Source organism: Euprymna scolopes, chromosome 15 (genome assembly GCF_053919585.1).
Source record: "Euprymna scolopes isolate OS-2025 chromosome 15, ASM5391958v1, whole genome shotgun sequence".
NCBI classification, from domain to species: Eukaryota; Metazoa; Mollusca; class Cephalopoda; order Sepiida; family Sepiolidae; genus Euprymna; species Euprymna scolopes.
This window is the reverse complement of record NC_136496.1, coordinates 66,082,304-66,226,482: the sequence shown is the minus strand read 5'-3', so window position 1 is coordinate 66,226,482 and position 144,179 is coordinate 66,082,304. Positions and strand designations below refer to the sequence as shown.

General features: G+C 33.1%; 2 protein-coding genes and 1 pseudogene across 9 annotated transcripts in view; 1 reads left to right on the top strand and 2 right to left on the bottom strand.

Annotated features, from left to right (window-relative positions):
* Positions 1–24,728, bottom strand: part of LOC145293856 (glycerol kinase 5-like) — a 420,415-nt gene extending 395,687 nt beyond the window's left edge. The window contains exon 1 of one of the 4 annotated variants that reach the window (XM_080140555.1): positions 24,220–24,728. The gene's annotated coding sequence lies outside the window, so the exon portion shown is untranslated. Of the gene's footprint in view, positions 1–18,989; positions 19,051–24,219 lie in introns of those variants that run through there. The other 3 variants (XM_080140557.1, XM_080140563.1, XM_080140564.1) reach the window with 3 other exon arrangements.
* A 14,190-nt stretch (positions 24,729–38,918) lies between these two features.
* On the bottom strand, positions 38,919–121,392 carry LOC145293853 (ADP-sugar pyrophosphatase-like). 5 transcript variants are annotated; one of them, XM_080140549.1, is made up of 10 exons: positions 121,181–121,392; positions 83,661–83,771; positions 75,160–75,227; positions 68,755–68,804; positions 61,260–61,367; positions 56,770–56,865; positions 54,955–55,010; positions 53,448–53,497; positions 46,259–46,312; positions 38,919–39,141 (listed from the first exon to the last, which is right to left on the bottom strand). In XM_080140549.1, the coding sequence occupies exons 2-9, from the start codon at positions 83,712–83,714 to the stop codon at positions 46,303–46,305; spliced, it is 492 nt and encodes a 163-aa protein (XP_079996675.1). In that variant the 5' UTR covers positions 83,715–83,771; positions 121,181–121,392; the 3' UTR covers positions 38,919–39,141; positions 46,259–46,302. The 5 variants fall into 5 exon arrangements, with proteins under 5 accessions (XP_079996675.1, XP_079996673.1, XP_079996674.1 ...); XM_080140547.1 differs by lacking the exon at positions 121,181–121,392 and adding an exon at positions 121,029–121,163; XM_080140548.1 differs by lacking the exon at positions 121,181–121,392 and adding an exon at positions 120,448–121,125.
* On the top strand, positions 75,501–75,616 carry LOC145294362 (U2 spliceosomal RNA; annotated as a pseudogene).
* Positions 121,393–144,179: the final 22,787 nt, after the last annotated feature.

The window sequence follows — 144,179 nt, the reverse complement described above, 5'->3', positions numbered from 1 at the left end:
ATTAAGAACAATGGCCTCAACATTTTGGCCAAGTTTCAGAAAAATCTAATGAATGGATCAAATGCTATGCGGCAAAAAGTGTTATTTTTGGCCATTTTGCGGGCATTTTTTACCTCTTGAGCCCCCTGGGGACGCCGAATCTCAGTGTAATGGATAACGGTGCAGTTTCAGGCCTTAGCACATGTATATTTGAGTTGACCACAATGAAAAAACACTATATAGTCAAACATATTAAGTTTTTGTTGAGAAATATGAAAAAAAAGCCACAAAAAGGGGCGTTTTTAGCACTGAAAGTCCCCGGATACACAAACCAGAATTTTGACAGGGTCACCCATACTGGATTTATATTAAGAACAATGGGCTCCATATTTTGGCCAAGTTTCAGAAAAATCTAATGGATGAATCAAAAGTTATGGGGCAAAAATATGCCATTTTTGGCCGTTGGGGGGAATGTTTTATCTCTTTTTGAACGGTAATTTTTGCAAAAAATCTTTTTTTTTTACTGTGCATATATCTATTTAATGAAATACAATTTGTGACAAAATTTCAGGAAAAACTAATGGACGTTTATCTGGCATTCGTCCAGACTAATGGACTCTGCTGAAAACAAGTCCCTCTCCGATAAATTGGAGAACCAATATTGGAATCATCCCACCTCGTCATTTCTTTTTTTGCATGGTGCAGAACTCAAATTTACATATGTTAAGGCCTAAAACTGCACTGTTTGTTCATTTTCACCAGGATTTGACGTCCCCTGGGGACTTTTGGGGCTAAATGGGAGGGAGGGGCAATGCTGAACTTCGTCATTTTTTTTTTATGCCTCATCCACTGTGCACTCACAAGGGACTATGCATGCTTCACTTGTTCATATTCAGATGCTGTGGACACTTGTTAAATATCTTTTCTCGTTATTTGTCAAAACATAGCAGGAAATGGAACTCAAACTATTCCCTTTATAAAGTCTGCCTGTTGAACCAACTTGCCTTACATTTTTGCATTCTTGTATTAAAACTCACAAAGTTGCAGAGAAAATGTTGATATTTTTATACGGAACTCTGTTGATCTTATTTTCTTTTTCTTTCTAAGCCAGCACAATAAGATGAATACTGATGCTACTACAAAATGGCACTCTTTGGCAAACATCTCATCACACCAACCACTCTACCCGTATATGTTTACATATTTCTATGCATAGGATTCACTCTTAAATTCACTCCTAACCAATCATTAAGAATTTTAGTCGAGTTTCTCACTGTTTACGTGCAGCCTAGCATCCCCATCACTTGACCAACTGTCACCAAACTTGGCCAGCTCTAGAATGATACATTTTGAAAAATACTCAAACAAAATAAAATATTTGTGTCACTTAATGATGCAAAGATGCTGAGATTTGTATTATGTATCTTTACGTTTCAAGAGGAGAGAACCTATATTTGTTTGAATGTTTCTAACAGATTTATGGAACAAACCAAAAAGCACCAAACTAGTTTATGATTTAAAAGATGCAAAAAAGATAAGCAACACTAGGTCAGAGTTAAAAGAAAATTTAAACCCCCAAAAAATAAAGTTTAGTAATTTTCTCAAAACTGATTTGAAAAAAATTATTAAACCCATTCTTAACATAGAGGGAAAGGGTGGGTGAGAGTAATCCATCTTAACTTTAAGTAATAGAAAAAAAATGAGAAAGTGGTTTCACTTAATGTTGGTACTAATTCACTGTTCGGCGATGGTTTGGGCCATTTCCAGTTTGTTCTGTAAATCTCAGTCAGAAACATTGAGGTTCCCTCTTATCGAAGTGCTATTATGTGTTTAAATCATGTAACATTTTTTCTTTGCTTAGATTTAATTCATGAAGTTGAATTCACAGATCATTTAAAAAAAAACAAAAAAACTCTCCTATTGGATTTAATAGCAAAACGCTATATGTAATATTATATAGAAACTAGCAAAGATACCCGCACTTTGTGCAAGACTTTGCTATACACTTGGATACTCTGCTTCATGGGCACCCTTGCAGTAAATGGATGTTGTAAGAGCAACTATCGCTTAAGGTATTTAAAATTTTTTAACTACTTCTTGAAATGATTGAAATCCAACTATGAAGATTGATTGAAGGGATGGAGGTGGAGGAGGGTGACCTGATTCAAATTCACAAAGAAGTTGGCTGGCACCATGGTGGCGGCCCCCAGAATAGTGGCGAACCCCAACTTGGTGTGCACCATCCCTAGGTGAGGAGCTTATGAAGAGCTGCACCAAATATGATCTTAATCTTTGACCTTGACCTTGAAAAATAGTGTACACCATCCCTAGGTTGGAGACCATCAACATGTTAGGTTTTGGTCATGATTGGTTCAGTGATGTGGGCCATAGGACAGTTGTACACACAGATACACACATGCAACTATTTTATATATATATATAGATGGTTACTAGTGGAATATTTCTTAGATTAGAATGGGAGAGGAAGTCTAGAGTTTGCACAACTCATTTCACAACTGTCTGTTACCCAGATGGCAATAATCTTTATATCGTGGACAAAATTATAATTACTCTGCACGTGCAACCAACAGGCAACATATTCGCAAAGGATAATTGTCAATTGATATGGGAATATATCAAGCCACGCCAGAACAAAAATAGAACTTTGACCATTTACAAAAATCTCAGTACATGATTGGTCTAATACAGTGGTTCCCAACTACTGTGCCATGGCATATTAGTGTGCCACAAAGATATAATAACAAGAAGCCATTTTATTTCATTCTTTTTTTTATAATAACATTTAATTTCTTAATCATGATGACAGCTGATTGGATACCTTTTGGAAGTTATGGAAGAGTATTCAACTCTAAATAAAAAAAGTCATCAAAATCTTACTGCAATTCTCAACTTCGTATCTATGTGAACTGGGGTTTTCTTACATAAATAAAAATAAAAAACATCAAAAATATTGTAGAAGAGTTAAGAGTGAGTTTCTGTAACATTCACCCACATATTGCAATAGTAATTATGCCCCGTCCCACTGATATTAAATACAGGATCGTATATTGATTTAGGTGATCCAAAATTATATCATTTTTTTTGTTTTTGTTTTTTTATTACTCTAGTGCAAAAAAGCTTTACAAGTAGAAAATATTTATGTCTTTGTAATAGGTGCCACGAAAATGAAAAAAAAAAAACAAAAAAAAAACTCAACTCAATACATGTTAAAAGTTCAAAATAAAAAAAAGTGGAGAAGCACTGGTCTAATGTATACCATTACAAACTATGGAATTGTAGTAGAAAAGGCATTGATCAAAACGTAATGATAAATAGAGCTAGGACAACAGCATATTCTTTTCATTGTTTTGACTCTCGAGTGTGTATCTGTTGATATCTTATATGCTTTTATATAGAGTGATATGGTTCTCGGTTGAGTAACTGTGTTGGATATATGCTTGAGAATCAAAACAATGATAAGAATATTCTGTTGTCATAGCCCTAATGATAAATGACTAAGCCATACATGATATATTAATATACAGGAGTCATAGAAGACTATCACAATGAAAAAAATGGAAAGATGTCGGTGTTGAAAAGGAGGATAACACACTTAGTATATACATTAACAATTACCCCCCCCCCCAAAAAAAAAAAACATGGCTAAACATTTAAAGGAAAAAAGTCACTAAAATATTTCAAGTGATTAACTTCCCTTATTAAAATTAAATATTTAATTAAAAAAAAAAAAATGCTTCTATATGATACAAATGAAAAAATTATTGAATTTCAAGTGAAACCAAATGGTACCTACATAATTTCCAGGTCTCAAATAGTAACTTATCCAAAAATTACAAAAAAAAAGATAAAGTAGAAAAATAATTATTAATGAAAAAAAGAAATTTGTGAAAGGAAGCAAAATCACTGTATTACACTTACTAAAAAAAGAGAAAAGTTGATAGGGGAGATAATTAAGTTCTATTGCTTATGTCATGTAATGAACATAATTCAAAATGTCGGAAAAATATTTATTTTCCATATAAACTCTATCGAAAACAGTTTTTCATTAATAATTATTTTTCTACCTTATCATTTTCTGTAACTTTTGAATATGTTACCAATTGCGACATGACAATTATGTACGTAACATTTGTTTTACTTGAAATTCAATATTTTTTGTTTGTAGAATATAGAAGCGCCAAATTTGTTAACATTGAATTTTACCATTATATAAATTAATATAATAACAATTAAAATCAATACAACAAACTAAACAATTTAGAAATAAGTAAATAAATATGAGAATCATTTCACCATTTAATTTTTTTTTATTATTTTACTTGTTACATGTCTCTATAACATTTACTGCAGTACAGTCATTAAAACAGTATTACTAGTCCACACGAGTTTCAAACGATTTGAAACATTCACTATTTGATAAAGAGTTCTTACCTCGAAATATATTATTAAATGCAGTTGCACACATTAGATCACCATGTAGAAGTTTTGATTAAACAAGATTTACTCTAAAAAAATAAATAAAAATATCACTTAGTTTTGTCCTCCTTTTCAACACCAACATATTTCCATTTCTATAACTCTTCTATATACACATTACATGCAATACTTCAAGCAAAACACACCTTATAACAAATTTACTTCTCATTTTATCCAACGAAAAAATAAAAATGTGTTAGTAAGGAAAAGGTCAAATGTTGATGCATCTTCATGGAGAAAATATAAGGTAAAATTGCGGTTTTGAATTTTTTAGATGAGGATTGATTATTTGTATCATTTGGCTTCTTCAGATTACTGTTCTTATCTTGAATGTTATTTTCACAACGTTTTGATCAATGTAATCGCCGACCTTCTTCAGATGTATCTTGTTGAACTCTGTAATCTTTTTGTTGAACTCAGGGACTCTGCACGAAATTTTGAAAAGAACCCTTTATTTAATTCACGGGGTAGCATGTTCTTGTTCCATCAGCCATAACTGGGTAGAAGGCGTAGGTAATTCACAATTGTATTTTGGGTGCCGTTCGCACTGAGGATTAACCTTTAAACCTCCAAAAGATTGTAACTTTTACAACTGAATTTTACTAAGTACTCTATCCACTGTGCCACAAGTCCTTATGGATTAAATAAGAGAGTTTGTCTGAAATTCCATGCAGATTCCCAAATTCAGCAGAAAGATTTCTCAAATTTGACAAGATAGACCTGAAGAAGGTCAAAGGTTACATTGACTAAAATGTTGTGAAGATAACAGTTAAGATAAAAACAGTAGTTTGAAGAATCCAAATAATACATACATGTTAAAAGTTCAAAAGTCAAGAGTAGGAAAATGTTATTAAATCCATAAGAGAATTTTATTTTAACTATACGTATGCAGGGAGAAGTATAGAATCGGTTCATGAGACTGGTAGAGTTTGCATGGTTACTATTAAGAAATCCATGTGTTACCATATTTGTAAGTTCATGTACTGATGCCAATATCATCATCATCATAAGATTTGTTTTACATGTCTGCATGTGTTGGCTGGCTTTAAGAAATTAGCTACCGAAGTAACCTATCTCTGGCCAGGTCTTTATCACTCAAATCCCTTTTTATCACTTCCTCCAATGTTTTCCTTAGCTTTCCTTTGTGAACTGAACCTACTACCTCAACTGTTCTACATTTACTAACCCAGGAACTCATCCATATTTTCACTGTGTCCATATCATCAAAGTCTTCCATTCTGCACAAATCTTATACCATTGCAATTTAATCTTTCTCTGAGCTCATCAGAACTAAATTTATCTTTAAGACTCGCATTACGCAACTATTGAATCAATCTCATTATTTCTTGGCATGCAATGCATGTCCTCAAACCTCACTGTTCACATTCCACTTCCGAATAACATCATACTGCATATAAATGCCTGATAGACTCTTCCCTTGGTTAACAATGGGAATGCTCTGTTGGTTAGTAATGGTAGAAGTTCACTGAACTTACTCCTAACTTTTGCAAACACACTAGTACCTGCTCCATCACCTCTATAAGAGCTGCATATGTAAAAAATAACATTAGTATCGTAAATTTCTATGCAAGATTAAAAACAAGGTAGATTCGAATTTTCCAATTAGAATTAGAGTATGACTACATGTCTCTTAATGATGCCACAGAGAGAGGAAGCTGCCTGTCTTATTTGGTAAATGAGGAGAGGAGATCTTTCTCTTTGTCTGGAGAGAGAGAGAGAGAGAGAGAGAGAGAGAGAGAGAGAGAGAGAGAGAGAGAGAGAGCAGTGTTTGGATAACTTATGTCCTAACTCCCCATAGAGAATGGCAGTTGGAGGCTTTATGTGTATGCAGTATAGATTAATAAAACTCCAATCCCCATTTGTGATGTTTCTTTCTTAATAACATTCGAGGGTATCTATTTCTCTCTCACAGTGAGAAATGCAACACAAGGGTCAGAAAGTGGGATTGAAAAGTTAGAACCCCTGAGGAGTACTCTGACTTGTCAAAAGATGCCTGGTTAGCACCTCAGGCGATCAGCAGTAAACTAACCCCTTCTCAAAGAGAAAAGGCAAAACCTGGGAGGGTGGACTCACCGTGGGGATCAAGAAGTACTAAGGTGATAAAAAGAAACCTTAGCTATGCTACACAACAAGCTTCAGAATAAAAATTATGGTGAGTAACAGAAACTAGACAAAAATGCACTGATAACATCAGCGATTTTTTGTTAGCATGGATTCTGATAATTTTTTTTTTTTTTTTAATTAATGAGTTACTACTTATCAAGGCGAAAAACACTCGAGGATAAGGGTTAATGAAACGGATCGATTATCAGTTGAATGACGATTGAAAATAATGAATGGAATGAATAAAGTTTGACAATCTACGAGGACATTTTATTACAAGCTTTTATTGACATTAGATTTGAAGATGACCCTGCTGTATTCCTCAGGGAAGCAATTTTGTGGCAACATGTTCAATGGCTGCTAGGTTCTTAGAAAGAAACTATGCGCATAGAAATTCTGTTTGGCGTTAGGCATGTAGGCGAATAAAGGAAAATGCTTTATTTTATGAAAGAGCGATTATAAAAATTTCTCCTAACAAGTGTTAATTCTTCTGATGTATATTTAGCATATTTTATGCTATCACTTATTCATTAAAACAAAACAAAAAAATTAACTACCTGAAACATTAAAGGAGTCTTCTTAACAGTTAAGGTAAAGAGATCATTACTTCCGTACCAGTAAAGATTAGTAGAGATTGGTAACATGCATCAAGTGGGGGAGAGTGATTGCAATAATTATAAACAAGCATACCTCCATGGTAGTATAAGGTGGAACAATAAATTTGTTGCCCTAAAGAAAATAACATCACAGCTTTATTTTAAAAACTTTTATTGAAAAAAATCAATTCAGTTAATTTGATTATGAAGTACAGCTGACATCTATTCAATGTAGCCACCTTCAGCCTCAATCACCACCTTGATACAGGTCCGGAACTGGGAACATGCCTTTTCCACAAGTGCCAGCGGGAGCTTGGCAAATACTCGGCAGATGGTGAAGATCAGGCTGGTTTTGTTGTTGTGAGAGGTCATGTTGGTGATGTTCTCGACGTATGACCAAATGATGTAGTCCAGCAGGTTCAGGTCGGGGGAAGGATAGTCAGTGAGAGAAGGTTACAAAGTCATAGCACTCCTGCTGAAGCCAAGCCTGGGTTCCTTTGGACTTGCAGGCCGGCGCTGAGTTCTGCTGCCACACCCAAGGTCTGCCAGCGGCCACCTAATTGTACCAGAGGATCACCACACTCTTCAGCACATCCAGATACACTTTGGTGTTGACTTTGAAGCCGACTTTGAAAATGTGAAGTGGCATGATATGGCCCTCACTTGAAACCACACCAAAGACCTAACCGTGGCTGGAAACTTTGTTGAGCTGTGCTCTCAAGTGTTAAACCGTCTGGATTTGCATTTTGAGGGTGCTGGCAATGGTTCTGTTGTCATAACTTGGATCGGTAGAGAGCATGAGTTGTACAGCGGCGCATCTCCAATCTCGCTTGTTGAACATTGTGATAGAAGGCTCCTATCGCTCTTGGGATTTGTACATAACTAGCCAATTAGTAGATGGTCTGTAACAAAATAAGAAAACCAGTTTTCATCAAACAGAAATGGAATCATGTCAACTTTTCTAGGGTGACAATTTTATGTAATAACCCATTGCTGTAGAGAGGAAAACATAACGAGCAAAAAGAAACTATTTTTTTTTACTTTATTTTCTTTCTTTTTCCTGATTTTGAACAACCTAATCCAAGCTCGATGGGTGACTCAACAGACCATGTTATGAACAGTACTGAAGTCAAGTAATATCTTATCTACTGAAAATTTCTTGAAATATATGCCCAGTTAATTTTTTTATACACAACAAAGAAATACACCTCAACTTGACTTCTGTTATACTGTGCACTGAACCTGAAACAGGCTGTTAGTGTTAAGTATTATTAGATATATGATCTTTATATTAATAGGATAGCGTGCATGCTATTTATTTTGTGTGTCACCATGGTTACATCCGAGTGACTGTCGTTTAATTGTTATGGACTTCCATTTCTTGTAATAAATAATTTTACCAAGAATTCATCATAAGGTTTGGTTTCCGTTTCGATTATAGCTGAAGGAACTCAAGTTATATATATGTATATTTTTTTTTCATAAGTTTTGGTTTCGGTTCAAACTGGCACACTCAAGTCATATGGACATATTTTTTTATTTTTGAAATCGCAACTTTAAAAATCAATAGAACATATAGTATATATGAAATCTGCAAAGAATTAAAATATTATACTTAAGCGTACTTTATGACAGGGCTACGACAGGCGTCCCTGCTAGCTTAGATAAATACTTTTGCAGTTTTAACAAAAGAGCTATAATAATATCAGCACGTGTCCATTTATGCTGAACGTCTACAGAAATGCCAGCATCAATATATTACATATAAAACTAATGTATTCATCAATAAACAGAAAATTTGAATACAAATACTTATGCAGATTTTGAACGTCCGGTTCAAAATCCAAGTATCAAATAAATAAATCAGTGCCTTTTCGTGTTCGTTTCCTCAAGAACCCATTGCTTCATTTTGTGGTTTTGTGACTCATTACCGGATGTTAGCGAAGCAATATCTAATCTAAGAACAAACACGATCTAACATGTACATTTAACTTGAACTTATGATGATAGCAAACCCAATTTATAATTTAAAAAAAAAACGAAAAAAGAAAAGAAAATGTAATCAGGGTGTCTAAAAAATGATATCCTAAAAGTTATGATAAAATAAAACCAGTAGCGATATAATTCTGTTTATTGTTTATTTATGGGGACTTATTTTATCTGAAGTATAATTGTCTGTTTATTGTTTGTTTATGTAGAATTATTTTAACCGGGATTTATAAATGTCCTGTTGTTGTGTATTTGCGCAGAAGCTTTTTTATAGCATATAGAAAATAGCAGCATGTTTTAAAGTGACGAACTGTTCATTTAATGGTGAAAGGAACGAATAGCGGAATTCGAGAATGTCTATTTTTCAGCCAATCAGCTAGGTCGGATTTCGGAGGGAGAAAATATTATTTGTGCAGTTGAAAAGTGGTAAGAGTATGCGAAGTGTATGTAATCAGTAGCCAGTTAATGATGGCGTAGACACAGAAAAGCAGGAAAAATATAAAATCATGTGGTGATAAGAGGGCTTGTAGAATAGAGGGTGAAATTGAAAGTACTTCTTCTGTAGGTTATCACATTTGATAATGATGTTGCTCCTAGGAGTAAATGTAATGTTTTAATATTACGAATTAATGTGTATAAAATGTTGTTCTATAGTTAAATAAGGTAATGGCTAATAGTGTAAACATAATAAATTTGTATGTGTCATCTGTTGTTGTAAACCTATGGTATTTTGGTCCAGAGAGGAAAAACTGCACCTCTTTTATTATATATAGGGATGAATGAGTCCCCTGTGGAATTTCCAGAGATCACACTAGTCAATTATTAATTTGATTAAAGGGTGATTCTTTTATGTTGGAAGAAGCTTAATTACATTAATGATCATAGTATTGCGGGGGGGGGGGTCCATTACAAAATCACTGACATTTGACAATAATGCTACATTTTTTAAAACTATAAGTGGATTATAGGGCCTCTTAATTAAAGTGCCAACATTTCCCGTTCTCAATTAAACCACTTATATCTGACAACGTACTCTTCATTTTAGGCATCGTTGTGGTCAGTTATGTCTGGACTCAGTATCCTATCATGTAGAAGAAGCGCCGATAGATTCTCTAGATTAGTTGGCCCCAACCTGCCCGCTAAGGCACCTTGGTGTGCTATGAAATGATTACCTGCTGTCGTGAATAGGTTATAGGTGAAAGTTATAAATTATCATAGTTGGAAAACAGCTTTTGCATCGTTATAACCGGAGTTGTTGGTATTAATAAAAACCAATTCACACATTATTACTTATGTGATATTGGAGCTTGAATATCAAGAAAGAAAAACAATATATAATAAATCGTTTGTTTAAATTGTTTGATATTTTGAATTTTCCATGAGAATAAAGATTTTTAAGCATTGTTAAATATTTATTTAGACATTCATTTTTTTTTTGTATAAGTGTACCATGAAAATTCAAAGAGCTCAATACCACCATATAAAAAAGCTTGGAAACCACTGCTCTGGACAAAGTGCTCTCAACGATGTTATCCAACAGGCCCTAAACATTGCTGAGTTCCTGTCAATTCTTGAATCAGTTCCCCTCAACAGAGGGGACAGAAAATGACTTGATGATGTTTCCTTTCTGAAACGCAATTCATAAATATCGATGCAACATGTATCGACACTTTTGCTCCCTCATCAATAACGGAATCAGCTACAAACTTTGGATATGTAACTGAGGACCACAAATGATCAAAATATGTCTTCAACCAATTTGTATTTCAATCGAATTTGCATTTTGTTAAAAATAATTTGTCAATGTTAACATTTACCATACATACAGTTACATAATTTCATACTGACGAGAGTAAAATAAAATTAAACATATCTATGGATATAAAAATATTTATTAATAATAATTAGTAAGTTGAGTTCTTTCGAGAGACAATGAATTGATTCATAAATTAGCCACATCGTATTTTAAGTGTCGCCAGCACTTTGGTAAAATTTCGTTGTAAAAAAAATAATTGAAGTCACAAGTGGGAAAACGTCTTACGTCGTCATATTGGATTTCCATATTAGACATTATGAGATATGTACAGTGTACACATATGTGAGAGAGAGAGAGAGATCGAGAGATCGAGAGAGAGAGAGAGAGAGAGAGAGAGAGAGAGAGAGAGAGAGAGAGAGAGAGAGTTTTAAAAACTTAACATACATCTTGTAGAAATATCCAAAACATGAATTTATACGCTACTAAACCCACCATACGAAACTAAATAATGTGAATTCTTGTTGAAACTAACCCGGCTTCCTTCTTAAAGGGTTATTCTCAGTGTTTGGTCAATAAATTTATTCCCTGAATCAGAAGCCCCTAAAAAGTCTTATCTGTTCATATTATTTCCACTCAAGCTGAACAAATCCTCTAAAAGTCCCCCACGGGGCAATTAGTCATTCACTATTTGTTGACATTAACCACACAAGTATCAGAGGAAGTGGAGGGGGAGGGGGTCATTTTACGCCTAGTTCACTAAGTCAACTGACTTTTCTGACCAGCTGCTATTATTTTAGGTTTCAGAAAGGAGACTAATCCATTTATGCTGAAGATAAAAATATACCCGGATGATCAAATTACATTACCCGGAGACTACGTCTGTCTGTCTCTCTCTAAATGAGAGGAAATATTACAGCTAATCAGACATTTAAACAGAGTAAACCTTTCTTCTTGTGGTGAAAATGTTTTCTTGAAGGGAGGTCGAAGTTCTTAATTTTGTTTAACAACATTGACTGTGTACCCAGCATAAATGTTAAGTTGACAGTCACTCATCGTGTTTGTTTATAATATTCTTAAATCTGGATCCTTAGATGCTTCCAAAGATTTGCTCATCCCCTATATATAATAAGATGTATGAGTTTATGTTATCATCATAAAACAAACTCATAACTTATAAAAAAAAAATTTTCTTCTAGTGTACGAAAATAATAAAAATGCAAGACTAAATCGTGGTTACATTATCAAGGCTTTAAAACAACGTTCCTTATATAGTCGGCATTTTGAAGGTGTAGACATACACATGTTTAATAAATTTAACAAAAAATCAACTCATGATCAAATTTTCGTTAAATTGTCTATGCTTATTCATTTTTAAACTGACTTACATTTTAAAATGCAACTTTCATAAAATAAATGAGAAAATATTGTTATGTGTTCACCTCGCCACTTCCCTGTATTTAATTTTACGAAATCTAAACAAAATATATTAGAACTAGCAAGCCGTCCGGTATTGCCTGGTCGTAAAATATGCTTAAATATGATATTTTGATTAATGCAGACTTCGTATTTATTATTATATTATCTTGGACCCAATATTTAAAAAAAAAAAAAAAAAAAAAAAAAAAAAAAAAAAAAAAGCTAAAAATTAAAACGTAAACCAATAGCTATTATGTTATGCATGCATATTTGTAATGCCGTCGTTCGACCTTTACCTAGCAAATTCCATTTTTTTTAATTTTCACACTTTTGCACCGATTTTCCCAGGCTAAAACCCAAATATAAAATTTCGCATGGGTTCGAATATCCTGTATATTAAGTTTCTACGTCTGTAGATCAAAAACTGACAGAGGAGTTTGGTAGGCAAAAATTTTTAAACAAATATATATACGTATACATAAATATATAAAGAAAGTTGTTTGTGTTTACTCTAAACTTTTTACGCATATATTACGCAAGTATAAATCATGTAGAATATCTGCATGAATATAATTACACGTAATAGTTAACTAAAGGTGATCACCCTCATTAAAAAACAGAAAAAAAAACTAATAAGGAAATAATTAAAATGAATGTCTAAAAGAATATGCAAATTACCTAGATATTTTGCAGATGAATACAATTCCACGACCCATATATAAGAAAGTTGTATTTTCTTTTTAAATAAATAGAAAAAAGGGGTTTTAATGCGAATATCAATACACAAAAAACTCAAATTTACAGGAGCATAGACTGAACAAAATTTCAACATGTAATAGAAGAGTTAAATTTTTTCAATATTCATAATAAGCAAAATGTTTCTTTTTTTAGTTAACTTGAATTCGTAAATAGAAAATTCAATATTATGTTTTGTAAAAATTAAAAAAAAAAAAAAGAAATAACGTTATTTCACAATAATATCATCAATTGGCAAAGAAGAAAAAAAAATTCTCAAAAATTTATCATCTGCAAAATATCGAAATCAATTAAAATATATATTATTGTATGATTTATTTGACACTAGAGCCTTCAGTTTTTAACGGCCTTTTGACTCCTAAAATATGAGAACTCATAACGGATAACTTAATACGTAAGCCCTTTCAAAACGATACCAATTTCATGAAAATCCGTGGCCTTTGTCGAAAGTTTTAGGCAGACATACATACATACATACATACATACATACATACATTTAAAGAGACAGGTGAGATTTATATTATAGACTAGCCTGGGTTCCAGGCCTTGCCCGGGTGTTTGTAGATGTGTATTGAGAAAAAAAAAAAAAAAAAAAAATTGTAGTAGGCAGGCAGGCTCAAACCCGTAATGCAAAGGCGGAAAAGAAAGTGGAGGTGTGTGTAAAGGTGTTGGTTGAGCAAAAAAAAAAAAAAAAAAAAAAAAGAGGAAAAGAAAATGAGAAAAAAAAAAAAAAGTGACGCGTTAGCTGTTGCACCCATCGCCAAACTGGAATTGACATAGGTTTAAATTAAGGCTAGACAAGTTAAAAGAGGTGATGAGTTTCGAAAATATCGGCGAAAAAAGCGACAAGAAATGCTTCAAAAGCCAAGATGATGCCGAATCGATCTTCAATGACTTCCAGAACTCCGGATTTCTATGCTAATGGGATAAATAAACTTGTTCTCGTTGGCAAAAATGTGTCGAGTCTAATGGTTCTTATCCGATTAATAAAGTTTATTATAAAAGGAGTTATATGATCTTTGGAAGTTGAACGTCAAAAAATGACATTATTTTTGCACTCCCCTAATACCATCATGTACATTTATTTTGTTGCTGTCATTAAATGTTGTTTGGTGGAAACATTTCTTTAAAAAGTTAAGTGCAAAAGATTAACTGGGTGCATCAGGTTATTAAGTATGATTGGCGGGTAATGAGCTTTAAAAACTATTTCCATAGGGAACCTATCTCTGGCCAGGTCTTTATATTTCTTTCTTTTAATTTTTGTCACTTCCTCCCATGTTTTATTTGGCTTTTCCTTGTGAACTGAACTTGCTAGGTTAGCTGCTTTTTTTTTTTTTTTACATGGGAATCACTACTTATAAAGGCTCAAAAGCCACTCGATGATAAGAGTTAATGAGTGTACGTTAGTCACCGAGACAATAGCATATTAATAATTAGCGATGGAAATGGGGTAGAAATGGATTATTTGGGGGGGGGGGGGGGCTCAACAAGAACTTGTTTGCATTGGACTTGAAGACAATCATATTGTAGTCAGTTTGAAAGCAGGCCAGCAGAACAGAGTTCCACAGGTGAGCACTTCTACGAAAGAAGATATCTCCAGGGTATTTGCGTTTAGATTTAAGCACAGATAGAGTGTGGGAAAAACTGTTGATGGTTGTTATAACTAGGCAAGTGTTTTTTGTAAAAGTTTGGTAAGGGGAGAGGCAATAAATTCGAGCTCAGACGAGCACGTGCCATGAAAATAAAATAAACGTTCTACATCTACTAATTCAAAAACTCCCATCTATTCTTTTGACACAAACATTTTATGAAAGTCTCTTGCCCTGCACGCATCTCTCTAGATGATCCAGATTTAATCTTCTTCTGACGTCTCAAAATATAAGCCTGTCTTTAAAAACATTCATTGTATTATTTTTCTAAATTTTTGAGATGAGGATTGATTATTCATATTTGGATTCTCCAGATTACTGTTCTCATCTCGCAAAGACTTGTGTAGTAGAGATTATTTGATAAAATTCAGTTATTAAGTTACACTATACTGGAGGTTGAAATTTCAATTTTGAATGCAGGCAACACTTAAAATACAATTGCGAATTGCTTAGGACTTTTACCCAGTCATAGCTGACAGAACGAGAGCATGTTATCTCTGTGGAGTAAATAAAAGGTTCCATTCAAAATTTTTTGCAGATTTCGTGTTTGACAAAAAGGTTCCTCCCACAGTTTGACAGAAAGGTCCCCCCTCCCACTCCCAGTTCGACAGAAAGCCCCCCCCACACACACACACACTGAGTTCAACAGAAAATTCCCCCATCCCGAGTTCAGCAAGATACACCTGAAGAATGTCGGAGATTACATCAACCAAAAAGTGAAAATAACACTCAAAATGAGAACAGTAGTCTAAATAATCCAATAAAATGAATCTGTTGTAAACATATTCTCAACCTTTGTTCGACCTTTATTTCACTTTTGTATATAATCACACTTTGTGCTCTACCCTGTACTCCAATCACCAAGATAAAAAAAACTTCTTGACAATCTTAATAGCTTCACTATCCAGATATACTTTGTCCATAAAGTATTTAAGCAAGCTTAAATAGAAAAGAAATCACCCCGTATTTTTCCTTAAATTTTCTTCCTACTTGCAGCCTATGGAAGAGGACTGACTCTTTGTATTCTTTAGAAGTACAAAGTAAAACTTACACCGAGTATATACTTAGTTTTTTTATGTGTAAACACGAGATGGCTACTCCATCTCTTCTAGTCACTGTATTGAGTCATAGAAAATGAATTTAGTATCAGGATGACTAACTTTGAGACATAAATTGTGATGTGGTACTTTTCAATACTCCTTATTTTACACTACATATTGCTTTGAATTTCTAATCCAGCATCGTATTAAATTCTTTAACATTCCTTAGTATTTTATAAAGGTTGTACTCAAAATTTCCCTTCTTTTTTTTACATTTTTTTTAATTATTTAATTCCAATTCTTTGGGATAATTCACAAAAATTCAAAGACAATACTCAATGCTGAAGCATAGAAATACGTGGCATAGAATCCAAGCACAGGATTAGCCCTTTTGATAAGATGGACCCATAAACTTTGTCAGATCATATATCTAGGAGAAAGAAAACTCTTACATAAAACCTGTCCCAAGACTACAGAGACATTGGCATCAAGTCACTGGGAGAGGGACGCCTCCATAAACCTAAACACTTAACCTTCTTAGAGCTGGAGACTTGAATAAATTATCTGCTTAGCAAACCTAAAATTGCTTAAGGAGTAGGTAAGTTCTGTCTATCACTAGCTTTTATACTTCATTGTCAATTTGTACAGAGGTAACATCAAAGGGATTCCCTTGCCCTTGTTTCCCAGCTAGGACAATGAATGCTGTCCCACGGTCTCTCTTTCTCTCAAGCTGAACAAATTGGGATACTTGCTTGCCACTTATTTTTACATAATTAGACGAGGCCGCTCTTGCCTGTTTGACAGTTTGTTTGGCTGCTATTTCCAACTGACAGTACAGGATCCTTAACTCTTAAATAGTGCTAAGAGCAGCTACTCTAACATAAGTCGTATAGATGTAGAGGAAAGGGATCTTGCACTTATCTCCGGTGGGCTTTCCCAAGGCAAGAACCCCATAGATAAAGACTCGACTAATGGTCTACTTGTGAGAGCATACTGGCATCACACAAGCATCAAATTTGCCCATCCCACTCTATGCTAACACTGAAAAATTATATGAAATGACATATCAAACAAAAAAAAAAACAAGATCAAACCAAACACCCAACTTTTTTTTTTTGCAACTCCAAAATTAAAGACAATTTTACATAATAAATGAAGTTTCAACAATAAACATAACTTATTTACAATTAATGTTAATAGTTTTTAAAAATTATTATTGACAAATTTCATGTTCATGGTAAAATGTATTTAACTATTGTGTGCCAGTGTTAGGAGCTTTCCAATCAGACTTTTAGAAGAATCTGAACTTGCTGGAAGTTCTATCATTGTATAAAAAATGAAAAATAAGATAATTAAAAGAAGTCTTTATCTTTAGTGTTATCTTTAATTTTTGATTTGCAAAAACAAAAAAAATTATTTCTTTACTAGTGGTTGGTGCACAAGCCCAGATGTGGAAATAATACTTCATGTATGGGCAAATGGTGAATATATATATATATATATATATATATATATATATATATATATATATATATATATACTAGCATGCCACCTGCCATTGCCTGGCTATAAAATATACTTAAATATATTTCAATTTATGCAGATTTCACATTTATTATTATAGAGTCAATTCTCTACTGATTATTATATTGTACCTAAAATATAATGATTTCAAAAGTTAAAAATAAAATAAAAATGCAACTTGGATGCCATCAAAACCGAAACATTTAGCTCTCTAGCAGTGTTCTCTACCATACAAACTAAGGAGAGATGGATACCAAAACTTCATAAATTAACAGTTTAATGTATAGTTGCATGTGTGTAAAGGAGCAATTTAAGTTGACTTATGTCTGCTAAGTTCCAATTTTTCAATGTTGACCCCTTTACAGCTATTTTTAGCAGTTAAAATCCAAATTTAATTTGTTTCACAGGTCCGAATCCCCTACATGTTTCAAGTCTGTAGACCAAAATTTGATGGAGTGGTTTAGTAGAGACCGTTCTGCACACACAGACAATGTTACTTTATATAAATATAGATATGTAGATAGATAGGCATGATAGGTGGCAGGTATGAGATGTATAAGGGGCCTATATTCTTTGCAGCAGACCTGGCAGCATCTTCTCTGTATATATTCCAATTCATGTTTCAAAGGAGAAAAATTGGGGAAAACATTTTTCTTACTGAACAAAAAATTTTTCAGACAACAAAAACAACTACTTTTGAGATGAAGATTGATTATTCGTATTATTTCTCATCTTAAATATTACTTTCACAATGTTTCGGTCGAGGTAACCTCCAATCTTTTTAGTGTATATTGTGTCAAACTAAGGAATCTTTCTGCTGAACTTAGCAATCTGCACAGAAGAGTGTAATTGAATTTTAGTACCTCCAAGGTTCTATTTGTTGAAAAACATCATTTATAAAGAGGTAGAAGGTAGGTAACAATGAAAATTAACATACTCAGGTACGATACCAATATTGCTTAAAGAATCAGCATAAACAAGTATTTATTGAAATTGTAAAGTTATACTCTTCTGGAGGTTGAAGGTTCGATTCTCATTGCGGGTGACACTCAAAAATACAATTGGGAATTACTTAAGACTTCTACCCAGTCGTGGCTGATGGAACGAGCGCATGCTTCCTCTATGGGTTAAATAAAGGGTTCTGTTCGAAATTCTGTGCAGAGTCTTGAGTTCGAAAAGATACACATTAAAAAGGGTCAGAGGTTATATTGACCAAAACGATAGTCTGAAGAATCCAAATAATATTAAAAAAAAATTAAAAATCCGCATACAAGAGTTTACATTAAAGCAATACGTGGTATGGTTCAAGATATACTAAATCTATTATATATTTATGTATGTGTTCGGGTAAAGGTCAGAAACAACACAAGATACAGTGAAACCGCCAACCTAGTTATGTTAAAAAAAATACTGTAATATTCATTCACTCGGGGTGACCGACAAGGAACTAATTTATTGTGGTGAGGGGGAAGCATTCTTAATGTTTAAAAACTTTGAAACTAGGTTAAACGATCACGATCACTTTCTTTTTATTATATTGAATCAGTTGCGAGAGAGAGAGAGAGAGAGAGAGAGAGAGAGAGAGAGAGAGAAAGAAACAGGAGAAAAAGAAGGCAAAGGAAAGAAAAAGGAAAAACAATTTTGAAAGAAAGAGTTTACAAACTTTTTTGGACTCTTCTATTTTGCTATATCCATAACCTCCGGGGCAATGCTAGACATCACTGCTAGTTAAAAATAAGATAAATAAAAAAATAACTCGACATTTGTCGCATGAGAGTAAAAGTAATTATCTTAATTCCCTAACCCTAACACATTCCACACATACTACATTGTACACAACACATGAAACAATTATGTCGGCCTTTAGAGAAAGACAAGTCTCCGATTTCTTCCTTTTTATCGTTAGATTAACACAACGAATGCACTGAGTGATGCTATATTCTCTATATTGATTAGTTCTCTTTTTTAGAATAGAGGCGCTCTCAAGGAAAACTAGGTTAAAATCAAGTTCCGTCCGTCTTTGTTTACATTCTTCGTCAGCTGATCTGATATGATGAATGCCCTGGAAAAGTCGTTTGCGGTTAATGTTTACAAGTTTTAAAATATGCAAACGAACTCGGCTGTTTTTTTTTTTCTTCTTCTTCAGAATAACAGAACACAACGTTAACCATAAGTGACTTTTCCGGGGTATTCATATAAATCAGATTGTCAACAAAAAAGTCCCGAACTTAATTTTAATCATCAAACTGTGTTTCTTTAGTTTAGAGACACAAAATTAGAAAATAGTACTTTTAGTGGACGGGAATAACTTTTGAATTAAGTGACACTTTAAAGGCTTCAAAATCATTTTAGAATTTCACAATAAATAAGGAAAAGAAAAAAAAATCCTGATACAATGTTTACGTCGTAGATTTAGACGCCCGGAAGTGATTGCCTGTGAGTGGGTAGCGATTTGCTTTTATTCGTCTGACGCTTGTTCTTAATTACATGTCTCCCCACGAGGACAGAGTTAGGCCACACCACGGCTACCGAGGTATAGTAGGCGTGGTTAGACACAATGTCGGTTTTAATGTGTGTTGGGGGGGGGGCATTCAGGATTGAAACAAAAATAAAAATTGTCGCAGTCTAGAAAGATTTCTCCTTCATTGTCCGAGTAAAGAAAAGAAACAGATACTACACTTCAACGTTAATTCTATTTTGAAAAATAAAATAAAAGGCCAAAATAATTGGTACTAATGCACTTTTGTTGCCGTGCTGGCTGAAATAATAACGTTATGTAGAAAGCCATTCTTAACATTGGGGGAGAGTGTTTTCTAACTACTCTCTACTTTCACTTAAAAATTTAATATAAAAGATATCGTAAAACTTGAATTTAATTTGAAAAGGCTATGTAAAAAAAAAAGAAAAAAGAAAAGAAAATAGCGCGGTAACAAAAGTGTATACGCATCAAATATTTTTTTATCGATAAATATTATTCGGAGCAGAGGTATAAACACCGGTTTTTATTTTGATTTTTTAAATTCAAAGCAACCAAATAGTTGCTATAAATCTGATTTTATAATTAGTGACGAGACGAGCATAAAAAGTGATGTTGTTTTGTTAAATTTAATCGGTTATTTGTTGAAATAAAAACTCCAAAAGCATACCAAAACTATTTTTTAAAATTATGAAATTACCTCTACCAGAATGCATTTTGTTTTCTTCGTAAACAAGTCAGTCATTATTATAGTAAAATAGTTGGGGGGGGGGGGTTAGATTTAAATTCTGTAGATATGTACTAAAGAATGGATTGGATTACTGGTTCTTATCCAGAATATAACCTTAAAAAATTGTTTTTTTTTTTAATACAAAAAAAAAAAAAAAAATCTTTACGGTATACATGCCTGTCACGATACGAAAATATTATTTTCAAAATAATGTCATATTCCAAAAATGACGTAAATTGATCAACTAGTTTGTTTTTTTTTAACTAAGAAAATAATTTACGAATTTTAGCGTTTACTAAATCGTATCCATTAAAATATCAATTCTAAAATCTCAGTAGTTCAAACTGAGTTGTATCACTTTATTAAACATGGCGAATCAAAACAACGTCTCGTTTCGTCATAAAATTTGATTTTCTTAATTAAAAAAAAAAGCTACTTGATCAATTTACGTGGTTTTCGGAATATGATATTTTCACGTACATAAGATTATTTCATTTTATTTATTTTTTTATTTTAATTAGGTTCAATTACGGACTTACGCCGGATTACTTTTTGATTATTTAAACTTTGAAAGAATTTGAACGCATTTAATCTGTCGATTAGAAAGTCATTTACACCCGTTTTTAAACTTGTTAGGAAATTCGCATGAAAGAAAGTTTTAGAACCTAAATCCAATAATTTTATTAGTAGGGATTAAAAAAAAATACCTTAAAATTAGTTTTATAATAATTTGATTCAATTAATAATTTTATGACCGTAATAATTTAAACTTTCAAAATTCTATAAAAAAAATAAATCGCCATTGTTTATACGAAAAACAGAAAATGGATAAAAAGCAACCAAAACAATAAAATGAAAGTAGCCGGGTAGTTAAGAATAATATGGTAAATTATAGTAAATTACTTTAGAAACAAAATTAATTATTTCATAATACTAATTTATTTATTTATTTTAAATTAAACTTAGATTTGTGACATTTAGTTGGTAGTAATTAAAAAAAAAAAATGAAAATAAATTAGCATTGTGTAATAATTCATTGCTAATACGTTAGCAACCATTTAGCTAACGTATTAAATTACGGGGATTTTTTTTTTTTTTTTTACTATAGACAACAAACCGAAAAATTGGCCCAGAAACATTTAATGATTCTGAAACAAGTATATAACAAATAAATGTTACCAAAGGCCAGGGAAGTTACTCTTCTACCTACTTGGATAAGTTTTTTTTGCGTATAACTTATTTTAAAGCATTTATCTCTAATTAGAAACACAAGTAGTGATGAATTGCTAAGTTAGAACTACAAACAAAATGGCAGACATGAGGTTGTCACCTTTTGAGGTCTTAATAATGGCTCGAAAAAAAAAAAAACTTATAGAAATCCACCCAAGAAATATCACCGTGTTTTGAATTAAATAAACACTTTAAAATAAGTTAAAACGTAAAAAAAAAAAAAAAAAATTATCCGAGTAGGTAGAAGAGTAACTTCGCCTTTAGTAACAATTATTTGTTATATATTTGTTTTTGACCACTTTTTCGGTTTGTTCTTTATAGTAGAAAAAAAAACCCATGCCAGTTCTTATTCAGAATTCAACCAAATTAAAAAAAAAAAATACAAATTGAAATTGCTATAAATAGAAAAAACATCGCGTAAATTGATCAAGTAGTTTTATTTTTAACTAAGAACATCAACTTTTAGGAGTAAACAAACAAAAAAAAAGAGGATCATCTTGCGTTTACTATCTTAAAACAAAAAAAAAAAAAAAAGACAGAAGTTCACAATAATTCAAATTCGCGAGATCAGCCTTGTAATGATACTGATTTCACATTAATCACTTTAAATCGTTTAAAATGTACTTGTAGGTTTACCGAGCTGAAATAACCTTATTTAGAAACATAGTTTCAACATGGGGAGAGGGGGAGGAGTGTGTTTTGTAACTTATTCTGTACTTTCACCTAACTACAAAAAGCGTAAAACTTGAATTTTATTTGCAAATACTATTTTAAAAAAATAATGTGGTAAGATAGATGTATAAACACCAAAATGATTTCCATTATATACATATATAAACTTGATCAATTTATGTGAACATAGTTCTGTTCCGTGACGTTCATGAAGATTTTTTTGTAGTTTTGTTTTGGTTTTAATCAGGTTGAATTCTAAATAAGAACCAAAATTTTTTATGAATAAATTATTATATTATATTAATTTATTTGCAAGTTAGTCCTCTTAATCATTGTCGCCATAGTACACTGTCGTCATTCATTAAATATATGAGTTCTTTTATAAAACAGAGATGCATTTTAAAAAGATGCAATTTTTTTGTTTTGTTTTGGGGGAGCACAATTGAATCGTAATACTTGACTTCAACCTTTGAACTTTAAGCTAGAATCTTCTTTCTAATCAGCATATAAAACTGAAAATGCTGCATGATCACCAAGTAAACATTGTTGTTCCGGTCATTTTTAATTAATTAACATGGCAATGGTGCCAATGGATATACTTTGTAACTTTGCGATATTCGAAAGTGAGTTGCAAGCCTTTAAAATGCGGATCAGAGAGTAATTTTCAACTTGAATTAAAGTTTGAAAGGGACGTTTTTATTCAGAATTCAATCTAATTAAATATATATATATATAGAAAAAATATTTATGGTGTACATTGAAGGAAATGTTACGGTCCCCAAATCAAGTAAATTGATTAAGTAGTTTATATATATATATATATATATATATATATATATATATATAATTTTTGGCGATTTTAATAGTAAATTATAGCAATTACAAAGCTGGTTTTGTTCTCGGTAGTTCGAATGAAGTTGTTTCCACCTATTAAACATGGCGGATCAAAACAAAATGTGTCGCTTCGTCATAAAATTCGATTTTCTTTTTTTTTTGTAATGTACCATTTTCGTTGCGTGACCAGTACGTACAGTCCGTACACGCGAATATTTTTCTTTATTCTTTTTTTTAATTAAATTCTGTGCTTGCATCAAAAGGATCCACGAGTTTCCCATAAAAGAAAACATGAAATTTTGGTTTCTTTTCTGTAAGTAACCACATTTTAATTCATACGGTCGTCCGTCCGACTATGACATAATAATAATAATAATAATAATAATATATTTCTTGGTGTTTGAGCCAAAAATCATCGTGTACTATCTATTCTGATGCTGTATTTCGCCTTTTCTGCCTTTGGGCAGTGGAGGAGAAATCCTTAATGACTGAGACAATTTTTTTTATTTTTGTTCCAATCCAAAGTGAGCCTTTTTGGGAGCTGGATTTTCCCCATATTAAAAACCGACCTTGTGTCTAACTCTGCCCTCGTGGGGAGACAATAAATAACAACAACAATAATAATAATAATAATAATAATCTCTTAGAGGAAGAGAGATAACAATAAAGATTATTTGGGTGCTGGGTGAGGGGATATTAACTGATATCAAAATTGAATCTGTTTAACATAAGTTTTGCTTATTATTTTCTTAAATAGTGGCGCTCTCGGATAGAGACATAATGTTTCTTTGGCTCAGGAGGCGGGATCACAAAAAGGGAATATTATTAACATGATGTTATCACGTTGTGTGCCTGTGTTTCCTGCTTCTACGTAACTTACACACTGTTATTATAATTAAGCTACTTAACTTTTAAGTTACGAAAATTCGTTATTTTTATGTTTTTACTTACCTCTCTTATTTTCAGATCATCTTTTTTCTTTCTTTTTTTTTTAATATTTTAATCAGGCGTCGTTGGTAAATGATAACCGAATACAGCTTGCAAAACGGAACTTAACAAAATACAACAGTTGATGACAGTTTTTAAAAAGAAGTGAGAAAAAATGTTTTAAATCCGTCGCTTATTTTTGGACCGTAATGGTCATCACAGGGCAATGGCATAATATTAATGCGTGTCCTGTCCGGTATAGAGTTTTTTTTTTTTTTTGTTTTTTTGTAGCAGTAGTTATAATAATAGTATTTGTTGTTGTTGTGGTTGCTGTTGGGCAGAACCAGCTGTTGTTGTTGTTGCTGTTGTGGTTCTAGGGAAGAGGATGGGATTCATTTTTTTCAGTTACATCATCACCAGCATCATCCTCAGAACCACAAATGAGAAGGAGAAGCACTAAAGCCACGTGTTAGCAAAACAAAAAGGCGGATGAAATCTATACGCGACAACATTACATTAAAACTTGGAATGGAACTGACGAAACGGAATTCACAAATCAAAAAAAAAAAAAAAAAAAGAAAGAAAGAAAGAAGAAAGTGATTAAACCCCAGAAAACCTAGTATAAGTTATGAAAGTTTTGCTTCGTTTCGTTTACACAATCAAGTGTGTGTTTCTCGTCTGTACATCACTTATTTTATTTATTTATCAAATGTTTATTGATATAAAAAAAATGCAATATCGAAAACAAAATGATAACATTCCTATTTTTAAAGTAATTCAATTAAAGAATTGAATCCATCAGTATGCATTTCGGTTTCTTCCAGCCGTTTTAATGATAGTTTTAAAAAACAAGAAAAAGAATGAATTACTTAATGACCATCATTTTTAAACAAATTTAGGGTTTGTATTACTGTACACATAGATTCGAAAAAGTTGTCAAAAAACAAATATATAACAAATAAATATTATTAAAGGTAAGATAAGTTACTTTTCTACCAAACTGGATATATTTTTTTGTTTTTATTCAATGTAACATGTTTATTCAGCTCGAAAAACATGCAGTGTTTACCGATGTATTGGAAAATTCAAAATGGCGCCCGACACTCTCTTTAACATAGTAAGTTTGGGAAAAGATGTTATAAATAATAAACTAGATAAAATACTATTTAAAAAACACCGAATATATGTCAACTTATGTCACGGTAACATATAATGAGCAAATTTCTAACAGTATTTTGTCTAGTTTATTATTTATAACATCTTTTCCTGAACTTACCGTGTTAAAGAGAGTGTCGGGCACCATTTTGAATTTTCCAATACATCGGTAAACATTGTATGCTTTTCGAGCTGAATAAACATGTTACATTGAATAAAAACACGAAAAATATATCCATTTAGGTAGAAAAGTAACTTATCTTGCCTTTGATAACATTTATTTGTTATATATTTGTTTGTTTTTTACAACTTTTTCGAATCTATGTGTACAGTAATACAAACCCCAAATTGAACATCATTTAATAGAATAAAATCAATTATTGCTTTAAGAGGTTTAGCAAACCTCCATGATTGGAACATTTTGGAAGATATTTACATCCTATTATTTTATAGACATTAAAACGTTATCTTAACTAAAATAATAATATTATCATAAAAACCGCTTTAAAAATTGCAGAAAAAAAAAACAAAAAAACTTATAAACAGTTTCAGTTTCAGCATGGTAAAAGTATACAGATCGGTAGATAATTAAATTCTACTGCGGTTGTCATTTTTTAGCGACTTATTGAGTATTGACTGCTAACTATTCTGCATTTTACCGTAATATTTAAATATAACTTTTCAATTAATTAATCAATTAAACAACAATAACAATTATAATGACACTAATAGCAATAATAATAATACTAATAACAATGGCAATAATAATACTAACTATCAGGATCTGTGGAAATTCCACTCTGGATAGCACATTTTTTTTTTTTTTTTAGAGAAAAACCAATAACGCACAGCAAGTATGAAAATAGTGTTCATTGTATTTTAAGTATAGAACGGACCATGAATGAGATAAATCAATAAATACTAATAAATACTCCAAAAGTAATATTGTGCTACATAGTTCAATACAAATAACATTGTATGAGATAATCTTTAATTTGCTCCAGCACATTTTGACAGACAATGTTCTTCGGGGGGGTTTTGGGGGGGGGCTGTTTCTCTTTAATGTTGCCTTTTTTTTAGATGCTCTGATTGTTGGTTTTAAATCGCATTTCTTAGGGTGAAATAAAATTCTAATTTATTTTCAAAGTTTTAAAATTCTAACTTTTTAAAAATTCAACGTTTTAATCGCTGGTGGTCATGTTTCTTATTGTATACATGTTTTTTATACACCAAAAATTAATGTTTACACGTTTGAAATTCAATTATACATAAAACATATTTTTTATACAAAAACAGGTACTTGTGAGGAATGAGTATCCAGAGGATTTTAGTACTTACCTAGTCAGTCTCTAGTATTGACAGAAAATTCCGAGTCAGTTCCAGAAAGAATTTAAAATTTGCAAGTAACCTTGTTTTTCTTCCCTTATTTAAGGGAATTTTTTTAATATTTCTTTTTTAAAGGGGGTTAATTTTTTTTTTTTTTAATCTCTAACCCTACGTTAATCCCTTGTCTGCTAAGTGCCCTCTGCCATTTTACATTTTTTCTTTTTCAACTTGTAAAGTGCTTCATCCATTTTCAGAACTGAATCAGGATTTTCCGTCAATATTTGCAACTGACTGTGTAATTACTGAAATCCTCTGGCGCCCTGCTACAAGTATCGGACATGACAAAACGAAAATGAGGTAAAAAAAACAAATAAATAACAAATAAACGTTACCAAAGGCAAGATAAGTTACTCTTCTACCTACCTGGATAAGTTTTAGTTCTTTTAACTGATTTTAAAGCATTTATCAAGTTTGAAATGCAAGTAGTGACGAGTACTTAAGTTAAAACAAAAACAAAGATGGTGATATGAGGGTGCATCCTTTGTAGTCCCGAGAATCGGTTAAAACTCGAAAATAAAACACAATACTGATAGAAATCCACCCAATAAATGTCACAGTAATATTTATTGCATGGATTACTACCAGTATTTTGATTTATCCATGTCCAGACACTTTGGATCTCTCATCACCTTAATTTGCGACTGGCAAATTCACATACCTACTTGTGACCACTTCGGACATGCGGATCATCTACGACACCTCAACAGATTTACCTCACCCTCTTGTTCCAGTGACCCAATGTAGGGTTGTCTTTGATATGCTTTACAATCTGTCACATTCTGGATTCGAAGTTACAGGGAAACTGATTTGAGCTAGATTTTTCTGGATGAATATGACACCACTGTCTGAATACATTCCTGCATATCATAGCAAAAGTGAAAGGTACACAAGCATAGCAACGCATCACTTGTAACATTCAGCACTTCAGTCACTTGATTCAGCCATGTTTATATTAATCTTATTGGACCATGGCCGATCAGTCAGAGATTTATTTATCTCCTGACCTGTATTGATCATTTCACATGATGGTTTAAAGCCATTCACCCTAAGTGATATTTCGGTTGAATCTGTAGTGTGAGCTCTAATATTGGGCTCGATACTGTGTTACGGAGTTCCCACAACTAGTGATGCAAAATTTGAATTCCATCTTGTCCATGAACTTTTCAGGATTTCATATATTAAGCATATCAGTACGATTATGAAACCACGTTACTCAATTCAACAACAAACATTAATTAACAATGTTTCTATAGTCTTCTTCTTCATCTTCTCTTCTAGCTTACATTGACAGTTGCTGATGGTGCGCACACTAGTTTACAAGTATTTTTTGTAATATGAATCAAAGGAAAACATAGAAAACATTTTGTGGATGTTAGTTGGGCTGTGTGTGTGTGACACCATTATGGGAAAAGTCTGTCAAGGCCTCTTTGTCAGCAATTGACCTCAGCTCATGTCGATCTGTTCTGAGCCATGAACCATGTTCAACTCGCAACTCCTCCACTGTAACTGTCATCAACCGTTGTAAATCCAAGACTTTATAAACTAACTATTGCAGAACTCATTGTCACTTCTAAAACTAACTCTAAAATATATTAACCGATCTTTTGTTCCCATTATTGCTACATTACAATATCCTGTTATATCGAAACACAAAAGAAAGCTAAAATAGGATTGTTAATCAACAATCCTATTTTAGCTTTCTTTTGTCTTCCTTTATGAACACCTTCCTATACTTTTGCTCTACTGATAAAATAATTTCTTCTTTTTGTGTTATATTTTTTCCTCTTTTTAATTTTTATGACTTCCTAACACTTGGGCAGAGGAATAAATGCCGATAGTTTCACACAATTAGCTATCATCCAGTTTCTAACAGGATGATAGAATGCTTCCATTGGCAATTCAAAATTGCATTATATGCTTATCCAGATCAACAGTGATGGACCAAGTATATGCCTATCGTCCTTCTTGGCTGTCGTGCAGTTATCAAGGAGGATCTCTGATACTTGCAGTAAAACTCGTTTATGGAGTACCTCTTTCTTTTCCAGATCAGATACTGACCCTGATAGGTTAAACTGCAACTAATCCAGCTTGAAAACTGTGATGATATTTAATAAGCTCCTACTTATGAACCCTTTGCCACAGACAATAAAATCTGTAGTCCCAAAAGACATTTCATCATGAACCCATGTCTTCCTACAAGTAGATGCTATCAGAGTTGCCCTCACTCCATGTTGTACAGGTTCTAATCACGTGCTAGCACGTTTTGACAAATTGTTCACTCTAGAAAAAAGAGACAATATTGATTGTTAGGGTTTGTTTAGGCATTATAACACAAGAGTCCCATATTCTTCCTGTACATATACTTTGCATCAACCAACTCATACTACACCTGTACAATTGCATACACCTCCAAAAGATATATATGTCACATGTAGTGGTCAAGAGGTCACTACCACATGTAGTGGTCAGCAAGTACATTGGCAAAAAACAAAAACAAAACAAAACTGTGCAACACTCTATATAATGATTGTATCATAGTTTCCAAGTGTGATACTATCAACCTTCCCTATCATAAGTGTAAGGATGTAAAAAAAAGAGAAGAAATATATAACAAAAAAAAAAAAACGAAACAAGTTTATCAGCAAAACAATGGAGAGGAAATTGTTCACTAAAGTACACAAAGAAAGCTGAAATAGGATTGTTAATCAAGGTGTGGCAGTAATGGGAACAAAAGGATCGAATAATGAAGTTCATTATGTTCAGAGTTAGTTCACAGTAGTTTTAGGAGTGTCAATGAATTTCATGATAGTTAGGGTGAGTTGCAGACAGTCTTGGGTTTGTGATGAGTTGAGGACAGAGTTGAAGAGAGTTGCAAGTTAGACACAGTTGAACGAAGATGGTAATTTGAAGCATAACGAGATGAGCTGACAGCAACTGATGAACACAGTCTCGACAACAGATGTAGATGTGGACCTTAGCGTGTAGAGGGTCAGTGGTGTCACTACTACTGATCTTTACAGAATGTGTCGGAGTTTGTGTTTTGTTTTATTTATTTATTTATTTTATATACTTATGAACGTGTGTGTGTCCCCTTCTATAGCCACCAATGTAAAAAACGGCGACATGACCAGAAGCGAAAAGGAAACAGGGTTGGGGTTGGCAACGTTGTCGGATGAGAGGCCACGTGGTATTACACCAGATGTAAATCCACTGAAACTCCAGTGTTTATCAAAAGTGCTCATTGACAGGCAAAGCATAATTATAGTAAACATTTCTTTCCTCTTTTCTCTAATGAAGTTGCTTAATCAGACAATGACCAATCAGCCCCCAGAAAGTAATAATTTTGAGCCACTGCTTAAGGGTTTCATCCAGAGCCACTTTGGGATATGCAAAGATGAATTTTTGCTGTGAATGTTTTGAAGGGGGTAGGGCCATAGATTGGAGCTCAGTCGAGCACCTCCGATCTAAAAAATTCAGAAACATAATTATGACACTGTTGAATTAATCTTTTGGGAAGTGGGAATTTTCTCTTTGATTGATCTAAACTGAAGCCATCTGTTTAAAAATGAATATCTTTTCCCTCTTTTCTCTCCACTCTTACTGAGAATACATGATTAAAAAAAAGGGTTTCTATGAAAAAATGGGATGAGAAATGTGAATTACTTGATTTGAGAGCAAAATCATGTCTTTTGGTGGTCTACTTTTTTTTTGTTTTTAATATTTTATCTGCTTCCAAAAATCAAAGTCTATAGAGGATCGGCTTATTTTGCCGAGAGGCTTTTTGGAATGAGGCCAATTATTAATGCAAGGGAACAAAATAGAGAACTAAAATAGTGTGTGTGTGTGTGTGTGTGTGTGTGTGTGTGTGTGTGTGTGTGTGTGACAGAAATAAAGAGGGGGGCACCTTCTATTCATAAATATTCTTATTATATATTCATATATGAACAGAAACATATTGTATTCGACCAAACTTAATTATGCTTTATATAACAGATTCTCTGGGAACAGACACTCATTTTTATGCTCACTTCAAAAAAAGGTCCAGTTTTATTTACTATACAAGTTACAATTGTTTCGACCATTTACTGATATTTTTATATATAATTCTCTGCATACGTTTTTTTTTTATTATTCTTATATCAGTGGGGAACTCATCAGTACCAAGAATATACACACAAACTAAACAAAAATAGTACCTTTTTTTTAAGATGAGTATAAAAATGAGTGTCTGTTTCCAGTAGAGCAGTATATTATAAAAGTATTTATAGCTCTAGTATTGCACTATCGAGCTATCTAAATGAACTTTGTGTTATTAATATGCTTATTTATATAAAAAATTGGAAAATTTTATTTTAATAGTATATATTTCTCTTAGTCTGTTGGTCGGTCTATTAGTTTATCTGTCTATCTGTTGTACTTTTCTTTATAAATTACTGGATCAATTTAACTGAAATCTAGTATGAATCTTTATTATGATAAAGTGCAGTGGACTAAATATTATGGTATCTGTTCAATGCACAGTTAGGCATACATAGAAGTTAGTATTTAATGCAAAAATGAACACAAATTTAATCACGTATAACCATCGATTGGGCATAAAACACTAATTCTTGTATAATAAATAAAACTGAACCTCTTTTAAGATGAGCATAAAAATAAGTGCCTGTTCCCAGTGAAGTGTTATGTCATAAAAGTATAGCTCTAGCGTTGCACTATCGAGCTATTTAAATGAACTTTGTATTATTAATATCCATAGTTGAATACAAAATCGGAGTGCATAACGTATTTGAGGGAAGATTTTTACATACACAAAATAACTATTATAAACTGTCCTTTTAGTGAAAAACGGTTTGATGATAAGAATATATTGTTTTGTAATTTTATTTGTCAAAATTCCCTTCAGCTTCATTAATGACTTTTATGTATTTTTGAGATATAAATCACCTACATACTAGTATTAGGTGATCCTTATTCATGTTGAATATTACTCTTGACTATGGAGAGTTTTAGGTTTTATTTAGTAGTACTCATCTGATTGATTTTCACCTCAAACAAAGTGTATTGCCGCTTGGAACATAAAGAGATACTATTTGGGATCATGACAAACAGGAGAGTGTGGGGAGTTGAGCAAGCAAGGTGCCTGTTCATATTACATTTCAACTTCTGCAGATTAGTAGAGTCACGGCAGCAGGAATCAGGGAGGGAATTCCAAAGTCTAGCAGTTCGAGAGAAGAAACTATTACAGTAGAAGGCTTTCCGGCATTTAAGGACCTCAGCAATGACGAGGTGGGTTTTATTGCTTCTTGGGTTAGTCGGGAGTATGTACGTCAAGGAGGCACAAGTGCTATGAGTTAATCAGAGCATATTCTATTAAAGATATACTTGTAAAACAGGCACAGGGATGTGAAATTACATCGATATGATAGAGGTTGGAGCCTGTTTGACAGTGTTAGACCTATTAGATTTGAGACTCTTTTTTGGACCTTGTCTAAGAGTGAGAGACTAGTGGTAGATGCACCAGCCCAGATGTGGCAACAATATCCCATGCATAAGCAAATTGTGGTTTTGTAAAGGTATAGAATGCTCTGTGGTGTAATTTTCTAGCACAGTAGAGGAAGCCCACCTTCCTTGCAGCAGCTTTGGCAATGTCCTCAATGCATATGTTTCCGATCCATGTTGCCTGTGAATATTAGATCAAGGAGTTTGAAAGATGAGCTCTCAGATAGAGTAAAAAGTAAAAAAAAAAATTGAGATCTGGGGAGTAAGGAAGCCAAATGTTAGAGGGCATGTGATCATAAGTTAAAAAAAGAAAAATTGTTTAAAATTTATTAGCTTGGATTAAGCGATTTTCCTCACCTTTTCTGACATAAAAGACTCTTTTTACTCATCACATAAGATTTGTATCCGATGTTTTTGTGGACAACATTTCAGAAATTTCTTTCTGGCTTGAAGTATTCTTTTGCAATCAGCTTCATGCATCTTCTAGGATTGCCACCAACAGTGTACTATACTTGCCAAATAAATTCAGGTTCTCTAATGCCACTTACATTTTTATTAAGTCTTTGCAAACTTTGTAAATGAAAGATCAAGCAACTTTTACAAATGTTGGGCCAAAGTTATCTCACTTGCAGAAATTTGTTATAAGAGTTTCAGCATGCATTTGATGCAAGAATTTATAATTTTGTCTTCCCCATCCAGTTGGAAATTCAAAATAAAACTCTGCCTCTTATCATGTACTAGCCTGGGTGCCCGGCGTTGCCTGGGTGTTTGGAGGTGTGTGTTGAGCAAAAAAGAAAAGTAGTAGTAGGCAGACAGGCTCGAACACGTACCACGAAGGAGGAAAAGAATGTGAAAAAACCCCCCCAAAAAACGTGAGGTGTTTGCTGTTGCACCCATCGCCAAACCGGAAGTGACGAATGTTTAAATTAAGGCTAGTCAATCGAAAAGAGGGGATGACTTTCGGAAATAATGGTCAAAAAAGCGATCCCTCCCTGTAGAAAAGTGTGCAGTTGAGGGTGAAGGAATTAATGTTTTTTTAGCCAATTTTTTTATATTTGTTGTCCGAAAGGTCGAACTTTAAAATAATACTGATCTTGTGAAAATCTGTCACCTCTATCGAAAGTTTTAGACATACATACATACATACATACATACATACATTCAAACAGACAGGTGAGATTTATATTATAGATTAGGACCCTACGCCGGTAGGTAGAGATTATGTTAACCAGTATGAATTTCGAGAGTGTTTTATTAATTGCATGTCGGGACAACCTGGTGGGTAATGAAGAGGACCCAGGGTGATGTGAAGGTTCAGAAGTCAGTTCTCTAGACAAAACACACTAGAAGCAGGTGTTGAATTGTTAGATGGAAAATGGCGTCACATGTTCAATCTGGAGTTTTAGGGTAGTTCACGGCTAGGAAAGAGCCAATTAAGATGTACCGACATTATAGAAAATCTAAGAACAATTTTCTCAACACCTGTCTGTTCATTGATCATTTTTAAGCTAAGTGAAAAAATTAAATAGAACAAATTAATTTTAGCCTATCTTTTTGAAGGAATAAATTTTTGGTCTTTGCCTTTGTGAACGAACCTCTCTTCCCAATAAAATTGTAAAACTGCCAACAAGTCTCTATTGTGTTTCCATACAAGTTATTGGCCTGAGTTTAAAAAGCCACTGGATGATACAACAATAGAGATCAATAGCTACACACATAGAAAGGTGACGATTAAGATTGAAGACCACACATGCATGTAAAATAAAAAGACTTTTATTAGATTGGTTCAAAAATAATGTTTTTTGACATTCAACTATATATATATAAAAAGATTATTTTTGCACCAACCTCATATTAGTTGTTTCTTGATTGCTCAATGGCGATAACACATAGGTGCAAAGACTATGTGCTTCTCTTCGTTTAATGAAATGTTACATTATTAAGTGTGATCTTCAGACTGGTCAAACGTCATTTGAACCAGTTCTAATGTTCCAGCAGTTTGGGCTTTCGTGTTGGCTTTCTCAATTAGGTTATCTTGCTGATAACACTAGTTAATAACTTTAGATTAAAAAAAAAGTACAAGCCACATAAGATCTTTTTTTGGGATAAGAAAAGTATCCTATTCCTAAACCCATCATTTCTTTAGATTAGGCACCATTCTCATGTATATATGATATTTTATTATTATCTTATATATTAATACAATAGCGTGTGTGTTATTTTCTGTGTCACACTTACATTTAATTGTTCCATTTCTTGTCATAAATAATTTTACTAAGAATTCTTCATAATTTTGGTTTCGGTTTCAATTATAACTGATAGCACTTAAGTCATCTATTTTTTTTATAAATAATTTTACCAAGAATTCCTCATAAGTTTTGGTTTCAGTTTTGATTATAGCTAATGGCACTCCAATAGTCTATTTTTAAAAAATAATTTTATCAAGAATTCTTCATAAGTCTTGGTTTCAGTTTCGATTTTAGCTGATGGCGCCTTAGTAATCTATTTTTTTATTAAATAATTTTATCAAGAATTCTTCATAAGTTTTGGTTTCGATTATAACTGAAGGAACTAAATATATATATATACAGGGTGCCCCAAAAGAAGCTGATGGTTAAAAAATTCATAACTCTTTTGCATTTTTCTTTTATTTTTTTCAGATGATCTAGAGTAGCCCTTCCAAGGTCAGCATGAGTCGTTACACTGCCGAGGAGCGGATATTTATTGTAGAGTCGTATTTTTCGGTTGAATGAGTCAATATCAGAAACTCCAAGAAAATTTGGACGAAACTTCAACACAAGAAATTCCTCTACTCCCAATGCAATAAAAGCTATGGTGGCTCGATTTCATGAGCAAGGGTCTGTATATGACCTCCCTAAATCTGGGAGACCCTGTACGACAAGAAGTGATGAGAATCGTCAGAGATTAGCAGAGAGTGTGGCCGAGGATCCATCCACATCAGTAAGAAGGAGATCAAGACAAATTGGGATCTCTCGATCATCTCTTCACAGAATGCTTCATGAAGGGGGCACATTTCCATATAAAATTCAATTGGTGCAAGAGCTTCAGCCAATGACAATGGACAATGCCCTGCAGAGAGCACAAGAGTGTGAAAATGAAAATGGTGGACATTTGAGTAATATCATTTTTCATAAAATTAGACTTTGTGAAAAACATACCATAGATTAAGTTGTGTAAATAAAATTAGAATAAGTAGACTATGATATCGTACTATATCTCCAAAAATCACGGAGAGGCTCATCTACCTACATATGAAAATTGGTAAGCATAACTTAAATTTTGAGTAAGTTAATCAAATTTAAAATCCATCCACTTCTTTTGGGACACTATATATATATATAAAGTTTGGGATTCGGTTTCAATTCAAGCTGATGAACCCAAGTCATATAGTTATATTTTTTTCTTTTTGAAATCACAACTTTATAATATATAAAAATCGATAGAACATTATAACTCTATGACATAAATCTGCAAGAATTAAAATATCATATTTAAGCTTACTTTACGGCCGGGCTATACCAGACGTCCCTGCTAACTTGGATAAATACTTTTGCAGTTTTAACAAAATAGCTACAATAATATCAGAGCGTCTCCATTTACACTGAATATCTACAGAATGCAAACATCAATATGAATCAGTCCCCTGTGGAATTTCCACAGGTCCCACTAGTTGGTTATAAATGAAAAACACAAAACTATCAATTTAAACAACATTTTTCCTCTTAACCCTTTTGTGTTGACTGTAATCTTTCTTTTTTAAATTCCAGCAGTAGTCTGCCAACATGCCAGGGCTCCATTATCCTTTAAAACTTTTCTCCATCACAGAAATATACTGATAAAATCTCTCGCCATGTCCATCACTCACATCACTAAGATTCTCCACAAAATTCTTGAAAGTGAGAATTTTGCAAAAAAACTGTACCTAATTCAACACACAAAAAAAGGGCCAAAAATAGATTTTCTATGCCATTGTGTTTACAAAAATAGCCATAGATGTTCTGCACCTTTTTTCGAGTGTTGCACAGTGTAATCAACTGATTCTCAGAAGAAAGAATAAAAAATGTGTAACTTTTTAACATTAAACTTCGCACATGTTAGTTTTTTGTAAATGCATGTCTCTGTACATGTGTGTTCTCAGTTGTGAGCGATCACATGTGATAAAACTATGTTAGTCCATGCGACAATACTGTTTCCATGGTCCTCTTCTCCTTTGTCTTCTGGCTGTGTCATCATTTCTCATATTGGAGGCTTCCAAGGGGTGTGTACTTGCTCACAAGTATATAAAAATAAAACAAAAACAAAACAAAAAAAAAAAAACAGAAAATACATTCTGTAAACATCAGTTGCACTGTGTGCATGTGTGTGTGTGACATCATCAATTTTTTAAATGCTAAAGTCCACATCTATCTCTGATAGGTTCATAAGAGTAGTGGTTGATGGCCAGAAATCAGAAGCTCGCAGTATTAATGTTGGAGTCCCTCAGGGATCCATCCTGGGCCCAACTCTCTTCCTGATCTATATTAATGATCTTCCAAATCACATCCTTACATCATTTGTAGACATTTATGCTGATGACACTACTATCTATGGTAGCACATCTAAGACCGTAAACGACCAAGTTCTCTCCAATTCTCTCTCTCCTCTGATCTTGAGCACGTAGTACAATGGGGAAAGGAGTGGCTGGTTACTTTTAATGCATCTAAAACCAAGCTTCTCTCTTTACATCATCAACATTCTAATCCACATTTGTCATCAATTGAAATGAATGGCTCTCGTCTTCAGGAGGCCTCAAGTTTTGACAAGCTTCTGGGCTTGACCTTTACTCCTGATCTTAAATGGAATGCATACATTAAATCCGTTGCCAAGGCTGCTGGAAAAATGGTGGGATCCTTCAATCGATCCAGTAGATATCTCACTGCTGATACAATTCTCTATCTATATAAGAGCCAGGTACGTCCAAGGATGGAGTACTGTTGCCATATCTGGGCAGGAGCTGCTAAAAAGGACTTATCCTGCCTTGATAGAGTTCAAAATAGACTTTGTAGCCTACAACCTCTTTCTCATAGAAGAGATGTTGTGAGTTTGTCTCTGCTTTATCGTTATTTTCATGGCAAGTGCTCGGCTGAGCTCCAATCTATTGTCCCCCCCTCGCCAGACTTTCATAAGAAACATCCGTCTAGCAGAAAACACTATCACTAATTTCCCCCACTCTCTAAACGTAGATTCCATGAACAAAGCTTCTTTCTTAGAACTGCACGCCTGTGGAATTATCTTCCGTTTTCCTGCTTTCCAGCTGACTACAATAAATTTCTTTTGGTCAAACTCGGGAATCTTTCTGTTGAACTTGGGAATGTGCACAAAATTTCGAATGGAACCCTTTACTTAATCCGTGGGAGTAGCATGCTCTCTTTCTGTCAGCCATGACTGGGTAGAAGTCCTAAGTAATTCATAATTGTATTTTGAGTGTCATCTGCACTGATGATTGAACCTTCAACTTCCGGAAAAGTATAACCTTACAACTGAATTTTACTAAATACTTTAACCATTACCCCACGGGTCCTTGCAGATTCCAGAGTTCTGAAGGTTGGTGGTTACACTGATTGAAATGTGAAAATAACCCTCAAGATGAGAGCAGTAGTTTGAAGAATTCAAATAATACAAGTGAACAGAATTTTGTTTGTGTTAAGTAAAATATTTATTTTCTTGGAAAAATCTATCCTGTTGAAATGAACAGTTCCAATTAACTGATGCAAAAAAAATAGATATTTAATTTTTCAACATGTTATTCTTGGAAAAATCTTTTTCTTCGTCTGTATTTAAGGAGGGTTTATTAACAAAACTAGTGTACGATCTTTGACAAAAATGATGGAAAAAAATATCTTATGCTTTGCCAGTGTTTGCTCTAACATTCATATAAAATCATAAAATTATGCAAGTAATTTAATGGGATGGGGGGTGGGTGTAAATTGATGATCTTTTAGATCAACACATTTTAGGTGAAAACAATATTACGTACATGTGTCATATTGAAATTAGTATAAATTACACAAAAATGATCCAGTAGAAAATGTGCTATATATATTTTTAACAAAAAATCAACAATTACATTGTTTAAAAATGCTTGGCCCTTCATTTAAGTTAATTAAAATCAAGGGTGATAAGTCAGTTTGTCATACTAAATTGGTCATACAACTGTTCTACATTAAAACATACAATAAAACTTGATAATTTGACAAATTCTATTTCATAATTATTGGAATTTATATGAATTTCGACATGACAAATAAGTATGTAGTAATGTTTTCACCTGAAATGTGTTGGTTTTAATGATCGTCGATTTTTGTTTTATTAAATAAAAGAAACAAGGAACAATAAAAAACAAAAATAGCAAAGAACAATAAAACAGCAATAACAAGAAAAACAAAAAATAACAATAAAACAAAAAATAAGAAACGCACACAAAAATACTCAATAAACAAAAGAAAAAAAAAAAAACACTTTTATGATGACAGATGTGTTTTTATTTCCAAAACATTCAATGGTGACATTTCCTATTCCAACTTCCTATTATTCTCTCAACTAATTCTATCCGTTTAATATCTAAAAATAAAATTTAAAAAAAAAAAAAAAAAAGATCAATAAAAAATAAAAAGCAAAGAACCTTTTGATGAAAGATGTGTTTTTATTCTCGAAAAATTGTAACAAAAATAAAAAATAAAGACTGTAAAAAGTTAAAGAATTCTTTCGTTAACAAGATGAAGAATGTAACAGTAAAGTTTGTCGATTGTCAAGTTTATACAATTGCACCTTTCTTTTTCGTTTGTTCCAGAGCAATGGCGTAGCTGTATACACGCGAATCAATAACGTCTCCATCTGCAGCAAATTCTGTAAGAAATTGTTTTAACATAAGAAATTAATATACATGTACACACATATTTAATAAATAATAATTTTTGCTTTTCTGAACTTTTAAGATGAGGATTTATTATTCATTATTTGGATTATTCGAACTACTGTTCTCATCTTGAGTGCTATTTTGTTAAACATGAGAATCTGCACGATATTTTGAATGAAACCCTTTATTTAATCTACATAGTAGCATGACTAGGTAGAAGTCCTAAGTAATTCGCAATTGTATTTTGAGTGTTGTCCGCACTGAGGATAGAACCGTCAACATCTAGAAGAGTGTAACTTTACAACTGGATATTCGGAGTTTACATTGATTGAAATGTGAAAATAACACTCAAGATGATGACAGGTCGGCAAACTTGCTTCCTGGATACTTTTACAGACTTTATTGTCTTTCTAATATTTGAACTGCAATTTAAAATTTTTATTTTAGTTTTATTGTATATATTTTTTTTGTATCTTTATCTTTATTATCATTATTTTTCTATATTATTATTTTTTAATATATTTCTCCTAATGCAACTTTTCTTCAATTTATCATCTATGTTTTACTATCTATTCAGACTCTACATACCGACAGTATATTCTGATTTTTTACTAGCAGGTCGCCCAGCGTTTCCCATTTGTAAGATATGCTTTAATATAATTCATGCAGATTATGTATTCATTATTATAGAGACCATTCTCTATCGATTATTTTATTGAACTTAATAGTAGTAGTAGTAGTAGTAGTGAGATTAAAACTTTATATATATATATATATATATATATATATATATAGTGTTATAATGGAATAATTCCAGAGGAAATCCGGGTATGAGAGCTCAATGTGGTAAACAGAGCAATAAGATAAAAAATATAACACGGAAATTACATAATTGTCAATGCAATAATTTATTTCAACCTTATGGTATTTTCAAGCATCTAAATCAGACAATTACATTTTTGATACTGAAAAAAAGGAAAGAAAAGATCGGGCTTCGACCCTCAAAAAAACAGAGGGGGTGGTAGTAGCAATCCACTTAATACATTTTATAGAGAGGGTGGTAGGGATTTAAAAAAATTAAAATTAAAACTAACAAATAAAAATATTAGATTAGACACTTATAAGCGGCAGCTCGATGTAACCATAGATATACACACACACACACACACGCAACACATATACATACACCTACACCCACATACACACACACACACACACACACACACACACCTCTAAAATGTATATATATATATATATATATATATATATATATATGACTTGGGTGCCATCAGTTAAAATTGAAACCAAAACATACAACTCTTCATCCTCATTCCTTACCCTCTGAGCCATATATATATATATACACACACACATACATACATTCACCTGTCATCCCTTTTTTAAAAGATGTAATTGGCCGATCTTTGAAGACAAGATGCAAGCAAAATTAATAATTGCACTTGTTCTTTGGTCTTTTAAACCATTCAATTTGAAATTTATACATACATAATCTTGCTCTTCTCTTCTGATGACAAGCATTAAGATTTGAAATACCATGGTTCTAAAGAGTTTTTTTTTTGCTTATTGATTGTATGATGAAATAAAGTTTATTTAACTTTGAACCGCCATCAATTATTTTATACATGTGTGTGTGTGTGTGTGTGTGTGTGTTTATTTAAATTTAATTCAGAAAAATATAATTTTTCAAAACAGAAATTTATTATTTGTCAAAGAATACAATTCAGCATTTTTTCCATAACCCACCATGGATTTTCAATGTACAATTATCTGCTCAGAGGAAAAGTCATTAGCAAATATTAGATCTAATTCGAAATAATATTGCTATTCAGAATATACAAAGAAAATATATTAAAAATTACATATTTTTAAGAGATATGGATAAGGGTATTATAGTATCTGTGTGTCGTGGTAATCCTTGTATGTTCCCAAGTTTAAAAATTATATTTTTCTAAATGAAATTTAAATAAAAAAACTATAAATTCCATTTGCTCTATCAAGTATATTGAGCTATTCCCTTTTTGGTTGGGATTGTCTTGTATAATATTACCTACTAAATATATTTTATAAGACTCGATACCACAGGATTCATTAATTTACCTCAGGATTCTGATATTTATATATATCTTTTTTTAGATTATAATTTCTTGTCAGAATTCTTTTTGAAAAAATGATGTTATTTTGGTAATTTACTGTTAAGTGTTTGTATCTTGCCATCTTAAACATGTCATATATATATATATATATATATATATATATATATATATATATATATATATATTTACTCATATTTACCCAAAACAAGGTACATTGCCACCGAGACGTGATGTAAATTAAAGACCATACGTACAGGGACCATCTAAGTAGGGAGCTGAGCAGCGACATGTCTGTTCACATTACATTTAAACTACTACATGTTAGTACAGTAAAGAAACAGAGAATTACAAAATCTAACAAGGAAAGAAACTATTAAAGTAAATGATTTTCCAGCATTAGAGTATCTCTACAGTGAAGACGTGGGATTTTGCTGTTTGTCGGATTACTTGGAGGCATTTATGTTGAGGGGAGCACCAAATGCTACGAGTTTGTTTGTTGGAGCATATTTCATTAAAATACTTGTAAAATATGCACAGAGATGCCACACTGTGGTGATGGGACAGAGGTTGGAGTTTATCTGACAGTGCAGGAACTATTGGAGACTCTTTTTTGGACCCTGTCCAATAGAGAGAGAGAGAGAAACTAGTGGTTCATGCATCGGTCCATACGTGGACAATATTTCATTCATGGGTGAATGATGGCTTTGTAGAGATATAGGATACTATCAAGTATAAGTAGTTTCCTAGTGTGATAGAGGGAGGCTACCTTCTTTGCAACAGCCTTGGCAATGTCTTCTAAGCATTTGTTCCAATTCATGTTACCTGTGAAGCCATGATGAACTCGCAGCTAAAGTGTTATTTGTCATGGCAATCAGTGGCTGGAAAGGTTCTTTTTGATTGTTGAAGGAAAAGACCTTTGTCTTATAGAATTAAATGCTACCATCGATTTACGTCTCCCTACAGACTGGAGATAATTTCTAAGGTTTCAAAAAATTGCCTGGAATATGTGCACATTCATTTTTATACTACATATTTAGTAAAGAGTGTGGTCTCCTCAGCAAATATACCCATCTTGGACACAATTTCATCTGGGACATCGTTTATGAATATCAAGAACAATATAAATTCAAGGATCAACTCCTGAAGCATACCTCCATTGATGTCATGTTGTTTAGAAGTATGGCCATTAATGACAACCTTGATTGTTCTCTTGTCTAAGAAAGATTTTATTATATTAAGTACTAACTTTGCTTGGGCCTTATGTACTGTTCATAACTTTATGTGCATATGTATATATATATATATTAAAAAGTTTGACTCATGTCCAGGTAACCTACATCTAAAATTTCAAGTGTTTAGACCCAAAATTGGCAGAGGAGTTTGGTAGAGTCTGCGAAGGTCAACTCTTTCAACTTTGACATTTTGGCAGCCAAATTTTCGCCCCAAAACTGATTAAAAATCTTGCTGCGTGTCTGAATGCTCTTTATGTAAAATTTCAAATGTTCAGACCCAAAATTGGCTGAATAGTTTGCTAGAGACCGCAAAGGTAAGATCTTTTGAACTTTGACCCCTTGGTAGCCAAAATTTCAGCCAAAACCAATTAAAAATCTTGCCCTATGTCTGAATATACTTTATGTAAAATTTCAAATGTTTAGACCAAAAATTGGCTGAGTAATTTGGTAGCGACCACAGAGGTACCATTTTTTTAAACTTTGGCCCCAATTTTGATCCCTTAACATTTATTGTTTTGGGCTCAAATCAAATTAGAAAGTTTGATCCATGTCCAAGTAACATACATCTAAAATTTCAAGTGTTTAGACCCAAAACTGGCGGAGGAGTTTGGTAGAGTTTTCAAAGGTCAAATCGTTGAACTTTGACAGTCAAATTTCTGGCTGAAAACTGATTAAAAAGATTTTCCAAAATCTCAATACCCCTTATGTCAAATCTGTAGACTGAAAATTGAAAGAGTAGTTTGGTAGAGAAATGTACACAGACAGACAGACAGACAATTTCACTTTTATCAATATATAGATTCATCCCATAATACTGTACAATTTAATTTTCATGAGAAGACATTCATTCCAGATCTTGTGTTGTAGGGTTTCAACATCATAAATTACATTTTGATCTTTTGAAACTCTCTGTCCTTCCTTCACTCTATTTCCATGTGATGTTGTTTTTTTTTAAAAAAAAAAAAGCAAAACTTTTTATATCGATTTATGTTTTTTCTTTAATTTTTCATATCATTTTCATTATATTCTGCAAACGCTTTTAATGTTTTTTATAAAATGGCTACTCCACCTCATCTCCCAATAATTAAAATAAGAAAATTCAAATTCCTTGTTTTTATATATATACTAGCAAGGGGCTCCTGCCCTTGCCTGGCCGCAAAATATGGATAAATATATTTTAATTCATGTGGATATCATATTTATTATTACAGAACCAATTCGCTATTAAATGTTATTAGGTTGACTGGAAAGTTCTTATGGAATTTATAATTTTGATTTCAAGTGATGTACTTTCAAATACGTTTTCTTTATAATACCTTTATTTTATATATCATTTTAAAGAGCGTTTTTCGCTCTATCTAATCATTTAAATTACAATCGTTTTCAAACAATTATGTCTTCATTTCAGAACGTTGAATACAAGATGGAAAAAAAAACAAATTCGCACAATTTTCTCATTTCAATTCAAGCTAGGCCGAACAACTGCTGAAACAGCTTGCAATATCAACAAAACATTTAGCCCAGAAAACTCTACTGAACAGACAGCAAAATGGTGGTTTAAGAAATTTCATGGCGGCGACAGAAGTCTTGAAGATGAAGAGCATAGTGGTTGGCCATTGGATGTTGACAACGATCAATTAAAAACCTTAGTCAAAGCCAATTCACACACAACTGTTTGAGAATTAGTTTTTTTTTTTAATGCAGGCGAAACCATTATGGCGGCGAGGTACTGTCCACAAATGAATAAAGTGCATCAGAAACTTTGACATAAATACCCAGCATTAGTCAACAGAAAAGGCCTAATTCTCTTCCATGACAATGCCCGACCACACCTTGCTAAACTGACCCTGCAGAAGTTGAACGAATTGGGTTACAAAACTCTGCCTCATCTGCCATACTCTCCAGGCCTCTCACCTACTGACTACCACCTTTTTAAACATCTCAACAACTTTCTGGGTGAGAAATGCTTCAAAAACCTAAGTGATATAAAAAAAACGCCTTCAGCGACTTAATTGCCACCAGAACACAAGATTTTTCCATTACTGGCATAAATATGTTTCTTTCGTGTTGGCAAAAGTGTGTTGATTCTGATGGTGCTTATTTCGGTCAATAATATTTTGTTTGAGCTGAGATATGTTCATCTGAATTTAAAAGTTAAAAACTACAAGAATTTTCTTGCCAACCTGATATATATATATATATATATATATATATATATATATATATATATATATATATAGTACTGATTTCAAAGGTTAAAAAACAATGACTTGGGGTACCATCAGCTAGAATCGAAACCAAAACCAAAACACTTAGTGCTCCGTATGCATTCCATTTGAATTAACAGATAGATGGAATTTAAAATTAAACCACTTCAAGTTTGGAATGAATTTGTGTATGTGCAAAAGTAATAGAAATAAACATTTTGCATTTCAACTTGCTGACATATTTTCGTATGTGTTATTCATCCATCCAAACAAAGATTTTACTCGTTATAAATCATCTTTGGTGTATGACTATTATTTTCTGTTAATTTCAGTGTTATGTGACTAGTAGTTTAAAAGTTTACCTGTTAAATATTTTGATACAGACAGATACTGTCTCCCCCCCCCTCTCTCTCTATATATATATATGTATACATACTCACTCATACTTTATAACTATATCTTAATTATCTTCATTCATTCTCAGAAAATGTTATGAAGCCAGTTTTTATCTATATTTACATTTTGCATAATTCTTGCCCTTCTCCTTTTTTGATGAAAAGTATTTAACTTTGAAATGTCATGGCCTAAAGGTTTTTCTTCTTTTTCCCCTTTAATTTTTTCTTTTTGTTCTGATGATATAATAAAGTTATATATAACCTTTATTCCTCATCTTTTATTTAATATATTTAATTGCTCCTCTTAACAGTGTTAAGCCTTTTCTATCTTGATAAGATTTTGTTAAGGATATACTCTTTGATAATCTAATTGTATTATATTACATATATATATTTAGACATGTTTGATTGAACACGACAGAATTATTCCTTTTTCCGATCTTGTGGATATCTTTTCTATTTGCCGAGTGGTCTTTTAAATTTCGGTATGCGTATCATACAGAATGGCGCCCAGAAGTTGTTGGTGGTCTAACTAATGGCCTGCTGCCAATATATATATATGTATGTACACACATACAGTTAGTTTCATCCCACTAACAAAAAAGCAAAAGTAAACAGTCTACAATCATTTTTATTTTTTATTAAATTAAAAAAAATAGTCTACACTTTCTTTTTTTCATAAATGTCCTACACATGTTTTGTTGTGTGCATAGCCAAAAATAATATCACACATCCAAATATATCGATAGGAACAACGGAAATACATTTATGGTAAATAAGTTATGCATAAACATTATTTTATTATTATTTATGGGGAAAAATCATCATTTAAGATCTACTCACATAAATATTGAAATGAATACTGAAAATATATGCATATAATATATTATATGATTGTACAAACCAATGTCACAAGTGATGAAAAAAACTTTTCCAATGTTTGCACAAATATTCATATAAAATAATTGATTTTCTTTTTTTATTCAAAAAATTTCCAGTTTGAGACTTTTTTTTTCTTATTTTTAGATTCTTTCAATGTCACCGATTGAGACTTTAGTTTATATGAATATTAGTGCGAACACTAGCAAAGCATGGTTTTGTTTGCATCATTTTTTAGTACAAAAAAAAAATGAAAGGAAAAAACAGTTAAGAATCTTACCATTCAATTGAAGTAACAAGTCACACAGTTGAACTCGCTTTGTTTCAATAAATTCTTAAAAAAAAAAAAAAATAAAATAAAAATCAATCATTAAACAAACAAAATTATTGCACAATGCAACAGGTGCCATCATGCTTGGATTTATATATTATATTCCTTATATTAATTACTAGCAGGACCTGTTCCTTGGCATTGCCCAAAGAGATGTAAAAGAATGTTAAGTAAGAAAACCTACCTATCTATATTAATTATGAAACAACTTTATGTGTGTGTCTATCTATTTCTCGTATCAATGTAACTTTCATAATTACACATTGAACGTGTTTTTTTAAATTGAATATTTACTGAACTAAAATATCCAATAGCGTAAAAGAAGGCATCACAGAACAACTGTAATTCAAAAAATCACGTAAATTAATCAAGTATTTTTTTTTTAAGAAAATTAAATTTTATAACTAAGTGAGATGCATTTTTTTTTATTTTTCATGTTTTATAAATAAGGGGGAGACAATTCGGTTTGAACTAAATTGAACAATTTGAGATAAAAATCAGCCTTGTAATGGATATAATTTACTATTAAAATCGCCAAAAATCATAAGAATATGATTTTTTTTTCTAAAAAAAAAAAAAAAAAATACTCTATCAATTTACATGTTTTTTGGAAGTTGAATTCTTTGTTCCATTGCGAGTATATATATCATGAAAATATTTCTGAAATTTAGTTTTTAATAATTGTTTAATTCTAAATTAGTATCCAATTTTTTAAGAATCCTATTAAAAAAATAATTTAATTACAAAATTAAATCCACCAAAATGCATTTTGGTTTCTTTGCAAACAAGTCAGACATTTTTATCATTTCTTAATACTTGGTAAAAAAAAATGAGAAGGCATTGCCAACTTTGATATTCTGAGGAAATCTTCACATACAAAAAGTAATCTTCCTATAAATGTCAAGCTTTGGGAATTATTTAAATCCATTTTTTAATAGAGTTGAAAAAAATCAATTTAACTAAACTGAAACTCCAGGTATATCAAATACTGAAGATAAAGACAAGCTCAATGGTTAACATGTCAAGTAGAGCTTTCAAATCATAATTGAGTAGATGACAAAATTTTTAAAACTAATAAATATATGCTCCTTCTGGTCATATATTTTTGTCTGCCTGGGAAAGTTCATATTGAATAAACATATACTACACTGACCCCCACCCCATCCCAAAAAGGGAGGTAATACGTGAGAGAAGGATATCATCACAAATGCCCACCTCCCTCCATTCACAAAAAAGGGAGGAATTCATGCTTGGGCAGATAATATGACAACAATACAGATAGTAGATACACATAAATGAAGATAATCATGGAAGGATGGTATGGTGAGGAACAAACATATAATGCTCCCTCCAAAAGAGGAGGTAATACCTGGAAAGAATCTTCCTATAAAAGGAGGTAATGTCTATGCATATGGTATCATGGCGACAGAGAAGATACCTCATTACTATCCCACCCCATCGTCGTAAAAGAGAAGGTAGTCCATGAGGAGATGGTCTCATGACAACAGAACAGATACTATGTTGCCCCCTCCTTAAAAGAAGGATATAATACCAGGGAGCATTATCCCAACTCCTTAAAAAAAAAAAAAAAGGAAGAGGTAATTCCTGAGAGACCGGTCACATGACAACAAATTGATACTACACTATTCACTCCCATTGAAAGATAATACAATAAAAGATCAAACAATTATTTTTCATTCATTTAAAAAAAATGTCTAGTTATAAAGAAAAAACATTATTTTTATGATTTCTTATTCTTTTGGCTAAGATCCAGGTGTATTATTTGTACTCAGCATTCCAGCCACATTAAACGTTTTATTATTGATGAAAATATTGTGTGCGTGTGTGTGTATATATATATATATATATATATATATATATATATATATATATATATATATATATATGTTTATATATGCTTATTCAATTACATTTCACTTTTTATTTATAACAATCCTTTAATTTATGAAGCTCATTGTAATTACAGAGCATACACAAATAAATGACAAAAAGTCTATATTCCAAATTTCATGTTGTCCATCTTACCGTTTATTTCTTCCAGCATTGTTAAAATGTTCAATTCTTGACAGTACCTGCTTCGTAGTGCAGAATCATCCATATAATTATTATGCAAAGTTTTGAATCTATTTTATTTTAAAATCAAATATGGTGTAACTATCACAAAACACAATTACAACTACTTATTTGATTTTTGTAATCATGCCCATATTCCTTTTATTTTCTTTTAAAGTTGATGAGTTTTTATTCTTCTTATAAATCAAGGAAAAATAGATTAAAAACTTGACATAATAATTATATGGATGATTCTGCGATACGAAACAGGTGCTGTCAACAATTGAAAATTTTAACATGCTGAAAGAAATAAACGGTAAAATGAACAACATCTTGAAATTCTGAATATAGACTTTTTGTCATATATATATATATATATATATATATATATATATATATATACACAGGGTGGCCACAAAGTTACGCACCAAAGAATTGAATTTGAATAAATGTCACTACTATAACTTTTTTAATTAACATTGGTGCGTGACTTTGTGGCCACCCTGTATATATGTATGTATATGAAAATAAAACAATGCTAAAAGCCAATTGTATATTAGAGAGAGAGGTCCAAACAAGGAATGGTTAAAATGCTAAAGATATCTCATTTGAAGTCTTTAAAATAATGAGTGAACATCTGGCTTCCAGTCAGTAAAATGTCGAATCCCAAATAAAAACAAAAAGCTAAGAAAATTAAAAGAAAAAAGTTATTAAACGTTTTTTTTTAAAGAGATAATGGCTAACTTGATGGTCTAACAGTAAGTAAATTTACAAAAATATTTTCAACAAAAATTGCTAATAAATATTTTAGGTCAATTCATTTGAGGTTCTACAGAAAAGAAAGAAAAAAAAAAACAAAAAACAAACAAAAACATGGTGTTTATTTAGAATTAAACCTATTTAAAAAACTAAAAAAAAAAAAAAACTAAATTGCATAAAAAATCTTTATGATGTACATACCCGGTCATGAAACAAAGATATCATATTCCAAAAATCAATGATCAAGTAGTTTTAAAACTAAATTAAAATTTTCAATTTTTAGCGATTAATATAAAATTGTTAATATTACAAGATTGATCTTGCAAATTTGAATTATTATAGACATATCTGCTTTGTTTTTTTTAAGATGGTGACACTAGACAGTCCATCTTTGTTTAATCATAAAATTTGATTTTCTTAGTTAAAAATAAAACTACTTAATCAATTTACATTATTTTTTGGAATATGGCATTTTGTTCCATGACCATACATCATAGATGCTTTTTAAAGATTTTTCTGTATTTTTGTTTTGAAAATAGGTTTAATTCTAAATAAGCAGCAAAACAATAAATCAGAAATTAAATTGAAATATGCGTATAGTTAGAAATACTAATATAGTGTACTTACCAGTTGGTTCTGAAAATTCCGGATGTTTATTAATCGATTTGCCAAAATACCAAATGGTGATATAACAATGAGAACAAGAAAACAAAATAGTTTAAAATCAAGGAAATTAATTATTTTTACAGAAATACAGTCATTCATGTAATAAAAATTTTTTCCAATTATTTCTTAATCAATATAAAACAGTGGTTCTCAACCACTATACTATGGCATACTAATGATTCACAAAGAGATAATAGCTAGAAGCCATTTAATTTAATTTTGTTTAATAACGTCATTTATTTTCTTAATCATGACACCGCTCAATTCAAAATTGCAGAATTTCTAGAATCTAAATGTTTTGCACATACTAATTAGTACGTTTTTTTATGGTTTATATGAGTGATGGGACGATTACTCAAAAACATCACAACTTTTACAAAATATCGGGAATCAACATCAGAGCTGAATAATTCAAACACGATTTCAATCCCAAAATAATTCTTAAATACACATGTAAAACAAAAAAGCCAATTTCAAGCTAATCTAACTTCATGCAGCAGTATAGATTATCTTCTAAATGAATGTAATGTTGTTAGTGGTATGAACTGCAAAAGAATTCAAAAGAATGGTCATTTGTAGTTTTAAAATTCAGAATTGAACCGATTTCTGGATCGTATAACACATGTTGCAGTAGTAGTTAACAATCACCAGCCACAACTGTCCTATTGATATTCACCATTATTATTCTTTACCAAATATTGAATACATGGTATGTTGATTTATGTGAATTAAAATTATTCTTTGTTCTTTTTTTTATTATCTTGGAAAAAGGCTTTATGAGTAGAAAATATTTAATTTTTATGATAAGTGTACCATAAAAATTAAAAAAAAACAAAACAAACTTAATAGTGTGCTGCCATGCAAAAAATGTTGCGAAACCCTTGATATAAAATGCTATCAGTGACAGAAAATCTTTGGTAGAAAAAACCACATCCAAATCTAACAGCTGTATTTTATGTAATTTAATGAATTTCAACAGGGACAATTGGCAAAATGTTGTGGTATGCAAGTTCATTTGTGGAATTACTTTAAAAGAACAAGCAATTTTTGCTGTCATACTTATGCAGCAAAAAAGAGAAGTTACTTTGGTTAAAGGAATTCTTAATTAGAACTGAACAGAAAAATTCTGTTTATGTATGTACTTGTCACAGAATGAAGATGTTTTCTTATTCCAAAAATCATGTAAATTGATCAAGTAGTTTTATTTTTAACTAAGAAAATCAAAGTTATGATTAAGCAAAAAGAGACTGCCTTGCATTGCTATCTTGAAGAAAAAAAAAAAAAAAAAAAAAAAAAAAAAACTGGCCGATAACTCCACAATAATTCAAACTTTCTAGATCAGCCCTGTAATGCTACAGATTTCACATTAATCACTTTAAATTGTTTAATATGATTTTCTTTAAAAATAAAACTACCTGATCAATTTATGTGAATTTTGCAATATAAAATTTCAGTTCCATGGCAGGTACGTTCATCATAAAGATTTTTCTGTAGTTTTATTTCATTTTTTTTAGTTAGATTCAGTTCTAAATTGGAATTGGAATTTTTAATTCTAATCTCACAAACCTAGCGTTTAGTTTATTCCAGACTTTGAAATTTACAATTAACTCTTGAGACCTTCTTTGACTTTGGGCAGGAAAATAATGTGCTTTTTATTAACTATCAAAAAAACATACACTTGCCGTAATTTCTAGATGAACTGTGTCATCATAATCACAATCATCAGTCTGTTTTACATGCTGGCATGTGTTGGACAGCTTTCAGAAATTGACTTCCAAAGTTCCCTATCTCTACTCATGTCTTTATTCATCCCTCTTTCCCTCAGTCCATTTTTATCACTTCTTCCTATGTTTTCCTTGACCTTCTCTTGTGAACTGAAACTGCTACCTCAACTGCATTTACTAACTTAAGAACTCTCATCTATTCTTCCAACGTGGCCATACCATTAGAGTGTCCTGTTCTGCACACATCTCTTGATACTGTCCAGATTTAATCTTCCACTGAGATTATCAGAACTAAGCCTCTTTTTAAGACCCACATTACACATCCACTAATACATTCTCATATCATTTCTCTCCATGCAACACATGTCCACAACTCGAGTCAGATTTCAGTTTCAGGCATCATTACATTGCATATATATACTTTATAGACTCTTCTCTTGCTTGACAGTGGTAACGCTCTGCTAGTTAGTAATGACAGACTTTCCCAAAACTTACTTGACCCACTCTTAACACTTGCAATTTCACTAGCACCTGATCCACTCTGTGTTCTGTGTTCCAATGGTATTAACATCACCCCGTTTTGGTATATAAGGTGCTATGGGGGTCCCAGACTTGGAGTAAGCAACAGCAGGCAACGTTTCATACCTGCTCTCCATGCAACAAAAGATCTAAACAATTTCAATAGCTTTGACATAGGAATATGAATTCTCATCCATCACCATCACTTTACACTTCTTGCATACAGACTGATTATCATCTCCCAACCTATTAGTAAGTCTGCTGCACTTTCTTGTGCATCCAATACTTACAGGTTCAACAAAATGAGCAAGGCAACTTGGCTCCTCTTTGTTATAATAGCAAAATTTTTAAAAATCGAAATATTAATTTCAAATAAAACCAATAGTATCTACTTAATTGTCATGTTGCAGTAATGAAAATATCCAAAAACTGTGAAAAACAATAAGATAGAACATTAATTATTAAAGGAAAGTTTTTGAGATATTTGCAAGTTTTGCTTACATCAATAAATCACACATAATAGCAGGGGAGGTAATTAATTTTTGAAAAGTTTCAAAACTTAGGCTAATTTGGTAGAAATTAGTTATTTCCCTTATTTCATACATTACACATTACTAGCAAACATGGCGAAATTGTTTTTTCACTGACTTATGGAAATACTTGTTTTGCCACATAATTAAGTAAATAACATTACTATTAGTTGAAGTTGACATAAGGAAGTAATTATCATTGATTTTTAATGAAAACTCAATTTTTCTCTGTAAGATTCTGCTATTATAATGAAGAACTGGCAATTTTCCTCTTACTTAATAATTTATTTAAATTTAGATTTTATATTCTATGCCACAGTTCCATTGTCACTGTAGGTCATTAGAATCAACCACTTATTTTTATAGCAAGCAGCTTGAATATTGCAATTAACTTTTGATTAATTGTCAACAATAACAAATGCTAAATCTCATAATAAATTTTACTTGTGTGTATGCCATGCATTACACTTTTTTTTTTAAATACAAATTTTAGGAGCTTGTCCAGTAGTCAATCTAATTAAAAAAACAAAAATACTGAAAAATCGTTATGGTGTATGTACCTGTCACAGAACGAAACTGTCATATTCCAAATATCACATAAACTGATCATGTAATTTTTTTAATTAAGAAAATCAAATTGTATGAGGAAGTGAGATGAATCCGTGGAAATTTTTTTGTTCATTTTAATCAGCTTTGTAATGGATACAAAATATTAATCACTAAAAAAATTTGATTTTTCTTAATTAAAAAAAAAAAACTGATTAATTTATGTGATTTTTGAAATATGACATGTTTGTTCCTTGACAAATACATACACCATAAAGATATTTTTGTAATATGGTTGAATTCTGGATAATCAAATTTTACTTACCAAGTTTTGGTTTCGGTGAGCGGTTATAAGATTGATCTCCATCGATCTGAAAGAAAGAAACAAGAAATCCAAGGGAGATAAATCAAGTTAGCAAACTCTAAAAATACTATTTTAATGTCTGCAGTAAACTTTATTGTCATTTTGAAAAAAATAAAAAACTCACAAAATTAGAGTTATTTAATACACAGTACCTACAAGAAATTACTCAATGATGTGAGTAACCACTGGCGGGGGAGGGGGGGGGAAGAAAAAATATAAAAGAAGTGAAATTGCTATGACCCCCATCCTCTCTCATGCAGGTAGCACAAAATAAAACAGCAACTAAAGACATAACTTGGATGATATTTCAATCATAAGTAATAAAAAACACATTTTCTGATAATTTGAAAAACATCTAATTAATGAAATTAAAATCTTTGTTTAAAAAAAAAAAGCAAATTTATAAATAAGTTAACCAGGTCAATTTTTCATATTTACTTTTAGCTTCGTACAAAGCCAGAATTCACAGAGATTTTTATTTTCTGCCCTCCCCCCCCCCTCAAATCAACAGATTAGACCATTCCTATAATGACCTGGTCCTTGTCTATTTCAGTGTAATGCTAATTCTAGAAGGTCCACCATCCCAGGCCTTGCTTTCTTTCTGAGAAAGTGTTAGTTTATTGCTAATCGCCTGAGGTGCCCTTACTGAGGAATGCCAGCAAGCCTGCCCAAACACTTTTTGTGGGTCAGAGTGCCCCTCCTCAGGGGCATTGACTTCTCAATCCCACTTTCCGAATTGGTGTCACAGTTCTTGTAGTGGGAGAAAACTAAATACTATCCCCCCCCCCATCATGCATCGAGTATTGTTGTCACATCTGGGCTGGTGCATCAATCACCCAGCAGTCTTAGACAGGGTACAAAAAAGAGGCTTTAATCTAATAGGTTCCATACTGTCTACTAAGCTCCAGTCCTGTCCCATCACTACAATGTTGCTCTGACACACTTACTGCACCTGTGCCCTTTCAGTGGAAATACCTCCAGCAATCCAACTAGCATCGAAATCCGACCTTTTTCACTGTAAAAGTACACAGATGGCGGAAAACTTTACTCTATTAGCTTTTTTTCTAGGACTGTTTTCCTTTGGAATTTCCTCCCTGCTTCCCTGATTGTATCAACATGAAGAAACTCAAATGTAATGTGAACAAACATTTTGTTACACAACTCTCCACTTAAGGTGTTCCTATAAATCTGGACTCTAAGTCATAGTAATCCTGTAAGTTTGTTTCGTGTGAATAGTAATAATAATAATTAAAAAAAATCTACTTTTTCTCGATACATCCCAGAATCTTGTTAAAAAATGGAGAACTCACTGCCCCAATTATTTATTCTAAATGTAACTCCTTTTAAATGTTGAACACAAATTGTTAGGAGATGAGGACCGATAAGAAGTTGCGGTTGAGGGTTCTGTCCATGCAAAATATAGAAGATAAATAAATGAAGGATGGAAGAGTGAGTTCATCTTACCTCAACAGTTACGAGTGTCACAACATTATTACTGGCTCCAGGATCGAGGCCGACAGCTGTCAAAAGAAAGAGCGTTGATAATGTAAAAGCATAAATGGCTAAAATGAACCTTATTATTAAGTAGGAAACATTTCTTTGATAATCGTAAACTAAAACTCAGCAATATATGAACAAAAAAGAAAATGTCAATATTTGTCCAAGAGAACGGTTATCCATGGCCCATGCCCTCTAAAATGTTTCTTTAATTACAAAAACAATACAGAAAGAAAAAATAATATACATACGCAAATGTGCACAAATAATTAAGTACAGTAGAACCCTGGGATACGGTGGCTCTAGGATATGTTTTTTCAGGCTATGATGTGGAATACAATATTTGCCCCGCCTTACGGTGTTATTTATAATGTTATTTGATTATATACAATAGATACGCTATTGTATTTTGTTACTAATTTTTAATGTCGTATCCCGGGGTTCTACTGTAATTATAATTACACCTAAGTGAAATAAATAATAATAATAATAATAATTAGTAGTAGTACTGATTAATGCTGTAGAAATAATTAACAATAACAAACATAAATGTTGACCAACATTTCAGAAATAATTTAATAACCAAAAGATTCACAGCAAGAACTTATCTTCTAACACAACTGCAACAAACTTTCCTTTTTCTGTGTGTGTAGCATCAAAAGGAAGTTCCATAAACAGAGTTTTTTTCAAGAACTTTCTATATGTGGAACACATCACCATGAGGTTGTTTCCTTGCAGAGTGCAATATAAAATTCAAATTTCGTTCATTTCATTCATCATTTTTAATCTCCACATAATATTCTTCATTATTCAACTGACAATCCATTCATCTCATTAACTCCTTTATCCTCAAGTTCCTTTTAACCTTGATATTAGTAAAAAACAAAAAAAAAACAAAACAACAAAAACAAACAAGAAAATACCTTAGTAAGTAACATTGAAATTCAGTTATTGGTGAAACTACACAAGGTCTATTAAAAGTGCAACAGGTTATAATAATAAACAAAATTTTAACTCACACTTCTTTTGTGTATTTACTAAAATATCTGTCATTTCTTCTGATTTTCAAGTGGAAAAATGCTGCTTGTGCAAATTAGTCATGTTTTAAACTCATGCATTTCAGGTGAAAACATTATTACATACCTTATGCGTCATGCAGAAATCAGTATAGATTCCAAAAATTATGAAAAATCATCCAATAGAAAACGTGCTACATGTATTTTTAACAAAAAAATCAACAACATTTTGTGCTTAAAAATCGTGGAATGACAATTATTTAGTCAAAATGATTGATTGCAGTTATCTCCCCTGGATCTTCAGAACTCTTCAACATTATTAAAATATATTGATAAAACTCAAATCGATAAGCTCAATAAATTTTATTTTTACTTATAATTACAAGGGTTGTTTCAAAACTAAAGTCTCCTAGTTTTTTTAACTAAAAAAATTAAGACCTACGAAGACAGGAGTGGTACCATTAAAACTAGTCTCAAACCGTCAATATCTGCAACAGAGAAATAAAAATTTCAGGTTATGAATGTGTAAATTCAGTTATCATAATACAATTTGCAATCTTCTCTGATCGAATTGAGTGGAATAAAACAAATACGATGCATTAATTTTGGAACATCCTTCATATTTTTCTACTAGACATTTTTTTGTAATTTATACTAATTTCGACATATGTAAATAATGTTTTCACCTGAAATGCGCTTGTTTAAAATATCACTAATCTGCAAAAGCATCGAAAAAATTATCAAAAAGTCTCTTTTGTTTCCTTACCTGGAGATTTGTGTTTTAAAATTCCGGTATATCCAGTTTCTTCCTTCAGTTCACGTAGTGCAGCTTCAGATGGGGATTCAGATACATCAACTAAACCTTTAAGAAAATATAAATATAAAAATAAACAGCGTTTGATACAAAGAAATAATAAAAGGAATTAATGCGCTTATTTAAAATTAAATGTATTTTAAAGTAATTTTTTTTATATAAAGAAAATCAAACTTTATGGGTTTTAGTGATTACTGTGAATTCGTTAGCATTACAAGGTTGATCTTGCCAGTTTGAATTATTGTGGACTTATCTGCCCTTGTTTTATTTTTTGAGATGGCGACATGAGACTTGTGCTTACTCAGGAAATTTTATTCCATGACGGGTATGTGCATCATAAATATTTTTCTGCAATTTATTGTACTAAAAATATGTTTATAATAAATAAGCACAGAAATTTAAAAAAATTTCGGGCCAAATTAAATTAAAATTTAACATTCACTAAAAAATATTAAAATAAGAATTTTTTTTAAAAATCTGTAAATTTGATATTTATAATTCAAAGAATTTTTCATAAAAACTTTGAACTCAGCACATAGATTCCATAGTCTTGAAATAGGTAACTATTAGGCCAATCATAAATTTTTTAAACTATTAGCCCAACCAGTTTAGTGGCTCAGTATTTATAAAAAAAAAGATATTTTTATTTTTCGAGGAAATAATTTTCTTTTAATTATTGCACCAAAAAATTTATTTTAACCCAGAAATATTTTAAAGATTCTTAAATAATATTGAAATGTTCATTTTTTTCTTATTGAGAAAGTGATCTGTTCTTTATTAATTAAACTGAAAAACCGGAATAGATATGAAAACTAAGAAAAAGTAATTCTTTTATGCTTGAACTCCGAATTCCGCCATTACTATAAGGAAGGGAGTGAGTGATTATTTTATTTTTATGAGGTTGAAAATAAATAATTTTGGTGTTGAAAAGCGATTTCCAAAGAAGGGCATGATGTAGAAAAGTTACCTGAGAGTATAAAATTAATAAGGAGAGCAAATGATTGCTATCCTCTTATTGGAAGATATATTTGGGAGAAGCAGATATTTCAGAATAAATGTAATATGTGTAAGATTTGCATCGGAAGTGATAGGATATTTCCTAAAGTGACTGAAGTTTAATGTGAAAAATCAACATGATTTTATTATCTAGATTATAATTTTTTTTTACAAGATATGAAAGTGAGAAGAATGCATATAGGGTTTTATTCAAAATTTTATCTGGACACCAGCATATGTAATTAATCTCTCAAGTTGTTCAGAAATTACAGCAAATGATTTTATCAGAAACTTTTATGCTATAAAAGTAAGACCTTCTTGCATTATTTTGCTGCTTCTTTTTTTTTTTTTTTTTTTAAATTGTTGGTTTCATAGAGCTAACTTGTTCCTTTAACCACAAAAAAAAAAAAAAAAAAAAAAAAATGGTAAAATTTTTTAAATGGTTACATCTGCTAGGACATTATGGAGAAGCCCTTGGGAATGGAACAAGGTTTGAACAGTCGAAGTGATAATAATCATCAATCCTCATCTCAAAAACATCATCTTTAATCATTACTAAAGTTATCATATTTATTTATTATTATCTTTTTATTTTTTATTATCTAAATATTAATTTACTTGTCTGTACATCAAGTTTTACAAAAAAGATATATTATTATTGCAAACATTAATTAATGAGAAACGAATTACCTCCCTTTACAGCCACTCTGTATCAGTTAAAAATCATTAAAAAGTTTCCTCTCCAAATCCCCCCTCCCCCAAAAAACATGACAGTCTGTTTACAGTTTCAAATTGGGTATTTTATTTTATAATTAAAAAAAGTCATGTTGAGAGGAGACTAAACTTTTTCTTGATTATAGTCTCTTTTTAAAATTAAAAAAAAATGTGAAAGTAAACTGACATCAGTTCTTTCATAATTTATATAAAAAATATTCAGAAAAAACAAAACAATGTATGTGTGTTGAATTTTCATTGAAAAAAATCTAAATTTTTTAAATCAATTCTTTTTAGCTTTAAAAAATTAAAGAATTTGCTGAAAAATTGTTTTAAATTTAGCGTCATTTGTTTTATTTTATTTTTTATTCATTTTTTTATTTATGATGAATTTTAAAAATATTCAACTACTGTAAAATTTCCATGAGTTCTGCTAGTTATTATGAATATTATTATTCATGTAATGTAGTTATTCATGATACTATTAATTTTCTGTTCATATATTCTTTTCAATTTCTCATTTGTAGTAAAAAAAAATCTGTTCTACACTTCCTTTGATGGATTGTCAACTATGTTGTGCTTCCAAGTAATAATTTCCAGGTTAAATTCAACACACTGCTGTCAAAATTCACTACTCAAAATTTGACACACTGCTGTCAAAAACCCACTACTCCAAAGCTCAACGCCCTGCTGTCAAAACTTAACTCCAAAACATGATGCACTGCTGACAAAACTTGCGACTCCAACATCCAAATCCGAAATTGATCTAATTTCTATAAAATCAGGCTTTTTATTTCAAACCAGAAGCATCTTATTTACATATTAGGTGACAATATCGCAAGCATATAAAGAGAAAAGATGGCCATTTTGTTTTCTTTGTTCTTCATTCTTTTTTTTTTGCATAGGATCCTACAGGCCGTACAAAAATAGGTTTGTACCAATTTTTAAGGCGTTTAATCACACAATAGTAACTTATTTTGCTCTTGTTTACAATTCAGATCAAATCATCTATTCATCAATTGCCCTTGATCCAAATACCTAGTGTTATTTAAATATATTGAAATCATCTGCTTTTGATGTTGATACTGGTTAGAATGAATGCACGCACGTTTAAAAATTAAAAAAAAATCTTTATAAAAAGCAATGTGTATTGCTAAGCAGTTGTGAGATTTCCTGCGAACTATCTTGAATCTTATGGCAAGTAATGAACGCTGCCTAAAAATAAAATTGTAAATATTTTCAGCATTTTTCCTTTTGATTATTTTTACTTATTTCGTATCATTTTGTGACAAAGATCAGAAAACTGCTAGAAATATCGAAAAAAAATCTAATAAATTAAAAAAAAAAATCATTGTTTTTATGCTTTTTACACCAGCTATAACACTGAAAATATTTCTCTAGAAGCATACATGGAATAACATATAAATTTACATTATATGTAACGTTTGATTACTTTTAAAATAGACCCAAATGTTTAATGTAGAGACGATTGCTAAGAAAAATAAAACAGACACAAACTTGGTGAAATAAAAAGTCATTTATTTTCTTTGTTTCCCCACATAGGTCGCTGATACGTACTTACAACACGTCAAGTGTATTCTTTTTCTTTCTCTTTGTCATCAGTTAACAATCATGTTTTAGCTACAACTAGCTGAGGTGTTGCTGTAATTCTCTTTAGAACTCACAGGTTGGCTGGCTCGCTTTCAAACGGGTAGTAGAAGAAACTTGTTCGCTTGTCGAATGTATCTTTCAAATCGTCATTTTAAACTTTGTACCTATATATGCATTTCCTTTCGTATTGTAATGCTTGAGTTACGCCTTAAAACACTGATGCAAGATTAACTCGGCACATGAATTGACAATATCTGTACGTGTCCTAGCTTGGTTATTTAATGACGGATCCAGCGACTATATATATATATATATATATATATATATATATATATAACAACTAAATGGCAAAGTCTATATTCTAAATTTAAGATATTGACCATCTTACTGTTTATTCCTTTAGTTGAAATGCACAATTCATGCCGGTTTCGTAACACACACACATATATATATATATATGCACACATATTTCATATAATCACATACAATGTTGGTTGACACTGATCCTCTATTTCACTCCAAACAAGGCATATTGTCACTTTGAACGTAAGGAGCTACTATTTAGGATCATGTCTAACAGGGGACTGTGGGGAGTTGAGCAACAAGATGTCTGTTAACATTACAGTTAAACTTCTGCAGGTTAGTACAATCAGAGAAATAGGAAACAGGAAGTGAATTCCAAAGTTTAGCAGTTCAAGGGAAGAAAATATTAGAGTAGAAGGCTTTCTGACATCTATGGACATCAACAGTGAAAGGGTGGGATTCTGGTGCTTGTCGGTTTAGTTGGGAGTATGCATGTCAAGGGGGGGGGCACTGCTATGAATTCATTAGAGCACATTCTATTAAAGTACTCATAACACAGCTCCAGGGATGCAACATTGTGGCGATGGAACAGAGGTGTGAGCTTGTCCGACTATGCAGGATTTATTACATTGGAGACTCTTTTTTGGACTGTTTAAAAGTGAGAGACTGATGGTAGATGCATCAGCCCAGATGTGACAACAATACTTCATGGGTGAATGGTGGCTTTGTAAAGAAATAGGATGATCTCTGGTGTGAGTAATTTTCTTGTTGCTTTTCAATCACGGTGTAAATGTAATAATTTTAAAAAGGTTATTTACCAGCCGGAAATTCAATGGTGTATGCCTGGAGTGGAGGTCGATATTGTCGGACGAGAATGATGCAATCAAACTTTAACGTACATTTCAAGATAGCAATAACAGCAACAGCTACAAAAAAAATAAAAATAAAATAAGAAAAGCGAAACAAATATTTTAAGACAAAGAATTTTATTTACCATTTTATTAATATAGAAATTCTGGTACTTGTAAAGTTTAATGAATACATTCAAAAATGAAAATATCGAAAAAAGGTTATATTGTACGTATCCGTTTTGGACTGAAGATCTCTGAAAAAAAATTTCATTTAATTTGATCGAGTAGTTTTCTTTTTCTTTTTTTTTTACAGCGGAAAAACACGTTCTTATGAGAGCGCGTTGAAGTCAGCCATTACGAAATTTGTTGAACACTCCATGGGAGATACCTTCATGTAAAACACCGATACTCCCTCCCCATCTTTTCTTCCTAAAAATCGAACCTTTTGCTCGGTATCATAACAAATTGTTTTTCGCTGTAAAAATAAACAAAAAACAAACTACTTGATGAAATTAAGTGAAATTTTTTTTTCAGAGAACTTCGTTCCATAACAGATGCGTACAATATAACCTTTTTTTGATATTTTCATTTTTGAATGCCTTGATTAAACTTTACAAGTACCAAAATTCTTTTTGAAAACAAAACAAACAAACAAACAAACAAAAAAAACCTAAAGAAGACTAATTTAGCAGCTCAAGGATTTAGACAAAATTTACACCTTTGATGCTTGTGTAGAATTGTGTAATTTGAAACAAATGCATTTCACATAAATGTAACGCTGTTGCAGTATCAAATTATTTTTGGTTACAGACTAAGGGTTAGATGGAGTGTTTGACACGAGGTTTAAAAGAGTCCAGATTTCGAGAAATGATAGAATGTGTTTTATTGTGATATTGTAAAAAAAAAAAGTAATTTCTCAACAAAATAAAGTGAACATTTGACGCCATGGGGTCTGGGTTGACATATCTAAAGATGTCACAGTAAACCATGTGACTTGTATCAAGTCAGAGACTCACCTCACAGGAAGGTTTGCTATGATAATAAAATTTGTTTAGAATAAAAGATTGAGAGAGAGAGAGAGAGAGAAAGGATTTTGGAGGAAAGAAAGGAAAAGGAAAAGAGAATTAAAGAAAAATATGGATTAAGAGAAAGAGAATATAGAGAGAGAAATGATTACAACTCTCATAAAACTATTGGTTTGGCAGACAGAGAGAACTTGTCCACTAGTCGTTGGAATGTATGCATCGCTTTTGGGCTAAGTGGAAAAGCTCTTTCTTCCATCCTCCTACCGAAAAGTTGTCTGAACAGATCTAAGTTAAAAAAAAATCCTTCATCTTGGAACTGTTAAGAACCCAAAGAATTTTATTTTCCTTGCACGGTTATATCTGGAAATATCTTATGCATAATTATTTTCATTTATAAGAAATTGATCTCTGAGTTATCATTGATTATTGAGTTACTTTGATTTGAAAACACAATTGTTTACAGTGCCAACATCATAACCAGTCCAGACTGCATGAATAGAAGTGATATACCAATTATTCATCAGACTACCTATGAGAAGAACTCAATCACAGTGTCTGACGACGAACAGCCAAACAACTAGTTAAAGGTATTGCCACGCAGATTTAGAGTCGTATACATTTTGTGTGCTCTGAGTATCAGAGCAGTAATTCCAGTAACAAATGTCAGGTTACATTTTGAAGGATCCATCACTAGATAAGGAGAAAAGTGTAGTTACAGGGACTTAGGATTAGCCCTTGCGTTTAGGGACTGGACACAGCCTGGTTACACTAATTGGTTCCGTGAAGCAGGATTGTGCGATAACACTCCTCGACCTCATTACATAAAAACATTACATACTTACATGTTGAAATTAGTATGAATTCAAAAAATTAGGAAAAAATGATTCAGTAGAAAAAGAAGTACAAGTAAAAATAGAATTTATCGAAATGTTGATTTTTATTGTAGATGTTAAAGTATTAAAGTTGGAGCATTCTTAAAATCTCATTATTTATGAGAAACTGACTTATCTGCCTTGCTTTCCTTGAAATCCGAAAAATTGAAAAAAAAAAAAAAAAAAAAAAAAATCTTTGACTACTAAGTCTCTATGATTTTCCCGAAAAATAGATCTACCACATCTCCTACTGGATCATTTTTTGTAATTTATATCAATTTCAACATGACATGTAAACTATGTAATAATGTTTTCACTTGAAATGCATTTGTTTCAAAATCCACAATTTTGAACAAGTACCAAAGTTTGTGTTTATTTTTATCAATCTTGCAAGATTTTTCAAGAATAAAAACAACTTTTTTTTCTCAAATTCTAAAAAAAGAAATATATAGTCAAAAAACAATTTCTAATGATAGTACATTTGTTATCGGATATTATTAACAAGTCCTTTGCAAAAAATGTTATCAGTAGTAATTTATGATCCCAAATGCTTGCCCCCCAGTCATGGCACTGAGTGACATAAATGTCATATTGCCTTTTCAAAACCTGTTTTCAATCTATAATGTTGGAGTTGTCCAGATGTGCCATATTTTCCTTCAGGAAGGAAAGCATAAGCATCAATATATAACCATTCGCCTACAATTATGGTGGATATTTTAAACAGTAAAAAGTAGTCACAGCGTCAGACTAAAACGAAATTAAAATTCAAAAATTATTACTGATGTCCTAGAGTTATTTCCCTTACATTCTACTAACTTACCTCCCTTTATAATTTTTCATCACTTTCGTTAGAAATTATTATATTTTAAAAAATGTATATCATTATTGCACTAACAAAGAAAATCGTTCTTGTAAAATTGTTAGTCTTGGTCAGCAGGGATCCAGGATGAAATGGAAAAACATTGAAAGGAAGAGAATCACCTGGTCAGAGTGATAGTGAGCAGATTTTAATGAGGTTTGCTTTCTGATTGAACATTAAAGGCCTTTGATAAGGTATGGCATGAAGGTCTACTTCACAAGATCTCCAGCTATGGTATAGCTGGAAATGTCTTCTCAATTATAAAATTATTTCTCTCTGATAGGTTCATAAGAGTAGTCGTTGACGGGCAGAAATCAGAAGCTCTCGGTATTAACGCTGGGGTCCCTCAGGGGTTCATCCTGGGCCCAACTCTCTACCTAATCTACATCAATGATCTTTCAAATCATATCCTTACATCATTCGTAGACAGTTATGCTGACAACACTACCATCTATGGCAACACATTAAAGACTGTAAACGACCAAGTTCTCTCTGATTCTCTCTCCTCTGATCTTGAACGCGTGGTACAATGGGGAAAGATGTGGCTGGTTACTTTTAATGCATCTAAAACCAAGCTTCTTTCCTTACATCATCAACATTCTGATGCCCATCTGGCATCAATTGAAATGAATGGCTCTCGTCTTGAGGAGGCTTCATATTTTGATAAGCTTCTGGGCCTGACCTTTACTCCCAATCTGAAATGGAACACGTATATCAAATCTGTTGCCAAGGTCACTGTGAAAATGGTAGGATCCTTCTATCGCTCCAGTAGATATCTCACTCCTGATGCAATTCTCTACCTATATAAAAGCCAAGTATGGCAAATGATGGAATACTGTTGCCACATCTGGGCTGGAGCTGCTAGAAGTTTTTATCCTACCTTGACAGAGTTCAAAATAGACTTTGTAGCTTAGTGGGGGATGCCCTTTTCTCTTCCCTGCAACCTCTTTCCCACAGAAGAGACGTTGCGAGCCTATCTCTGCTTTATTGTTATTTCCATGGCAAGTGCTCGTCTGAGCTTCAATCTATGGTCCCCCCCTCGACAAACTTTCACGAAAAACACTCGTCTAGCTAGAACCACCACCAATAGTTTCCCACACTCTTTATCTGTGCCTAGACCTAAACGTAGATTCCATGAGCAGAGCTTCTTTCTTGGAACTGCACGTCTGTGGAACTCTCTTCCGTTGGCCAGCTTCCCAGGTGACTAAAATCTGATTGTCTTCAAGTCCAATGTAAACAAGTTTTTGATGAACCGTACCCCTATGTACCTATTTACTATGCCTCCCCACAGGACAGAGTTAGACACCAGGGTCGTTTTTTAACGTGGAGAAAAGGTACAAAAATAAAAAGTGTCTCAGTCGTGAAGGATTTCTCCTCCACCGAAAGAGAACCGTACCCCTATGTAATCCAACTTACAAAAAATCCCAATACCTATGTTAAAAACGCTATAATCACATTGACTAATGTATACTCATTAACCCTTATCTTCGAGTGGCCTCCAGGCCTTGATAAGTGGTGATTCTTTTGTAAAAAACAAAAAAAAACCTGCACATATGGGGTAAGAGTGAAAACCCTAATTGTAAATTATGTGCAAAGAAAGGATCTTTAAAGCACATCCCAAGTAACTGTACCAAAGCTTTAAGTGATGGTTGATACCATTGATGACACAAGCAAATTCCAGAAGCAATAGCCAACTAGGTATTTTTTTTTTTTTTTTTTTGCAATGTCGGTACACGTACCAAATACGAGACGATCTGGTGCATCTAGAGTGGAGGTTGCTCTCTGTGCTGATATGATGCGAAACCCAAAATTGGCAATGCGAGAAGTGCATCACTGAAAATCTTCCTTGAAGCATTCACAAGAATGCATTTTACGATTATTTTTAAAAAACTTATATAATTATTGTAATAAAAAACTTATTCATATAATTATTGTAATAAAAAACTTATATAATTATTGAAATAAAAAATCTCGGAGATTATGTTTATCATATTCATTAAAAAGTTAGATGAAACTATTTTTACTTGCATGCGCATAAGGGCAAAGTTAGACACAAGGTCGGTTTTTAATATAAGAAAAATCAAACTCCTCCAAAAAATAGCACTGTGGATTGGGACAAAAACAAAAATTGCCTTTATATAGAAGGATTTCTTCTTTTTCTGACCGAGGATAGGAAAGAGGAGGCATTGATCAGAACAAATATTTGGTTCCCAGCCAAGAAAATGACTTTAAAATCTTTATTATAAAAAAAATTCCTCCGTTGAATAAATTATTTTGTAAAAATTAAAAAATAAAATTTATCATCAGTGTATTCCACTTTACTTGAAGATTTATTTATGAAAACCGGATTCTTTTTTATTATGGATGGGTACTGCGATCAGTTTGTAGGCTAGGCTTGCTGTTGAATAGTTGCTTTCATTAGTAAAATAGAGAACACAGAGAAAAAATGTAGAATTGCTGAATGTTTGAGGGTTTTTGAGCAACAAAAAAAGAAATAAAAATACACATCAGTTTTAGTATTTAGAATTATTTTGCAGATGTCCAGGAGCACATTCTATTACAAGTACTTGTAAAACAAGTACAGGGATGCGACATTGGACAGAGATTGGAGCTTGTCAAACAATGCAGAACCTATTAAATTTTAGACTCTTTTTTTAAGATCCTGTCTAAGAATGAGAGACTAGTGGTAAATGTACCAGTCCACACGTAGCAACAATGCTCCATGCATATAGAGGAATTGTGGCTTTGTAAAGATGTAGGATGCTCTCTGGTGTAATTTTCTAGCACAGTAGAGGAAGCACATCTTTGCAGCAACCTCAATGTTCATGTTTGCCTGTAAATGTTAGGCAGTTTTGAAGAGATTGAAAGAAGGGATATTAGGTAGGGTGTTATTTGTCATGGCAATCGGTGGTTGAAGAAAAAACAAATGATGATGAAATGCAATTCTTGTTGGGGATATTGATAACATCAAAGCAAAAACTTGGTATTGGTAGCACTATAGATCTCTTATATGGTTTGTGTCCCAGGTCGTTTTGCCATGTACAGTGTATCATCTCTTGCATTAATTCTGTAAGCCATCTCAATATCCCAAGCACTATGGGGCATTGTAAATTTATTTAGTTAAATAAAAATAATTACAATCTCTATCTGATTTAGGCATTATGCTGTTTGATTTTGGAGGATAAAGGGGAGATACTTCAGTGCCATTCTTTTTGACAATGGAGTATTGTTAATGAGGGTTGCAAATTTAGAAGGCATAAGAATTCTGAAGAAGAATTTAGAAGGCATAAAAATTCTGACTCGCACAATTCCCAAATATCCGACGTCATATTTGAAAGTCTTCCAATATTCAGACTATCTGTTGATTCTTTGAAGATTAAAACATCCCACTCTAACTGTTAGTGTTCTTACGCATCTGACTGATCCATTAAAGAATATCCTGACTCGATAACCCCCGATCTTTCTCCAACCCATCTTTCATAGAGGAAGAGAGAAAGAAGCTGTCCCAAACACAAAACAGTTAGAAAAATAAGAGAAAGATTTTATCAGCATATCTGTTACATCACACAGGAGACTTTCTGCCTATGATGCGACATCCTGAACACTTTGCCCTACTTTTAATTCTTAATGCAAACTTCCACATTTCTGCTTACTCTAAGCTTATATAAGAAATACAATTTTTAAATGCCATTTGTAATCTTGCTACAGAGACTTCAATAATTGAAAATGTTTGATTTTGATAAATACCTGTAGGGATTTAGTACTTTGTTAATTGAATGCAGTTGACCGTGTTTATATATATATATATATATATATATATATAAAATTTTATTCAAATATTTATTAAATATTTTTTATGCACAAAAATTATCCACGAACATGTGTTTCTGGGTATCACCTGTCATCAGCATGGCTAAACTTTTGACAAGGATTGTAACAGCTCAAAAAGCATCCTAATGTTTTTCCACCAAGCTACAATACCACAAAAAATTTTATGTACGATTTTATGCATGTGTTTGTTATATTTTGAGTTATTTTGTGGGAAAAATAAATTAAGTCTGTTATATAAGCTGCACACAGATTATTTTTCATTGTGTCAACGTGTCATTTTGTCACATGATGAGACATACTTAAATATCTAGATATGTGAGGGGTGTACTCATTTTTGTGATTATATATATATATATATGAGAGAGAGAAACTAAAATTTTAAAATGTAATAAAAATAAGATAAACAGAAAGAAGATCAGTACTTGTTTAAAATGGTGATCTTTTAAATGAACACATTTCAGGTGAAAACATGACGTACTTGCATATCATGGTGAAATTAGCATAAATTCCGAAACTTACGAAAAATAATTCAGTAGAAAAATAATTACAAGTAAAAATAGAATTTATCGAATTATCGAGTTTTATTGTTTATTTTAATATGAAAGAGTTGTGTGACCAATTCAATATGACAAACAAGGGAGATAACCATTTACTTAAAAGTCCACAATCCTTAAACATGATATTAGACATAAATGTGGCTGATTTTATATTCAAAATACTTCATATCATCTACTGGGTCATTTTTCATAATATTTGGAATTTATACTAGTTTTGATATGACATGTAAGTACATAATAATGTTTTCACCTGAAATGCGCTAGTTTAAAAGATCACCAATGTAAACAAGCAGTAAAAGATCACCCTAGGATACTGACCTTCTTGAGACATTTTCTCATTTACTACTCTCGTGACAGCTTCCCATTTTCTAAAAAATAAAATAAAAATAAATAAATCGTGATGATCCATAAAAGCAATATCAAATTGTAATTTCTCTTTGAAGTCGTTAATGCATTTTTCCAGTTAGGTTACAATATCTAGAAAAGTGAGATTGTGTGTATATGTGTGAGAACAATTCTCAACCTATATACTCAATGCATTTTTGATCTACATAGGTGAAATTTGGTACATAGGGTAATTCAGACATATAGAAAACTTTTTAATCTGGAAAAAAGGGTTTCTGAAGGGTCATTGGATTTTTATCTATTTGTCAATTGTTTCACGACTGTGCATGCGTGAATTGTTCACATGATAGCTTCCTTATGTTAAGTAGGTTTGAAAACACCTTTTAAAGACCATGGCAAGCTGGCCTAATGGTTATCATCCAGTCTTTAAATTTTGGTTTTGATCTTAGCTTGAGTATTTTTTTTGGTCCCCCGACAAAAAAAGGGTGGACCTGTAAATTCACCCTTGTCTGTTCATCTGTTTGTCTGTCCACACTTTTCTCAATAACTACACCTTTGAATTTTTTAAAATTGTGCACTCCATTTTTGGGACTATTTTACCATATTTGTCTAGCAATACACATGAAAAAATTTAAATGGATTAAAATATTTCAATATTGGTATATATAGAAAGAGCTTGAGAAGCTAAGAAAGAATATTTAAAAAAATTTTAAATCCAATTAAAATCAAGGAAGTTATGACTATTTTTATGCCCTGTGCATTTGAATATTTTCCCCTCTTTGAGACCATGTGTGTTTTGTCACATTTTTTGCACTACTTTTTCAGTAAAAATGCTATATCTTTGTTAAAACACAAGACTAAGCAATGAAATTTGCATATAAGTATTTTTGTACAAGGAATCTGAATATGCTACTGAAAATCTCCATAAATGAATGGTTTCCAAATAATCTGCAGTAAATGCACATAAATATGCTGTGATTGCTTAAAAATGCCATGTATTCATTAAAAAGAAGTTAGAGAACTCAAAGTTGAATTGTAATGCATTTTATGTGCCAAAAACTGAAATCGAAATCTAGGATTGGTTAAAAATGAATATATTGCAATATTTCTTTGGTATTATTGTAGATTAATACCTTCCGTTATCCCTCCCCATCTGACCACCTCTCCAAAATATGTGATTCTACCTTTATAGACAATTGCATGTGAACAACTTGAAAAACTTTAATAAAAGATAAACAAAAATTATTTTAGAATTTAATGTAAAATGATTTCCCATTTTAAATCATTCGAACATTTTAGGGCAGTACCCCCCCCCCCTTCCTATGATAAATAAATCTTGGGTGTTTTTTTGTTTGTTTGTTTGTTTGTTTTCTAAAAGGCGATTATGCGTGGTTTTAAGAGGGTCCTTGTACAATTATGAGAAGGTGGGGAGGTTGCCACTCTGACTTTGGGTTAATGATAGGGCTAAGGAAAATTATGTGTGACTTGATAGAAACAAAACAAAAACAATTTTAGAACTTAGAGTGGGGGTTGGTTTCATATAAACGTAAAATAATTCACCATTTTAAGACAATCCTAGCATTTTAGGACAGTTGATCAATTTATCTTTTTTATGGGAGATTAACCATGTGCCCTTTTCTTTAAACGTTTTTTATGCTTTTTTTAAAAAAAATTTTTTTTACACTTACATGAGCTCACAGAGGAAGTTTGTTTAGTGGGGAGCTCTGCCACTTGTACTTAGCGTTATTGTTAAGGCTAAAGGTTTTAGGAGGAGGCTTCCCACTCATACCTAGGATTAGACATAGAATTAAGTGAGTTTTTTTTGTTTGTTTGCTTTTTTTGTTTAAGAGGGTGTTTGATACCCTTATGAAACTTTACAAGAATTATGACAAACAGACAAAAATAAATATTATTTAAAAAAGTGACGCCCCTCTAACAGAAAACATGATGCTTGGAAAAATATCAAGTATTTTTGTCCCACCTATTTAAATATAAAAAAGAAACAAGTTTTTGCTAAAGCTGACAAATTGTTAAAAATTTTGAATTAATGTTATTTTAATTTTTAATTACATTTCATGTCTTTTTCTACCGTTTTTATTTTTTAACTGAGCACCTCCTACAAATATTTAAATATTGATTATTTTTTTTTTTAATAATCGGGTAGATTAGTTTCCATTTGATAATAATTCACTGAAAACATTTTTTAAAGGACGAAAATTGTGTGTACCGACCATTCGTACACGTGAACCAAAACAATTGTATTTCACATCTTCGCTTGTTCAAATATTTTAAAATTTACTACTAACCAATTTTTAAAAATATTTGTATGGTTGATAACAAAATAGCTCTAACTAAACATGTAAGAAATTTTTTTATAACCAGATTTTCAATTAAAAAAAAAAAATCGATCTGGAATAAAAATGAACAGCAAAAACAAAACGTCTGTTTACGCTGCTCCTGCTATTACTAATACTACAGAAGTCTTGATTCAAATTCATAACGATTTTTCGGATATTATGTTTTTCAATTGCTACGTACCACTAGAGAAAACACTGTCCAATCATCTTTTTAACGAATAAACATAGTAAAAAGATTGTTTTATTTAATAGTGAGTGTCTGAAGAAAATTTTTTTTCAAAATTTTCCATACTCGTCATTTTGAAATCTTTTTTTTAACACAACAAAAAAAAACAAAAATAAAAAGAGTAGTCAAATGAATTTCAGACACTCAAAATTATTAAAAATGACATCTCTTTTGGCTAATTTCCAAATTTCATTAAAAAATTCTTAACAGAAACATGGTACGAGTGTTTACAAATCCGGGGGTGAAGTGGGGGGTGGGGTCGTTACAAAATCTTACCAAAAATGCTGTTTTATGATGTTCACATTTTTATCACTTTATTTGCTTAAAACTCTAAAAATATATAATGTATGTTATTATTTACTAATTCATTTGAAAGTATATTTATTTCTGAACAAAACGGTGGTATTTTGAAGACTTGAAGTGCTTTGGTTGTTAAAATATGACTATTTTAGCAGAAACCCCTTGAAATCTGTGATTATCCAAAACGTTTTAACGGCCATGTGTATTGCTAATTTGTCCAAACTTTTCTGTGTATGTCTATTTAGCAGTTTTGCATGGTGCTGAATTTAAATATGTTATGGTCTTGGGGACTTTTGGGGCTAAATGGGGGAGGGGGAAATGATGGACTTAGTCATTTCTTTTTTTTTGTATGGTGCAGAACTCAAATTTACATATGTTAAGGCCTAAAACTGCACCGTTTGTTCATTTTCACCAACATTTAATGTCTCCTAGGGACTTTTCAGCTAAATGGGGTGGGGGAATACTGAACTTAGTCATTTTTTATGCCTAGTTCACTCATGGGGGACCATGCATGCTTCACTTGTTTTACTTAACTGTTTAGAAAAAACATAATACTAACATGCACATGTCTCAGTTTCTGCATGAATTAAAATATAATATTTATGCACATTTTATGGTTGGGCAATGCCGGGCAGCCTGCTAGTTTTCTAGATATATGAAAGCAGTTTATCTTAAAACAAAAAAGGCCAATCATCAATATGGTGGGCTTAATATAACGTTTTTAAATCTGCTTTCACAAATAATCCAAACCAATTCAGTGAACCTTTTGGATTATGTTTCTGAAATTTTTTTAGATGAGGATTGATTATTTGTATCATTTGGATTCTTCGGACTACTGTTCTCATCTTCAATGTTATTTTCACATTTTGGTCAATGTTAGCTCTGACTGTCTTCAGGTGTATCTTGTCGAACTCAAAATCTTTTTTTGTCAAACTCAAGAATCTGCACAAAATTTCGAATGGAACCCTTTATTTAATATACAGAAGTAGCATACTTTTGTTTCATCAATCTTGACAGGGTAGAATCCATTGTACTATTTATCACTGCATTGCTCATTTTATATAATTTCAGGTTAATGGTATCCAAAAGTAAAAAAACCCAGAAAAACAATGAATTCGATAGGTTATTGACAGTGCTCAATAAAAAGAGCAAGATATATTTTCGCTTAATTTTAGGTAAACAAATTAAATGGTTACAACAATAACAAAGCTATTGTTTCGGTCAACTGATGACTTTAATCAGGTAACCTACATGCTCTCAAAATGACAACCTCCCTCCGCACCACTGCCAAGATTTTAAATTTTAATTAAAAGCCAGAATCACATGATGCACCACTCTGATAAAATTAAGAGGGAAAGCAGTAATAAAAATGGATATATTTTTGGGCAGTGGGCAAGGGAATGGTTGCAATAGCTAAGCAAACAAGTTGGTGGATACCAAATAAAGAAATATACAGGAAAGAGGAAAGGGTGGAAAGAAATGAGAGGAAAGTGTGAGGAAAAGCTTATAGTTAATACTAAGATTTTAGAGCTAATACTAATGGGCGGCGAAAAAGAAAGAAAAAAGAAAAATGTGAAGAGCCATAAAGTGAAGCATGATTGATTGCCAGACATTTTGTATTACAAATAAAACATAACTTTATTAATCTAAAATTTGTTGAAATCTTATGTAAATAATTTAAAATATAAAATATTAACTCAGATATTCATTTCATAAATTCAATCAATAAAAGTGAAATGGTTTGAAAAAAATATAAAGGAATTAATAAATTAAATCAAAATATAAAATAGGTGGTTAAGAAATAATTTTAAAAAATATTAAAAAAATGTTCGAAATTAAAATATTAATAAATAAAATAAATACTGAATCATCAAAACAAAAAGGGATTTTTAAATAGATTTCCAGGGAATCTAAAAAGATATTAAGATTAAGTGAAAATTAAAGGAGAATATATAAATAAATAATTATATAGATATAACTCTAAGGTGGATTTAAGATATTTTGAAATTATGTATATTATTGCATTTTAGATGGAAATGCAAGAATGTAAATAAATTGAGCAGGATAACACATAGTATGAGGATAATTATCTGAGAATAAAAGATGTGTGATAATATCCTCAGTGCAAGCGATATTCAAAATATAATTACGGATTACTTAGGACTTCTACCCAGTCATGGCTGACGGAACAAGAGCATGCTAACCCCGTGGATTAAATAAAGGGTTCCGTTTGAAGTTCCATGCAGATTCTCCAAGTTTGACAGAAAGATTCTCAAGTTCAATAACATACACTTGAAGAAGGTTATAGGTTACACTGACTGAAACATTGTGAAAATAACATTCAAGATGAGAACAGTAGTTCGAAGTATAAAAAATAATATAAATTTTTTCCATATTTTCAAATTGTTTCCTTTTGTTTTTACATGATTCAAAGGTGTTTTAGTTAATCGACTTCAAAAGGAAAATCTGGCTTAATGTCTTCTGTGCTATGAATCATATGAAGATTCTGCATGTTAATTAATGAAATGAATCTTATATTAAACATCAAAATTGCACTTTTATGTCATTTTTGTGTTTTTTTTTTTAAGAGGTAAAAGGATTTTGTGGAATGTTTAAGATGGTTTGATGTAGTAATTACTGATTAATTTTCGTTTACAAGATGATGTTAATAACTAAAAAAAAAAAAATATGCAGTATTTAAAAAAGTGAAATTATTTTTTCATTTTAAAAGCCTGCATTTTTAGTTATTATTACTAAGAAATTTGGTCTTACAACCAATAGCATGCAAGATGGCATATTTTCTAATTTTCAATAAATTTCTACTTTGGTAGCTAATTGTGTTACAAAAATAAATTTGCTTGTGTTTTTCAAATATCTAAGTGCAGACACTAAGTTTTTAGATATAATCAAAATGAAATTTCTGCTTGAGATAGCTACCAATGAAAATGAAAGTTTTGTTTGGAATAATTATCAATGAAAATGAAATTTATGTTTGAAATAGACAATACTCTTATGAGCAAAATGTTATCTTTTTTGTTGTTCTTTCAAAATTAAAGTAAATGTGTTTGTCAACCTTCCCATCTTTGGTAACTTCATGATAGCACAGAGTTATGCAGCCAAGAATTCTTTCACTTATTGTAATAAATATGCCTGTAGCAGGCAATTGTATTTTGTGTACATCTCATAGTAATTTTTTTTTTTTTTACACAGTGATCACCACTTATCAAGGCCCGGAAGCCACTCAGGGATAAGGGTTATTGAAAGTACATTACGTTAGTGAGGAGATTTGATGAAGTGTTTAATTAGGGGGGGCGGTTCATTAGGAATTTGTTAACATTAGACTTGAAGACATCCAAGTTGTAGTCCGGAGGGAAGCAGGCAGACGGAACAGAGTTCCACAGGCGTGCAGTTCTAAGAAAGAAGCTTTGTTCATGAAATCCGATGGTAATCCTTTAGACTTTTCTGGCAATAAAAGAAAATCTTGAACTAACTTACCTTTTTTTTCCAGTTGGATCTGAATATGTAATTTCTTTTAATGCTAACCAATTCCCATGAGCAATTTCCTGTCAGAAAATACGAAAAGAACAATCACAAAATGAGTACAATTTCTGCAAAGTTTTATAAAATAACTAGCCTACCTGTGTTCTGGTGTTGCCCGGGAAATTAAAATAAGTCAAGAAATTCCATATCCCAACTTTTAACTAATATTATGCTTATCGCTCCGTCCATTATCATGCTGTGCATCCCTAAAAATGGAAAGTGGAATATTCCAAATAAACCTTAATATTAAAAAAAAAAATTGGTGTCGCTGGTGAGGCAAAACTAATAAAAATGATTTGTCTTTCTTGGCCTTTTGGTTAAGATCAAAGTGTAGTATCTGTTCTTTAGGTGCTACATTTCAATTTCTTCTCTCTCAGTGGAAGAGAAATCCTTTACAACTAAGACAATTTTTCTCCACGTTAAAAAAACGACCCTGGTATTTAAATCTGTCCCGTGGGGAGGCATTGTGAATAGGTACTACTTTTAATGTAACAAAGTTTTAATATTAAAAAAGTAACTGGAAAAAGTTATTTCTGATTTAATTACAAAATGCCCTGGAAATGTCACTTCTGATTAATTATAAAATGCCCTGGAAAATGTCCATTCTGATTTTTTTTGTTTACTTGCCTCCCCACAAGGACGGAATTGGACATGAGGTTAGTTAAAAATTAAGGGGGAAACCAGCTCCCCAAAAGGGGGCACTCTGGTCAATAACAAAAATAAAAATTGTATCAGTAATGAAGGATTTCTCCTCCATTAACCAAGATCAAAAAAGGGGGGATTTAAGTCACGGGAATGCTGAACTGATACTACACTCAGAAATTCATGTTGAAGCAATGGTTGCCTAATCTCTAACCATGTTAATGTTTTTATGTATTACTTTGGAAAAGCTGCTGAAACAGTTTATGATTTTAACATTACTTTATTTCAAGTATATTTTAAGCAGTGGGTTACGGGATATGAAGTCACTCTCGGAAATTATTCAAACCATTTACGATTTAAACATTACTTTATTTCATGTATATTTTTAACAGTGGGGTGGGGGGATATTAAATCAATCCCGAAAATGGGTGAAACCGTTTACGCATTACACATTACTTTATTTAATGTATATTTTTAACATTGGGGTGGAAAATATGAAGTCAGTTCCGGAAATGGCTGCAACCATTTACGTTTTGGACATTACTTTATTTAATGTATATTTTTAACAGTAGGATGGGAGATAAGAAGTCGGTCCCCGAAATGGCTGAAAAAGTTTACGATTTATACATTACTTTATTTCATGTATATTTTCAACAGTGGGTTGGGGATTATAAGTCAGTTCCAGAAATGGCTGAAACAGTTTCCTATTTAGACATTACATTATTTCATGTATATTTTTAGCAGTGGGTTGGCGATATAAAGTCAGTCTCGGAAATGGCTGAAACAGTTTACGATTAAAACATTACTTTATTCAATGTATATTTTCAACAGTGGGGTGGCGGACATGAAGTCAGTCCCGGGATTGAATGAGATGTGCAAATATATACTATCAGAAAGCGTCGCCCAGTATTGAATGAGATAGGTGGAAAACATACAGTAGCAAAATACCAAGTGTCACCCGGGATCGAATGAGATAGGTGAACAATATATATTAGCAGAATATTCGGCTTCACCCAGGATTGGATGAGATAGGTTAAACATATATACTATGAGAATGCCCAGAATTGATTCATTTGTTTGCAATGAAATAATCAGCCCAGGCAATATATCAAAGTTATTATTTAAGAGGGAGCAACATAGTGGGTCAAAGTTATGAAAATTATTGTCAAAATTAGTAACATATCCAAGAATTATGAAAAATGATGAAATGTGAGTTACTTGATTGGTGTGTTTGTAATGATATAATAAGCCCAGACAATATATCAAATATATTATATAAGTAGGCATAATGTGGGGTTTTAATTATAAAATTATTGTCGAAATTAGTAACATATCCAGGATTATGAACAAAGATTAAATGTGAGTTAATCGATTGTGTGTTTATAATAAAATAATCAGCCCAGGAAATATATCAAAGTAATTATGTTAGTAAGAGAGGGTGATAAGGATGGTTTAAATTATAAAAGATTTTTGTTGAAATTAGTAACATACCCAAGAATTACGAAAAATGACGAAATGTGATTTAATTTATTGGTGTGTTTATAATAAAATAATCAGCCTAGACAATATATTAAAGTTATTATATAAGTAAAGGGGAAGGAGATAAGGAGGGCTTAAATTATGAAAAATTATTGTCGAAATTAGTAACATATCCAAAAATTCTCCTTTCTTCCCCACATCCCAACACTTGGAGAGGGGCAACACAATATCACAGTTGCACAGAATGAAGAATACATCAAGATGCTGGCTCTATAATCGGAAGATCTCTTTTTCTTTTTTTTTTTTTTTTTTTTTTTTACATTTTTCTGATCATTCTTTTTTTATTTAATAATCATTGACAAGTTTTTTCGGCCTTATTTTAATTAAGAATTATTAAAAATAGTTTTATTTTTTTTTTTAACAAATTATTAAAAACACATTTAAAAATCTTTTTATGTAATGAACTATTTATTTTTATCGGTATAATTTTAATTTTTATGGTATACTTTTCAATAATGTCCTTTTCTTATATTTTATTTCAATAAATCGTTTTACAATAAAAATACTGAAGAACAATAAAAGTGAAGAAGCTGATTTGCCTTGTCACTGCTTCTGGTAGCAGACACACCAGAAGTTAGGAAGTACATTAGCTGACTATAACCATTCAAGTTATATAAGTTGAGCAAAACTGTCAGTAATATCTTCCATTATGTTATTCAATAAATACATTTTATCTTTACATATTTGAAACTTAGCATTAAAAAATATTTTTTCAAAATTCAAATAGCACTTTGTTTAAAAATTGACTAAGGATTTCATTTGTTAAACAAATTCCAAGGTTTTGATGGCAATCCATTTTTATTTTATTTACATTTTTCTGGATAGGAATCTAAGAGAGAGAGAGAGAGAGAGAGAGAGAAAGAGAAAGAGAGAGAGAAAGAGAGAGAGAGAGAGAGAGAGAGAGAGAGAGAGAGAGAGAGAGAGAGAGAGAGAGTAGTGGTAGATGCACTAGTTCAGATGTGGCAACAGTACTAGATGCATGAGTGAATTGTGGCTTTGTGAAGATATTGGATACTCTCTGGTGTGAGTCATTTTCTAGCATGATAGAGGGAGCTTACCTTCTTTGCAGCAAAACCCTTATCACTCTGATCTTGTGTATGTCTCTCTCTTTTCTTATCTATTGTTCTGTTCATGCTTTTAAAACAAATAACTATCATTTTTGTACATTTCTATTTCAAATAAAATATTTTAAATTCAGATTACTTGACAAACTTTGTAGACAATTTGATGAGCAGTTTTATCATTGCCCATTGCTTGTTGACTGATGCCATACAAAAGGAATTCCAACGCAACAAAAATTTGCATTTTATAAATTCCCAAACCAATTGCATTTCAAATTGCAGTGCAGTATATGTGCTGTGGTCACAAGACATTACCTCTTCCCTTTTTTTGAAAGAAGGAGTAATAATTTAGCATCTTTTTTTATCATGAGGCCAGTCTCTCAACCTCCTTGAGAGGTGGGGTAGTTAGAATATGTTTGTTCATTGTGATACTATTCTCCCAGACAAGTAAAAGCATGCAATGGGATAGAGCACATTCCTGCTAATCTATATATTAATATGATAGCATGTTATTTTCTGTGTCACGCTTACATCCGGGTCCTATAATTGTTATGTACTTCCATTTCTTGTCACAAATAATTTTACCAAGAATTCTTCATAAGTTTTGGTTTTGATTAGAGCTGATGGCACTGAAGTCATCTATTTTTAATAAATAATTTTATGAAGAATTCTTCATAAGTTTTGGTTTCGGTTATAACTGATGACACTTCAGAAATATATCTTTTATTTTATAAATAATTTTATCAAGAATTCTTCATAAGTTTTGGTTTCGGTTTTGATAATGGCTGAAGGAACTCAAGTTATATATATATATATATACTAGTGCAAAAGTACCCATCGTTGACTGGGTTCAAAAACAGCCTACAGAAAATGGACTCTGATTTATGAAAGTATGATAGGTTATGAAAAGGAAGGGTTGTAAAGAGATAACTTCGAATTTGGAGGTATCAAAACCAAAGCAAAATATGATGAAAGTAAAAATAAAATAGATAACCCCCATAATTTATTATACCATACCTGTTCATACTGAAACACTTATCACAATATTCTGTGGATCTATATTAAAAAACCTTGTTAAACTTTGTGACATATTTCCATTCTATGGAGGTTAGGCGCGAACGAACACCCCATAATTTTATTATACCATATTTCTTCAAACTGAAACATAATTATCAAAGTATACTTACGCAGATAGTTATGAAAAGTCTTTATTAAAGTTTGTGCCTATTTCCATTTTATGGAGGCCAGGCGCGAACACAGACCCCACAATTTTATTATACCATCCCTATTTAAGTTGAAACATACTTATCAAACTATTCTTATGTACATCTATATCAAAAACACTTGTAAACGTTTTTTTTTAAATTTTATATTTCCATACTTTGTGGACCAGGCATGAACGCAGACCCCACAATTTTAATGAACTACCATTCTGCCAGATCAAACATATCCATTCCTGTGACTCAATACATCTTCTATCATTATATGTAATCAATTTTTTAAAATAGTCAAAGATATAGGAGCCTGTTCATGACCAGACACATACACACAAACATTCAGCTTTATATATATATATATATATATATATATATATATTTTATTTTTTTCATAAGTTTATTTTGATTGAAGCTAATGCACCAAAGTCATATGGATATATTTTTTTAAATCGCAACTTTATAATATATAAAAATCGGTAGAACATTAACTCTATAATAATATATACAAAATCTGCAAGAATTAAAATATCATATTTAAGTGTACTTTATGACCAGGCTTTTCCGGGCATTCGTGCTAGCTTAGATAAATACTTTTGCAGTTGAAACAAAGAAGCTACTATAATATCAGACGATCTCCATTTTCACTGAACATCTACAGAATGTCAACATCAATATATTACATATGAATAAATCCCCTGTGGAATTTCCATAGGTTCTGCTAGTAATTATGATAATAATAAATGCTTTGTCAAGTGTTCTTATAATTAAATGGTGATAAAACAAAGATTGTTGCACATTCAAGATAGAAACTTTGTGGCCAAATCAGGCATAGACTGAAGTTTATTTTTGCCAAATATGGTTGGATTGTAGAAGTGATTGTGAATTTTATTAATAATTCCATGGATAGGCAATATATTTTTTGGCAAAGCATGTTATAGAGGCAAAAATGTTCCATTTGAATTTCAAAAATCTTAAATATTTCCTAGTTTTTTGTTTTACTTACTAAAATTTAAAGGAATATTTAAAAATATGTTGTCTTCACACAAAAAAGTTGACTTAATTAAAAATAATGTAATCTCCCATCTCTTTTATTAGGAAATCATTCATGATATTAAATAAGATCGATATGAATTGATTATTGTGAAAACCTTGCTTTATATAAATGGTATATAAAGCATAATGATACTTGTTTAGTTTAATGAAGACATTAAAAAATAAAAATATTGAAAAAAAATTGTATTGTCCATACCTATTATGGAATAAAGTTCTCATAAAAAAAAATTTCACTTAATTTGATCAAGTACAATTTTTTTACAGAGGAAAATCAAATTTTAATGAGATTGTTCATATCCGGCTATCTTGCCTATTTTGCACACGAGGAGAGGGTGCCTTTAAATGAAAAAGTAATTAACAAATAACAAAATGAAAAAGGGATTAAAAAAGGACATAGAAACTCTGTAAAATAAGTGAAAAAAACTAAAATATTTATCTACATATTTTTTCTGCCCATGTTTCAAAATAATCTTGGCAAATTTTAACTAACTTTAAGTGGTGATGGAGTTATCTCCCTTGGCGCCCCCCCCCCCTTCTCGTGCAAAATCGAATTTTTTTTAATGAGAACTTAATTCCATAATCATTTTTTCTAAAATTTTTGTGTTAAAATTTTTATTCACTGACGTTTTCAACTGAGAATTTTATATGAAAATTAACTTCAAATTTCATACTTTTCCCATCAAATTGAAGAATAACCTTTTTATGAGATGGAATCATTTTTCAAAGTGGATTAATTAACATCGTTAAAGAATAGAACTCAAAATTTCCCGTTGAAAAAAAGTCGGAACTAAATGCATCTGACATTAAAATAGTTACATAATTCAAACGGACCTACAAGAAAAAGCAAATAATAATCGTACAAAAAAATATATCATTAAAAAGATTGAATTTTATTTATATTCCAATTTCATAAATATAACTTGGAAAATAGCCGAGATATCGTAAGCTAAATTTTACAAAAATTTCACTGTTTTTACCGATGTTTGCAGCATAAACAAGCGAGTTTGTCATATCTAGTATATCTTTTTGCTTTTCTACATGGTGACAGGAGTAGTAATAGTTGTTGTTGTTACAGTATTAGCAGAATTGTGACACACCCAAGGCATATTGAACATGATTCATTCAAAATTTTGTGCAATTCTGACCAATATTTTGAAGCTTATGAATGCTGATTGTTTTTTGTAAATTATTTTGTACATATTAGAATATTAATTCAATGTATAAATTCTAAGTAAATTTGTTAACATTTTTTTTAAAAATTCAACTTTGAATTTTTTAATGTAAATTAAAAATTCTATACTTTACCCACCAAATTTAAGAATAACCTTTCTTTTTTTTTTTTTTTTTAAATGGAATGATTCTTCAAAGTGAAATAATTAACATTGTGAACAGTACAAACATTAAAAAACAGAACTAAAAATTTGATATATATATTTTATTATTTAATTGGAATTCATTATTGAGATGAGTATTATTTATTAATTTATTTTATTGCGTACTATTATCCTTAGTTGTTGTTGTTTCACAACGTTTCGGCCAACTATTCCTCTAGCCTTCATCAGGTGGTAACCGTGACAGAGCCCGTGGCCCATTAGATAGAGGCATTGAATCTCTATGGTTCCAGATGAGCATTGTCTGAAAATAATGGTTCCAATCCTACCCAAAGCCGGCCAGAGGCTTACTTGGCCAAAACCTGGTGAGACGACGACAACTACGGAAAGGCAGTAATTACTGAGAATGCAGTCAGGAGATTCGAAGTTCCTATCCCGTCGCGGTTACCACCTAACGAAGGCCAGAGGAATAGTTGGCCGTAACAACAACAACAACTAAAAAGATGAGGATAATAGTCCACAATAAAATAAATAAATAAAAATTTGCTGTCGAAAAAAAGTCAGGATTAAATACATTTATTAAAATAGTTACATGATTAAAAATTTTTTCTTTTTAAATAAACATTGTACAAGAAAAAAAATATCATTAAAAAGTGGAAAAATTGAATTGTATTTAAATCCCAATTTTATAAATATAACCTAAAAAAAGTCCAGATATTTTTACAAAAATTGCACTGTTTTTAAGGTTTTTGCAATACAAACAAGTCAGTTTGGCATGACTAATATTACAGAATATTAATTCATTAGAAACCGTTTCAAAAATAAATATGCAAATAAGGAATATACAATTTTTTTTCTAGGCATTTACACATTACTATATGTATGGTATTTCCAAATCTTATTTGTATCATAGAATTAAATAAACATAACCCATTTTGATGTTAATCTATTTAAGAGAAGTCAAAAAATCTTTTTGCATTTACTCATTTAGATATAAACAGTGTTCAAGAATTTTGATGAAATAATTGATCTGAAAAATTATCTTCCCTGTCTTCTCCTGCTCTTCGCTAAAACCCTTGAATCACTAAATCAACTTAGCAATAATGCACTTCCTTGTTAATGCTAAACTTCTTTCTGATCACTAGTAGGATCAAAACAAGCTCATTCTACTGTGAATATCTTAACATTCATCTCTGAATGCCTTTTGATATATTCAAAAACCTTTAACAAAGTCTGGCATGAAGAGCTTCTCATGAAAATTAATTTGTATGGTATTACTTAACAAATATTCAATATAATCAAATTCTTCTCAGTCAGAGTGTGCCTTTTTTGGGGAACTTGATATCTCCATATAAAACCAAATTTTGTCTAATTTTGCTCTTGCAGAGGCAACTAAATAGGAACTATATTTTTAATTTTTGTTGCTTCTACACAATATGAACCAAACTAAACAGTCTTTTGTTGAACTAAACTTGAAACTTAGTTTAAGATTAGTAGAGTTGGGTTAGTTTAGGGTTAGTATTAAAAAAAAAAAACACCCAGGCAACACCGGATAAAATACAGCTAGTAAGAAAATGAAATGTAAAAAACAAAAAACAAAAAACAGAACTTACTTTTTCATCTACAAACTTACACATTACTTCTGATTTCTTTTCAGTAGTTGCCATCGTTTCTTTTTTTTGTTTGTTTTTTGTTTCTGTGTTCAGCTTGTTTCCAAGTTCAACCTAAAACAAATTGAACAAATTATAATATAAGATGAGACTAACAATTTAAAACTAACAAATTTGTGCTTTAAAAAAGCATTATTTATTATAAAAGAAATGAATTACCAGATGAGTAAAATGACTTTTATTTTTGTAAAGTGACAACGGAAATCCTGAAGCTAAGCAATTTTCAAATGTTTCTCGGTAGACATGAATTATTTTTGTTTCACTTTTTAAGTAGGTTTTACTTGTAAAAATAGGGCAAAGTTAGAAAAAAAAAAATTTTTTTTTAGGTTATTTTTATTTAATGTTCTTTGGGGAAGGGAGGGGGTTTAAAGCCGCTATTAGTCACTCTAAATACAACCAACAAGATAAAGTCAGAGAAAATAAAGTTTTTCAACTTAAAATCTGTAAATACGATTCTTATGTTATGCAACCTTAGAATTATAATAGTATCTTTCTGTTCATGCAAGAAATCCTTCCAAGACATAACCATAACATAAATAAAAAAATGAAAAAAGACTGGCGATCTTTTTAATTACATTACAGGTGAAAGCATTATCACGCACTTGCGAATTAGGTTGAAATTAGTATAAATTCCAAAAATTACGAAAAATAATCCAGTAGAAAAATAATTACAAGTAAAAATAAAATTTACCGAATTATTGAGTTTTATCGTATGTTTTAATCTGAAAGAGTTATGCAACCAATTCAGTAGGACAAACACTGGAGATAACCCTTGAATTAAATTAAGAATTTACCATTTTTAAAGAACGTAATTGTGGATGATTTTTGTTAAAAATACATCTTAGCACATCTTCTACTAGATCATTTTTGGGAATTTATTACTAATTTTTTTTTTTTTTTTTACAGAGGAGTCACCTATTATCAAGCCACTCGAGGATAAAGGGTTAATGAGTGTACAGCAGTCATTAGAGCAATAGTGTAGTAATCGTTAATAGTGAAAATTTAGTAAACTGGATTACTTAAGGGGACGACTCATCAAGAACTTGTTTATGATTGGACTTTGAAGACAACCATATTGTAGTCAGCCAGAAAGCAGGCAAACGGAACAGAGTTCCACAGGTGAACAGTTCTAAGAAAGAAACTTTGTTCATGGAATCTATGTTTAGGTTTAGGCACAGATAAAGAGTGGGAGGAAATGTTTTCATCTGAAATGCGTTAGTTTAAGAGATCACTAATCTACATAAGCACTAAAAAAAATCTGTCTAAATCCAGAGCCCCCCCCCCCCCCAATGACCCCGCGTCTAATTTTGCCAATAAACATTACTGTTACCGACATAAATTATTTTAAAGGAACAATCGATTTTGGTTTACCTACTCATTTGTGATATATCTGCATTTTTTTTAAATGAGAATTTTTAAACATGAGAATTTATAAAATTCCATGGTGTCAAAGCAAATATAAGCAAAATAAGGTACCAGGTTCTCCACTTTAATTGCAATAACCCCCCCTTCTTTTTTAAATTTTGTCATCTTTTGGGTCTAGTTGAGGATGGGGCATCCTATCAGATGTCATACATTCACCTGCCATTCGATACATTCCAACCAAAAGATCTTTTTAAGATTCTAACTATCTCTTTAAGTGCAATTTTTTTAAAAAAATCTCTCTTGCACTTGGTTCACAGGGTATATTTGGCAGGTAGTTTTGGAAATTCTTTTTCACAAGTCCGGTTGCTCCTATAATTACTGGAATGATGATCTTCCTAAGATTTCAGTTTCTTTTTGTGTCAAACATAAGACCTTGGTATTTCGTTATCTTTTCTTTCTGTTTAACCCAACATAATTGGGACACTAATTTCTACTAAGGTTGCTCTTTTTTCTTATCACTATATCAAGTTTAACAGCTCTGTTTTCTAGATACTTAACTTTAGGAATTGCAGTCATAGTGGATACAACTGAAAATGCCTTTTCAAAGTAAATACATTACAACTGCATTTCCTTGAAAATAATCTACATCGGTAAAGGCAGACTTTGCCTTTCTTTCACCAAAAGACCATATGAAATGAAACTTGAATTTCTGATATGGAAAACAAAAATTGTTGCATTTCACATGGACAGTTTATTAGTAAATTTTACAATTTACAAGTAAAATTTTCGCATCACTAAAAATATATAAAACTAAAAAAAAAAAAACTAAAAAAAAAAAATAAAAATGACGATAACAACAACGCAGAAACATTTTTAAAATAATAAAGGAATGTAATAAAGCAGTAGGTTTTATTTTTTTCGTTATTTTTTTTTTTTTTGGAGTTAATCTTGCAGTAGAGTTAACAGTCAAGAAATCGAAAGTAAGCAAAATATACAACAAAAAGATGTTACCAAATGCATTAAAATTTGATATTCTATCAGCTTGTATCGTTTAAAAGTTCTGAAACTATTTGTAAATTTGTAAAGATTTTTCATGTTACTTTCACTTAATGAAACACGAGTCAATCAAATATGGCAGTCAGTTTTTTTGGAAGATGATCGCTAATTTCAAGATTAAAAGATAGTAAAAAAAAAAAAAAAAAAAAAAAAAATTACTCAAGCCAGATTAGCAATCACCCAAGATTTAGGGTTAGTGGTGGCATAAGCCTTTTAAGCTTGAAATTAGACATCATCAAAAGAAAAATAGAAAATAAAGTATACTAAAAGCATTAAAAAAATCCACCATGGTTAACTTGTTCTAACAGTTTCAGAACTTTAAAACTATATAGGTCAGTAGAAAATAAAATTTTAATGCACTGGTAACAGTTTTCTATTAGTCTGTTAATTTTTTTTATTTTTTATTTTTTTTTTACATAAACGTCACCACTTATCAAGGCCGATAGGCCACTCAAGGATAAGGGTTAAAGAGTGTAGAGTAATCAAAAGGACAATATAGTAATCGATAGTAATGGAAGTTCGGTAAATTTGTTAACTTAAGTGGAACGGCTCATCAGAAATTTGTTCACGTTGGACTTGAAGACAACCATATTATAGAAAGCTGGAAAGCAGGAAAACGGAAGACAATTCCACAGGCGTGCAGTTCTAAGAAAGAAGCTTTGATCATGGAATCTATGTTTAGGTTTAGGTACAGATAAAGAGTGGGGAAAATTATTGATAATGTTTTCAGCTAGTCTAGTGTTTCTTGTGAAAGTTTGGCGAGGGGGGACCATAGATTGAAGCTCAGTTGAACACTTTCCATGAAAATAACGATAAAGCAGAGACAAACTCGCAACATCTCTTCTGTGAGACAGAGGTTGCAGCGAAGAGAAAACGACATCTCCCACCAGGCCACGAAGTCTATTTTGAACCCTATCAAGGCAGGACAAGTCTTTTCTAGCAGCTCCTCCCCATATGTGGCAACAGTACTCCATCCTTGGACGTATCTGGCTCTTATATAGATAGAGAATTGCATCAGCAGTGAGATATCTACTGGATCGATAGAAGGATCCGACCATTTTTCCAGCGGCCTTGGCAACAGATTTGATGTACGTATTCCATTTAAGATCAGGAGTAAAGGTTTAGCCCAGAAGCCTGTCAAAACTTGAGGCCTCCCCAAGACAAGAGCCATTCATTTTAATTGATGCCAGATGGGGATCAGAACGTTGATGATGTAAAGATAGAAGCTTGGTTTTAGATGCATTAAAAGTAACCAGCCACTCCTTTCCCCATTGTACAACGTGATCAAGATCAGAGGAGAGAGAATCGGAGAGAAATTGGTCGTTTACTGTCTTAGATGTGCTACCATAGATGGTAGTGTCATCAGCAAAAATGTCTACGAATGATGTAAGGATGTGATTTGGAAGATCATTAATGTAGATCAGGAAAAGAGTTGGGCCCAGGATCGACCCCTGAGGGACTCCAGCATTAATACTGTGAGCTTCTGATTTTCGCCCATCAACTACTACTCTTATGAACCTATCAGAGAGAAATTATTTAATAATTGAGAAGACATTTCCAGCAATACCATAGCTGGAGATCTTGTGAAGTAAACCTTTATGCCATACCCTATCAAAGGCCTTTGATATGTCAAGAGCAATTGCCCTAGAAAGGTTGCCTCTGTCGAGAGATTCGCTAATCCTATGAGATATAACTGTAAGCACATCTGCTGTAGATCTAGCAGAACGGAAACCATATTGTGTGTCACTAAGAAGGTTATTTTTGCTGAGATGGTTGATTACTTCTCTATTTAACACAGATTCCAGCAACTTACTCATGACGCACAGGAGACTTATTGGCCTGTACTGAGAGGGGGATGAACGATCACCTGAATTCTTAAATACAGGGCATACTGATGAGATTTTCCAGGGTGATGGGAAGCAGTTCTGCTTAAGACAACGTTTAAACAGTTTTGTAAGTATGGGTGCTAGTTCTGGTTGAAGTTTTTTGAGTTTATCTGTCCATTCCATGTTTTCTCAGAAACTATAAGACTAATGTGGTTGAAATTTTGCATAGACTTTAGTTATGATAAGGTGCAGCTAACTAAGTACTATGGTATTCATCTGATGTACAGTTAGGGATTAATAGAGATTAATATTTAATACAAAAATCAGCACAAATTTAACCATATTCAACCATCAATTCGGCTAAAGCCCTTATTATAAGTCAACAGGCTATAAACTTTTGTCCGTTTTTAATGGACTAAAAAGTCTAGTTTGTTTCCAGACAGTTTTTCTACGGGCATTTCAAATTGTTGTACTCTTGAAAATTCACTATGTTATTGCTATACATCTTATGAGATGACTCACCAATTTTTATGATTCCAGGTTAAAATGAACAGCTACAGTAGGAATTGGAATATACCCTACTAAAGCCTGATTGTCACAGCTGGTGATTTAAAAAAAATGCAATCTGGACATAAGGACACTTTAGAAGAACGATATGCAATGAAATTCTGTTTTAAACTTGTCAATAATGCCACAGAAACGTACGGAATGCTTTAGACTGCTTTTGGACCATCTTGTATGAATCAAAAATCAGTTTTTGAGTGATATAAGAGATTCAAGGAAGGCAGGGAGTCTGAAGGATGATGAGAGGGGTGGGAGGAGTAAGGAAGTCAGAACAGAATTGATTGGCCAAATAAAGAATTTTATGGATAAGGACTGTCATGTGGCTATAGAGATAATAAGTGCACAGTTTGATGTCAGTGTGGGAACTATGCACACAATTATTCAGGAGGAACTGAAGATGAGGGAAATATGCAAAAAGTTTGTCCCAAGAGTGATCCATCCTTATCACAGACTCTTTGACCAAAATGGGTAACAAGACAGTTCTTCACCCTCCCTATAATCGAGACCTTGCTCCTTGTGACTTTTGGTTATTCCCTAAGCTCAAGGAAAACCTTAGAAGCTGTTGTTATGAGACAATTGAGATAAAAGAGGCTGTGATAAGTGTCATTGACACGCTCACACAAGAGAACTTCCATGGGCCTTTCAGAAGTTATTGGAACAGTACAACAAGTGCATTGCAGCTGAAGATTACTTCAAAGGAGACTAGAGTTTAATGTGTGTATCCATACAAAAAAATGTCTGGAAACTTATTGAAGGCACATATTTTGCTTAATGGGTTATCAACAATTCCCCATCTATCCAACAAAAATTGAATAGCTTTCAAGCATTTTGCCGTAAACTCCACCTTGGACCACAAACTAAATTTACCATGATAGACAGAAGCTATGCTTGATAATCACCCATTATCATCTCCTGGATATCATAAAATACCTTGATACCTTCAAAGCATGTGAACATGATCTTATCTCTGCTATAGTAATAAAAAACAATGCTCTGCTGAGCTGGACCCTGTCTGCTCAAGATTTTATAACAGATGTTTTGCCAAATCTTCCTTCCCTGATAGCTGAAAAACAACCTCTGTGGTTCAAGAATTTTAATATAAAAAAAAAAAAAAAAAAAATGATTCAATCCACAAAATGGCCCCATCAGTACCCTTCCATTCTTGAACTATTAATCTAGTGATAGTTCACTACATTGTCACTGCTAAACATTCAGGCAAGCCTGCTCTACTGCAGATATCCTAACGATACTCTCTGAATGAATATACCATACACTGGACAAGGCAAGTGAAGCTTGGGCAGTAGTGCTTCATATATCCAAAGCTTTTGATAAAAGGTCTTCTCACAAAAATTAACTTGTACAGTATTACTGTATATCAGCCAAATTAAACCTGGGTTCCTGAAACGGCAATGATACAGCATAGTTTAACAGCTAAGAAATTGGAAATAAGCAAAACATACAGCACATACTTTTTTTTTGTACTTGTGCTAAGTAGGCACATTGCCAATGAAATGTAAATTAGAGGCCAGATTTATAGAAACATCCTAAGCAGGGAGTTGTACAGCAAGATGTTTATTCACATTACATTTAGATTTCTATATGTTATAGTATAGTTGGGGGAAAAAACAAGCAAAAAGACAATTACAAAGTCTAACAGTTCAAAGAAAGAAGCTACTAGAGTGAAAAAAATTTTCTGGTATATAGCCTCTTTTTGAACCTTGTCTAAGAGGGAGAGACTGCACCATCCCAGATTTGGCAACATTGCTTCATGCATGGGCGAATGGTTGGTTTATATAGATACTGGCTACCAGGCATTGTCTGGGACAAAAGTATGACATATTTCTATTTTTTTCTTTCTTTTTTTTTTAGAGGGGCATCACCACTTATCAAGGCCAAGAGGCCAATCGAGGATAAGGGTTAAAGAGTGTACAGTAGAAATTGAACTATATAGTAATCATCAGTAATGGAAATTTGGTAAATTTGTTAACTTATATGGAATGGCTCATCAAAAACTTGTTTACATTAGACTTGAAGACAACTATATTGTAGTCAGCTGGAAAGCAGGAAACCGGAAGACAATTCCATAGGCGTGCAATTCTAAGAAAGAAGTTTTGCTCATGGAATCTACGTTTAGGTTTAGGCACAGATAAAGAGTGGGGATAATTATTGATAGTGTTTTCTGCTAGACGGGTGTTTCTTGTGAAAGTTTGGCAAGGGGGGACCATAGATTGGAGCTCAGTCGAGCACCTGCCATGAAAATAACGATAAAGCAGAGACAAACTCGCAACATCTCTTCTGTGAGAAAGAGGTTGCAGAGAAGAGTAAAGGACATTCCTACGAGGCTACTACATGATGTTGTTCTTCTATTTTATGTATTTCCAGGTGCTGTAATCATTGGTCCAATAAAGAAAATTGACTAAAGAGTTGAAGCTCATTTATGATTACAGCCCCTTGCTATCGGGCCACTTGACTTCTTCCTCATCACAAGTCTCAAGCCAACAATGCCTGGCATTCCATACCCTATCCCTAACTGCGAGACCACCTGGTTAGACAACATCCCACCGAATGTCCTGTTCAGCTTAATTGACCTTCACGCCCGCACAGCCCATCCAGTTGACCAGACAACACATCCAGTTCCCGCCGCCAGTGCCCCTAAAGCGGAAAGGGTGAAACGGCCGATCATCACAGCAGGTGGCACCAGCGAGGAATGGTCCTTTTTTGAGCTGCGCTGGACAAAGTACAAGGCTGCGACTCGGCTCACTGGCACGGACATCGCACACCAACTCGAATGCTGCAAAGGCAGTCTTTGAAAGGATTTCACACAGACTTTTGGCGCCCTAACAACCAAGGACGAAAAGACCATATTCGGGAACATTAAAAGCCTCGCAGTTCGCCAAGAGAACATCATGGTTGCTTGTCTCCAACTTCAACAGACTCGCCAGGACCATGATGAGCCTGTGAGGATGTACGCCGCCCGCCTCCGCAGACAGGCCAGCATCTGTAACTTCAAGAAGACATGCACGTGTGCCTTGGAGGTCGATTTCAGTGACATCATGATCCGGGACACTCTCGTTCATGGACTGGAAGACGAGGACATCAGACTGGATGTCTTCAGCGAGGCAAGACAGCACGTGAGCCTAGAGGACATCCTACAATTTGTCAAGGCCAAAGAGAGCAGCAAGTGCTCCGCAAGCCGCTTATCCGAGACTCCTACTTCAGTCACAGCCGCCACAGCGAGCACGTACAAGCGTTGCAACAAATCGAAAACGGCTCGTGACACCACCAAAGGTACCAAGCTTTGTGATTACTGTGGCACCACAGGCCATGAGCGAACCAGACAGGTGCGCATGCAGAAATGCCCGCCATATAATCACACATGCACCAAATGTGGAATATTCCATCACTTTGAGGATGTATGCCAACAGACACGTAAAAAATCACCTTCCGCTGGAACAGTGCCGACCCCAAATGATGCCACTGCCATCTTCAACATCTTGTGCCCAATCGCCAACGTCTGCGGCAATCAATGCCATAAAGCTCAACCACCATATATACAATAAGTTTTGCAATGCATGGGAGTGGTGCCCTTCTGACCCTTAGCCTTGCATTGATGTGACAGTTAACGCCACCCCATTTGATGCACACACCCTCAGACTCTCGACAGTGGAAATCATCCCTTCGCGCACCACCCCCTTTAAAGCCTTGGCTGACACTGGCTGCCAGTCCTACTTGGCCGGCACAACGCTTCTCTTGAAACTAGGGCTGGAAAAGAGACATCTGCATCCAGTCCACATGAAGATGACTACTGCCAATAATCGTGGGATTGATATCGCAGGCGCCACAGTTCTAAGAATCTCTGGGACATCCCCGTCCGGAAAAGCCATGGAAACGAGACAGATCGTCTACTTCGATTCAACGGACAAACTGTTCTTGTCGAAGGAAGCATGCGTCGCCCTCGGGATGATACCAATCAGCTTCCCCATAATCGGTGGGACATCCGAAACCAACAATTCGAATGTCGTCACAGACATGACACAGATGTGTAATTGTCCCCATCATCAACAACCCTCGGCTCGCCCGACATCGCTCCCATGCCCACCCACAGAGGAAAACTGTGAGAAGCTGGAAACATGGCTCCTAGAGTACTACAAGTCCACCAACCACTACCGAAAATGGCTGGTCCCCCTATGCGCCTCATGGTCGACCAATGCTCAGCCTGTCGCCTGCCACACACCCATACCCGTACCTGTGCACTGGCAAGATGAGGTGAAAGCTGGCCTAGACCAGGACGTTCGTCTCGGGGTGATAGAGCCTGTTCCAATCGGCACACCGGTCACCAGGTGCCACAAAATGGTGATCTGCCCAAAGAAGTCCGGCAAAACTCGACGTACAGTTGACCTACAACCCCTCAACTGTCACGCCACCAGAGAGACCCACCATACCCAGTCACCCTTCCATCAAGCCAGAACAGAGCAGCCGAACAGCCACAGCCAAGTCAACAAACACCACTCACTAACACACTTTCCGAGTCTCCCGAGCAAAAGGAACACCCAGCAGATACCAACCCTGACCCAGCATTTGTTCAGCCCCCGCGACTACGGAGAAACTAGCAGTTGATCACAAACAGAAGATCCCTATCGCCCTTCAGGGTCTGATGCCACACAACGACCCCAGTCTACAGGAGCGCCTAGTGTCTCTGCCTGACCCAGACACCGCACAGGAGCCAGTGGACGCGTTGCCTCTACGTCGGTCAACCTGCCTTTCCCGCCCACCTGAGAGTAATCTGAAAACAGACTTTAAATCGTTAAATCTACTTTATTTACCAAGACATTTTATTAAGTTCTCATGCCCAGATGGACCATTAGCATTGAGCTTAACTGATTACTTGGAAATCTTACAACACTCATACTCGTCTTTATGTCTTGGGGGGGGCATACATGATGCTGTTCTTCTATTTCATGTATTTCCAGGTGCTGTAATCATTGGCCCAATAAAGAACATTGACTAAAGAGTTGAAGCTCATCTAGCTACAAAATCTATTTTGAACTCTATCAAGGCAGGATAAGTCCTTTCTAGCAGCTCCTGCCCAGATGTGGCAACAGTACTCCATCCTTGGACGTACTTGGCTCTTATATAGATAGAGAATTGCATCAGCAGTGAGAGATCTACTGGATCAATAGAAGGATCCCACCATTTTCCCAGCGGCCTTGGCAACAGATTTAATGTATGTGTTCCATTTAAGATCAGGAGTAAAGGTCGAGCCCAGAAGCTTGTCAAAACATGAAGCCTCCCCAAGACGAGAGCCATTCATTTCAATTGATGCCAGATGGGGATCAGAGCCTTGATGATGTAAAGATAAAAGCTTGGTTTTTGATGCATTAAAATTAACAAGCCACCTCTTTCCCCATTGTACCACTTGCTCAAGATCAGAAGAGAGAGAATCAGAGAGAACTTGGTCATTTACGGTCTTAGATGTGCTACGAAATTAGCATAAATAATAAATGATGTAAGGATGTGATTTGGAAGATCATTAATGTAGATCAGGAAGAGAGTTAGGCCCAGGATGGACCCCTGAGGGACTCCAGCATTAATACTGCGAGCTTCTGATTTCTGCCCATCAACCACTACTCTTATAAACCTATCAGAGAGAAATGATTTAATAATTGAGAAGACATTTCCAGCTATATCGCAGCTGGAGATTTTGTGAAGTAAACCTTTATGCCATACTCTATCAAAGGCCTTTGATATATCAAGAGCAAATGCCCTAGAAAGGTAGCTTCCATCAGGAGATTCGCTAATCCTACGAGATATAACTGTAAGCACATCTGCTGTAGATCTAGCAGAACGGAAACCATATTGTGTGTCACTAAGAAGGTTATTTTTGCTGAAATGGTTGATTCCAGCAACTTACTCATGATGCACAGGAAACTTATTGGCCTGTACTGAGAGGGAGATGAGCGATCACCTGAATTCTTAAATACAGGGCATACTATTCTATTAAATCTTTTACCCCTATCTCTCAGTTTCTCCTTCCTTGACCCTTTTTTCTCCGAGCAGTCTGTTCCTCTCTCTGGACACGCACTCTTTTATAGATTACTAGTGGAGGTACTCGGCATTGCCCGGGTGTTTGGAGGTGTGTGTTGAGCAAAAAGAAAAAAAAGACTGTTAGAAGGCAGGCGGCTCAAACCCATGATGCGCACTGCATTGCTTGGGTTTTGTTTTTTAGGGGGGGGTGTTAGTAGGCAGGCAGGTTCGAATCTGTGATGCGGCGGAAAAGGAAGTGAAAGAAAACGTGAACTTTTACTGCTACGCTACGAAGCCATAAGAACTGGAAAATGTTAAAATTTAGTGATGTCAATCAAAATGTTGACTTGCCAAGTGAATGCAGAAATAAAGGTTGGCTGAAGACCAGTTCAGCTTTCTGCCGTTTAATTAATTTGTTTCCCTACGATGTTGGGGAAAACCAGCTCCCTATAAAAAGGGAGCGTCCAAATAAATAACAATTGTCTGATATGAGGGGTTTCAGTGATCAAAGCTGATTGCTTTCTGGACATCCCGGCACGAAAGGCTGAGAAGCTGACTTCGCTTTTGATTTAGTTTCGCTTTTATATGAAAAACATGAACAAGCATGTGAGACGAAGGAATAGCGCAAATTTTATAAAAGTCGACCAAAAAAAAAATGCAGACATGCCGTCCCTCTGCAAATTGTAGATATTATGATATAGAGAGTATATAAAAAGTTCTAAGAAATAATACCCCCCCTCCAAAAAAAACGCGGGTGGCCATTTTGTCTTTTATATATATATAGATAAAAGGATACAAGGGAAATAACTCTTTGAAAAACAAAAAAAAAATCAGTTACTTTCTTTTTAGTTAATACATCAAATGGCTGACAAACAGACCCTAACCTCCCTGACGAAATCTGTGTCAGTTTAAGGTCAAAAAATTAATTTTTTTCTAACTTTTAGATATTCATCTGGGGCAATACTGATCAAGAAATTATCAACTTTGTGACTATGAATGTTTGTTTTAAGGTTTTAGCCTCACATACAAGGCACTATAACCTAATAGAACAACCAAGCCTCCCTTCACAGGGATATACATGCGTGTTTGGGAACCATTTGTGATTTCCAAACTCCCTCGAAAATCATTCCAATGAGTCCACCACACACCACAAACATGACATCCACCACTGCGTCCACAGTAACTGACGCGTTCACTGCTTCAGTGCTGAGAGTGTCATCACCACCAACCACACATCTTTGCATGCTGAAATGTCTAAACGATGAAGTCTGAAGAAATGCAAACACTCACAGCTCTTGCACTCCATCAGTATCAGGCCAACGTTGCCTGCCCTTCAGAAGTCAGATTTAAAAACACAGGCAGCAAAGCCATTAAAGTCTCCCAAGCAGATGTGTCTTATCATAGCTACTACGCTGGTCCTACTGACAACAACTTGAGACGTCATGGCATTGCATTTGCTCTGAGCGAATGCTGTGCTTCTTGCATGGGATCCAATCTCTCCCTACCGAGCCATAGTATGTTTATGTGGCGCATTGTTTAACATATTCATCATTGCAGTCTACGCCCCTACTCTCATTGCCACTGACGAAACGAAATTAAGTATGCCTTCTTTGATAGTCTCCAGGCAGTTATGGCTAAAATTCCCGCACAAGATCTTATAGAAGTCACATGCGATTTCAATGTCTGCGCTAGTATTGAGACACTAATACGAGGCGCATCGTTGACCAGTTTGTCATCAAGGATCACTGTTCAAATGGAGAACATCTCATTGATTTTACAGTAACAAATCAGCATTTGATCTCAAGCACTCGTTTTCAACATCTCAAATGTCACCTCGTGATTTGATACTCCAATGATGGTGCGACTCAGAACCAAATTAACCACATCCTCATCAAGTTTCACTGGGTGTCTAGTGTGTTCGACTGTCATGCATATTGTGAGGCAGAAACTGATAATGACAATGGCTCCAATCATCTCATAGCGCAAAACTATGCCTAAGACTAAAGACAAATAAGAAGACCCATCCGCTACTGAAATATGAAATACGTCCAGTGTGAAGCTACATGAAACATCTTTCAAATACATCTATCCAACTCTTTCAATGGTCTAGAAGCACTTCAATCGACTGACACAAATGTCGAGGACCTGTGACAATCCTTCAAAAGCAATGTCAATGAAGTAACATGTCAGACTTTTGGCACCACCAAAAGACGTCTCAAATATGAGACATCAAGTCTACACAGTTGAGCTGGCAAACCAAACTAAAAAAACTCAATGTTTCAAGACTGATGACTTCCACCAACTGTGCTGCAAAACTGCCCACTCTGAAAAAGCTGATAGCAACATTTACTGGTAAAAACATGGAGCAAATTTCATCAGTGGATCATATCAGAAAGCTGTACAGGATTTTCCAATTGACCACAAAACCAGTCAAAAGGCTGCAATGAAGTAATCTTCAATCATCAAGGCAAGTCTATCACAAATTTTGATGAGCACCTCCTACGTTGGAGTGATCATTTTGCCTCGCTGCTTAACCATTCCAGTCAAACACGTCAGATCACAACTGTTCCTTGACTCTGACTTACCCTCCCCTTCCCACTTCTGTTGAAATCTTGGACGCCATCAAAATGAAAAATGATAAGCAGATGGAGAAGATGGCCTTTCATCTGAAAGATGAAAACATTCTTCAGCTGTATAGGTCCCAACCCTTCAAATTTTCACTCATATCTAAGAAACACTCCCTCAAGACTGCAGCGATGCCACCCCCATCCTGTTTCAAGCAAGGTAATAAACATTACTTAAGTAATTTTCATGGTATCAGCCTTCAGTGCAAAAATTTTTGCCACCATCCTGTTGAAGCGGTTCCAAAGACAAAGAGACACATGGACAAGATCAAACCAATGCGAATTTCACTCAAGCCAAGCATGTACTGACCAAATTTTCACTCCCCAAAGAATACTTGAGTTACCAGTAAAAGACTATCATCTGTTTCATTGACTTCACTGATGCATTTGACTCTCTTAACTATGGAGCCCTTTGGAACTATGTTGATGGTATGCTTGCAAAACTGCTTGACCTAATCAAAGCCTACTATCTCTTCACCTGCACTAAAGTGTCCGTGTACAATCAGGAATCATGCTTCTTTGACATCTGACAAGGATGCACTCTCCCGCCTACGCTCTTCAATTACACTATTGACTGAACCACATCAAACACCCTGACTAACTTTCATGATGTAACAGTAAATCATGGTCTATAAATATCGGATCTTGACTGCACTGATGACATTGCCATATTGGGTGAAAGCTTCAATGACATTCAATCGGCCATTGACAAGATGCAATTGTACACCTAAAAAATTATCATGGAGATAAACGCCAATAAGACAAAGTTACTGACAGTAGGCCTTCTTCCAAATGAAAAACAACCAATTTTTCTCAATACAGAAACCCTTGGAGAGATCGATTGATTCAGATACCTTGGTTCTATCATCATTGTAAGAGGCCAAGGAAAGGAAGAATCCTCAACCTGCATCAGCAATGCTTTCTGTTGAATTGACTGTGGCTCTGGTCTTGTAAAGAAATAAGGCTGAACACTAAAGTCAGAATCTACCAGACCCTTGCCTGCACCATTCTCCTTTATAACTGCGAGACTGGGTCTGTGTGGGCAAGTGACCTACGTAAACTGGAGGTATTCAACTATCACTATCTATGCCGCATCCTCTGTCTGCTGGGTACAATTCGCACTCGCTGCAGGATCCACTGCCTCCAAGAATCTCTCCTTACCAGGCACCTTTATTGGTTCCGCCATGCCCTTCGACCACATTCAGGTGACTTTATCTTTAAAGTCATTGATCCAAGACTACCACCAGGCTGAAAGAGACATTACAGTGGTCAACTAAAAACTCAATTCAGGATAGTGAAGAAGGATACTGAACTGATTCTGAACTTTTACTTTTATAGGGTGCATTTCTAGAACTGCAAATGGCTTGCACTCAGAGCGGAAGCAGCCTTGGATCGCCATGGTTGGTCAGCCAGTGTTTAGAGTGAAGTGAACTTGCTGGTAAGAGCCAGTCCAACCGACCCAGAGTGAATGCCACAACCATATCCATAGACACATACAAATACCCTTTATATTATACTAATGGAGGTAACCAGTGTTGCTTGGGTGTGTCAAGGTGGCGTAGTAGGGAACCTCAGAGGTGGAAGGAGGGGAAGTGTTAAAAAAGTGGTAGTAGCGGGTTGGGGAAAGAATCAAAACAACAGTAGGCAGTTTGGGTAGAGAGAGGTGTTAAAAAAAGTGATAGTAGACAGGCAGGCTTAAACCCATAACATGAAGAAGGAAAAGAAGGTGAAAAAAAAAAACCTAACGTCTTAGTTGATGTGTCCATCGTGCAACCGGAAGTTGCAAGCATTGGAATTAAGGGTAGTCAATCAAAAGAAAATGATGACTTGCAAAGTTGACGAAAAAAATAACTCCCTCCTTGTAAAAAGCAGCCGAGTTGAGGGTGAAGGAATTAATGTTTTGGCCAATTTTTTTATATTTGTTGTCCGAGAGATGGAGCTTTAAAATGATACCGATTTCATCAGGATCTGTTGCGTCTGTTGAAAGTTTTTGGCAGACATACAAACACACACACACACATATTTTGCTTTTATATAATAGACTAGCAGAGGTATCCGGCTTTGCCCGGGTGTTTGGAGGTGTGTGGGGTGGGGGTGGGGGGTTAAATCAAAACAAACAAAGTAATAGCCCTGTTTAAATATTATAAAAAAAAAACAATGTTAAAAACTTCTTAAAAAAATCGAAAAAAACAAAAACAAAAAACAGCAAATTTAACTCGATCAAACATCAATCCCGCAGTTAAGTTTGGCTGCAAGGTATTTTTTTTGGTTTTGTTTCCTCAAAATATTGGATTGGGGGGGAAAACCAGCTTCCCATAAAAAATGGGGGTGTTCAAATGAAAAGCAATTGTCTGATATGACAGTTTTCACCACATTGATCAAAGCTGATTTGCTTTCTGGACCTCCCTGGCGGGAAGGCCGAGAAGCTGTGTTCGTTTCAATATTAGTTTCACTTTATTTATACTAAAAAACCAAACAAACATGCAAGAGAGTGAAATAATGCGAATTTTATAAAAGTCAATCAAAATAAATCTAGGCACAATGTGCATTCGCAAATCGTAGATATTATCTAGGGGGTATATGAACAGTTCTAAGATATGCTACCTTCATGAAGTAAATAAAGGGTTTCATTCGAAATTCCGTCCAGATTCCCAAGTTCAATAAAATACACCTGAAGAAGGTCGGAGGTTACATTGACCGAAACGTTGTGAAAATGACACTTAAGGTGAAAACAAAAGCCCGAAGAATCTAAATAATACAAATAACCAATCCTCATCTCAAAAATTCAGAAACAGTGTATGGTATATTTAGCGATGTAGAACAGACTTGCCGAAATCCATACAGATGGGCAGAAAGAAGTCTGGCAGTAGCAAGTTAGCAGATTATTGCTAGATTGATTCAAAGTTCTTTCACCAGCATTCCCGGTATTAGGGAAGCAAGATTTAATAAAACATGTTTTAAAGTTTGAAGAAGACAGGAGCCAGCTCAGTAGAGTATTTTTTTAATTATTATATCCAGGACAACATATGGTCCACATGCTTTGGCGATGTCAAGGTGTTTTATGATGTCCAAAACATGTAATGGATGATGATCAGATCATTGGCTATGGCTTCTATCCGTAGCGGAAAATTAGGAGAGAGTGGTTTGTCAAAACATCGAAAAAAAAAACACTAAAAAAAACTAACGTAAGGCAAACGAACGATGTTAAATGTAAAAATCAAAAAAACAAAAGCAAAAAAGAAAACAGAAAAACGTTAAAAAAAAAAATATGTGAAAAATGGCTTAACTAAGCCTGTTTCGATATTAAAATTTAAAAAAATCGGTGGGTACCCGGGTGTTTTTGGGTGTGATCGGGGGTGTTAATGAAAACCTAAGAATAAGCGAAGTAAAAAAAAAAAACAAAAAAAAAAACAAAAATGAGTGTTATGTGTAAAATGGCTTAAATAACACTGGTTCAATATTTAAATTTAAAAAATCGAAAAAAAGAAAAAAAAAGAAAACATCTCACATCACGATTCGAACCCACCCAAAATGTTTAGATAATGAACAAACGCGCTAACCACTGAGCTAACACGACATACATGAAATTCAGTCAGTTCTTCAACTCTTTAAACTAAATCGTGATCTGACGCATGCGTAGAACTGGTCATCGTCATGAGAGGACGTTTTTTGTTGACCTCCCCCCCCTGTAGAAAATTGTCGATTTCGGGGTGAAAAAATTAACGTTTTTGGCCAATTTTTAAATATTTTTCGGCCGAAGGATAGAGCTTCAATATGATACTGAGTTTGTGAATTTTTGTTCTGTCTGTCGAAAGTTTTTAACGGTCACACAAACACATATACATACACACATTTTCGCTTTTATATATATAGACTAGTGGGGGGTACCCAGCGTTGCCCGGGTGTTTAAGTGTGTGTGCTCGGGCAGGGTGTTAATCAAAACATAAGAATAAATGAAGTAAATATTTTAAAACTTTAAAAAATTGAAAAAAAAAACACAAAAATATTGGATTGTGTAGTGGACTTTCGGTCAGCGTTCAAGTTGTGGATAACTTGACAAAGACTAAAGTTACCTCTCATGAAAGAGGAGAACTATTTATGGCACAATGGGAGATTCCATTGTGCACACATGGGCCAGTCTATTCTCTGGATTGTGATTGGCTGAATCACCTGATTGGATATGCTTGTACATAAATACAAGCCCTCAGTCTAGCTCAATCTGGTGTCTGTCTTGTGCATAAGCTGGACCCTTGCTAAGTGTTGCTGCTATTATTATTATTGTTGTTGTGTGTTATTGACTACTACAGTTCTTTTGATTATTCTACATCTCCCCTCTTCCCCCCACGAGTAGGCTGGGTTGTATGAGAGGTGTATCTCTCTTTTAGGCCTAGTTTGTTGTGTGGTAGTAACCTAGAAAGAGCTCGGGAAATCCTTGATCGAAAACGTGGGGATATATGTATGGTTTGTTGTTGGGGTTTGGTTGCTGTGTATGTGCTATTACAGGGAGACAGTGGGAGATGCAAGAATGTAGTATCGCTTGAGGGAATTGTTGGTCCTAGTGCTGCACTTGGTATTGGGGTTGGTGTAGGCTTGAGTTCGCATTTTCTGAGGAAACGGCGGTTCCTAAGTGTGATCCTTCCGGATCCGTTAACCCTGATTCGGTATTGTCGATCTGGTAGGGAACTGATGATTTTGCCCGTTGTGTTCCATCTGCGATTGACTGGATTTTGGATGGCTATGGTGTCACCAGCTTGTAACGGTGGAAGGTTGTGGGTATATTTATTGTATCTTTCTACTATTTTTGCATTGCAGTGGTGGAGCATTTCCTCGCGGTGTTGTGCCGCTGACACCCATTCAGGATGAGGCTTGTAGAGGATTGGCTGTGAAGGGATGGAGTCACGTAGTCGACGGTGAAGTAATAATTGAGCCGGTGATAGGCCAATGCTTTGGATTGGGGTATTCCGATACTGCAAGATGGCCCGGGCAACACTGTCATTGTCCAAGGAACCCTGGGGGCCTGTGTTTCCTTTCACAATCCTCTTTGCAGTTTTTACTGCGAGCTTTGCCCTGCCATTGGATTGGGGATACGCAACAGAAGATAATCTGTGCCTAACACACCATGTTTTCAGAAATTCTTGAAACGTGCTGGAAGTGAAAGGTGGGCCGCCATCGGTGCTGAGTTCTTCTGGGGCACCATATGTTTGGAACAGTTGTCGGCATATGGACATCAATTTGGTTGTAGTAGTGTGACCTGATTCTAGGCGGTATAAAATTAGCCAACCAGTTAGCCTATCTGCGCAGGCAAGGTATGTGTGATCTCCAATATAAAAAATATCCATGATGATTTGCTGGAATGGCCACTCTGGGGATCGTGTTAGAATGATAGGCTCCCTTGGTTGACTAGGTGCGATGGGTGAGCATACCATGCAATTCGCCCTAATACCGCAGATTGATGCATCCATCCCTGGCCAGTACACTGATTCGTTGGCACGTGCTTTCATGCTGACTACTCCTTGATGTGCAGAATGCAGGCAGTGTAGGACCTTTTTTTGTTGTGTTTTGGGGATGACGATCCTTCGATCCAACAATACTAGACCATTGTCAGTGCTAAGGCGGTGCCTCACCTCCCAATACTCACGGACTTCGGGCGCAGTGAGATTACGTGTTTTTGGGAAGCCTTGCTGTATTGTGTCTATTAATTTGTTATATTGTTGATCGCCACGACCTGCTGAACGAATTAGGTCTGGTGATATCATGGCTATATTACTGCTGTCTGCAAATGTTGCTATTAAGGCTGTTGACTCTGTTATGTTGCTTATGTTGTTCGACTCCAGTATATCCATTTGAGAGGGTTTTGTTGGAAATACATTGAGGAGGGCTTGCACCATTGCCACTGGGTGGCGGGAGACTGCATCAGGGCCTCTGTGCCACTTCCCGGGGCAATGCTGTATGGTAAATCTATATCTCAGGGTCTTTTCCTTTAATCTAAAGAGCCGGGGGTTTTGGATCTTGTTCAGATCACGATCGCCAAATATCCCCTTCAGAGGTTCATGGTCTGTGACCACTATGATGTTTGGAGAACCCATGACGAACATACGGCATTTCTCCAATGCCCTGCCCATGCTATTGCTGCTGCCTCACCCTCTATTGGTGCGTATCTGCGTTCAGCATCCGTGCAAAATCTGCTGCCGGCATATATCAGATGCCAACCTTCGGAACAGCAGATTGGGGTTTTTTCCATGGTACATTGGCAATGTTTTTGTAGGAGTAGGAAACCCATTCCTTCTTTGCTCCAATCTGGAGCAACGCAAGTTGTCAAATGTTGCTACCCCCTTCTGGACTAGGTGAATTATAACTCGCTTGGAATCTTTGAATGCATCTTCAAGGTTTTGATTCCAAGCAAATTTGGAGTTTTGTTTGATGAGGTCCCGAAAAGGCACCATAACTGGACCCAGTAAATATGCCCAGGCTACTTGGTTGACAAGCCCAAACCATGATCTGGTGTCAGTAATTGTCCTTGGGACTGGAAAATCCTGTATCGCTTGTATCATGGACTCAGAAGGGGTCACCCCTGAAGAAGTTATCTGGAGGCCTCCAAATTGTACGACATCCTGACAGAATTGGAAATTGTCGGTGTTGAGCACAATTCCATTCTTAGCACATTGGAGCAGGAAATCGAAAGTATGATAAAAGGCTCCCTCAATGCTAGAGTCATATAGCAGGGTATCGTCTACTATCTTCACCTTGTGTGGGATATCTTTTATTATCTCATCGTATCTGCGAGTGTAAGCATCCCCAGATGCGACATATCCTTGAGGCATCCTAAGATACATGTATCTTCCCTACTCAGTTATGAAGGTGGTTAATGGTTGAGATTCTTTGTCTAAGAGAATCGAGTGGTATCCATCAACAGCGTCTAGGACTGTCTTCTTTGTTCTAGGTGGCACTTGCAGTGCCAACTGGAATGGCGACCCAGTATGGTGGGTTTCTCGCTTGCATTTAGAGTTAAGGTGTTGGTAATCTATTGTTCTCCGTGGATTACCATTCTTTTTGGCAGTTATTACCATAGTACTGCACCAATCAGTAGGCATACCCACGGGTACTGGAGCTATGATACCTTTTTCGACATCCTTCCAAAGGGCTTGTCTTACTGGTTCCTTGAAGTGGAAGGGTACAGGAATTGGGTTATGCCTGGCTTTAGGGATTGCTCCCTCTTTGAGGTGAATGTGGGCAGCTGGGCCGGACATGGCTGGAAATATCCCATCTTTGTTGAATGTCGTCTTGGCAAACTTTTCTAGGAGCCAGCTCTTAAGTTTGCCTATGTTATCTTCTGTTGCGGGAAAAGGGAGGTTTTTGGGGCGATTTGGCAATTGATCTACACACTTTTTAGACTCGGTGTCTACCTCTTCATGTTCATCTGCTAAAGGGTTTGGAAAATGTTTGTGCAATATTCCCACATCGATGCAGGCTGCTCTGTTGAGATAAAGCCGTTGTATGCCCTTGCATATGTAGAGGGCTTGTTTAGTTGTTTTCCCTCTGACCACAAACTCAACTGGTAGCCAACCCTGACACATGAGTGTGAAACCTCCAACTGTTCGTATGATCTTTCTTGATTGGACAAGACTAATCTCTGTGAGGCCCATTTTGATTAAATGCTTTGGTCCCCCAAGACAAATGGCGGCACCACTGTCGGGAAAAACCTTTAGCGTTGTACTAAGACTCCTAGGGATATTGACAGCTTGTCTGGGATCTGGTTTTGGTGAGAATGGAATTACTGATGCATTTATTTCAGTTAACAGATCACCTTCTGTAGTCATAATGGTGCCCCTCATTTGATCGAATGTGATATGGGCCATGAGTGTATTCATGGGAGCTTCTTGGTCTTCAAAACTTTTTATCACTGCCGGGCGATATTTCTTTGTCCGGCACACTGCTGAGAAATGGTTAAGTTTCCCACAAGTGTTGCACATTTGATTCCATGCCGGACATGTTAAATGGTGGGCACTTGTCCTTGGAGTACCGTGTTGGTGACTACCGCAACCTATGCAGGTTTGACGGGGTTCTTTATCAGCAATGTTATTGTTGTGAGTAGCAGTAGAACTAGTGCGAATATTGCCTCTGCTAGTCCGTACAGCACTGTTTTTTTTTTTCCTGCGATATATTGACACCCGGACTGTAGCTATGTCTGAGGTATCAGTCATTGCGGTTTGGTCCCATAGTGCAGACTCAAATGCCTCAGCATGACAAATATTTTGGTTGAGAGTTCTTAGCAACCCGGCTTTTGCCAGTAGATCGGTCTGAAGCGTATCATTCGATATCCCTTTGATAAATTGGTCCTTGATGTAAATGTCGGACAGGTCATGATCACAGTTGGGGCATGAGAAATTACAGTCTATGGCCGTGGACCTAAGGCGAACAAGGTATTGTTGGATGGGTTCATCTTCATGCTGTGATATAGATGCAAATGTCATCCAATGGACCATGGGATTTGATTTTTGAGTTACCAATGCTTCTGTCATCTCTAGCAGCTTGTCTGGGTTGGTGGTGAAGAACTTAGGATACGTATTTATGATTGCGTTTTGGACGGATTCATCAGCACAACTGTATAACTGGGTATTGGCCTGAGAAGTTGGCATGTCCGTTATTCTGGTGAATACTTCCCAGTCAATCCGAAATTTTCTAAATTGTTGAGGGGTCATTTCGAGATGAAGTTGAGGAGGCCTGGCAGCTGGTGCCTTAGCATAGGTGGTCTGGGTAGCGGGCTCCTTGGCTAGTCGAAGGATAGACAGAGCTTCTCCCATTGTTGTGATTCCCAATTCTTTTAGCATGGCTCGATTCATTACTTGAAGGTTTTCTTTCCTCAGTTTTTCCTTCACAAAAGTTGCAGCGTAGCTCTTGGCGGAATCGGCAGCAATGCCTGCTTTGAGGAAATAGTCTTCCAAATCTTCTGTCTCGAATCCTGTTCGTAGTGCCATATTGGATTGTGTAGTGGACTTTCGGTCAGCGTTCAAGTTGTGGATAACTTGACAAAGACTAAAGTTACCTCTCATGAAAGAGGAGAACTATTTATGGCACAATGAGAGATTCCATTGTGCATATATGGGCCAGTCTATTCTCTGGATTGTGATTGGCTGAATCACCTGATTGGATATGCTTGTACATAAATACAAGCCCTCAGTCCAGCTCAATCTGGTGTCTGTCTTGTGCATAAGCTGGACCCTTGCTAAGTGTTGCTGCTATTATTATTATTATTATTGTTGTTGTGTGTTATTGACTACTACAGTTCTTTTGATTATTCTACAAAAAAAAACTAATGTAAGGCAAACGAACGATGTTAAATGTAAAAATGGGAAAAACAAAAAAAGAAAATGCAAAAAATAAAACAGAAAAACGAACGTTAAAACTTCTTTAAAAAAATCTGAATCCCCCCCCCCCAAAAAAACAAAAAACATGTGAAAAATGGCTTTAATAACCCCGGGGGGTACCCGGCATTGCCCGGGTGTTTTTGGGTGTGTGTGGCCGGGCGGGGATGGGAGGGTGTTAATGAAAACCTAAGAATAAGCGAAGTAAAAAAACAGAAAAACGAACGTTAAAAAAGCTGAAAAACACATGAAAAATGGCTTAAATAACCCTGCTCCAATATTAAAATTTAAAAAAATCGAAAAAAAAAAAGAAGACATCTCACATCACGATTCGAACCCAAAACCTTTAGATAATGAGGCAGCACTCTAAGAAACTGAGCTAAGATGACAATGCCGAAATTGTGTCGCTTTTTCAAATATTTAAAGTAAATCAGGTTACGTCGTATGACACATGCGTAGAACCGAACTCGTCATAAGAGGACGGTTTTTGCTCGGCATTGCCCGGGTGTTTGGAGGTGTGTGTGTGTTGGCGGGAGGGGTAAATCAAAACAAAATGGGCTGTTTCAATATAAAAAAAAAAAGATGTTAAACAAAAACCGCGAACATGTGAAAAAAAAAAACAACCCCCATCGAGGTGTGCTTGTTTGGGGAGGGGGTTTAAATCAAAACAATTAAAAAAACGATGATAAACTTCTTTAAAAAATCTGAAAAAAAAAACAAAAAGCAGCATACTTGATGGAAAAAGAAAGAACAAACTGTTTCAATAATTGAAAAAATCGAGGTGTGTAAAAAACAATCGGTGAACGTGAAGCGGACAATGTTAAAAAAATTGGAAAAAAAAAAAAGATATCCTACCTCACGATTCGAACTCGCAACCTTTAGATAATGACGCTGCTCTTTAACCAACTGAGCTAAGAAAGGATCACTGAAATTGGGGCGGTTTTTATAATATTTAAACTACTTCAATGGACGCCGTCATTGACGCATGCGTACATCGCAATCTTGTCATGAAGGAACGATTTTTTGCTACCCTCCCTGTAAAAAAGCGTCTGGTTGAGGGTGAAGGAATTAATGTTTTTAGCCATTTTTCGATATTTGTTGGCTGAAGATTCATACTTGAAAACGACGAAAATCTGTGGCCTGAGTGGAAAGTTTTTGCGAGACATACAAACACACACACACATTTTGCCTTTTATATATATAGATAGACTAGCTGGGGTACCCAGCGTTGCCCGGGTGTTTGGAGGTGTGTGTTGAGCAAAAAAAAAAAAAGGTGGTAGTAAACAGGCAGACAGGCTCGAACCCGTACCGCAAAGGAGGAAAAGAACATGAAAAAAAGAAATGTGACATCTTTGCTGTTGCGTCCATTGCCAAACTGGAATTGACAAAGGTTTAAATTAAGGCCAGTCAATCGAAAAGAGGGGATGACATTAGAAAATATCGGCAAAAAACGCGACCCCTCCCTGTAGAAAAGTGCCTAATTTAGAGTGAAAGAATTAATGTTTTCAGCCAATTTTTCAATATTTGTTATCCGGGCTTCAAAACGATAGAGATCTCTGTGGCCTCTGTCGAAAGTTTTAGTTAGACATACATACATACATTTAAACAGACAGGTGAGATTTATATATTACTAGCTGGGGTGGCCGGTGATGCCCGGCTGTTTAGAGGTATGTGTGTGGGGGGTGGTAAATCAAAACAAAGCGAAGTAATAACCCTGTTTAAATATTAAAAAAAAAAAAAAACAATGTTAAAACTTCTTAAAAAAAAATCGGAAAAACAAAAAAAATAGTGAATGTGATGGAAAAAAAAAACAAAACAAAAAAAACGAACGTGATGCAAAATGAACGATGTTAGAATTTCTTAGTGGAGGTGACCAGGTGTTTAATAAAAAGAAAGTTTTGGGGAAGGAGGTAAGCTCGACCTGAACCCTTGAGGCGAAAGCGAAAAAAAAAAAACGTGATGACTTACCTGGATGTTACGAAGGTAGGGGAATGAGAATGGATGAAATTTAAAAAGTGAATTGATAGGTGCGTAAATTTAATGAGGTCAAACATCAATTCCACTGTTAAGTTTGGCTGTGAAGCAGTTTTTTTTTTGGTTTTGTTTCTTCAAGATGTTGAGTTGAGGGAAAAACCAGCTCCCCATTAAAAGGGGAGTCTCCAAATGGATAGCAATTGTCTGATATAAGTGGTTTCCCCAGCATTGATCAAACCTTATTGATTAAAAGTCCCTGCCATGAGGACCAGGGAGCTTAATTTGCTTCAGATTCAGTTTCGCTTTTATACTAAAAAGCCAAACAAACACATGTAGACTAAGAAATATCATGAAAATAGCTTGTTTTGTAAATCTTAGATATTATAATCTGCGGTGCATATAAAAAGTTTTAAGAATGAGTGACCTCACCGAGCCCCCCCCCCCCAAGCCGTTGCTATACAAACACAGAAAATGCATATTAACACACATTTTGCCTTTTATATATATAGACTAGCCTGGGTGCCCAGCGTTGCCCGGGTGTTTGAAGGTGTGTGTTGAGCAAAAAAAAAAAAAAAAAAATGGTAGTAGGCAGGCTTAAACTCATACCGCAAAGGAGAAAAAAAATGTGAAAAAAAGTGACGTCTTTGCTGCTGCGCCTATCGCCAAACCGGAAGTGACATAGGTTTAAATTAATTAAATTTGAAAAACAGATCCATTCTTTTTTCATTCACATAACATAAATTCTTCATCACTAAAAATAATAACAAAGTTGTCTGATAAAAAAAAAAAATTATTATTAATGACACGAGAGAAAGAATTGTAGGTTTATAGAAGAAAACATTATATTTTGTGTATATCTGAGAGGCAGCTGTTTAAACTTAAATTTATGTTATGTGAATGAAAAAAAAAAATGGATCTGTTTTTCAAATTTCCGATGCACAATATTGCATATCCTGGTGCATACAAAGATAGAACAATTTTAAACAAAAAGTGACATTCGTTAATACGGTAAGCTTAATATAAGTAATATTACGTCGTCTTTCACAATATCAAAGTTGAAAAACTTAGTATATGAAATGCAAACATATTTGCCCTATTCGTATCATTTGGATTATTTGGACTATTATTCTCATCATGCGTGTTAATTACACAATATTTCCATCGATGAAACCTCAACATTTAGGTGCATCTTATCAAACTCTGGAATCTTTCTGTCAAATTCAGGACCCCGTGGCATAGTGGATAAAGTACTTGGTAAAATTCAGTTGTAAAATTACACTCTTCTGGTGGTTGAAAGTTCAATCCTTAGTGTGGGCGACACTCAAAGTACAATTGTGAATTACTTAGGAATTCTACCTGGTCATGGCTGAAAGAATGAGAGCATTTTACCCTCGTGGATTAAATAAAGTGTTCCATTCAAAATTCTGTGAGGATTCCAGAGTTCGACAAAGATTTTTAAGTTTGACAAGATTCACCTGAGGAAGGTTGGAGGCTACATTGACCGAAACGCTGTAAAAATAACACTTAAAATGAGAATAGTAGTTCGAAGAATCCAAATAATATGAATAATTAATCCTCATCTCAAAAATTCAAAAATGTAATATTTACCCAATTATCAAACTGTTCTTTCATCTGTTTTTACATGATCTGAATCTAAATTTATTTCTGATTTTCTTTTAACTATTGATAAAGTGCAGTGGAATTACTCGTAGGACAGCACATTTGCGTGTAACGGATGTAAGACAACGGAGATGGATGAAAACTTAGACGTGGACAAAACACATCTGGGTTGTGTTAATCAGGTATAGTTGCCAGATAGTCTTTGAAATTCTTTTACATGAATCTGGCTGCTCCTATAATTACTGGAATGATGGAGATCTTAAAATTCCAGTTTCTTTTCATATCATTATTTTTTTCCACTCTTAGGTCTGTTTAAGACAGCATCATTGATTGCAAGAATGAAGAGTGAATGGAGTAAATTTAGCGAATTTTCTGTCATTAGTAAACAACAGTTGACAAAGTGATGAGTCTATCGGGCACACAAATGTAATGATATTTGGAAGTGAAATTAGGCCAGTAAATGTTGATGACATGCGTTGCATAGAGAGAAATGATATGAGAATAATGCTATGGATGTGTAATGTGAATCCTAAAGTCAAACTTAGATCTGGTGACCTCACAGTAAGATTAAATGTGGACAGTATAGAGATGTGTACAGAACAGGACACTCTGATGATATGGTCACATTGAAAGTTAGTAGACATATTAAGTTAAGAAAGTTCTAACATTGGGTTAGTAGACATATTAAGTTAAGAAAGTTCTAACATTGGGTTAGTAGACATATTAAGTTAAGAAAGTTCTTGCAGAATTTTTAATTTGAATTTCAAATGATGTATTTTCAAATAAGTTTTCATTATACCTTTACTTTATATACCATTATAAAGAGCGTTTTTCACTCTATCTAATCATTTAAATTACAATCGTTTTAACATAATTATGTCTTCTTTTCAGAATGTTGTACACAAATGAAAGAAAAGAAAATTTACATAATTTCTTTATTTCAATTACCGGACCATTAATTACGAAATGGATAGAAATGGATAACCAAGGTGAACTATCACAAGTTCATAATGGATAAAGTTCTGGTTTCTATTCGATGAAAAATGGCCGGTTTCATCTGTTCATAAAGTTACTTTATTTTAATTTTCTTGCTTTATTTGTTTTTTTCTTTACGCTCAAACTGTTAGTAAAAAGACTATCTCTAGTTGATATGATTATTTCAAACAGATATTCTCTTGTTAATAAAATGTAAACATGCCAAAACAAAATGGCGACTGAATAGATTGCTCTTCTTCTAAACTAATAGTAAATAGTTTTTATATTTACATAAACAGGAGGTAGCGATATGATAACTGACTGAAACATTTATTAACTACAGATTGGGTTAAAAATTTCTTTTTATTTGAAAGATATGGCAAAAGATACAGCAGGACAATATTCAGCCAAATGATCCGGTATTAAATGTAGTTGCAGAATGCAGAATGTCTGAGTTTGCAAATTGAATTAATTTACCAGCGTCCAAATAGTCTTCATCTGAATGTCCTTGATTTGGGTTATGCAATTCAATCAATTCAGCACCAGCAAGCTTCCAATAATTTTGACCAGCTCATTGAAGCAATGTAAGAAAGTTTCAATAAACTTCAGAAGTGGAAACTTAACAGCACTTTTCTAAGTTTGCAGTTAGCAATGTAACAAGTTATTTTATCTATATAGTTTATTGATCGAAATTTTTTTTTACAAAGTTAAAACAATAAAAGCAAAAAATTCAAAATTAATTATAAAACAATAAAAGTAAAAATTCACAAACAAAAAAAACTTAGACATGAAATTTTAGTTGACGTTTATAACAACTATGAACTCTGACAAATGTCTAAAGAAAAGCTTGAAAAAGAAGAAAAACTTGAAGCATCCATTTTCTATTTCTGATGAGTGGCAGCAAACACTGCTTTTGTTAAAGTAAACTTTCCCTGGTTATTTTTGTTATTAACTAGCAGTTCAGCCCGGTTTTGCTTGGGCCCTATGTACTGTTCATAACTTTGTCTTTATGTGCATATATATATATATATATATATATAAAGTTTGACTCGTGTCTAGGTAACCTACATCTAAAATTTCAAGCGTTTAGACTCAAAATTGGTGGTGGAGTTTGGTAGAGTTTGCAAAGGTCAACTATTTCAACTTTGATCTCTTGGCAGCCAAATTTTCGCCCAAAACTCATTAAAAAGCTTGCTGTATGTCTGAATACTCTTTTTGTAAAATTTCAAATGTTTAGAACCAAAATTGGCTGAATGGTTTGCTAGAGACCACAAAGGTCAAATCTTCAGAACTTTAACCCCTTGGCAGCCATATTTTCGGCCAAAAACCAATTACAAAGCTTGTCCTTTATCTGAATACACTTTATGTAAAATTTCAAATGTTTAGACCAAAAATTGACCGAGTAATTTGGTAGAGACCGCAGAGCTAAAAAATTTTCTTATCTTTGACCCCAATTTTGACCCCTTAACATTTGTTTTGAGCTCAAATCAAATTAAAAAGTTTGATCCATGTCCAAGTGACCTACATCTAAAATTTCAAGTGTTTAGACCTAAAATTGTGGAAGAGTTTGGTAGAGTTTTCAAAGGTCAAATCGTTGAACTTGACAGCCAAATTTCTGGCCGAAAACCAAATAAAAAGATTTTCCCAAATCTCAATTCCCCTTATGTCAAATCTCGAATCTGCAGACTGAAAATTGACAGAGTAATTTGGTAGGGAAATGTACACACACAGGCAATTTCACTTTTATAAATGGATAGATTTAACTGTTTATGTATATCAGTTTTGATATACTTCACACTGCATGATCACATTGACACACTAGTTTTCATCAGATCACTGAAGTTAGCAACAATGAGACTGGCCAGTTCCAGATGGGTGACTATTTGGAAATAGCAGATGCTGTATGTGCTCTCCGCTTATCTCAGCATTGTTTTCAGTTGTCTTGAATTTCTATTTGCCACTGGAATAAAACAGTTCCAACTCCAGAGAAGTGTGGTTGGAGATTGCACAACTCATTGCCACAAAAATATTTCACGTACAAGTCACAGCATCATCAGTGATGTTTGTGGTTTTTGTCGACAACGACAGATGACCATGTATATATATATTTTTTTTTTTTTGCACAGTGGTCACCACTTATCAAGGCCCGGAAGCCACTCAGGGATAAGGGTTATTGCAAGTACATTACGTTTTGTGTGATGAAATGTTTACTTAAGGGGGCGGTTCATTAGGAATTTGTTAACGTTGGACTTGAAGCCATCCAAGTTGTAGTCAGGTGGGAAGCAGGCAGACGGAACAGAGTTCCACAGGCGTGCAGTTCTAAGAAAGAAGCTTTGTTCATGGAATCCACGTTTTGATTTAGGCACAGATAAAGAGTGGGGGAAATTTTTCACAGTGGATTCAGCTAGACGAGTGTTTTTCGTGAAAGATTGGCGAGGGGGGACCAGAGATTTTTTTCACACTTACTTCTAAGACAATTCACTAATATTATTCATTTCATTATTGAGTATGGGAATAAATGATATTGTTTTTGTTTTTTTTATCTACTGGAATAATTATTTTGGAATAACGTGAAAATTGTTGGAACGGAGAGAGTAATAAACATTACACAAAAGGTTTCATTAAAAATTTGGTAACTGCCAATATTATCTTAGTAAAATCCGATAATGAGCTATAACAAAGGTTGAAAAGTGACCACAAAAAATTAAAATCGGGTTCCCTAAACAGAAAAATAAAATAACACTTATGCTGTCTATATATTTTTTGGTGCTAGTGTACAAAAGGGTCCCCAAATTTCTGGCCTTGAAAAATTTAGGTCACACAGTATTAGTTAACCGGTGTCACATTAAATAACCTAGCATTGAATTAATGGAAAATGATAAGATAGAAAAATAATTATTAATGAAAAACAGTTTTCAATGGGGAATAAAATTTGTCTGACATTTTGATTTATATTCATTACGTGAAGTAAGCAACAGAACCTAATTATCTCCCCTGTCAACTTATGTTTTTTTTTTAGTAAATGTAATATTGAATTCACAAATTTTTTTTCCCATTAATAAGTATTTCTCTACCTGATCGTTTTCCGTCATTTTTGGATATGTCATTATTTGCGATATGATAATTACATAGATCTCGCATGTTTTATTCAAAATTCAATATTTTTTTTAATTATTGTAATATAGAAGCACCATATTTTGTTTCTCAAAAAACATTTTGAGTGATTGAAAGACTGCATGGATAAAAAACAGGAAGACTATGTCATTTGATATGACACCAGTTAGCTGTTACCATGTAACATAAATTTTCTGATGTCAGAAATTTGGGATCCTTTTTGTACAGTGGCACCATTTATTTTATAAATTAAAAAAACAAAAAAGAAAAACGAATAAAACGAATAAATAAATAATAAGCTCAAGGTAGCAAGATAGGGTCCAAAAATCCAGCTTCATTCTGAGTTTAGGGAAAGGTGGGTCATGTGGTACTTTGTCACTGGTATCGAAACAGGACCTAGTCCCTTTGAATAAAGCGTCAAGTTGTTAACTTTAAACAACAGAAAAGGTGTAATATACAACAAATAAATGCTACCAAACTATCGATATTATCATTGAATATAGAATTGTTTATTTAATATTTTAACACAAAGAAATTATAATTGCAAAAAAATTTCTACGTTCGTTTTGGAATTCGTATAATTTATATATGTACAATTCTAATATTTTCCTTGCTTGCCTGAATATAAAACTTTTGGCGTAACATAATTTTTATATAATCTTGAAAAATAAAACTTTTTTTTTTTTAATTTAAAAGCAGGAACATTGAAAAATAAGTAAATTAAAAAATGGTAAAAATTAGACAAACATTCATGATAAGAATGTACAGATGCACATCTGGAAGAAAAAAAACAAAAAAACAGCACCCCTTACCACCCTTTAACTACCTGACGTCATTTTCAGACAGCCTTTTGAGTAACTGAAATTTTGGGCGTCTGTATAATGTATGTAACAAAAAATTTGTTTTCTTTCGGTTGAACGAAGCGAGAAGAATCTCTCGCTTTTGGGAGCTAATTAAGCTATTTTTTTGTTCAAACAAGGTGTTTTTTTTTTTTAATTGAATTCAATATCTTAGAACTTTACTAATTATCTTTGAAATAGACCCAGAAAACTAATATTTATCTTTTAAAGGATTTTTACGATGAAATTTATTAATATAGTTTTTATTTCTTTATTTGCGGACTATTATCCTCATCTTCATAGTTGTTGTTTAACAACATTTCGGCCAACTAATCCTCTGGCCTTCGTCAGGTTGTTTAGCGCGATGGGATAAGGATGCTGAATTTCTTAAGTGTATCTTCACTAATTACTACCTTCCATAGTTGTCATCTCACCACGTTTTTATCCCGTTGTGCTTAACAACCTAACGAAGGCCAGAGGAATAGTTGGCCGAAACGTTGTGAAACAACAACTATGAAAGATGAGGATAATAGTCCGCAAATAAATAAAAAATATACAAATTACTCATCTCAAAAGAATTTCAGTAATTAAAGAATTTATTTAACTTCAACATTTAGCTGAATTGGCTTGCCGTGAAAACATTTTTCATAACTTTTTTATTTCACGTATACAAATATTTTTTTCTTTTTGGAAATTAACTTTAGTCTTTAATTTTTAAAATACAATCAAAAATTAGTCGGAAACAAACAAAAAAAAATTATGAAAAATCGGCTTTCAAAACTATGTCCCCTTACCTTTATTCCACCATTTTTGCTCCTACCTATATGTTGCACTCCCTCACACAGAAATACAGTAAACAGGCTGGAATGTTCGAGAAGGCCTGTACTTAAAAATTTGCCTGCCAAAAATCAAGTTAGTTTCCTCTTCGATTTCTCAAGAACAGCACATGTTCAGGATAACTCTGTGATGAGGAGACGTTACTACCCCCCCCCATCACCCTGATATTACACGCAATGCACATGAACCTTAATTCCCATCATGGAAAGTTACCACATCGAACGAGAACTTGAATTTTGTTTTAAACAAATTTATTCTATTTATATATATATATATATATACACACACACACACACACACATTTGTAATATAGTCTTTTGTCATTTATTCACTATATTGCTCTGTAACTACATTGAGCTTCTTAAATAAGGATTGGTATATACTATAAGGAAATAAAACATATTTATTCTACTTTTCTTACGATATGAACACATACGCATGCATTCACTTATATGATTTATGGGCCGTTTTTGTCAGAAAACAACCATATTGATTTTAAGCTCACGTGTGGCACTCTGATCATAAAAAGTCAGTAATTTCAAACCCCATGCAAATCTCACTTCATTAATCTTTTATTATGAACATTCTATGCAAGAAAACATTCATGCTGGAACAACTTAAACTAATATTCTTAACACGTAAATAAATGTTTATTTCATGTTAGTATAGAGATTTCGCGTTCTTTGTCGAGTGTCGTTATTTTCCGAATTTCATTTTTATTTTTTTATGTAGGGATGTGGGTTGGTGAAATCTTTCTATTAATCGGCGATCTTGTCAAATTTACCTTTAATGATCGCGCCGATACACTCCTACTTTCGACTTTAATTAAGTTGCAATACACGCAACCACTGCCCTAAAAATTGATAAATCCCGACAATAAATTGGTTATCCTACAGAACCACATTTCCTATAAGTAGTGACTCCACCGTAAGTCCTACACATGCCATGTAAATAAATCAAGTTCTGTTTTCTGGCGTTCAGGAAGCCGGGTTTAATTTTGTGTGGTCACCTCGGCTGTTGTAACTCGTTACTGTGCAATGATCTGTGTAAGTACCTAAGATTAAAAAATAAATGGATAAAGTGATAATTTCAAAAACAATTGGGTTAAGACAAAGATTACTACTTGATGGCAGTTACTTCGAATTTATAACTGTGGGTTACCATCAATGTTCTGTAGGTACCTCCAAACTGTTGTGTATTATGTCATCATTCTAAACAAAAAACACAACGTCATCAGTTTGTGTGTTTATTGTAATTTCTATGGAAAAGCATTAGCACTATAAAATTTATTTGCAAGTAACGTTATTTTACAATCGGATTTTCAAATATACATTTATATTATATTGATTTAGAAACAATTGATAATTGAATATTTATGTATTTATTAATCGTATATTTTTTCCTATACAATAAATTCTGCCATATAAAAAATGTAACGGGTTTGTATTACTGTACACATAGATTCGAAAAAGTTGTCAAGAAACAAATATATAACAAGTAAATGTTATCAAAGGCAAGATAAGTTACTTTTTTCTACCTAACTGGATATATTTTTTGTGTTTTTATTCAATGTAACATGTTTATTCAGCTCGAAAAGCATACAGTGTTTATCGATGTATTGGAAAATTCAAAATGGCGGCCGACACTCTCTTTAACACGGTAAGTTCAGGAGAAGATGTTATAAATAATAAACTAGACAAAATACTGTTAGAAATTCGCTCATTATATGTTACCGTGACATAAGTTGACATATATTCGGTGTTTTTTAATAGTATGTTGTCTAGTTTATTATTTATAACACCTTTTCCCAAACTTAAAGAGAGTGTTGGGGTTGGGCTCCATTTTGAATTTTCCAATACATCGGTAAACACTGCATGTTTTTCGAGCTGAATAAACATGTTACATTGAATAAAAACACAAAAAATATATCCAGTTAGGTAGAAAAGTAACTTATCTTGCCTTTGATAACATTTATTTGTTATATATTTGTTTTTTGACAACTTTTTCGAATCTATGTGTACAGTAATACAAACCCAAAAAATGTTAGTATGTTCTTGTATTACCGTATTTTCAAGTAACATTCAAAACCGAGAATCAGCAACTATGTCCCAGAGCCTAGCTGGAGTCCGAACACGGTACCCCCGTAATAATAATAAACGGTTGGGTTCGAGACTCCTAACAAACAGTTCCCCAGTTCGATACAAAAACACCTGATGAAGGCCGGAGGGCAAAACGGCCGAAACGTTGTGGCTATAACAACCAAGATGAGGAAGTCAGTCCGACAATCTCAATCAATTAACCTGTTCTGTTGATACATGTATCTACAAATGCTTGTCCTTACAGGCTTTCGTATATTTTATGACAGCGCGCGCGCTCCTCAAGGTAGCCATGGGTGGGGAGATAACTTGGTCTAAAGCGCCGAAAACCCCTACCTATATTAAATCATAACTTTTTCTCCTAAAAATCGAAACATGGCTACCTTTTGATCAGTATCATAAATTGTTTTTCGCTGTCAAAAAAACAAAACAAAACCTACTTGATCAAATTAAGTGAATTTTTTGGTATTTTTTAGATTAGGTCCACCCCACCTCCACAATTTTCTTTTAAATTACGACTAAAATGGTTTTCGACTATGCTGAATACGGAAATCGCATTGAAAGTTTGCAGAAATAAGTAGTTATCGAGATATAAAAAGTTGTATTATGCATTGTATTCTTTGGCGGCCATCTTTGTTACGCGCGTAGATTTGTTTATGGCGTGCGATAACTACATATTTCTGCAAAATTTCAATGCGATTTCCGTATTCAGCATAGTCGAAAACCTATAAAAGTCGTCATTTAGAAGAACATGGTGAAGGTGGACCTAATCTAAAAATTTACCTTTAATGTCTTGATTAAACTATACAAGTACCGAAAACCGATATAAAATAATTGCGGTTATAAACAAATTCTGCGTATTTTTTTTAACTTCCGGTTTCTGCTGGCCGTTTTGCTTCATGATAAGACCCTTTTGGTGAATGTTTACCAGTTTTAAAATAGGCAAACGAACTTGGCTGTTTTCATAATAATAATATTTAAAAACTGGTCAGCATCAATCAAAACGGACTTTTTGAGAGCAAGAAGCCGGAAGTAAAAAAAAAAAAACAAAAAAAAAACGCGGACATTAATAGTTTGTTATCATGTCGAATATAGTAATATATAAAAAATTACGAAAATTCATCGACACACAATTGCAGTTATTCTACTAGATGAATTTTCGTAATTTTTTAATATATTAGTATTTTCGACATGACTAGTAAGTACTGTTGTTTTGGCTTAAAACCAAATATTTCAAAAAATCGATCTGTCGACTATCTTAACAAGCACATGAAAAAGATTTTATGTGACTTTTTAGTGGTTATGCAGAGAAGGTACCGCGCTATTTAAAAAAAATTCAAGTTCTACTATCGTGCTTATTAATTTGTTGGTGCTAGTGCAGAGAGTGATCCGCGCTATTTTAAAAATCGTATTTCCAAGTTTAATTAAAGTTTTATGTTTTTTTTTTATTCAATTGTAAGATTGAAGTATAGAATAGGTACAAAACATCCTCCCCTCCCCATGTTAAGAATGGCTTTTTAAATAATAACGTTATTATTCACGTCCGGATCACTCTCTGCACTAGTACTAAATTGTTAAGTGAAAGTGCAGGCAGAACAGTTACAAAAAAAAAAAAAAAACACTTTCCCCTCACCATATAAAAATGAGTTTCTAAATAATAGCATTATTATTTAAGAATTGTACGTTTTCAGCATAGTACCGACTTTTTTTTTATGGCCGTTTGGTACAAAAGAGAAACAGTCTGTTGATGTGAACTTACGAACATGAATTCGGAATCGTCGTTACCAACCTACAAGTATTCGTCTTAACCCAAAATAACATTAACCCGGAAATATGTAGTAATTGCCAAAAAGTTGGTTTGCTTAAAACGAGAATCGAGAGAGGCGGACACTTCTGTTAACAGGTTGGAACGCAATTCTAACGTTTATTGACGTTAAAATAGCAAAATAATTCGGTTAATTGAAAAAAGGTTTGGTTTCGTTTTAACTAGAAATTTTCACACGGGCACAATATATATATATATATATATATATATATATATATATATATATAAGATACTAATGGGAATAAAATGACAGAACAATGTTTACATTGTAGTCTTCAACAATTGAAGGTGGTTTTGAAGTCTTTAAACTGGCAGTTCGAAAACGATATGGGTGCTTGTTTAAATTAAAGGTCCGCCATTTTTAAAACGAACGTAATCGCGGATGATTTTTTTTTTTGTTAAAAATACATTTAGCTTCTAGTACACATTTTACTAGATTATTTTCCGTAATTTTTTTGAATTTATACTAATTTCGGTATCGTAAATTTTGGAATTTATGATATGTTAACAAGACACGTAAATACGTAATGTTTTCACCTGAAATGCGTTGGTTTAAAAGATCACCAATGTAAACAAACACCAACACCACAATATGTGTATTTTTTTTTTTTTTTTTTTTTTTTACTTACCAATTAATGTAAAGAAAAAAACAAAACAAAACAGTATTGTTACACCGCGTGGTAATGTCTGCTGGGTGAAGCAAGCACTGGAAGCGAAAAGGTTTTTTTATTTTTAACTTCATACTTAGACAAAATATGGCACAAGGCCGCGTAAAGTTAGCACCCTGGAGGGAGTATTCTGATAGGCGCAAATAGTCGAGCTTATCGCTAAGGAAAAATGTAGGACAAGGCCGGAAGACGGAGATAGCCAGCTCCCCCGAGGGCATGCTCTCGTTCAGTACAAAAATAGGACGGATTCTTCAGCATTGCACAGTAGGTACCCCCCCCCCCCCCGATCTCTCAAGTTAGGAGACAATGTCTGGGAGCGCCTGATATCATACCACTCGCATAAATCAAATAACTTCATTTATGTGTCTACTGTTGTCTGGATATATTTGAATCATGAATGAAATATCAATTCAATTGTTAAAAAAGTTATTTAAACAATTATTACAAATATTTGCATCAATAAATTATTTATATTTTCATTTCGGTGATGAATGGAATTCAGTTTAAAGAAAACATGAGTTTTGTGAAAATATTCAACATACCGGTATACATCAATCCTTACGAATACTGTATTAACCACGTGGCCCCCAAAAAATGACTACAACAACAACAACCACTACTACTACTACTACTACTACTTTACAATCATGACTACTACTACGACGACGAGAAAAAAAAAATCCGTAAAGAATACCTATATTTCCGCGCGTTTTTTCTCTAATCTCTTAAACTTTAAGACCATATCATTTTCTGTGTTATTCAGAGAAAACAAAATCCAGGTCAATGCATGATTACATTTTACATTTAAAAAAATCTTTTAGTTTAACTTGGCTTCATCAACGAAGTAGCAAGCTTTAAAGTAACAGCACTATACAAAGAAAACAAGTGCTGCTGAGCTGCTGCTGCTTTAAACCACTTCTCTAGAAATTCCGGTTCTTATCTAGAATTCAACCTCATAAAAAAAAAAAAAATGCAGAAAATCGCGGAACAGAAATGTCATTTTCACAAAAATCACGTGAATTAATCAAGTAGTTTTTTTTTCTTTTTTTCATATGGTTTAATAGTATATTGTACCTATTTACTATGCCTCCCCACGGGACAGAGTTAGACACCAGGGTCGTTTTTTAACGTGGAGAAAAGGTACAAAAATAAAAAATTGTCTCAGTCGTGAAGGACTGTTCCTCCACCGAAAGAGAACAAGAAATGGAAGTGCAGCATCTGAAGGACAGATACTACACTTTGATCTTGACCAAAAGGCCAATTGTAGCCATTATGAAGTTGTTGATTTTTAAATCTGGGTAGTTCGAACTGAGTTGCCTTTCTTTATGGTGGATCAACATAGATCATTCTCGCTTCATCATAAAATATTTATAAAAAATAAACAAACAAAAAAACCCAATAAATTTGCTTGATCAATTTATATGAGTTTTAGAATATGACATTTTTGTTCCGTGGCAGGGACCTACATCATAAAAATTTTTCTGTATTTTTTAATTTTTTAAATTAGGTTGAATTCTTGGCTTGCATCAAAATTTCTTTGTAGCAAAAGTAAAAGAAGAATCCAGGTTGTCCTTGATGGACGTACGTCAAAACAATGATATAAATGCGGGTGTGCCTCAAGAGTCGACCCTTGGACCTTTATTATTTCTGATATTCATAAATGACCCCTTTGAAAAAATTGTCTCTGAGATGGGTATATTTGCGGATGACACCACACTCTATGGCAGGCACGAGAGGAAAACAAGTGAACATGTATTTAAAGCAATGGCGGAAACTAGAGGAAAACCTTCAGTTTGTAGTGGCATGGGGACAAAAATGGATGGTAACATTTAAAGCTGCCAAGACTAAGCTTCTTTCCTTTAATAATTACAAGAAACATTCTCAACCACTAATAGCTATGGCTGATGAGACATTACCTGAAAGTACTTAATTTTAAACTCCTTGGCTTAACATTCACAGGGAACATGAGCTGGAACAGATACATCGAGGGCATTGCCATGGCTGCTGTGAAGGAAGGTGGTCTCTTTCTCTCTCTCTCTCTCTACTGTGCTAGAAAGTTACACCTGAAAGTATCCTGTACCTCTACAAGGCCACCATTCGCCCATATATAGAGTATTGTTGTCACATTTGAGCTGGTGCATCTGCTACTAGTCTCTCACTCCTGGACAGGGTTCAAAGGAGAGTCGCCAAACTTATAGGTCCCGAACTGTCAGCTAGGCTTCAGCCTCTCTCCCACAGACAAAATGTTGCATCCCTCTGCTTGTTTTACAAGTATTTTAATGGTATATGCTCTGACAAACTACAAACCCTTGTTCCCCCTTGACATAAATACCCGCGACAAACCCAACAAGCAGCAAAATCCCACCCATACACAGTAGAGATCCCCAGATGTCAGAAAGTCTTCTACTCTAATAGTTTCTTCCCAGAACTGCTAGATTTTGGAATTCCCTCCCGGGTTCCTGCTTCCCCAACTATAGTGACATGCAGAAGTTACAATTTTAATGTTGCTGCTCAACCCCTTACATAGTATCCCTGCAATTATAGTATAGTAGCCCCCTACATCAAAGTGGCACCGAGCCTTGTTTGGGGTGAAAAGGCAATAAAAATGAAGAAGAAAATTTTTAAAAATATGACGTAAACATATCACACGGAGCAACTTGATTGATTTGCATTTCAGTCGAATGGGTTTCAACATTACATCCAATCAGAGGTCCCAGTGAGATTTTTTGAATTTCCCAAGAATCGACCATGAAAAATCCGAAGAAAGCGGAAAATTTCCCAAGATTAATAAATAAATAAAAAATAACCAAAAATACTAAATTAATTGACATGCATAAAAGATACTAAATTTGGTGCTTATGCACTTTTGTTACCACACTACTTTCAAATAGTTTTTTTTCAGGTTAAATTCAAGTTTTACAATATCTTTATTTTTAGTAAATTGTTAGGCGGAAGCACAGAATAGTTACAAAATACCCTCCCTTCCTCATGCTAAGAATGGCTTTCAAAATAATGTTATTATTTCAGCACGGTAACAAAAGTGCATAAGTACCCTAAATTTAATTATTCTTTTTCATCCACTCCACCATCTTCTATATTGATGTTGTTCAAATTTTCTTTTTCTTTTAAAATTCTATTCTGATATTTTCTGTCCATTTTACAACTCTCAAGATCTTGAATGAGTGCTAATGGAGATTCCAATGTGCAGCAAGGTTCATTGTTCCTTGCCATATTCTGCTTTGCTAAAAGTCTGTCATTAACAGTTTCTGCCTTTAATTTAGTTGTTAGTTTTCAGACAATTTACCGTAGAAAAAATTCTTTCGACACTTGCAGAAGAATGTGGCAAAACACACAAGTTTGTCATAAAATAAGAAATTAAATTAAACTTGCTATTATTTAATCCATCTTTGATTTCATTCCAGTGTTTAGGAATATTTTCAGTTGGAATAGTAAGTTCACGCACAAAAAGCCGCAAACACCTCCATTGGTCCTCTAAATTATTTAGTTGACTCTTTGATACAAGGGAAGGAAAATGCATTTCTAAATCACTAATTGTCAATGAGGATTGGCGAGAGTCACTTGCAATTTTATGATCTAGTCCTCTAAGTTTAGCTGTAATGCTACTTTCATTTAATAGAAATCGCTTTTTAATTTGGCATGAAAGTCCAATCAAGAATGTTAAGCAATCGTTCCTAAACGCCTTTTCATTTGCAGAATCTTTAAATGGGTTGGTCAGCAAATGAGCCATGGTTTTAGCACCATTTGGTTAAATGAAAGTAATGATAAAAAGTTAAAGTCTTCTATATTTTTATAATTAGTTTTGCAACAGTAGTTAATTTCTGATAATTTTGATGAACTTTAGATTTCAAATCTAACATAAAAATTAAGTATATTCTTATATTCAAGAAACGATTGGTGTAATCTGAAATTTTCCAATTGAAATGTTAAATTTAAATAATTTTCTGCAGAATGTTTTTTTTGTTTGTTTTTTTAAATTCAATTTTCACCCCAAACAAGGCACAGTGCCACTTTGAAGCAGGGGGCTACTATCAGGGACTTAATTAGCAGGGTCATTATGAAGGGAGATGAGTAGAAAGATATTTGTTCACATTACACTTGAACTTCTGCATATCAGTACATTTGGGAAGGCAGAATCCTGGAAGGGAGTTCCAAAGACCTGCAGTTCTGGGGAAGAAACTATTGGAGTAAAAGGCTTTCTTGCACCTAGGGATCTCTACTGTAAAGGGATGAGACTTAGTAGCTTGTCGGGTTTGTCGGGGGTAGTTACGTCGGGGAGGTACAAGTGTTTGCAGTTCGTCAGAGCATTCACCATTAAAGTATTTGTAGAACAGGCAGAGGGATGCAACATCTTGTCGATGGGACAGAGGCTAAAGCCTAGATGACAGTTCAGGACCTATCAGGTTGGCGACTCTCTTTTGAACCCTGTCCAGGAACGAGAGACAATGTTTTGAAGAAAGAGAAGCATGTGCTTTGTTTTGAAGTTGATTAAAATTTTATAGATGTTACTGGCATTGTCAATCTCGTCTGTTTTTGCTTCACTTTGAAAACAGAGCAAGAAAGCATCACAATGCTCCAAAATAATTGAAATCACTTTCTCTCTCAAAAGCCACTGAGTCTGTGTCAATTTAGGGATTTTGTGATTTGCTGCATTCAAAACATCTTGTATCATTACAAAATCTCTTTGTCTTTTTGCACTATGAGAGAAAAAAAAATGATGTAAGATCTTTTAAAAAACTTTCTAAGAAGGGAGGCAAAATGCTCACCACTTTACAAGAACAAAGAGCAAACGAATGGCACACACATCTCATAACAAGAACAGATGGGACATTAGTTCTCAAAAGCATTTGCAAATCACTGTGTTTCCCTCCCCATCATGGAGGAACAGTTGTCACAACCTATGCTAATAGCATTATTAAGAGGAATACTTTTTCCTGAAAAAAAAAAAATGCACAACCACATCTCAAGCACAACTAAACCATACTTGACATCGCTGGAGCAACGCATTTCCACTAGCTGACAGAAACAGAACGAGAAGCATACATATTATTACTTGTTTTGTTTTGCGACAACAGTTCGTAATGTAAACATTAAATGTAACCAGTTAAGCACCATTCATGTGGAGCACATAAGCAAAGACATGTTTTGAACCGAAACAAATGATATTCAAATGATCTTTACCCCCCCCCTAACTGTGATTTATATTAACATACACAATTTTACTCAAATTCCCAAGATTTCGATTGTATTTTGAGATAATTCCAAAGGTCCCAAAATAAAAGCTGAAATCCCAACATCTTGGGGAAAATTCCAAGCACTAGAATCCCTGTTTCCAAACTGACTTATTTTTACATAAACATGTTTTAATGATGATTAGAAAGTTTCATTTTATACATGAAACAATTTGGCTGTTCTAGCCCAAATTTTACATCAGGTCAGGGGTTTAAATAGTCAAAATAGGTAACAGTTCTACAACTGATTTTGGCTAACATTACAACAGAAGTAACCCTTGTAGACTCGAGTTTACAAATATTGATTATATATTCGTAGATTGAACTTCATTATATGTGATTGGTTTACAATATAATTTAAATAATGAACTCTCAACTAGTGTTCATAGGCAGTCATGAAGATTTTGTTAGTGATAAGAACCTACAAATTTTTGTACTTTGTATGTAGATCATTTAGAGTTTTATCAGAAAGGGTGTATCTTGATTTACCATGAAAAATAGAAAGATGAAAAGTCGTGTGAAGTGTGGTGCCATTTATTTAATGGCTGCAGTATCAGCGGAAGCTGCAACAAGAACAGATGGATGTTCCATATCCTTGGGAGAAAGTGTTCGCTTGAGGTAGTTAGCTATAAGGTTAACCACATGACTCTTTCCAGTCCCACCACAAAAAACATGACAAAGGCATCAGTCGGGAGACCTTATAGTTTTTCGCTTGTTTTCTAATTGAATGACTGGGTTGTAAACTTGAATTACTGTTCTTCCTTAACTAAACTTGTATATAAAGATGGCGACTATATATGCATATAATATATATATATATATATATATATATATATATATATATATATATATATATATATATAAACGAGATTAGAACAATAGTCTAAAGAGCTGAGTGTATTTCAATGTAACAGTGAAATTACTAGTTTAATTAAAATACAGGAAAGAGAAAGTGCTTGTTGTAATTTAGATATATAATAAGCTCGTTGTAATCACATTACTTAATATATATATATATATATATATATATATATATATATATATATATATATATATATACATTAATATATATATATATATATATATATATATACATAATATATATATATATATATATATATATATATATATATATATATATATATATATATATATATACATGCGTCATTGAATTCCTCCATGCAGTAAACATTGAACTGATCAACATTTACTGGTGTCTGCTGAACATTTACATAGCAGATGCAGTTGATGTGAGCAGAGTTAGGAGATGAGTTCGTCGGTTTCAGAGTGGCAACAACGATGTGAGTTACAAGACATGCTTTGGACTTTTATGACCGAGGCATCAAAAGAGGCATTGAGAATGGTGGTCACTTTGTAGAAAAATAAATTCTGGAGCACGAAAGGTCGCTTGTTTTAATGGTACCACTCACATCTTTGTAGCTCTTCTATATTATAGTTTTGGAGTTAAAAAATAGGAAGCCTTACTTTTGAGACGACCCTCATATATTAACCTTAGGTTTGACTAACACTAACTTGGATTAAGGATTAATGATAAAGTAAGGTTTTTATTATTTTTTAAGCTTGAAATTAGTAATCATTTCCAATCAAAATCAACTGCAATTTTTAATTTATCGGTACACATTCAGAATTCCATCATATTAAAAAAAAAAAAAAATACAGAAAATTTTTTATGTTGTACGTACTCGACACAGAATGAAAGTGTCATATTTCAAAAATCATGTAAATTAATCAAGTATGTTTTTTAACTAACAAAATCAAATTTGATGTAAAAGAAAGAATTGTGTCTTGCTCTGCTGTATTTAAAATTCATCACTGATTACACCTCATTAACAACCTCTCCACAAATGCAGATCAAAATAAGCCTTGTAAGGACTACAATTTACTATTAATCGTTAAAAATTGTAAAAATGATTTTGTATATATATATATATATATATATATATATATATATATATATATATATATATATATATATATATAAACTACATGATTAATTTATATGATTTTTGAAATATGACATAGGTATATACATCAAAGATTTTCCTGTATTTAAAATGTTTTAAAATTATGTTGAATTCTGGACTTGCACTAATTTACCTGTGGTTTGGTTAAAGTTTTCTGCTAATTTCATTTACTAGTTTCATTAATAATGATGCTCTGGAGGAATTAATTGTAGAATGTAAGAAATCCAATTTTCTTCTTTTTTTTCCAATGAAATTTAGCTGAGGATATTTTTAAACTGTGCAAAAATAATTATTAAAATTTTAATGAAATATTCTGGATTTATCAAATAAGGGTTAGATATTATTTTAAATTTGAACCATTTTTTGTGTGTAAGTTACTGACTTCAAATGCACATGAAACACTTGAATTTTTACACGGTTTCAAGATATCAACAATATTGAAAATAATGAACCACCAACTAAAAAAGATGAGCTCTGCATTCTAATTTCATTGACTATCTTAGAGTAAAAACTATAATGTGCAGAGTATCTGGAAAAGAAACAGAAACCTTGTAAAATGTTCAATAATAAATTTTAAATTATCAGAAGAAAATGGAACATACCTCATGCAAATGAAAATGGTCAAGATTATGTAGGAAACAATGAGTAGTATATTAATTCCTAAAATACTTGACAAAATCGAGGAAAACTGAAGAAACTGGTGAAACATTTACGGTTTTTGCCAGATTGGTTCATAACCGAATAATAGAAATCAAGAAAATAAAGTTTTAAAGACTTTGTTAAGCAGATAGAAGAAATGTATCTCATATAAAACAGGATAATTAAGACAAAAGTTGCTTGAAAATTTCAATTGTATTAAGTAGTCATAAAATGAGGTCACAGGATGACTTTAATTATATGAATGCCATTTCTCTGCCTTTTCTTGTTGAGTTAAAAAGAGTACTCTATGAGGAAACACAGACCACAGCACCAAATGAAACACACTAAGCACAAAATTGTATCGACTTGCCACCACTATAGTAAACAAATTATGTGCACTCTAATTCTCTATCTATGAATCAGAGAAACACTATTAGATAAGTTACACCTTCTGTGTTATGGCCACCAGACACAATAAATTTGCAAGAGGCTGAAAAGACAGTACTCCTCCTTTTATATAACTTTATTGCATGGATAGTTAGTGCATCTGAAACTTTAGGCACAGAAAAAACAGTGGGTATATTTGTATCTGCCCATAGAAAGCTTTTGTCTATTTCACAAGACATTATATTTTTAGCTTCTTAGACATTAACTGTAAAACATTTGGTATGGTTGTGTACTATCTATCTAGATCTGCACAATTGATTGTTTTTTTTTTAAATGTTTGGAACATAGTGCTTCCAACTCCTTTTTAAATCACGATACAGTGCAAACTGAAATTGAGATTAATAGTGAAAAAATCTCTTCCATACACTATTCAGACAGGCATTCAAACAACTTTCATAACTTTCATATGCAACAATAATGATTTGGGTGAGGAAACCTTTTCTGGACATAAAACAATCCACAATAGAAGTGGTATGATTATACAAAACAATGCATGTTCTATATTAATTGCACAAGGTTCCTCTAACATTTCAGGTATATCTCTGAAGAGAACAAGAAAACAACATTGAAGCCACTAGTATTATATATCAGGTCACACACTCGAATCAGCCTTCATGCAAATCCAGATCTCCATCTCCCTGCTTGTCATCGTAAAAAAATTAAGTTCCAAGGAGTTTAATGGATTTAATAAAACCAAATGTAAACATTTATACATATCTACAAAACAAGGTATAATGCAAAGATATGTTCAAATTAGTGTTGAGTCGATTAATTGGAATTGGAATCAGGAATCAAAAAAATTGGAAATTTTTGAGGTATCGGAATCGGTATCAGAATCGGAAAAAATTGTGCCTATTTTCCGATATAAACAACGATACTTTTAATTGGCTTTTTTATTTGATTTTCTTTAAAGAAAACTATTCTGCCGCTGATAGTAATACTAAAATAGTGAATATCTGTTAATTTTAACCTATTAGTAAAACTAAAATCGATAGATCATCCCTCACAAGTGTATCCTTATGTTTAAGAAAATATCTGCACATTTAACATGTGTTTTTACGGTAATCGTGAAAAATAACAACTTTATAGTTATATATGTAGAGATTTAGAAAGAATCGGAATTGGTAATTGTATTGGAATTAGAAATTTAATACGGAATCGGTAATTGTATTGGAATCGGTAAAAATACAGGAATCATCCCATCCCTAGTGCAAATTCTGTGAAATTACTGGAAACGATGATGACGATGATGTCACCGATAAGGACAATGAGAGAAACAATGATTGATTGTTTGGTTGTTTTTGTTGTTTACGACATATCAACCCTTTCCAGGTCATTTCATGTCGAATCCAGTGATTTTGAGGAACAATTTTTAAATGTTTAAACATGATATTTTAAATTTAAATAGAAACCGACTTAAAAAAAAACAAATATAATCTATTAAGTATATTTGTTGTTTTTTTTAAGTCGGTTTCTATTTAACCCATAGTTGGGACCCTAACAGGTACTACCAGTCCAGGTCAGAGTGGACCTGGGAGCAATGGCAATTAAAGGGTGGCTCCACACTCACCAAAGCCTGCAAGCTGGGGCCTCACCATCGGATATAGTTTATAAGGTCATATCTAGGACCTAGAAATAATGAAGTGACCTAACAAGTGATGTTTCTTAAATAAAACAACATTTGATCTTATTCATTTTCTTTTTACTTGAAGTAAATTGCCATTAATGGTTGTTACATTTTTATCAATAAGATTGCTTAAAACCTGTGTTATTATTTGTAACTTGAAGAACTAAAAAGAAATATAAGCTAAATTCTTTTAAATAGAACTTGACAATTATTGTATACTAGCTGGATGCTCGGCATTGCCCGGTCGTACAATATGTTTAAACATGATATTTTAATTCATGCAAATTGCTTATGCATTATTATAGAATCAATCCTCTATTGAAATTGAATATTATGTATTATGAGGAATAATTTGCCCAGTGGACTAATTCGCCAAAAATAAAAAAATAAAATAAAAATATAAATACAATAATGATAATGTTGTTCATCGAATTCCATTTGTGTTTGTTTACAATATCACGTCAGCTGATATTTGAGCGTGATGATGAATGCCCTGGAAAAGTCACTTCTGATTAATGTTTAGTTTTAAAATATGCAAATGAAAAAAAATGAAAAAACGATTTTAAATGGTACCTCTTCTTTTATCATAAATTGAACTCATTGATAAGAAAAAAAAAAAAAAAATGGTGAGGTGCATCCAGACCTGAACAGGGGATCATTTGATCTATAGTCAAATGCTTTACCACTGTGCTATATCTCCAGATGTTAATAATTCTGTATTTTTTAAGAATAAATAATTTGCTAAGATTTTATTATCTCCCTTGCTGGTGTAATGTATAAAAAATTCCCTGTAAAAATTATTCTTTTTATCTGTAGGAACAAAACTATTTTTAGGATCAGATTTTTTCGATTTTCAATACTTATCGTACAAATTTCTGTACAAAACACATCTAAGAACACTGCCAGACATATAAATCACCTGTGTGTGAAATTTTCAAAAGATAAGGTCAACCGTTTGGGAACCTATGAGGAAGGAACACACACACACACACACACACACACACACACACACACACACACACACACACACACACACACACACACACACACACACAAAGTGACTTTTATATAATAGTAGAGATAGAGATTTGGGGTGAATGAATCAACTGTTGTATAGGGGTACATATTGGGGACACATTAACGGGGACTCTGAACAGATGACGATGATAATGATGGAGACATTTATATCAGACTGGGATGATTCTTGGAGGTTTCATATTAATACGGCTGGGAGATATATGATACAATAGTTCTTATTCACATACAGAGAGGAGGGGATATTTCACTTCTGATGATAATGAGAATGGGGACACATAATCTTGCAAGGGTTGTGCAAAGTTCATTACAAGATGATAAAAACACATTTACCTTTTTGTTATAAGGAATGATGACACAAGACAACAGTTACAACATAGTTGGTTTCTTTTTTTTTCAATTGGCCGATCTGTGACGTCAGGAATTCAAACTTGGATCTACATGGTCTAATCTTCTACCCTTCGCTTCTAAGGGGGTCTCCTCTCCAACTGACTATCTCTCATCAACTCTTGACTCTCAACTCTGTCTTCCAACTGACTTCTAACTCCGAACCCACAGAATCCTATATTGAGAAATCTCTCTTGTTTATGATGTCAGAAGTGTGGTTTTCAAACGTGACTAATTTTCATGTGGCTTTACATATGTTTATCACAACACACTTTTGGCAAACAAAACAATCCTCAATTTTAATTCTAACTTATTTTTTAAACAATATCTTTTAACTCGCATTGTGCATTCATCTGACATATTTAATATCTAGATTTCTAAAAGAATGGACAATCGACTCTTTTTTCCGACATAAACAATATTTATCTATTTCTAATAGAATTAACAATTGACTTAATTTCTAACATTCCATTCTCCATTATCTTTAACACTTGCTTACAGGGTTCGATTCTAACCTTATCCTAATATCATTTTCACTTATCTAATATGTCTTCTTACTTACATGAGAAGGGGACAGCCGTTTCATGTAATACAACTAGGAAATTATGCATGAACGCAAATACATATATGGTTAAAATGATGTCTCTATGCACAACAAGGACAGAAATTGTGGGACGGCATAATTCTGTCTGACAACATAAAGATGGACCAAACTGTTATCTGGACCTTATTTCTTCATATCATATCAAGCTATGCCATGGAAACTAAAAAAACTAAAGATTAAAATTTTGGATAGTGATTGCTGTTATGCCAAATTCATACATGAAAATTTAAAAAATCGGAAATTGAAATGCCGCAAAATTTTCAGTTTTGATGAAATTTTTCAAGTTCAAAACCATATTGCATGGAGGACTTCATTTGCTATAATTTGGACAAAGCAACGAGTCTCTACAATGAAGAGAACCAAAATTATTGACAAAAGTATAGCTTTCATCTTTTATTTGACCTTGACCATTAACGTTTAAACTAGATATCTAAAAATTAAAGCAGTTCTAATTTGGATCCTGATCAATATTTTGACCAAGTTTAGTGATGATTGGTCAAGCGATGTGAACTCTAGGCTGTATCAAAATAAGCAAACATTGTGATAAACATGACTGAAAACATAACCTCCTCGGTGGAGGTAAAAATAACTCCAATTTTGTGTGACAAGTCATATTGTTAGAATATAAATGACTCTATATAAGAAAACTCCCAATTTAACAAAAACTCTATTTTTAATTTATACATATAAAATATTGAAGTAATATTATAGAAAATGTTTGCAAAAAAGCTTTTTTTTCTACAAATATTCTTAACTCTGAAATAGACTATAGATATTAACTCCAATATCTGTATAATAAATAATGAAAAATTGAATTGGAAATAAAATGTACTTAGTTAAATATTTGTATCTTTATTGGTTGTGGTGCTGCTAGGTTTTAAGTAAGTCATTATATTGCATTAGAATTATTGTCAGCCATCTTTAAATATGGCTGCCGTTCTTGCAAATGCACAACATTTATGCTTGTGAAAAATAGTATGATGTTCAGAAGTCTGTTGGTATTCATTTGCCACCATTTTTTTTCCAACCTCAACTGACGTCACAGAATCCAAAATCTAGAGGGATTTTGACTTTTAGGCTCGTAACCTAAAACCATAAAATATTTGTCCAATGAAGTAAGCAAATTAAGTTTCAATAAAAATAAAAAAAACAAAGGCATAGAAGGAAGAGAAGAAAATAAGTAAGGAGCCATGAGGAGAATTAGGATTGGGAGAGGGTGTTGCGAATACAGATTTCAAGTCTGTGCATATGTCTGTCTGAATCCTCATGGTGGAGTTGAAGGTATTCAGTCACATCATAGCAATTGGATTGAGGAACGTAGGTTAGTTTCAATTAATGCTGTGATATCTCGAGAGTTTACTAAAAAATGATTCTATTTCAGCTAGATTAGTTTTTAGCCTTCATTTGTGAACATGAGCCTCAAGGGAGGAGGCGAATTGGTTGTGTTTTGATGGGTGTCTGGTTTCGTCAGTTTTTTTTTTAATTTTGCTTTGTTTGAGATGTCATTTCCTATGTTTTAGTTTTTGTGCAGAGTGGGCGAGGCAATTTGGGGACTTGCTTAGTGTTATTATGCTCACACAAGTAAACCATTAGTCAAGTCTTTATCTATGGAGTTGTGACCTTGGGAAATCCCACCGGAGATAAGTGCAATGTCCCTTTTCATATACGACATGACACTTCAATTATCCCAATATTATACAATTGATGAGAGAGAAGACACCTTAGAATTAGGGCTCCTGACCTGACAATCAGACAAAATGTCAAACCTGTACACTTAATCTGCCAGAAAAGAGCGACCAAGTCTAACCATATGAAAATAAATGGCAAGCAATTGTTGCAATGTGTCCAGTTTAAGAGAAAGAGAGATGGTGGCATAGCATTCTTGTCCTAATCGGAATACAAGGCCAAGCACAAGGTAAAGGTACCACTGCACTTTTCTGATAGACAAAGAAGGAGTGTTAAAGTTAGGCAATAGACAGGACCTACTTACTCCTTAAGCAATTTTAGGATAATTTGTTCGAATCTCTAGCTCTAGGGAGCTTAATTCTCTAGATCTGAATAGGCCACCATCCTGTAGTGATTTGATACCAATGCCTCAGTAGTCTTTGCACAGGTTTTACATCAGAGTTTTCCTTCTCCTAGATGGATCGTCTGACAAGATCTATAGGTCCATCTCAGTGCTAAGAAATGTAAAAAAAATCAAGACGACACTGGAAAAAAAATGTGGAGTAAAATATTGAGAATGGAAAAATACCATTTCACAGTTTAGGTTTCGGAGTTAGTCATCCTAATACTAAATTTTTATGGCAGAACATAGTTACTAGAGGAAATGGGATGAGGTAGTTACCTTGTGTTCACACAAAAAAAACTAAGTATGCACTTTATAATAGTTTTACTTGACACTTCTAGAAAATACTAGAAAATTCTAGAAAATACAAAGAATCGTTCCTCTCTTATAGGTTACCAGGGAGAAAAATTGGGCTGGCTCTCTTCCTAATTTAGCTGGCTTAAAACAGAACAGAGCAAAATACGGTAGAGAAAAAAAAAAGAAATGAAATAAAAATAAAAATAAATAAAAACTTAAATATACTTTGACAGGCAAAATTCTCTGATCAGTAGAATGCAGAAAACTCATGATGTCGGGGAATAACTACATATTTTTGACTTTAAAAAGAAACAGCACGAAAGTAAAATATAAAAATAAATAAAAATATAACAGAAATAAAATTAAAATAAAGATTGAGAATGAGAATGGAAATACAAAATTTTTTTGAAGATGTTAAACACCAAATGCGCATAATTGTAAACAGAAGATTAGAATTAAAGAAGTTTCATATGTCTTTTTTATAATTTCAACATTCATGGATATTTTTTAGCCAAATTTTATTTCCATGATAACACTCAGAATTCACATACCTACTAGGATTAAACACGTTACTACTAGTAGTAATGGGAGGTATGACCTTATATGCTAAATATGCAAACTTGAAACGAAAGTAGAGAATTACAGAAGAAGGCATATATGTTTTTTTATTACTTCAACATTTACACATATTTTCCAACCAAATTTCACACCCATTACAACATTAAAATAACTATTTTATTCATTTGTCTACTAATTTTCAACACTTAGTACCTGTAGTTTCGAGGATATAACGTTAAACACTAAATACTCCAAATTTAAACAAAAGTTTAGAATTAAAGGAGAAGGTTCATATCCTTTTTAATAACTTCAACCTTTACGGGTATTTTTAAGGCAAATTTTACACATGCAACCACGGCCATTTTATCAACTTACCTACTAATTTTTAGCATTGTAGTAGTAGGAGTTTCAAAAATATGATGTTAAGCATTAAATATGCGAAATTGAAACGGCAGTTTGGAATTACAGGAGGAGGTGCATATAGCTTTATAAAACTCCAACATTTATTGGTATTTTCAGCAAAAGTTTACATCCATTCTATTCAGTTGCCAACTAGTTTTAAACATTTTAGTAGTAGGAGTTTCAGCGATATGATGTTAAACACTAAAAATACAAAATTGAAATGAAAATTTAGAATTATATACAGATGCATTTTGAAGTTTTTACAACTTTAACATTGATGGGTATTTTGCTAGCACCCTCAAAACGCAAATCTGAACACGTCAACATTTGAGGGCACAGCTCAATGAAGTTTCCGACCACAGTTATAGTCTCACATCATGCCACCTCATATCTTTGAAGTCGATTTGAAAGTCAACATCAAAGTGTAGTTGGATGTGCTAAAGTGTGTAGTTATCATCTGGTATAATCAGGTGGCCGCTAGCAGACCCTGGGTGTGGCAGCAGGACTCAGCGCTGGCCTAAAAGTCCAAAGAGATCCAAACTTTGCTCAAAATGGAGTGCTACAACTTTGTGCCCTTCTCTCACTGCCCCCCTCCCTCAACCTGAACTCGCTGGACTACTTCGTTTGGTCATACATCAAGAACATCACCAACATGACCTCCCACAACACCAAAGCCAGCCTGATCACTGCCATCTGCCGAGTATTCACGGAGCTCCCACCTACTGTGCACTCATTAACCCTTATCTTCAAGTGACTTTTGGCCTTGATAAGTGGTGATTCCCATGTAAAAAAAGAAAAGAAAAAATCACTCGCTTTAGCACTAATAATTACAGAGATATGATAGTAAACATGAAATACTCAAAATTGTAATGAAAGTTTTGATATTACTAGTGATGGGACAATTCCAATATTTTTTCCGATTCCGACAACAATTACCGATTTCGTACTGAATTCCCGATTCTGATACAATTGCTGATTCCGATTCTTTATAAATCTCTAAATATTCACTTATAGAGTTGTCCTTTTCCAGAATTTCTGTAAAAAAAACACATGTTAAATATGCAAATATTTTCCTAACGTAAAAATACACTTGCGGAGAACGATCTATAGATTTTAGCTTTACTTGTATTTTAAAATCGATAAATATTTATTGTTTTATCATTATTACCAACAATGGAAGATTTTGCTTTAAACAAAATCAAATAAAAAAAAAGACAATCAAAAGAATCGCTTTGGCATCAGAAAATAGTCAGCAATTTTTCCGATTCTGATACCGATTCCGATACCCCAAATTTGTTGATTTTTTTCTGATTCCTGATTCTGATTCTGATTAATCTAGATATTACCTGCAGATGTAAATTTCGTTTTCTTTATAACCTGAACTTATGGGTATTTTCACCACGTTTTACACTAGTCCGTTTATGTAATGACTCAGTTTGAGCATTTTACTATAAGCAGTTTCGAATATATGATGTTAAACACTAAATCGCAAAACTGGATAGATATGCCGCTAAACATTAAATACGCAAATTTGAAATCTTCTTCGCTTGATTCAGCACTCTCTGGTAATGTGTGTTATTGCTGTTGTCCACTACAGGTGCTGAACTGAGATGTGGGTGCACATCTCTCACGTGTCGAGGCGTGCCATTGATGATCACAGATTGTAAACTTATCACTCTGGTAATATACTTGGTCTGAATTTTGACCTGCAGCTTCATTGTGGACTCTTCACTCAAACTGTATTCCCCTCTTACTTTACTCTCTTTCAACCCAATCAAGGCATATTGCCACTTGGAACGTAAGGGGCTACTATTTGGGATCGTTGTGTCTAACATGTGACGGTGGGAAGTTGACCCGCGAGATATTTGTTTACATTACATTAAAAACTTCTGCAAGTTAGCAGAGTCAGGAAAATAGGAGACAAGGAGGGAATCCCAAAGTCTAGTAATCCAAAGGAAGAAACTATTCCAGCATCTTGGGATTACAATTAGTGAAGAAGTAAGATTTTGCTGATTGTCGGGTTAATTGGAGTATGTCAAGTGGGCACGTATTAAAAGTTAATCAGCGAACATTAAAGTACTTGTAAAACAGACATAAGGATACAAAATTGTGGTGATGGGACAGCGGTTGGAGCTTGGTTGATAGTATGGGACCTATTAGAGTTCAAAATGTTTTTGACCTTGTCCAAGAATAAGCTACTATTGGTACTCCATGCATTTGCGAATTGTGGCTTTGTAAAAATATAGGATGCTCGGACAAAGTAGGGAATAAGGATCCCGACAAACTTCACTGCGAAGAAAGAAAGAAAGAAAGGACACATTTCGGTCGACACCAGTTCGACCTTGATCTTCACACACACATTGGCTCTGTAAACAAATATTGTGACAATTAAACTTTTTAAACCAAATTTTAGATTGCTTTTTTTTTTTTTTTAACAAAAGAGACAGTTATTTTATTATATTGCAACAATAAAATTTTTAAAAACAAACTGAATTTACATATAAAAAAAAAATAATAATAAAAATGAGTTATATTAATATATTGAGACAATAAAACTTTTAAAACCAAACTTTGGATTGCTTCTTTTTTTTTTTTTTTTTAAATAATAAAAACAAGTTATATCATTATATCGTGACAATAAAATATTTTAAACCAAACTTTGGATTGCTTCTTTTTTTTTTTTTTTTTTTTTTTAAATAATAAAAACAAGTTATATTATTATATCGTGGCAATAAAATATTTTAAACCAAACTTTGGATTACCTTTTTTTTTTTTTTTAAATAATAAAAACAAGTTATATTATTATATCGTGACAATAAAATATTTTAAACCAAACTTTGGATTGCTTCTTTTTTTTTTTTTTTTTAAATAATAAAAACAAGTTATATTATTATATCGTGGCAATAAAATATTTTAAACCAAACTTTGGATTACCTTTTTTTTTTTTTTTTAAATAATAAAAACAAGTTATATTATTATATCGTGACAATAAAATATTTTAAACCAAACTTTGGATTGCTTCTTTTTTTTTTTTTTTTTTAAATAATAAAAACAAGTTATATTATTATATCGTGGCAATAAAATATTTTAAACCAAACTTTGGATTACCTTTTTTTTTTTTTTTTAAATAATAAAAACAAGTGATATTATTATATCGTGGCAATAAAATATTTTAAACCAAACTTTGGATTACCTTTTTTTTTTTTTTTTAATAATAAAAACAAGTTATATTATTATATCGTGGCAATAAAATATTTTAAACCAAACTTTGGATTACCTTTTTTTTTTTTTTTTAAATAATAAAAACAAGTTATATTATTATATCGTGGCAATAAAATATTTTAAACCAAACTTTGGATTACCTTTTTTTTTTTTTTTAAATAATAAAAACAAGTTATATTATTATATCGTGGCAATAAAATATTTTAAACCAAACTTTGGATTACCTTTTTTTTTTTTTTTTAATAATAAAAACAAGTTATATTATTATATCGTGGCAATAAAATATTTTAAACCAAACTTTGGATTACCTTTTTTTTTTTTTTAATAATAAAAACAAGTTATATTATTATATCGTGGCAATAAAATATTTTAAACCAAACTTTGGATTACCTTTTTTTTTTTTTTTTAAATAATAAAAACAAGTGATATTATTATATCGTGGCAATAAAATATTTTAAACCAAACTTTGGATTACCTTTTTTTTTTTTTTTAATAATAAAAACAAGTTATATTATTATATCGTGGCAATAAAATATTTTAAACCAAACTTTGGATTACCTTTTTTTTTTTTTTTTAAATAATAAAAACAAGTTATATTATTATATCGTGGCAATAAAATATTTTAAACCAAACTTTGGATTACCTTTTTTTTTTTTTTTAATAATAAAAACAAGTTATATTATTATATCGTGGCAATAAAATATTTTAAACCAAACTTTGGATTACCTTTTTTTTTTTTTTTTAAATAATAAAAACAAGTTATATTATTATATCGTGGCAATAAAATATTTTAAACCAAACTTTGGATTACCTTTTTTTTTTTTTTTTAAATAATAAAAACAAGTTATATTATTATATCGTGGCAATAAAATATTTTAAACCAAACTTTGGATTACCTTTTTTTTTTTTTTTAATAATAAAAACAAGTTATATTATTATATCGTGGCAATAAAATATTTTAAACCAAACTTTGGATTACCTTTTTTTTTTTTTTTTAATAATAAAAACAAGTTATATTATTATATCGTGGCAATAAAATATTTTAAACCAAACTTTGGATTACCTTTTTTTTTTTTTTTAATAATAAAAACAAGTTATATTATTATATCGTGGCAATAAAATATTTTAAACCAAACTTTGGATTACCTTTTTTTTTTTTTTTTAATAATAAAAACAAGTTATATTATTATATCGTGGCAATAAAATATTTTAAACCAAACTTTGGATTACCTTTTTTTTTTTTTTAATAATAAAAACAAGTTATATTATTATATCGTGGCAATAAAATATTTTAAACCAAACTTTGGATTACCTTTTTTTTTTTTTTTTAATAATAAAAACAAGTTATATTATTATATCGTGGCAATAAAATATTTTAAACCAAACTTTGGATTACCTTTTTTTTAAATAATAAAAAAACGAGTTACATTATTATATTATGGCAATAAAACTTTTTAAACCAAATCTTATATTGACATATATATATTTCATAAACGGTTTATTAATTATGTGAACAAATTCCTGATGAACCGCCTCCTTAAGTAAGACACTTTATCAAATCTCCAACACTAACGTACTGTACACACAATAACCCTTATCCCCGAGTGGCTTCCGGACCTTGATAAGTGGTGACTACCTTGTAAAAAAAAAAAAAAAAAATTAAATCAATGCTTGGTTGTATGATACCTGTTTAAATGTTTTGTTACTTACATAAAAAATTTACTTTGTATTTAACTTTGCCCTTATAGGGAGGCAAACAAATATCAAAGTTTTTTTTTCTCATAAAAATAAACTTTATAAAAACATTTTTAAAAGAAATTATTTATTTTATTATTGATCATTATGTCATTTTGATAAAATTGCCTCAGTCTAGAAGGATTTATCCTTCATTGACTCATGATAATAATAAATAATAAAATACGTTATTTTATTTAGAAATAATTTTTATAACCTAAAAGCAATGTAAGCAAATAGCAAAGTTTTTTTTTTAAAATAAAAAGTAAATGTTATAAAAAGATTTATTTTTATAAAATATAAATGTTATAAAAAGATTTATTTTTATAAAAAAATAAATGTTATAAAAAGATTTATTTTTATAAAAAATAAATATTATAAAAAGATTTGTACGTTGTGATGTTACACTTCGTCTTTATAAAAACAAAAGTTATAAAAAAAAATAAATGTTGTTAATACTTGTTGTTTATATTTCTGATTTTATTATGCATAAAAATTGTCTAAATCTAGAAGAATTTCTCCTTAATTGACTGCTGACAGAAGAGATCAATGTCCTAAATTCTCAATTCTTATTCTTATTATCGACTTTTAATGTAGGGAAAATTCTGTTCCCCACAAAATGTTTGTAAAAAGTTATCTAAGTATATAAACATACTCTACAAAAAAAAAAAAAAAAAAATCAATCTTGAACACGAGTAAATAATATAACTCTTTTTTATTATCATTTAAAAAAATCTATATATCAATATAAAGTTTGGTTTTAAAAGTTTTCTTATCATGATATTTATTGAGTCAATGTGTGTGTGAAGGTCAAGGTAAAACCAGGCTCGACTGAAATGTGTCCTTTTTTTTCTTTCTTTGCAATGAAGTTTGTTAGCGGTCCTTATTCTCTACTTTGACCGGATGCTCTCTGGTGTGAGTAATTTTCTAGCATAATAGAGGGAACCCATGTTCTTTGCAGCAGCCTTGGCAATGTATTTGTTCCTAATTCATGTTGCCTATGAATGTTAGGCTCTCAGATAGGGTGTTATTTGACATGGCAGTCAGTGGTTGAGAAGATTTTTTTTTTAGTTATTTAGGGAAAGAAGCCTAGCATTAATTATGACTATCCACTTATGGCCCCATTCCACTACCGACTTTATAATATGTAGAGATGCTTTGATGATTCAGATGAGGTACATCACTGACCTCTTTCACTCTGATCTGGTATAAGTACAATAAATTGATGGGTGTTGACAAAGCAAACACATTATCGCCAGAGATAATGTTGCACCAATACACAGCCTCCATGATAGGGCAGCTCTTTCGTGCAGCAATCCACTTTACTGTGCTATAACACTTTTCTATGATAATATTTCATGATGGTTTGCATGTGCAGCGTGATCAGAAGTTGACACCCAGTTTATTCATTGTTGATTCAACATTGTCATTATCAGCTAGAATCTCGGTTGAGAGCAACATAAAAAAAAACAACACTGATTCTAATTGCTGGATTACATGTGCTGTGTCTTGCTGTTGTATTGGTCAGCAGATTCAAAACTATGTGGAACCATAAACAATCTGCCAAAGAATGGCAATTGATGTAGTGTGTGATGTCCATTTCCAGTTGGTATGCACCCTGAACCCTCCCTTTTCCATCACGCTGAAGATGGACTATCGCATGACATTCCACACAGTTCTGAATAACCTTTCTCACTGTCATCTTAGACATGATTCAATACAGAAAATATAACGTTTGCCTGACTCCAGGATGCTGACTATATTGTTGGAATTTTTTTTGTACCAATAATGGTGCACCCCCCAATGTTTACATTTATTATTTTTTATCTGGTTCTTGTATTTGATTTTTTTGTATTTTGTATCTTTTTTGATTTTTAGTTTTGTACATTTTGGGTTTGTACGAAAGTCCCCTTAATTTGGAGAAAAGTAAAATGCTAGCTCCGTGATGACGTCACGAGCCCAGCGCGAGATTCACTCTCTTTTGAAATTCCGCTGACGTGGAGATTGGACGTTCGTTTCATTGCCTGGTACTGAGAATGGAATTTTGATGAGCCTCCTTCAAAGAAGAAAACCCGGCAAGAATACCCGAGTATGCAATGAGGTATATTTCTGAAAACTATCTACGAGACTATGGTTTTGCACGTATTTTAGAAGGAGTGCAATTATTTTAAGAAAAGACCTTATTTTATGTGACAAGGAATTTTGGAACCTCCTACAAAGAGAAAAAACCGGCAAAGAAAACCCCGGACAAGTGACGCGCCCATACTTCTGAAATCCATCTGCATGTCTACGGTTTGCACGCAAACATGGAGAGAGAGAAAATTCTAAAAGGATTTTAAACGAGAAAAAAAAAAAAAAAAAAAAAAAAAAAAGGCACGTGCCTGACTGACTTTCAATTTGTGAGTACGCTCCTAAAATTTATTTCATATGAGAGTGTGATTAGGAGATACTATTTTGAATCTTATTATTGTATTCGTTCATGGATACGACATCTTCATTATAAGAACCAGTGTTATTTTTTTCATTATATGTTACCTTGGCGTTTCATAAGTTTAATGCCCGCAAAGGGGAAAATTTCCAACTAATTTTATTGTGAATAAAATCTCTTCTTCGTTTCAAAGCAAGACCTTTATATTTTATTCTTTACCTCCCCCCCCCTTTTTTATTCCATGCTGTCATTTTTTTTTTCAGGTTAGTTACTTTTGCGTAAAATTTATCTGGAAGCAAGATAAAATTCCGACTATATTGATGAATTTTTTTGTTGGGTTGAAATAGTATCTATAATTTTTTTTGAGACCGACTGATATTTTTAGGGCATTAATTCCTATTTCAGTCACAAAATTTATGTGTTTCGTCATCAAAGATTCAAGTATGTTTAAAAGTAATTAAAATTGATATTTTTATGTAGGTTTGTGGTCGCATGCTAAAAGACATGTAAGGAGACTGTTGGGTATGACAGAAAAAATGTTCCGTTTGCACCTGATGGAGTTCTTGTGGTGGACAAGAGTAACTGGCAAATATTCCCAAACATAGTGGATTGTATCAGAGAAATTTTTATTGTTTTATATAAAACAGAAAACGTTGTAACAATATCGTTGCATTTTACATTTTTTTTAATGCTATAGAATTTGGTTACATTAAATAAAATAGTTGGTTTTGTTTAATAAAGATGACAATTCCTTTGCAATTAGTATTGCATTTTCCTTTTCTTGTTTATAATGTTATTCTTTTGTAATGTTAGAACTTTGTTACATTAAATAAAGTAGTTGAAAAACAAATTATTTCTTAAAGTTGATCAGAAGTGACTTTTCCAGGGCATTCATCATCAAGCCCAAATATCAGTTTCTTTTTTATTAATGTTTTTGTAATGTTAAATGTTTTGCATTTCGTTAGATTGCTTTTTTTTTTTTTAAATAAAAAAATAAGTTAGCGTACCAAA

What these genes read in the sequence shown, in the direction of transcription:
- LOC145293853 (XM_080140546.1), bottom strand. An exon ending in GTAAGTTTGTAGATGAAAAA is followed by an intron (nt 75,228 to 83,660) that starts GTAAGTTCTGTT and finishes ATTTTCTGACAG; the next exon opens with GAAATTGCTCATGGGAATTG. An exon ending in TTTAAAACACAAATCTCCAG is followed by an intron (nt 55,011 to 56,769) that starts GTAAGGAAACAA and finishes TTCTTTTGACAG; the next exon opens with CTGTCGGCCTCGATCCTGGA.